General features: G+C 43.3%; 4 protein-coding genes across 4 annotated transcripts; 1 reads left to right on the forward strand and 3 right to left on the reverse strand.

The window, feature by feature from the left end:
- Positions 1-17,414: 17,414 nt before the first annotated feature.
- Positions 17,415-39,891, reverse strand: meaf6 (MYST/Esa1-associated factor 6). The gene is made up of 7 exons (XM_078203481.1): positions 39,713-39,891; positions 32,168-32,283; positions 30,733-30,820; positions 30,594-30,639; positions 29,779-29,974; positions 27,582-27,615; positions 17,415-19,579 (listed from the first exon to the last, which is right to left on the reverse strand). Exons 1-7 carry the CDS (start codon positions 39,800-39,802, stop codon positions 19,571-19,573), a joined length of 579 nt encoding a protein of 192 aa, XP_078059607.1. The 5' UTR covers positions 39,803-39,891; the 3' UTR covers positions 17,415-19,570.
- Positions 39,892-42,772: 2,881 nt separating this feature from the next.
- Positions 42,773-51,178, reverse strand: snip1 (Smad nuclear interacting protein). The gene is made up of 3 exons (XM_078203483.1): positions 50,928-51,178; positions 48,172-48,773; positions 42,773-45,512 (listed from the first exon to the last, which is right to left on the reverse strand). The coding sequence occupies exons 1-3, from the start codon at positions 51,132-51,134 to the stop codon at positions 45,254-45,256; spliced, it is 1,068 nt and encodes a 355-aa protein (XP_078059609.1). The 5' UTR covers positions 51,135-51,178; the 3' UTR covers positions 42,773-45,253.
- A 10,870-nt stretch (positions 51,179-62,048) lies between these two features.
- Positions 62,049-80,470, forward strand: dnali1 (dynein, axonemal, light intermediate chain 1). The gene is made up of 6 exons (XM_078203480.1): positions 62,049-62,525; positions 68,953-69,086; positions 72,043-72,212; positions 73,069-73,247; positions 77,150-77,314; positions 79,370-80,470. The coding sequence occupies exons 1-6, from the start codon at positions 62,445-62,447 to the stop codon at positions 79,403-79,405; spliced, it is 765 nt and encodes a 254-aa protein (XP_078059606.1). The 5' UTR covers positions 62,049-62,444; the 3' UTR covers positions 79,406-80,470.
- Positions 80,471-90,344: 9,874 nt separating this feature from the next.
- Positions 90,345-121,255, reverse strand: gnl2 (G protein nucleolar 2). Its single transcript, XM_078203482.1, has 15 exons — positions 120,845-121,255; positions 119,938-120,032; positions 116,134-116,273; positions 111,090-111,274; positions 110,026-110,092; positions 108,672-108,830; positions 107,688-107,801; positions 104,246-104,374; positions 102,431-102,535; positions 99,577-99,735; positions 98,150-98,257; positions 94,727-95,163; positions 91,957-92,039; positions 91,053-91,129; positions 90,345-90,534 (listed from the first exon to the last, which is right to left on the reverse strand). The coding sequence occupies exons 1-15, from the start codon at positions 120,865-120,867 to the stop codon at positions 90,400-90,402; spliced, it is 2,016 nt and encodes a 671-aa protein (XP_078059608.1). The 5' UTR covers positions 120,868-121,255; the 3' UTR covers positions 90,345-90,399.
- Positions 121,256-133,822: the final 12,567 nt, after the last annotated feature.

Here is a 133,822-nt window from a genome sequence, read left to right on the forward strand (position 1 = left end):
TCCAAGCCGTCTACAAATATGGTAAAAAAAACTGTGTTCCCAGTCTTGGCCCCTGGGTGGATGGGGAGGGGGCGCATTCAGTTTGTATCACGTGTAGACGGAATTGAGATAGACTATCACTTGAGGTCACAGTATGAATCTGCTATGAACTACATTCCTCTTTGCATTTCAATAATGTACTTACAAAATTTTATAACATTACTATATTAGCATTCTGCACACATAAATACAGGTGCATTACCAGCTTGAGGTAAGCAGATAACTGGTTAGCAGATAACTGGTTAGCAGATAACTGGTTAGCAGATAACTGGCTAGCTCAGCAGAGATAGATAGATCGAAGGACATTAAATCTATTTTAATAAAACATTTTGTGGCAATGTTAAGTGCTGAAAATTGTAAGGGTAAAGGAAGTCAGTACCACCAACATCAGTCTCCACCAGTTTAAAACCCCATTGAGAATCTTCCTCAAGACCGAGCGTGTGTACTGCAGGACCATGTCTATTTGGCGTCCCTTGTGTTAAACAGTTGTACATTTGCAATTGGCTTGCTGGATGTCACGGGTCGTTAACACAATGAGGAAACGGTGGTCATCCACCTTGGTGGTGGGGCTGAAAGAGAGAGAAAAACACAAGATTTCTTCCTTGAATAACGTACTGTATGCCACATCAAGTAAATTTGAGAGATGAACTTTCTTATAATAAATAATCCTATTAATTACAGGTACGCAGCCTTTCACTTGTTCAGATATTTTACACCCATTTGAAAGCGTAGATAACTCAGCTTAACATCTTATCTGAAAGGCATCACATTTCTCAGTCATGCTGAATTACTAGAATGGGTTTTAACCTATATGATTCTGACTCAGATGCAAAGGTTTGCTGCCAAAACACCCACAGTTGATGGCCTGCACTGAGTGGGGCAATATGGACAAAGAAGGTCCACATTCAATCCTGTCTGACCTGAATTCAATGCTCCATGTTACCTTCAGCTATCATTGCCCTAGTCTAATTATGTAGCTTATGGGGACCAATTAAAGTGTATGAATTACGTGTACTGAGTAACAGATACCCTGGAGTGAACACTTAAGGCTTCAATCAAGTCCAAAAGCAAAACATACCATGGATGCGAGCAATCTGAAATAAAAATAGAAAATGCTGGATGTTGTCAGTGAATCTCTGGAGAGAGAAGCAGAATTGAAGCTTCAGAACCTCCAAAAGGTGTTCAGATTGTTTATCTCTGAATCTTTTGGCAGTGACTCCCATGCCACCAACAACTCCAACCCCACTATCCTGCCCCACTCCCACCGCACATCTAGTGTGGTCAAACTGAACAGATTTTTAGTCAATAAATCAGAATACATGGAGAACAGAAATAGTTTACAAATATATCAGCACTCTGGTGAATTCAGAATTCAGTCTATCAAAATTAGGACAACTATACTGCTCCTGTTCTCATCCAGAAGGCTCTGTGTCTTACCCTTCATGCAGTTACTACTAAGTTGGTGAAAGCCCAGTGTTCACTTCTTCCTTCTAAGCCCTTGCTGACACCAACACTCCTCCCACCTCTCCTGAAACCTGACCAAAAGCTGTTGACATTCAATTGCAAAAGGGCGCTTTAGTGTTGCTGTCACTGGAGACTGGAATGTGAGCACAACTCTCCCAGCCGTTGGCCGTCCGTCGCTCACTGTTGTGGTTACCAGTAACTAAGTAACTGTGAAAGTAATGCAGAAATATTCCATTCCCTCCCCTCCCCCCTCCCCATAGATCAATGGACATTTATATTCAGATATGAATAACAAGATTGAAGTGCCAGACTATGAATGGAATGTGTCAAAAACACATGGATTATTTGTGGGAGGCAATTTTCTCCTTTGTCATGTCAGAAGCACAAAACGTCAGAGCTGCTGAAAATTGGCAAAGCCACTCAACCGCGCAGAAATGGGAAATGGAAAACTATAAAACTATCCATGCGGGAAAAATATATTTCGGAATCAAAATGAAAACAGTTGAATAAAGAACAGGAAACATGGCCGATATGACCTCACCAACCGTTGGGCTGGTGGCACGTCAATTTGAAGGACAGGACGTGAAGTCATAGCCTGAGACATCAAGAGACCTTTAATAAAGTACCAGCTGCTTGCCTCTATGTCAGAAGTTCGTGGGTTCAAGCCCTGACTTAAACATACAGCCAAGATATGATGGGGTGGCACAGTGGTACCTGGGGCGGCACGGTGGCACAGTGGTTAGCTCTGCTGCCTCGCAGTGCAAGGAACCCAGGTACGATCCCCAGCTTGGGTCACTGTCTGTGCAGAGTCTGTACGTTCTCCCCGTGTCTGCGTGGGTTTCCTCCAGGTGCTCCGGTTTCCTCCCACAGTCCGAAAGACATGCTGGTTAGGTGCATTGGCCATGCTAAATTCTCCCTCAGTTTACCCAAACAAGTGCCGGAGTGTGGCAACTAGGGGATTTTCACAGTAACTTCATTGCAGTGTTGATGTAAGCCTACTTGTGACACCAATTAATAAACTTTAAAACTTAAAAAAAAAATGCACTTCAATGCTGCACTCATGGAAGATTCACGCGATGTATACAATGAGATTGCTGATCCAATGCAGTTGATATCTGCAGTGAGAAGTTCTCAGTCAGAGCTGGAGGAATTTTCAAGAGGTATACATGGTAAGGTTTCATTGGTTCTCCTTTTGCTATTGATGGCTGATTGATAGAACATAACATAGAACATAGAAAGCCACAGCACAAACAGGCCCTTCGGCCCACAAGTTGCGCCGATCACATCCCCACCTCTAGGCCTATCTATAGCCCTCAATCCCATTAAATCCCATGTACTCATCCAGAAGTCTCTTAAAAGACCCCAACGAGTTTGCCTCCACCACCACCGACGTCAGCCGATTCCACTCACCCACCACCCTCTGAGTGAAAAACTTACCCCTGACATCTCCTCTGTACCTACCCCCCAGCACCTTAAACCTGTGTCCTCTCGTAGCAACCATTTCAGCCCTTGGAAATAGCCTCTGAGAGTCTACCCTATCCAGACCTCTCAACATCTTGTAAACCTCTATCAGGTCACCTCTCATCCTTCGTCTCTCCAGGGAGAAGAGACCAAGCTCCCTCAACCTATCCTCATAAGGCATGCCCCCCAATCCAGGCAACATCCTTGTAAATCTCCTCTGCACCCTTTCAATGGCTTCAACATCTTTCCTGTAATGAGGTGACCAGAACTGCGCGCAGTACTCCAAGTGGGGTCTAACCAGGGTCCTATAAAGCTGCAGCATTATCTCCCGACTCCTAAACTCAATCCCTCGATTAATGAAGGCCAGTACGCCGTACGCCTTCTTGACCGCATCCTCCACCTGCGAGGCCGATTTAAGAGTCCTATGGACCCGGACCCCAAGGTCCTTCTGATCCTCTACACTGCTAAGAATGGTACCCTTCATATTATACTGCTGCTTCATCCCATTGGATCTGCCAAAATGGATCACCACACACTTATCCGGGTTGAAGTCCATCTGCCACTTCTCCGCCCAGTCTTGCATTCTATATATGTCTCGCTGCAACTTCTGACATCCCTCCAAACTATCCACAACACCACCTACCTTGGTGTCGTCAGCAAACTTACCAACCCATCCCTCCACTTCCTCATCCAGGTCATTTATGAAAATGACAAACAGCAAGGGTCCCAGAACAGATCCCTGGGGCACTCCATTGGTCACTGACCTCCATGCAGAGAAAGACCCCTCCACAGCCACTCTCTGCCTTCTGCAGGCAAGCCAGTTCTGATGATTGCTCATTTTTGATAGTTTGATTTTTAACCTTAGGGTCGACAGTTCCATCCCTCGTTTTTCTGCTTGGCATTCATGCATTCTCTACCTGCTGTTTTATGAAAATATAATTTGTGACAATCGCACACAAAAGTGACACAAATTTCCATGTGACATGACACCCAAAGAGTCTTGGCCAAATTGCACGCCAGGTACAAGACTTCAAGAAATAATGCAGATTGATCGAGAGTGTTCAGGTGATGGTGCTGTTTCTCTTTGATGGTAAAATGGGAAATACATTGCAAGTTATTTTGCATCCTCTGCTGGCCATAGGATGTCACCACATTTTTGGAACATTAGTTTATTTCTGCTGCCAGTTTAAAGGTAATCGCGTGGAAAAATCAAACATGCTCCAGCCCAAGAGCGTGCTGACAGCTGTTGCATTTAATTCTTTTTAAAAATAATAGATATCCAGGTCTTCACTCCTTTCAAAGATTTTGTGAAAGCATTTGGATCTCCTCATTTATAATCACAGAATTGGCACAGAAGGAGGCCTTTCGGCCCATCTTGTAAGAACCAGCTCTCCGAACGAACAACTCACCAAGTGCCATTCCCTCACTTTTTCCCTCGTAACCCTGCACATTCTTACTTTTTAGATAACAATCTAATTTAGCAGCTGACTCTTATTTTATATTCAACTGCAATCCCCCCTTATTTATTTTTTAAACAGGTGCTTCCAACTTCATGGCAAACAAACTAGCAATAACTGAATGGGTGGAAGCAATGGGTATAGGACCAGGTTTTGGGAAAGCAGGATGGGGGAAGCAAGTCTCACACACACCTCCCTCACCACTGACCCCTCCCCCCCGACGCCAAAGCCCCTCCTTCCTTTTTGCCAGCTTCCTCTCAATATTAAAATACTGAGAAGAACGCTCTTGATCGACCCAAAACCTTCCCCAGTCAATCCATGTCTATAATCTTCCTGCCCTGCAGTGCTGGTGTTAAATTTAAACTGCCCATTACTAACCCTGATCCATTGTGGTTCTTTATATTGTAATAAGCATATTCCAGATTAAATAATAGTTCTTTCTTTTCCACAGTGGCTAGCACTGCTGCCTCACAGCTCCAGGAACCTGGGTTCGATTCCCGGCTTGGGTGACTACGCAGAATCTCCACATTGTCCTCGTGTCTGCGTGGGTTTCCTCCATAAGAAGTCTCACAACACCAGGTTAAAGTCCAACAGGTTTATTTGGTAGCACAAGCCACAAGCTTTCGGAGCGCTGCTCCTTCATCAGGTGAGTGGGAGTTCTGTTCACAAACAGGGCATATAAAGACACAAACTCAATTTACAAAATAATGGTTGGAATGTGAGTCTTTACAGGTATAAAGACTCACATTCCAACCATTATTTTGTAAGTTGAGTTTGTGTCTTTATATGCCCTGTTTGTGAACAGAACTCCCACTCACCTGATGAAGGAGCAGCGCTCTGAAAGCTTGTGGCTTATAGAACATAGAACATAGAACATTACAGCGCAGAACAGGCCCTTCGGCCCACGATGTTGCACCGACCAGTTAAAAAAAAAAACTGTGACCCTCCAACCTAAACCAATTTCTTTTCGTCCATGAACCTATCTACGGATCTCTTAAACGCCCCCAAACTAGGCGCATTTACTACTGATGCTGGCAGGGCATTCCAATCCCTCACCACCCTCTGGGTAAAGAACCTACCCCTGACATCGGTTCTATAACTACCCCCCCTCAATTTAAAGCCATGCCCCCTCGTGCTGGATTTCTCCATCAGAGGAAAAAGGCTATCACTATCCACCCTATCTAAACCTCTAATCATCTTATATGTTTCAATAAGATCCCCTCTTAGCCGCCGCCTTTCCAGCGAAAACAATCCCAAATCCCTCAGCCTCTCCTCATAGGATCTCCCCTCCATACCAGGCAACATCCTGGTAAACCTCCTCTGCACCCTCTCCAAAGCCTCCACATCCTTCCTGTAATGTGGGGACCAGAACTGCACACAGTACTCCAAGTGCGGCCGCACCAGAGTTGTGTACAGTTGCAACATAACGCTACGACTCCTAAATTCAATCCCCCTACCAATAAACGCCAAGACACCATATGCCTTCTTAACAACCTTATCTACTTGATTCCCAACTTTCAGGGATCTATGCACACATACACCTAGATCCCTCTGCTCCTCCACACTATTCAAAGTCCTCCCGTTAGCCCTATACTCAACACATCTGTTATTCCTACCAAAGTGAATTACCTCACACTTCTCCGCATTAAACTCCATCCGCCACCTCTCGGCCCAACTTTGCAACCTGTCTAAGTCTTCCTGCAAACTACGACACCCTTCCTCACTGTCTACCACACCACCGACTTTGGTGTCATCAGCAAATTTGCTAATCCACCCAACTATACCCTCATCCAGATCATTAATAAATATTACAAACAGCAGTGGCCCCAAAACAGATCCCTGAGGTACACCACTTGTAACCGCACTCCATGATGAATATTTACTATCAACCAAATAAACCTGTTGGACTTTAACCTGGTGTTGAGAGACTCCTTACTGTGCTTATCCCAGTCCAATGCCAGCATCTCCACATCATGGGTTTCCTCCCACAGTTTGAAAGACGTGCTGGTTAGGTGCGTTGACCATGCTAAATTCTCCCTCAGTTGAAATTGAAATAAACAATTTAGACTTACACTCAAACAAGAAAATCATCACTGATTTACCAAGAAGACAAATAGAAAATCCTGACTAAAATTCATTCGATCTGATTTAACACCACACTTGTAAAACCCCAGAGTCCTTGGCCAGAGTTTTCTAGCCTCCCTCCCCCCGCATGCAACAGTTTCCCCATGGCAGGATGGGTGATCTTTTCAAATCGTCATTGACATCCGTGGGACAGGAAAATCCCACCAGTGAGGGACTGAAAATTCCAGTCTTTGGTAGGCCGATTCTTGTTCTTGTATTCATTCATGAGATGTGGGCATCACTGGCTGGAACAGAATCTATAGTCCATCCCTGATTGTCCTCGAGGACATGGTGGTGAGATGCCTTTTTGTTTTGGTACTTTTATTCTAGTCAAAAAGCCAATTCAAATTAAGCCCAATCAAGGTCCCCACATGAGGGACAAAAAGATCCAAGCTGACAAGTCAAGACTTTGCAACCCATCTTGGACTCAATCAAACAAGATCCAAGTTGACAGGATGAGGCATTGCACCCCCTCCCAGGCTTGATCTAATGCTTCATCTCAGCCAAAAGGCCGAGATGGCTTTGAAAAATTGCATCAGGTAAAGCCTCGGTTTAACCTCATTGGCTACCCTGATCCTTTACTCTATCCTAACCTGGGTAAACCACGATTGCAGGAGTCAGCACACACCCAGTACAATGGGCTAGCCTCATCCCCTGCCTGATCATTGTTTAAAGTTTATTTATTATTGTCACAAGTAGGCTTGCATTAACACTGCAATGAAGTTACTGTGAAAATCCTCAAGTCGCCACACTCCAGCACCTGTTCGGGTACACTGAGGGTAAATTTAGCATGGCCATTGCACCTAACCAGCATGTTTTTCGGACTGTGGGAGGAAACCGGAGCACCTGGAGGATACCCACATCGACACGGGGAGAACGTGCAGACTCCGCACAGACAGTGACCCAAGCCGGGAATTGAACCCGAGTCCCTGGCACTGAGGTAGCAGTGCTAACCACTGTGCCGCCCATTGATTCTCCCCTGCCAGGTAAGCAGTGCAATGCCTTCTTGAATAAAACTGATTAGCTCCTTAGGTAATTTCAGTTATTAGATAAGAGATCACCATTTTACTGTGGATATGGAATAATAAGAACATAAGAACATAAGAAATAGAAGCAGGAGTAGGCCATCTGGCCCCTCAAGCCTGCTCCGCCATTCAATAAGATCATGGCTGATCTGATAGTGGGTTCAGTTCCACTTACCTGCCCACTCCCCATAACCCTTAATTCCCTTGTTGGCTAAAAACCTATCTGTGACTTAAACACATTTAATGAGGTAGCCTCTACTGCTTCATTGGGCAGAGAATTCCAAAGATTCACTACCCTCTGGGAGAAGAAGTTCCTCCTCAACTCTGTTCTAAATTGACTCCCCCGTATTTTGAGGCTATGCCCCCTAGTTCTTGTTTCCATTGTAAGTGGAAATAACCTCGCTGCTTCTACCCTGTCTAGCCCCTTCATTATCTTGTATGTCTCTATAAGATCTCCCCTCAACCTTCTAAACGCCAAAGAGTACAGGCCCAGTCTGCTCAATCTCTCCTCATAAGCCAACCCCCTCATCTCCGGAATCAACCTAGTGAACCTTTTCTGCACCCCTTCCAAAGCCAATACATCCTTTCTTAAATAAGAGGACCAAAATTGTACACACTACTCTAGGTGCGGCCTCACCAGCACCTTGTACAGTTGCAGCATGACCTCCCTGCTTCTATACTCCATCCCTCTTGCGATACAGGCCAACATTACATTTGCCTTCTTGACCACCTGCTGCACCTGCAAACTGTGTTTATGTGATTCATGCACAAGGACCCCTAGGTCCCTCTGCACAGTAGCATGTTGTAATTTTTCACCGTTTAAATAATAGTCCCTTTTCCTATTATTCCTTCCAAAGTGGATAACCTCACACTTACCAACGTTATACTCCATCTGCCAGATCCTTGCCCACTCACTTAACCAATCCAAATCTCTCTGCAGACTCTCTGTGTCTTCCACGCAATTTGCTTTCCCACCCATCTTAGTGTCATCCGCAAACTTTGTTACCCTACACTCGGTCCCCTCCTCCAGATCATCTATGTATATGGTAAATAGTTGAGGCCCCAGCACCGATCCCTGCGGCACGCCACTAGTCACGGATTGCCAACCAGAAAAGCACCCATTTATACCTACTCTCTGTTTTCTGTTAGATAGCCAATCTTCAATCCACGCTAACACTTTACCCCCAACTCCGTGCACCTTTATCTTTTGCAGTCACCTTTTGTGAGGCACCTTATCGAAAGCCTTCTGGAAATCCAAATACAATACATCCACCGGTTCCCCCTGTCAACCGCACTTGTCACCTCCTCAAGAAACTCCCGCAAATTAGTCAAACATGACTTTCCCTTCCTGAATCCATGCTGTGTCTGTTTGATTGAACCATTCTTATCCCGGTGTCCTGCTATTTCTTCCTCTATGATAGATTCCAGCATTTTCCCAACTACGGATGTTAAGCTAACCGGCCTGCAGTTACCTGCCTTTTGTCTGCCTCCTTTTTTAAACAGTGGCGTTACATTAGCTGTTTTCCAATCAGCTGGCACCTCCCCAGAGTCCAGTGAATTTTGATAAATTACAACTAATGCATTTGCTATTGCCCCTGCCGTTTCTTTTGGTACCCTGGGATGCATTCCATCGGACCAGGGGACTTGTCTACCTTTAGTCCCATTAGCCTACCCAGCACTACCTCTTTAGTAATAGTGATTGTTTTAAGGTCCTCACCCCCTACAGTTCCATGACCGTCTATTATTGGTATGCTATTTGTGTCCTCCACTGTGAAGACTGACACAAAAAAATCGTTTAAGGCCTCAGCCATTTCCTCGTTTCCCATTATTAAATCCCCTTCTCATCTTCTATGGGACCAACATTTACTTTAGCCAATCTTTTCCTTTTTATATATTTGTAAAAACTCTTACTATCAGCTTTTATATTTTGTGCTAGTTTACTTTCATAATCTATCTTTCCTTTCTTTATTGCTTTCTTAGTAGTTCTTTGTTGCTTTTTAAAGCCTTCCCAATCCTCTAATTCCCCACTAATCTTGGCTGCTCTGTATGCATCGGTTTTTAATTTGATACTCTCCTTTCTCTCCTTAGTTATCCATGGCTGGTTATACCTTTTCACTTCTTTTTCACTGGAATATATTTTTGCTGAGTACTGAGAAAAATCTCCTTAAAAATCCTCCACTGTTCCTCAACTGTCCCACCAATTAGTCTGTGTTCCCAGTCTACATTAGCCAACTCTGCCCTCATCCTATTGTAATCCCATTTTTCAAGCAGAGGACACTGGTTTAGGACCCTACTTTCTCACCCTCCATCTGTATTAGAAATTCAACCATATTGTGATCACTCATTCCAAGAGGATCCCTCACAAGGAGATCATTTATTTTACCTGCTTCATTACACAGGACCAGATCTAGGATTGCTTGCTCCCTTGTAGGTTCTGTAACATACTGTTCAAGGAAACTATCGCGACAGCATTCCAAGAACTCTTCCTCAAGTGCACAGTGTCCGACTTGAGTTGACCAATCAAGGTGGAGGTAAAAATCCCCCATGATTATTGCTGTTCCATTTTTACATGCATCTGTTATTTGTTTGTTTATGGCCCGCCCCACCTCGAAGTTATTATTTGGGGGCCTATAGACCACGCCCACCAGTGACTTTTTCCCCTTACTATTCCTTATCTCCACCCACATTGATTCCACATTTTGCTCCTTAGAGCCTATATCGTCTCTCACTCCCGCCCTGATGCTATCCTTAATTAACAGAGCTACCCCACCTTCTTTTCCTTCCTGTCTATCCTTCCGAATTGTCTGATACCCGTGGATATTTAGTTCCCAATCTATCAGTCCGCCAGGATAGGGATGGCAGATTTCCCTCCCTCAGGATTAGTCTACCAGATAGGTATCTTTTTATAAAAGTCCAGTCGTTTTATGGTCACCATTATTATTAGCTTTTAATTTCAGATTTTTAAAATTCATTGAATTTAAATTCCCCAGTCTCCATGATGGGATTTGAATTCATGTCGCTAGATTATTAGTCCTGGTCTCTGGAACATCTGACGAAGGGTCATCCAGACTCAATGTTAGCTCTACCCTCTCTCCACAGATGCTGTTAGACCTGCTGAAAGTTTCCTGCATTGCTCTGGAATATCAGTTCAGTAATGTAACTACCGTAGCCTGGAATGCGATAACACTGCAATTCTGATTGTGAACCATAGGAATTATTATTGGAAACATGCAATGATCAGTGACATTAAGACTTCTGTGACTGCCAAAATTTGTAAAAGAAGCAATATTTTCTGTCTGAATATTTTCATTAATTAACTGGATATGTATATGTGCAACATGCGTACAGGATTCTTAACATTTGGTTTATTTTTACTATGTTTAGAACAAACGACAGCCTAGCTTCATGCTTTCAGTATTAACTTACAGATAGGATAACGACAATAATTCCCATTGCTCTTTTCACTGCTTGGCAAGGGGGGCAGCTAGCTCAATGACTGTTCCTGCCCTGTTGCCGACTCATTTGGTAAATAGCACAATACCAGTACAGGAAGAAGATGCCAATAGGTACAGTATGACACATCACTGTGAACAGAACAGAGGCCAAGGAAGTGACCGAAACTCCATTTAGACCAAATGACCCCAACCTTCTTCAAGCAATAAATACTATGCACGTGTAATCTCCAAAAAAAAAACACATGCACAGCCTGCACCATGTAAATTCCTACCTTGGTATGTCAAGAGTTGAACAGAAATGTAATGATCTTATCTTGTCTGTTCATTCAGAGAAGGGTGCGAATCCTGTGCAGTTTCCTTTTCAGCTTGGTGTTCTGATACATGGCATTCTGAGCAGTACTCCACCTCTCAATCTGTTAATCATGTGAGACTTCCAAGTGTGTACACATACCTCCTAATGTTGCCATGTCACTCTTAGTAACTGCATGGCTGATCTGATGTGTAAACAAACCCAGGAGGAAACAGGCAGTAATCCAGGGCTTTATAATTGAACATCATGTTAATCCATCTTCATCTCAGTAGCTATTGTCATGAAAGTGCTGCCTTGTTGACCAAGCCAATTGCAAAGGCTGTCATTTTGACTCATCTTAAGTCTCCACATTTTTAATTTGTTATTTAAAAAATATAAGTACTTCTTTCTCCCTTTCTAAATGTTGCAGCCTTTCAATTAGTTATCCAACAGCGACCCCTTATTTTGGTGAGGTTTTCAAGGGTTTTAATAAACTGGCCATTAAACTGCCTCACCACTAGTTTTCTGAAAGGAACCGATGAGGTTGTTTTGTTAACAGCTCATCACCCCTCTGGTGAACGCAGCAATTGAAAAATACAGCTGTAACCACAGAGCAGATCATTGAAATTGTCAGGTCGCATTTTGCATTGCTTTACCCATCGCGCACGGCTCACTGAAAATTAGCTTGATGCAAATAATAATATTGCAGAGATCAGTGTTTGCAAACTGGAGACGTTTGAAACAAGAGAAGTACGGAAACACAATTGTTTAAAGTTTATTTATTTCATAGAATCTGCAGTGCAGAAGGTGGCCATTTGGCCCATCGAGTCTGCACCTACAACAATCCCACCGAGGTCCCATCCCTGTAACCCCTTACCCTCCTAGTCACCCTGACACTAAGGGGCAGTTTGTCAAGGCCAATTAACCTAACCCGCACATCTTTGGACTGTGGGAGGAAACCGGAGCACCCCGAGGAAACACTCAGACACGGAGAATCTGCAAGCTCCACACTAAGAAGTCTCACAATACCAGGTTAAGGTCCAACGGGTTTATTTGATGGACCACTCATTACATTAACATAGCAATGAAGTTACTGTGAAAATCCCCTAGTTGCCACACTCCGGCGCCTGTTCAGGTACACTGAGGGAGAATTTAGCATGGCCAATGCACCTAACTAGCATGTCTTTCGGAGGAAACCAGTATACCCCGAGGAAACCATACAGACATGGGGAGAATGTGCATTCTCCGCACAGACAGTGACCTAAACCGGGAATCGAACCCAGGCCCCTGGCGCTGTGGGGCAGCAGTGCTAACCACTGTGCCGCCATTATTCTGAAGATTGATCAAAGATCAACTCAGGTTCTCATTTTTAAAAGAAATAGAACTGAAAGGTGGTTAAGATTTTCTCATTCCGGGAATCTCCATTTGGCCCCATTTGTCAAGATTGGCACTTTACACCCCACCCACTGTGAAAAATTACATTTTTTTATAATCTAGTTCACAAATTTGTTTTGTTGTTATTAACTAAAAGGAATGCAACTCACTTTGACTGTGTGAATGTAGAAGTATTTATACTTCATACAGCATATATTTCAATCCAAAGCTCTCCCTCACTACTCACCTTCAACGTTTCCCACTCCAAATATTTTCCTCTGATCTTGACAAGTGGACTGAGGTGGGATCGGTCTGCAGTACCTCACGCAAGTGACATGCTTCATCATGGGCACAAGGCATCAAATGCCAGCAAGCTACAGGATGATCTGGTGTGGGGGGGGGGGGGCGGTCAGTCAGTCTTCATTCAATTTCCATGCATGTCTACTTTCCAGGAGCCACTGAATACTGACCAGGTACGCCACCCTGATTGGTACCCCCTTTCCTAGCCCACAGTACTGAGGTCAATTGGAACATTCCCATCTCATCCTAGTCAACTCTTGTTCTCCACCCTTCCTGATCTGAGTTAGGAAAGTCTTAAAACACACTTTTCACATCCACAGAACCATCCCAAAGAGCTTTTCAATCAATTGAGTACTCTTGAAATGATCACTGGTGTAATGGAGGAAATGTGGCAGCTGATTTGCAGAGCAAGATCCCACATACAGAAATGTGTTTCTAAGCAGATCATGTGGCTTTTTTGGGTAATGCCGGTTGAAGGATAAATATTGGCCAGGACATTGGGGAGAAATCCCGTTCTCCAAAATAATGGCGTGGGATCTTTTATGTCCTCCTGAGGGGGTGGGCTGGTTCAACAGCTTGACATATCATCTGAAAATCAGCAACTCCAACAGTTCAACATTCTGTGAGCATCAGCCTAGATGATCTGTACAATTCTCAGGGGTGAGACACTGACCCACAACTACCATGTAGCACTTTTATCCATGGAGTCATTGGGATAGACATACAGTCATTGCCTTTTTTAGAAACCTATTTATGTACGTGGGACGCATTACATCAACGTAGTTCCACTGCAGCGAGTTAACAAGCTCATATTTTTATCAGTGCACAGTGCAGCAAGGCAAAACAAAGTCTTTTCAAACAGCTCGCAACAGGACAGGGAAACCTGCTGTCAGAGATCTCAGAGCCAATGACTATACCTGCATGGTTAGAGACAAGGAAAGAGGAAAGTAAATATTGCAATTACTGGGCCCAAAGGGGAAGTATGATCGACACATGACTTCTGTCACAATCCTTGCAAACAGCTTGCTAAAACCATAGAATTTTACAGCACAGGCCATCCAACCTGTTGTTCGATTTGTCCAATTTAGTCCACGACCTTGCAGTTTCATGCTAACCCTACAATTTAGTCTCTTCGAACACGAAGTCTTTAGAAAATTACAATAGGAATGTACTCCACACTGTCACGCAACGTCTTCCAGATCAAAACAACTCTGAAGAAATCTCTCCTCACAAGATAGCTTATTAAGTGTACACTTTCTGTAATGCTATTATGAGCCTGCTGTGGGACTCATTCACGCTCGCCGAGCACCTGGGAGGGAACGGATGATGGGAAACAATGAAATAAACAAATGTGCATCATGGTCAGAATTTAATGCTGCATTTCCTTGTTTTAAGTCTGAGCAATGCAGCCTGGACTAACCAGGGCACATTAAGGACAATGCAGAAACTACAATCCTGCTGAGTTTTCAATCAAATTACATTTAACTCTGGAAGTTCTCTCATGTTAAATCCTGTTTAAAAATAGCGACCTGAACATTACAAATTTTCTGTGTCTTGTTACTCAATATACTTAATATAGTTAGTTGATGAATTTTAATCAATTCACTATGGGGAGCACGGGTGGGAGGGGGAGGGTGAACTAACCACAAGTACATGAGAACCAAAATTCAAACTTAATATGGTACAGCATAAAACTGGTTCTAAACTGGGATAAACTGTGCTCAATAAAGGAATTCAATTTCACACATCTTCGCAGAAAATGTATATACATTGTGCTGGTTACGGTTCAGTGGTAGTCACTTGCAAGTACATCAATGAGGTCATAGAGTTAAATCAGCAGTTTAAAGACATTTTCTTTATTCTTTCATGGGATGTGAACATTGTCGGCGAGGTTAGCATTTTTACCTACCCTTAAATCGCCCTCAAGCTGCCCATCTTGAACCACTGCAGTCCCTGCAGTGTAGGTGCACCCACAGTGCTGTTAGGAAGAGTGTCCCAGGACTTTGACCCAGTGATAGTGAAGGAACAGCAATATATTTCCAAGTTGGGATGTTTGTGGGGGCTTGGAGGGGAATTTGCAGGTGGTGGTGTTCCCATGCACCTGTTACCCTTGTCCTTCTAGGTGGTAGAGGTTGCAAGTTTGTAAGGTGCTATTGAAGGAAACTTGGTGAGTTGCTGCAGTGCATCTTGTAGATGATAACATTGTTGCCACTGTGCATCGGTGGTGGAGTGCAAATCATGTGCGCTGCTTTGTCCTGGGTGGTGTCAAGCTTTAGTATTTTGGAGCTGTACTCATCCAGGTAAGTGGTGGTGAGTATTCCATCACACTTCTAACATCTGCCTTGTAAACAGTGGACAGGCTCTGAGGAGTCTGGTAAGTTACTTGCTGCAGAAACAACATGAGCACAGAATCTAGCCTGGCAGCAGTACAGATGGAATGCTACATTGTCAGAGATAGCATCTTTCAGAAGAGATGTTAAATTAAGACCCCATCTGCTTTCCTGGGTGGATGTTAAATATTTAATGGCACTACTTTGAAGAGGTGAGGTTTCTCTCGTACCCCGGCCAATATTTACCCTACAACTAACATTGCATAAAATGTAGTAGAAACATTGTTGGTGCCATAACTGCTAGGTATACATATGTTTGTGTACAGTAAGAAGTCTCACAACACCAGGTTAAAGTCAAACAGGCTTATTTGGAATCACGAGCTTTCGGAGAGCTGCCCCTTCACCTGATGAAGGAGCAGCACTCCGAAAGCTCGCAATTCCCAATAAACCTGTTGGACTTTAACCTGGTGTTGAGAGATTTCTTACTGTGCCCACCCCAGTCCAACGCCGGCATCTCCACCTTGTTTATGTAGATATGGAAGAGAAGAAAAAATTATGGTGATAATGATGTGGCAAACAGGACCAACACTGTAAACAACTTACGTAATCAATGACAAAACCCACTAAATGGACTATCTCTGAATCTTTGGTCACCAACTGCTAATGAATTCTGCAGTTATGGGGATACTTGTACCATTAGGGGCAGGCTCTACGTACATGTACACAGAGAGAGAGAGCCATAATCTCCCATTTGTTTAACTGAAACATGTAACTGAACACAAGCAAAATTAATTGTCGAATCACAATTATAAAACAGATACTGTCCACATTGTTATTACCATTCTCTTCACAATCACATTTACATGAGATCGTATGGAAATACGTTCTGCTTAAGGAGGACAAAAAAGCATTGAAATCCAATGCAAGAACCTACATGGAAATATTTTGTAAAGTGCAAGCTTGGTCAATACATTTAAAAACAGTTCTCTAAAGACTGTCAATATCTCCTCAGAGAAATTACTTGGGACTTTGGCATTACATTATACAGTACACAGCGTACAGTTCTGTTCAATGCATCTCTGAAGGTTCTGAATTAGAAACTTAGAAACCCTCCAGCACAGAAAGAGGCCATTCGGCCCATCGAGTCTGCACCAACCACAATCCCACCCAGACCCTATCCCTATATCCCAACATTACCACCTACTAATCCCTCTAACCTACGCCTCCCTGGACACGAAGGACAATTTTTAGCATGGCCAATCAACCTAACCCGCACATCTTTGGACTGTGGGAGGAAACCGGAGCACCCGGAGGAAACCCACACAGACACGAGGAGAATGTGCAAACTCCACACAGACAGTGACCCAAGCCAGGAATCGAACCCAGGTCCCTGGAGCTGTGAAGCAGCAGTGCTAACCACTGTGCTACCGTGCCGCCCCGGTAACATTAACTGGAGAAAGTTATAAAGAATCAGAATTTACATAGAATCATAGAATCCCTACAGTGCAGAAGGAAGCCATTCGGCCCATCGAGTCTGCGCCGACCACAATTCCACCCAGGCCCTATTCCTGCAATCCCACATATTTACCCTGCTAGTCCCCCTGACACTAAGGGGCAATTTAGCATGGCCAACCAACCTAACCTGCACATTTTTGGACTGTAGGAGGAAACCGGAGCATCTGGAAGAAACCCATGCAGACACGGGGAGAATGTGCAAACTCTACACAGACAGTGACCAGAGGCCGAGAATCGAACCTGGGTCACTGGCACTGTGAGGCAGCAGTGCCGTCCTATGGTAGACTGTCTCATGTAGTTATTTCCTGAGAAAGCATCTTTAATGACCTCAGGACGTCCCAAAGTATTTCAAGACTGACCAAGTACTTGTGAAGAGCAATCACTGGTATATTGTAGGGAAGGAATTCATCATTCCCACTTAGCATGGGCAGTAGCCTGCACGGGACAAAAAGATGCCAATCATTTGCCATTCCATCGGTATCAATTAGAAAGGTTCCTCCAATAAATGCAGAATATTTAGACCAATTCAACCAAGTTCTTACCCAGCACTTGTCAATTTAAATACTCTTTCAGCCACAATTATGTCTTAAAGCAGATTTAATCACTTGTTTGCACATTGTTAGGGTGCGATTTCACCTTAATATGATTCTGAATACAACTCAGTTCTACTGTCCATCGAGCATAGTGAAGTCATCTCAACACAATCCACCCACTATAACAAATTAGCACCATCTATTGTAACATATACATATGCTGACTCTGTGAAAGTGTTACTGTATAGTACAGAGTTGACTATCCATTATTCAGATAAGATGCATTTTCAATTCAAATCATGCAATTTAATCATTGGGAACTTACCTGTTTCCACCAAAGGCAATAAGACTTTGCAGAAAAATAAAATAAACTTCCTTTAATATCCATCTATAGACTAAATCAAACGGGTGAGAGTGAAGTTCAGACAAGGTTCAAATAACATTTGGTTCTTCTCCAGCAGGCTTCTTGTAAAGCATTCCAACCCTGTGATGTTTTGAAAAAAGAGCTATATCATGCCCCCATAATGCTCTGTCTATAACAAAAAGTTTAAAGTTTTAAAGTTTAGACAATATGTACCGGATGATTAGTTGCTATTGAAGCAGCGTATTGTTACACAAAGCCTTCAGTTCTTGAAGAAAATCCCTGACCTCCCCCCATCCCCTAACCACTTGACACAGGCAAGCAGCAGTGAAGGTTGCGTGGCATTGAGTGATGATGATGTCAAATGGAAAACAATTCTATGCTTTGCATATTAAACATTTAACAAACTTGATTTTACAGCATGCCATAATGCACTTCAAAGTGTCACTTCCAGAATGTAATCACTGTTTATGCAGGCAAACCCAGCAGACAGACTTGCATGCAGCAAAGATCCACAATCAGCAATGAGGTGAATGACCATTTAAACTATTTTGGTGGCATTGATTAAATGAAGAACAGGGAGAACTCCCCTTCTCTTGTAACTATGGGGTGTTTTACATTCGCCCGAATAGCCCACTAGCACCTTGGTATGTTTCATAGCTTTTACAATGCAGACCCCTTCAATACTGTCCTCAAGAATCACCAGGACATGGCACTTGAACTCTTGACCTTTAAATTCAAGAGGTGAGAATGTTGACACCCCCAGTTCTAGAGACCGCTGGAAGTTAAACACATTGAACTTTTGGACTATGTAAAGCTGTTAAACTGCAGTTGTGCTTTAATATTAGAGTTCATATAAAATGTAAAATGTACCTCAGTTTGGACGATAACGGTATTGTTTGCTTAAAAGCAGATCTGTTCAATAACTCTACATACAGCTAATTATAGTTAATTGCTTTTAATACAAAATGGTCACAAATCCATTTTTCCTCTTAAAAAAATAATAAAGCCATTTGTCCAAAAAACAAAAAAAAGTCGTAATTGTACAAATTAAAAGGTAATATTTATACATACAATAACGAAAGCACAACAAAATATAATGGGTTCAGAAAATAAAACCACATGTTGCTATTAAATCTAACTCCATTGAGTCCATTTAGAAATATCTGGAGATTACAGCCTTCTGATCTTTCCTCACACTCTCAGAATTGCACCAGGCTTTGACACCAAACGAGTGCATTCTGCCTGCATATCAAATCCGTCAAGACACAATCCAGTACAGAAGAAGAAAACAATTTAAAAGTAGTTCGGGACAAGGAAAAAGAAAAACAAAACTGCCATTCGTACTCAAAAAGTGAAACAGTGATGGCATCACCAGCATTTCAGGTACTTCCAACAAGAGATTTAAAATTGAATTTCAGGAAATGAAAAACACTTCACGTTTTATGTAAAATATAATCTCACATAATGCCACTGGTAACGTCAAATGGTCAAACTGAGTCACAACAGACTTAAAAGCAACCAATTAATTCCCCCCCTCCCCCCGCCCCACAGCTCCCATGATGGTTTAAACCGACTATAAAACCCAGTGCGTGCTGTACTTGTATAAATAACGAACTATTGGACCGTAACCATACAGCAACATTCAATTGAACACGGATCAAATGCAGCATGTAAAGACGCAAGGTGGCCTCAAACACCAGGATCAGGCATAGTTGCTTTGCTGTAATATTGGGTCCTGTAAAAAAATTACTGTGAACGTCTGGAGCTGGTTTTAATGCTGCTGTCTCTGTCCATAGTCTTGAAGCCCCAATCTTGACAACTGCAACTGGCAAAGGGTTCTTTAGTAATCCTGTGTAAATAATTTTGAAAAGTAAAGTTACATCAAAAACTTTGTCACAAGGCACTTACATACAGACTAGATTTAGCATTCAACAATTTTAAAATGAAGCACTGTTGAATGAAGATTGATTTTGAACGCAAAATCGTCAATACCTTGTTTATATTACTAAGCTGAAAATTCATTCCATCATTAGATATCCAAGTTTATTCAATATACTTGGAATTAGATTCCTTCTACGCTGACCCAATATACATTTTGGTGTTAAAGCAAGAAAATCTCCCCTGGGTACAAGCTATTTTCAATTCACACACAATATTAGTCTGGGTGTAAAATTGATATTAACATATTTAAACAATTACACGTAAAACAACATTCACTACTTTGTGCAATGCAACTTAGACAGTGAAACAGTAACATCAAAACTTTAAAAACTATTCTTTCCATCCAGAGGTTTTAAACTCACCAACTCCACAGAACATAACTTCCTCTCTGCTGATCACAGAGAGATCTGTTGCAAAGAAGTTTTCTATACAAAACGTATTTTTCTTTGCTTAACGTGACAGAATGTCAGGTCTCCCTATTATAACAGCTTTTGGGGTTAGCTCTTCTAGTCTTAAAATACAATTGTTACAGTCAGGTATCATGCTAGAACCTCTACAGGAGTAATTTACAGTCCCCCGAGCAATACTTCCAAAGTGGGACATAGTATAAACCAAGAAATAACGAGGGCTTGTGAAAAGGGCACAACGGTAATCATGGGTGATTTTAACATGCATATTGACTAGATTAATCAAATTGGCAAAGGTAGCCTTGAGGGAGATTTCATAGCGTGTATGAGGGATTGTTTCTTAAAGCAATATGTTATGGAACCAACCAGGGAGCAGGTTATTTTAGATTTAGTATTATGTAATGGAAAAGGGTCGATAGTCTTGTTGTTAAAGATCCTCTCGGAAAGAGTGATGACAGCATGCTAGAATTTCAGATTCAGATTGAGCAAGAAAAAAAAAAGTGCCATAGTAGAGTTTTAGCATTGGGCAGAGGTAATTATACAGGCCTGAGAAAAGAGTTGGCCCAAGTAAACTGGGCACAAATAATTGAGGGCAGGACAGTCAAGGAACAATGGCGGTTGTTTAGGGAGATATTGGATATCTCTCAATTAAAGTACATTCCTGAGAGGAAGAGGAATTATAAAAGGAAGGAAAACGTTCCATGGCGAGACAAAGTCAAAGAGGACATTGATGCGCGTTATCATACACGAGGCTTGATGCTCAGGAAATAAAGGCTTTTATTTGCTGTAACAAAGCAGCTAACAATTATATACACGATCCCAGACTGAGGGGTCCCAGCCAGAGCAGGGACCTTTATACCTCTCCCAGGAGGCGGAGCCCGACTGGAATGTACCACAACACTACAATACAAAGGTGTAACAACCCCACCCTAACCCCAACAGCAACAAGTAGCACAACCCATCCCTAACCCAACAGCAACATATGTACATACTTGTAGTACTGGCCAGACCCTGGCTCAGTACTATCCAGTGGGAACCAACGATGGTTCACCACATTCACCCCTCCTTTGAGAACAAAGGCCGGCGGGGTACAAAAAAACAGAATAATTTGTCATCAGTCTATAAGTTCAGACGGTCAGGGGGACCGCACCGTCGTTGTGACCTCCTCAATACCGGCGGTGACACCGGAGTAGGCACTTGCGGTGGCGTTCTCCCCAAGGCAATGTCCAGCTGTTCCTCCACAGACTCACAGGCCGGTTGACCCTGAGGTGACGGTAGTCCATGGAGTCCCGACATGCCCTGAAGTGGCGACCATCTTCTGGACTCAGGCAAGCTGTACACGGGAGTAAAAGGGTTAAGCAATGGTCCCGATGCTGCCCGCGTCGTGTCCGGGGGAGAAACAAGAGTTAAGGGGTTTGTAACAGGGGGTATGGGAGCGACAGGGGTTGCTACGTCCCCTGCTGGCGCCAGGTCTCGGATCGAGACCGTGTCCTCTCGCCCGTCAGGGTATGCCACATAGGCATACTGAGGGTTGGCGTGGAGGAGATGGATCTGTTCGACCAACGGGTCGGACTTGCGGGCCCTTACATGTCGCCGCAGGAGGATGGGTCCTGAGTACGTCAACCAAGACGGTAATGAGGTCCCCGAGGAAGACTTCCGAGGGAATGAAAACATCCTCTCATGGGGAGTAGCATTGGTTGCCGTACACAGGAGTGAGCGAATAGAATGGAGCGCATCAGGGAGCACCTCTTGCCAACGGGAGACTGGAAGGCTTTTTGACTTCAACGCCAGTAAGACAGCCTTCCAGACTGTAGCATTCTCACGTTCCACCTGTCCGTTACCCCTCGGGTTGTAGCTCGTGGTCCTACTAGAGGCAATCCCGTATGAGAGCAGGTATTGCCTCAAGTCATCGCTCATGAACGACGAGCCCCTGTCGCTGTGAATGTAGCCGGGGTACCCAAACAGGGTAAAGAGATCACGGAATGCCTTGATAACCATGGCAGCGGATGTATCAGAGCAGGGAACAACAAAAGGGAACCTAGAGTACTCGTCAATGATGTTGAGGAAGTACACATTCCGATCTGTTGAGGGAAGGGGGCCCTTAAAATCGACACTCAGTCTCTCGAAGGGACGAGTGGCCTTGACTAAATGTGCCCAGTCAGGTCGGTAAAAGTGCGGTTTGCATTCCGCGCATACCCGACAGCTTCTTGTTACGGACCTGACGTCCTCCACCGAGTAGGGCAGATTGCGGGCTTTTATAAAGTGGTAGAGCCAAGTGACCCCAGGATGGCATAGGTCATTATGGAGAGCCTGCAAACGGTCCTCCTGTATACTGGCGCATGTTCCACGCGAGAGGGCATCCGAGGGCTCATTGAGTTTCCCTGGATGATACATGATGTCATAGTTACAGGTGGAGAGTTCAATTCTCCACCGTAAGATCTTGTCATTCTTGATCTTGCCCCTCTGCGTGTTATTAAACATGAACGCCACGGACCGCTGGTCCGTGATCAGGGTGAACCGTTTTCCCGCCAAGTAATGGCGCCAGTGCCTGACGGCCTCCACAATGGCCTGGGCCTCCTTTTCCACCGCTGAATGCCGGATTTCGGGTCCTTGGAGGGTGCAGGAAAAAAACGCGACGGGCCTGCCCGCCTGGTTAAGTGTGGCAGCCAGGGCGAAATCAGATGCATCACTCTCCACCTGAAAGGGGATGGACTCATCAACAGCGTGCATCGTAGCTTTCGCGATGTCAGCTTTTAATTTATTGAAGGGCAATCGGGCCTCTGGAGTTAGGGGAAAAGTAGTGGACTTAATGAGCGGACGGGCTTTGTCCGCGTAATTGGGAACCCACTGCGCATAATAAGAGAAGAAGCCTAAGCATCTTCTCAGTGCTTTTGCACTATTGGGCAAGGGAAGTTCAGAAAGGGGGCGCATACGGTCTGGATCAGGGCCAATGACCCCGTTTTCCACCACGTATCCTAGGATGGCTAAACGGCGCGTACGGAACACACACTTCTCCCTGTTGTAGGTCAGGTTCAGGCGAGATGCAGTGCGTAGGAAATTCAGGAGATTTGTGTCGTGGTCCTGCTGGTCATGGCCGCAGATGGTGACATTATCCAGGTACGGGAAGGTAGCCCACAGCCCGTTCTGGTCCACCATTCGGTCCATAGCACGCTGGAAGACCGAGACCCCATTGGTGACACCAAAGGGAACCCTGAGAAAGTGATACAATCGACCATCCGCCTCAAAAGCCGTGTATTGTCGGTCCTCTGGGCGAATGGGGAGTTGGTGGTAGGCAGACTTGAGGCCTATGGTGGAGAACACCCGGTACTGCGCAATCTGATTGACCATATCAGATATGCGCGGGAGGGGATACGCATCCAGCTGCGTGTATCGATTAATGGTCTGACTATAGTCAATGACCATCCGGGGTTTGTTCCCGCTCTTGACCACCACAACCTGCGCCCTCCACGGACTAGCGCTGGGTTGTATGATCCTTTCTTTGAGGAGCCGCTGAACCTCAGATCGAATGAAGATCCGATCCTCAGCGCTGTAACGCCTACTTTTAGTCGCAATGGGCTTGCAGCCTGGCACAAGATTCTGGAACAGGGAGGGTGTGGTGATCTTCAGCGCCGAGAGGCTACAGGCGGGGAGCGTTGGGCAATTTGGAGGCTGCTGTTCTCCCACTGACAGTGAAGGGAGTGGCCCACCGTACTGTAGGGTTACACTCCTCAAGTGGACCATGAAGTTAAGTCCGAGAAGAATTGGCGCGCAAAGGTACGGCAACACTAGGAGCTTGAAACGCTCGTAAACTGTGCCTTGCACCGTTAAAGTTACCACGCAACTCCCTAGCACGGTGACAGACCGGGACCTCGATGCCATAGAAATTGTCTGTTTGGCAGGTTGAATCCGGAGTCCACACCGCTTCACAGTGTCTGGGTGGATAAAGCTCTCAGTGCTCCCGCTGTCAAACAGACAATAAATCAAGTGGTCATTTACCTGGATGTTCATCATAGATTTGTCAAGTCTATGAGGCTTGGCCTGGTCCAGGATGATCGACGCCACCGTTGGTTCATGAGCGCCACTGCAGGCAGCTGAAATCGACGAGGACGACCCCTGCTGGTCGTTCGCGGTCGGTGCCGACCAACATGGCCGCTCCCATAGGTCGCACGTGGGTGATGGCGCCAAACTCAGCGACCCCTGGTGGTCACACATCTCCGACTCCGTCGACCGTAATGGCGTCGTCCTGGCCTCGCACGTGGACGAAACCCTCGATGATTGCGACGACGAAGAACCGGGCTCTGAGAAATCGCAGGCCGCACTGCCGTTCCTAGATTTAGATCGGCACACTTTCGAATAGTGCCCCTTCTTACCGCAGGCGGAGCACAACACAGCCTTAGCGGGACACCGTTGCCGAGTATGCTTCGCTCCCCCACAGAAGTAACACCGCGGGCCGCCCGTAGCTGCTGCCGTCGTCTAGCCCGAGTGTGAGCACGCCATTACGCAGCATTTCGAACCCGAGGGACGAGGAGGGATTGGCGACTGCTCCTGCCACGTTGTCTCCACGTGGTCTTCAGGATACAATATTAGGCTTTTGGAGGCTGTCTCCAGCATCTCCGCTAGCTCGATTGCCTGGGTAAGGTCAAGGTTACCTTTCTCCAGTAGCTTAAGTCGAATGTACGACGATCCGACTCCCGCCACAAACGCATCTCGGGCGAGGTTGTTCATACTCTGCTCACCGACACAGCTTTGCAGTTACAGCCCCAGGCAAGCTGTAGGAGCTCGTTTGCGTATTCCTCCATCGTTTCGCCAGACTGCCGTCGTCGAGTGGCTAAGAGGTAACGAGCGTGTATTTCGTTGGGCGGTTTGATATAACGCTTCTTCAGAAGCTCGAGGGCCTTTGTGTAATCGGTGGCCGCACGGATCGCGAGGTAGACAGTGTCGCTTACCCTCGCATGGAGGACCCGGAGTCTGTCATCATCTGTGGTGACCGCTGTGGAGGCTGCCAGGTAGTCTTCGAAACACTTCAGCCAGTGGTCGAAGGTGTTAGAGGCGCCCACCGCACGTGGATCTAGTGTAAGGCGTATCTTACACTAGATCCACGTATCTGCTCCATACTCTTTTTTTTTTCTTCGACGAGAGTTTAAGAACAGCAAATAAAATTGATGCGCATTATCATACACGAGGCTTGATGCTCAGGAAATAAAGGCTTTTATTTGCTGTAACAAAGCAGCTAACAATTATATACACGATCCCAGACTGAGGGGTCCCAGCCAGAGCAGGGACCTTTATACCTCTCCCAGGAGGCGGAGCCCGACTGGAATGTACCACAATACTACAATACAAAGGTGTAACAACCCCACCCTAACCCCAACAGCAACAAGTAGCACAACCCATCCCTAACCCAACAGCAACATATGTACATACTTGTAGTACTGGCCAGACCCTGGCTCAGTACTATCCAGTGGGAACCAACGATGGTTCACCACAGACATAAAGGCAAAAACTAGGACATACCAAACTGCAAAAGCTAGTGGTAAGCTGGAGGATTGGGAGAACTTTAAGGTTCAGCAAAAAGCTACTAAAAATAGAATCGAAAGAGCCAAAATGAATCACGAAAGGAAACTAGCAGAAAACATAAACACAGGTACCAAAAGCTTCTACAAGTTTATAAAGAGGAAGAGAATAGCTAAAATACATGTTGGCCCTTTAGGGGACAATACTGGTGAGATATTAATGGGGAACACAGACATGGTGGAGGCACTAAACCAATATTTTGCCTCTATCTTCACGATAGAGTATAATGAAGATTTTCCAAAAACTGGAGTTAATGCAGAGGAACTTGGTGCAATAGCCAAAACTAGGGAGAAGGTATTGAATGAACTAATGGGATTAAAGGCAGATAATTCTCCGGGACATGATGGCCTGCACCCTAGGGTATTAAAGGAGGTGGCAGCAGAGATAGTGGATGCATTGGTTGTGATATTTCAAAATTCCTTGGATTCTGGTAGGTCCCGGTGGATTGGAAACATGCTAACATGACCATGCCCCTATTCAAAAAGGGAGAGAGGCAAAAGTCGGAAACTATAGGCTGGTTAGCTTGACCTCTGTGATGGGCAAGTTGCTGGAATCAACCATTAAGGAGGAGATGAATGAGCATTTGGAAAGACAAAGCTCAATCCACCACTGTCAGCATGGTTTTATGAAGGGTAAGTCATGCTTGAAAAACTTGCTTCAGTTCTTTGAGGACATAACCAGCAAGGTGGATAGTGGGGAACCTGTGAATGTGGTATATCTGGACTTCCAGAAGGCATTTGAAAAGGTACCACATAAAAGACTGCTCCAGAAGGTGAGATCGGGATTGGGGGTAGAGTGCTATATTGGATTGAGGATTGGCTGAATGATGTAAAGCAGAGGATTGGGATAAATGGGTCCTTCTCTGGCTGGTGAACTGTAACTAGCGGGGTATCGCAGGGGTCAGTCCTCAGACCTCAACTGTTTACAAAAGATACAAATGTTCTGCAAGGAGGGACAGTGTAACAGCAACATTTGTGGATTATATCAAAATAGGTGGGAAGCAGGCAGTGAAGAGGATATAAAGATTTTACAAATGGATATAGATAGGCAAGAATGGCCAAAATTTGGTATTGAAATTTGGTTTAATGTGGATGGGTGAGGTTATCCATTTAGGCAGAAAAATAGCAAGGCAAATTATTACCTAACTGGAAAGCAGATTCAAAATGCGTCCGGGCAGAGGGATCTGGGTGTCTATGTTCATGAATCGCAGAAAGTCGGTATGCAGGTGCAGCGCATAATAAAAAAAGGCAAATGGGATGTTGGCATTTATTGCAAAAGACTGGATAATAAAAGACAAAAAGTGATGTTGCAATTGTGCAGGGTGTTGGTGAGACCACATCTGGAGTATTGTGTCCAGTTTTGGTCTCCTTATTTGAGGAAGTATGTGGTAGCATTGGAGGCAGTTCAGAGAAGGTTCACCAGATTGATTCCAGGGATGAAAGGGTTGAAATATGAGGAGAGATTAAACAATTTGGACTTACACTCGCTGGAGTTTAGAAGGATGAGAAGGAATCTGATCGAGGTACATAACATTTTAAAAGGAATTGCTAAAGTAAATGTAGACAAAATGTTTCCTCTTACGGGGCAATCTCGAACTAAAGGTCATGTATATAGGTTGAGAGGCTTGAAGAGGTTAATTTGTCTCCTTCTGCTCTTAATTCCTACGTTCCCACACCAAGCTGTTCTACTTAAAGTCAGTTTCATTGACTCGATTAACATAAAAGCAAAATACTGCAGATTCTGGAAATTAGTGTTGGAAAAACTCAACAGGTCTGACAGCATCAGTGGGAAACATCAGTTGTTTCTCTCTCTACAAATGCTGCCAGACTGGCTGAGTTATTTAAGCAGTGTTTTTATTTCACTAACTCAACTGTTACTCAACATTGTAAAATGCACAGCAAAAAAGAAATTACGAGAAGGTATACTCACAGTTCTTGGTTTTTTATTCAGCTTGATATCAATCCTGTAGTTTAAACAGAAGAACTAGATCTTAGAAACTAGCTACAGCTTTCTAAGTCACAACATTCACTATCTACTCATGTGGAACAGCACCAAAAACATCAAACCATTTCAGCTGCAGTTTATTTTCCTGTCTACTAAGTAAATGAAGGTTAAGTAGTCACCCTTCTGCAACTGTTTGCTTTATTTTTCTACCTAACAGCACTGCGGGAGCACCTGCACTATGCAACAGTGACCCGTTCAAGTAGGCGACTCGCTGTCACATTCTCAAGGGTAATTAAGGACGGGTAATAAAATACTGGCTTTGCCAGTAATGCCCACATCCCATTAATAAAGAAAAAACTTCTTGCTGCTCAACTTACCAACACCACAAGGAACACTGTACAAAATGTTGTTAAAAAACATATCATGGCTGCTTTCCACATTGATTATGTGCCCCCACATGGAAGAGGAGAATATTATGGTAATGAAGCCAAATTATGGGCTGTGAAAAATCCATCGGGAAGCGGGTTAAAATTGGCTCAACCACATTTCATTCACTGCTGATGAAGAAAGGATTTTCCGTTTCATTAGTCTGAGTTAGATTTGCTTCAAGAGGTGAGCGGTGTGCAAAACCAATGAGGCTGGTAAAGTTTTCCTGTCGTGTTTTAAAATGGCGGCTTGCTAAATCACCCCTTCTTCATCTCTCGCAGCTCCAATCTTACAAGTCTCATCTCTGGAGTATTTTTGATTCCCATCCTTAAGAGTTCACTAAAAATGATGGCAGCTGATGATAAATGTAAATGTGCATGACAACGAAAGGTAATTTTGTGCTGATCCACTTATTCTGATATAAGCCTACTATTTATACATTTTCTTGGGTTTTTTTAAACTCAAGTGACAAAACTGCGACAGTAGAAACCATATTTTGCACTAATCCACTAAACATCTCTTTTTTTTGGTGATTTTGCATTCTGAGCATTAACTCGAGTACCGAAAGGTGTTGAGCTTTGATAACAAAAGTTGGGAGAGACCTTAGACCCTGTGGAGCTTCATCAATTCCCAATGATTAAGTCCGGTCTGCCTTGTAAACTGTAGGAAAGTAGTCATTCTGTTTGCCATTTGACAGTCGTTTTACCTCAAGTATTGAGGGTCTCGTGTGGAAGAAATTCAGTATTGCAGCATTATTAAAAATTGATGCTGTACTTGTATTACATTACTGGTGTGAGGGTGAACAGCCATGAAGTGCAAAGGACAGCCAAGGAGTTATACCCTGAACTCTACTTAGTTGGATGGATGCCTGGTTTGCTAGCATGAAGGCTCATATTCATGTACAGAGCTCTGCTGCCTGAAAACTACTTATTAGATTTAATTAAAAAATTTATGAAGTATTGTTGCACTGTAACTGCATCCTTCTGTTGAGAACATCTCCTAAACGGAAACTGAATTTTAGCATTTGATAATCGACACCGATTTTTAATCACATGCATGAGCAAATATTCAAACTTACAGCGGCTACTGGCAAAAAGTACTAAGCATTTCCAGAACGGTCTACAGTCTACACATCACAGTACAGGGGAATACTGGAAAAGACACAGTATGTATACTGATAGAAAGCAAACTTACTCAAAGTCATAATCAAACATGCCAGATGGGCTGGATGGCAGCATAAAAGAAGAAAGAAAGCAACACAAGTTAACATACCAGTTATCCAAACCAAAGTCTCAAACTTTTTGGAATACTAAAGTTTTAAGCAAAAAGGCAAGAGACCCCCACTGGTACTTTGATGAACTTAATGGAGAAATGAATGTATCTGAAAATAGTTACTTTTCACTCAGTAGATACAAGGTCTTGTAAATAATGAATGTTTTTCTCAAGAGTTATTACACGGAGCAATAAAACCATTCATTGAGTCTAACCATTTTAATTCAAAAACAACAGAGCAGCTAGCAGTGTGCAGCAGAGTTGATGTACACATATGTACATAAACATATAGCAAAAAAATTAAGTACTGCCACATTTAACTCAAAGTTCACTAATACTGACGAGTTGTTATTCTACTTTCATGATTGGGAAAATAAGAGTTACCAGCAGAAATCCCACACATGGGTTTCTGAGGAAGAAAGTCAGACATGACTCCTCCACCTTAGCCCCGACAGTCTCATGACCTGCTTCTGCACAAAATTACCTGTGTCGATTTTTGTTTTTCCTTTTCTTGTGACTCCCGTGGTGACTGCCGGACGATGTGGAAGAGGCTGCTTTCTGTGGCTTCACTCCCTGCAGGTGTGACCCATCCAGTTCCTCGGTGTCCTCCTGGTTCGGTTCGTTCTCCTGATTCTGGAAGTCTGGTGAATTGTCGCTTTCTGTCCCACTGCCTGGTTCACCTAATACGTTTCACACACAAGATGTAGCAGATTTGACAAAGAGGCTTGCTTATCCCAGCACAGTTCCTTAAAGCACCCCAGCACAAAAGTATGAGAAGCATAATCAACAAACTGCATATATAGGGAATTAAATGACTATCCAAGTTAAAAATTATTGCTGCAAAGCTTCAGTTTTTAAAGTATACACACAATATGCGCCTCAAACACTTTACAACTTGCTTCCAATTGCGAAAGAATCTCAATATTATAATTTTGAGAGCCAGGATGGATATAATGTGCTATTGGTGCTATTATAATTTTGCAATGTTTTCGATATTATTTTTACACTTTTGCTGTTATCAGTTTGATTTCACTGACAGTAATGAAGACAGCAAAACAATAAAAAATACTTGTTAGATTAAAATCAATTTCAAGAAATGTGAGAAACCCATTCAACAAAGTTAATCTGACCACTTCTGCACCCTCCCCCACGTTAAAATAAACATTTCAGAAGAAAATACCCCAGTACAATCCCCACTTTCAACCAAACTGCAAATTATTTGCCCGCTCAAAGACACGTTTATGTGGAGAAGTACACATTAAACTCTACAGGAAGTGGTACTTATTATCTAAGACTTACGTTTTTCTACCATCTGGTCTTGGACACCAGTCAAAGCACTCACCGCCTACAAGAGAAGTTAAATCACTGTTAAACACAGCACTTAACTGTGCATGCAAGCTGTAAGTATTCTATAATCAGGCACAGTTATTTTACTTACTGCCACTGAAGTAACAGAGGACTTGCTAAAGAGACGTTCAGCTTCTTTAAACTTTCGGTTCCTTCGATCGTTCTTACTGTTAGTGTTTCTGAAACACAACACAGCAATGAATAGGTGAAGTACCCAAGTATTTACCATTCAATTGTATACAGCTCCCCTTGTGCATATGCCATGATTGTAGCTTTTCTAACGAGGATAGGTGTTAGGTACAATCCAGACATCTGTTAACAAAGATGGAGAAAAATCAAAGGGTAAGTCACCTTCTGTCACCTGCGTGACTAGTGACACAAAACACTTGTAGGACCTCAGGAATAAGGTGTTGTCCACTTTACTCCAGTTAGCTTGCACAGGATGAAATGAGCCAACGAGAGAGAAGATGGTAGAAAAAAAACTTGCCTTTTGCAAAGAGTTTAATTCCCGGACCTGTGTAACTTTAAACTAAAAGAGCAGCCATAAAGCCAATTTAAAATACTTTCTACAATGTCGAAATGTACTGCTACAAACAATTTCTTTTAAGTTGTCCTACATTCGGAACACAGTGCTACCATTAGTTTGTGGACCAACATTCCCAAAAATATAAATTGGTCTTCACACAAATCCCATTCCCGAGTTCTCTAGTTAATGAGTCAACAACCTGTTGCCTAATTGCATGTTTCTTTCACGTGTGACATTGGCACTCCCTAAAAACAAACTATCTATGCTTCTCACAGGCAAACTATTACTCTGCAGCAATCTTCACCCTTCTCTCAAAAGGGCTTATTACAGTTTGGGTACAATTCCACAAGGCTCAGTGCCCTTTAGTACCATCAAATGGCCATTCTGCAGATACCGGCTGAGGCAGTGTTGACAGATTGTTCAATAATGGGAATATCCACACATGACACTTGCATTCCAGCAATAGCCACTGAATGGCGATCAGCAACAGAAGCCCTGGTGTTTGATTTCCAGGCTTTCATGCAGAGATGGCAAGGCCAGTTGCAATCGCCCAACTTGAGGTGGGTTAACTTGGCACAGGTCAGGGATTGATCAGAGACGTTCGTGGCTCAGTTATACACAAGGGAGTGTTTTTATTGACTGAGCTACTGGAAAGACCATCCAGGAGAACTCACTGCAATTTTTTTTGCATATACAGAATTGCCTGCATTCCGACAGTCAGCTGTGTTCAACACCTGAGCATGAAAGTAAAAATCCTTTAAAATAGCACAACGTAAATTTTGTTCGAAAAGTATATAATCAATACGACCATTCTAAATACCCAACTTTATATTCATTACACTTTTAAGTAACCACCTTAACAAAGAACGGCATAATATCCCTGTGAATTTATGCAGGATTTTCAGAATTAGATTTGAAGATCTGCCAATGTTTGGAAGGGGGTGATGGAGGAACCACTATGAAAGCTCCAACTACAAAGGCTCTTGCTATTCACACATACTTCTGATTGGTTAAGTAACGATCCCATCCACGAATGATATTCCCGTACATCTGGGTATCTTCCAAATAACTGCCTTCAAAAGCATAGATCTGCCGCTCCAAGTTTGCCAAAGTCTCCTGTGAAAAGGGAAGTTACAAATATATTCGTAAAATAGTTGCGGAAGAAAAATGAGCTGCTGTGAAAAAGTGTTTTGATCAGTTTATCATTGCAAATAATCATGGGGCAACAAAAAGCCAATTTATAGAACGCGGAAAGAAACCTTATCAGGTTTTCTATCATGATACAACTCAATGGAGGTTAAACTGGACAGTTCCCGAAAATGAGCATTAGGATAGGGATGCACAGTCAGTACCCATTGATTGCAATGCAGGCTGCATGCAAACTTCATGCTGACTGTTCACTTAAATGATCTCTGCATGTAACCCAAGCCAGCTGTTCTGTACACTGGCTGGATCCATCAGTGGGAGCCAATATTGAGAGTGATTAGCATTGCTTAAAGCCAGCGTTGTACTGCTTAAGTGAGACGTGCACCCTGACTGAAGCAGGTGTCACGATTGGAGAGAATCTAAACCTGGAAAAGAGTGAAAAATAGCACAACAGAGGCTGCAGAGGGCTTCACTGAAGGTTTTGATGAAGGAGATGGAGAGGGGGAGAGATGGCATGAATCCACAGGGGCCAAGAGAAACCACCCCCCCAAACACTGTCAAAAGCAGTTCACTGTGGAGTTCAATGCAACGAATTAAACACTGATGACCTGGATGCAGTGCTGCTAGAAGTTCACACGAGTGGTGGTCAAGGTCAGTGAATGTATCTTCAAATGCCTTCTCCAGCAAATGCAGCAATAGCTTCACGCTGTGCAAATCATCGCTCGCCTACCAACAATCTCTTAACAATTACAATTTACACCAAACGTTCAAAACTTCACCTCACTCACCTACATGTAATACTGCTGCATGCCTCAAACACACATCTTTCCGCTTGTGCATACTGCCAATGATTCCATCATCGCAACATGAGCCAATACATTGCATGAAACTCATTGGCCCTCTTCCTCTTCTCTTGCAGAACAATGTGGCACACAACCAGAGAGAGCAGCAGGAACTAACAGAGGGGGACAGGGCTTGCAAATCCTGAACCCCATGGAAGAGATAATACTGGGCATTATTGAAACCAAATAACCTCATAACCCAATCCTGCTCACATCCCACTTGTCCAACAACCCATGCTCTCTTCTGGTTTACAAGCTGTGGATGGTGCAAGCATCTACATTTGCCTTTCCGCACCATAACTGTACCAATCAACTTTCTTCTTTCAGATACACAAAAGGTGCGATGGAGCAGGTCAATGGAGTAATAGAGCAATAATGAAGACTGATTTTATTCTCACAAATATCAGTTGAGGTGGGATCCACATGTGGATGAGATATTAGGCACAACTGGCATGCGATAAGAGCCAGGGCAAGAATGGCACCGTGCCAACTCATGAGAGGATGAAGTCACACGTGGGTTCCACTGCAGTGGACTTCAATGGAGCAGTTTACAGAACACTGATGGGTGAGCACAACAAAATGCTTGATGCATTGGCAGGTCAATGTCAAGGAGCGTAGAGGAGTCCAGCACCAGATTGATACAAGGCTTTGCATAGAGTTTGGAGCCCATCCTTTCCACATGGAAATGATTTGCACACGACAAGAACCTGTATTTATATAGTATCTTTACAGTAATAAAACACCTCAAGCTGCTTTACAGGAATGTCTGCAACAAGATTTGACACTGAGCCACATAAGCAGATATTATACCAGATGAGCAGAGCGATGGATTTTGAGTGTATTAAAAGGAGGATAAAGAGAGAGCAAGATGAAGGGAGGGAATTCCAGAGCTTAAAAAGCTGAATACTCAGCCACCATCAAAACAGGAAGCAATCATGGTGCCAGAACTGGCAGAGGGCAGAGATCCAGGATGGTAGGGCTGAAGGAATTTAGAGATAGGGGAGATGTAGGCATTGGAAGGATTGGAAAATAAGACGGGAATTTTAAATTTAAGGCATTAGTTGGCTGGGAGCAAAATCTATACACTTGTGGACCCAAACATGATGCAGTATCTGTTGACTAATGTCACAACTGCAATTGCAGCAAAAAACAGGAGTAACCCAACACCTAACTGTTGCAATGGAGACTCGAGGCTGTTGCCATCCAAGCTTAGCTTGCTGCCGTGCAAGCACACACTGATCCCAGTTGTGCAGAACTGCAATACAGCAAACTGCCCTCCAACTAATTACTAGAACTGCTGAGGCTCTGCCCGAGATTCCTCCCGTCAGCCTCCCCATACCGAAATAGTGCAGTCCACAGCCAGTCTTGAAATCCAGAGCTACGAGGCTGTCCTCCAAGCTCATGTGCAATCTCCTCCACCGAAAGTCAGCAGAGTTCCACCAGCCATGCTACAGGCACTGGAGGAGCAATACACAGGACAGGCAAAGGCATGTGGCAGACACTAAGGGAACACACAAGGGTGATCAGCCGACTTTTGTTTGTAATATGGTGTGATGTGTTTTTATAAATTTGATTTGGAATGTTTACTTTGAGTTGGCTTTTATTTTTGTGGTCAAATGGAAGGTGTAATTGTTGGTAACATAGGGAAGGTGAAGTGTGGGACTGCTGGCGAATGGGGAATTAGGATTGTGGCTTCCTGGTATCACTCAGGATGAGTTTTTCAGAGACAGCCCAAGCAGAAAGGTGTTGTTTACATCGCCTCCTCTTATTCTTTCTGGAGGAGCATGCTGCCAGCAAGGTCTATCTGTCCATGACAGCAAGGTTCTGCATAATGCAAGCCACGGTAAATCTTGACATCCGTTCTGCCAAGTTCCATAGGGATCAAAATATTTTTCCATGTTCTAATTGTCTGTTCTATTCACATTTAGTATGTCAGTACAATTTCAATCACATGAACGTTGTACATGTGTATGCTGGTTGTGCACTGATGTCACAAGTCAGCACAAAGCCCTTGTTGCCCAGTAGACACCCAGAAGTTTGTCTTTATGCCTCATATAAATTTGGCACCTATCTACGGCAACTTGACTGCTACCAGACAACCTACTGCCTATGGTCACACAACAGCTGGACACTGGAATGGAATAGAATAGGATATCTCTCAATTAATGCCCTCACCAAGATGGTGTCTGGCACGATGCACCAAAGTATGTACATGTGCCATTTTGGAGCTGTAAGGACACTTGCAAGCACCCAAAAAACAAGCAGTAACATTCCCAAATTTTCACTCCATCTTTAAAATCTTGCTCCTGCAAATATATGATGCATGATGAAGAATAATAGATGAAGGGCTACACAAACCCATCACTCAGCATCCTGGATGGGAGAGTCAGGCATGTTGCAAATATACAACTTATACATCGTAGTCAAAGTCACTCACTCATGCAGATTAACAGAGTAAGCCCAGTGTAACACTTGGATTTAAAGAACATAAAGGTGGTTAACAGGTTACCCACACAATAATATATTAGTCTTGGAAGAGATGCAGCACAGATACTTTCTTTTTCACAGAACGTGGGCATCGCTGGCCAGACCAGCATTTATTGCCCATCCTAAATTATCCTCAAGGTGGTGGTGGTGAGCCACTTTCTTGAACCACTGCAGTCCACGTGGTCTTGGTACACCCTGTGCTTTTAAGTAGAGTTCCAGGATTTCAATCCAGTAACAATAAAGGAATGCTGACCTATTTCCAAGTCAGGTTGGTGAGTGGCTTGGAAGGGAAGGGAATCCCATGCACTTGTCCTTCCAAGTTGTAGAGGGCGGGTTTGGAAGGTGCTATCGAAGAAGCCTTGATAAGTTGCTCCAGTGCAACATGTGTATGGTATACACCGCTGCCACAGTGTGACATTGCTGGAGGGAGTGAACGTGGTGGTGGTGGATGAGGTACCAATCAAGTCGGCTGCTTTGTTCTGATTGGTAACAAGCTATTTGGAGCTGCAATAACCCAGGCACGTGGAGTGTATTCCATCACACTCCTGATTTGTGCCTTGTAGATTGTGGAGGGGCTTTGGGGAGTCAGGAAGTGAGTTACTCTCTGCAGAATTCCCAGTCTCCGACATTCTTTTGCAGCCACAGTATTTATCTGGATAGTCCAGTTCAGCTTCTGGTCAATGGTAACCCCCTCCCCGGATGTTGAGAGTAGAGGATTCAGCAATGGTGGTGCCACTGAATCTCAATGGGTGATGGCTAGATTGTCTTGTTTGAGATGGTTATTGCCTGGCACTTGTGGCCCGAATGTTAATTTGCCACTTAGCCCCAGCCTGGATATTGTCCAGCTAATGTTGCATATGGGCATGGAATGCTTTAGTTCCTGAGCAATCACAAATGGTGGTGAACATTGTACGATCATCAGCGAACACCCTCATTTCTGACCTCATGATGTAAGGAAGTTTATTGATGAAGCAGATGAATATGATTGTGTCTAGGACACTCCTGAAGCAATATCCCGGGACTGTCAGGATTGGCCCAACTACAACCAGTGAAGTGTTTTCCTTGATTCCCAATGACTTCAGTTTTGTTGGAGCTTCTTGATGTCAGTCAGTCAAATGCAACCTTCAAGTCAAAGACAGGCACTCCCTCCTTGAGTTCAGCTCTCTTGTCTACATTTGGACCAAGGCTGTACTGAAATAAGAAACCAAGCGGCCCTGGCTGAACACAAAGTGAGCGTCAGTGAGCAGGTTATTGCTGAGTAAGTGCACCTTGATAGTGCTGTTGATGGCCTCTTCAATCACTTTGTTGCTAATCGAGAGTGGATTGATGGGGAAGCAGTTGCTTGGATTTGTCCTGCTTTTTGTTCACAGGACATACCTGGGCCATTTTCCACATCGTCAGGTAGATGCCAGTATGTAGTTGCACTGGAGCAGCTTAGCTCGGGGTGCGACTACTTCTGGAGCACAAGTTTTCATTCCTATTGCTGGGAATAGTCTTTGCAGTATTGAATAAGAGTACCAGGGTTTAGTGGGCTAAATTGAGGACAGGTTGCATATATCTGGTTTATATTCGCTTGAGCAAAGAAGATTGATCAAATAAAGATGTTTAAAATAATTGAAAGATTTGATAGCATAGCGAGGGATTGGCGATGGAGTCCAAAACAAGGAGGTCAACCTTAAAATAACAACACAAAACTTAAAATTACACTTCGACTACTTGAGGGAAATTAGGAGGCATTTGTTACACACAAAAATTGGTGTCTTTCCCAAATGGCTGGGGATGCTGAGCCAACTGAAACTTTCCAAATGAGATTAATTTAAGTTATGGCTAACTAGGAATACAGAACCAAATTGGGCAAATGGACTTGAGGCACAGATAAGACATGATCTAACAGTGTTAGAGCAGACTCCGGGGCAGAAGGGGCTACTCCTGCTCCCATGTCTTTGGGGCAAATATCTGCTTAGCTGATGTAGAATCATCAACAAGGGATGAGTGCTGTTGTAAAATATTACTTGGGGGTCAGAACATGTTGTCATATAGAGTGAAGCGCCAAACACAATCGAGTTTCACTGAAATAGATGTTGATTATCCAACTGATGGATGGTCATGCCATTGCTGTGGTTAGGAGATAGAGGCTATGCACCCAAATATTTATAGTAACTTGTGCTGCTTATCATGGTGCTCATACATGCTGCTCATACATGCTGTCTACCCAACAAGCACTCAAAACTTTGCTTTTCAACCATCTAATAACCACTTAGTCGCTATCCTCCTCATATGGGCAGCACAGTGGTTAGCACAGTTGCCTCACAGTGTCTAGCACAGCTGCCTCACAGTGTCAGGGACCTGGGTTCAATTCTGGCCTTAAGCGACTGTGTGTAGAGTTTGCATGTTCTCCGTGTCTGCCATGGTTTCCTCCAGTTTCCTCCCACAGTTCAAAGATGTGCAGGTTAGACGGATTGGCCACAGTAAAAACAAATTGACCCTTAGTGCCCCAAGATGTGTAGGTGAGATGGAATAGCCCTGATAAATTTGTGGGGTTTTAGGGATAGGGCTGGGGAGAGGGCCTGGGTAAGATATTCTGTCAGAGAGTCGGTGCAGACTCAATGGGCCAAATGGCATCCTTCTGCTTTGCAAAGATTCTCTGATAAGCAGGGAGTAAAAGGAGTAAATAGGTTAAGTTGTTCTGAATTATTGCAACAAGCAATGAAAGTAGAATCAAGACAACACTGATGTAGACTTGGTAACACAATGTCTGAGAAGTTCTGCAGGGTTTATTGAACATTTGGTAAGCCAGGGTGACAATAGGAAGCAAGGGGAGGGCGGGTGGGGGGATAAAAAGAGGGGATTAACTGAATTCTTCCCACACTGCTCAAGAAAACCCGGAAAGACAAAGCCGAGTTCGGCAAAGTAACCATGAATGGAGAAACTGGGAGCAGCTTAGCTTGGCGGTGCTCTGTGGCAACAAGTTACACAACTGTTCTCATCATGACATCCTTTAAAAAGATGACAACAACATTAGCATGGGCAGAATGGTTAGCACTGCTGCCTCACAGCACCAGGGACCCGAGTTCGATTCCCGGCTTGGGTCACTGTCTGTGCGGAGTCCGCATGTTCTCCCCATGTCCGCGTGGATTGCCTCCACACCCTCCAGTTTCCTCCCACAGTCGCAAAGATGTGCTGGTTTGGTGCATTGGCCATGCTAAATTCTCCCTCAGTGTACCCGAACAGGCACCTGTGTGGCGCGACTGGGGGATTTTCACAGTAACTTCATTGCGGTGTTAATGTAAGCCTACTTGCAACACTAATAAACTTTAAATGGCAAATGCAGTGTTCCTGAGGAGAGAATTGAATAATATATATGTGAATATCACTATTGTAAACCCAGTCTGGTTCTCCAGACTGTGTTGATGCCCCAGTTTAAAGTTTATTTATTAGTGTCACATTAACATTAGTGTTACATTAACACTGCAATGAAGTTACTGTGAAAATCCCCAAGTCGCCACACTCCGGCGCCTGTTCGGGTACACTGAGGGAGAATTTAGTATGGCCAATGCACCTAACCAGCACGTCTTTCGGACTGTGGGAGGAAACGGGAGCACCCAGAGGAAACCCATGCAGGCACGGGGAGAACGTGCAGACTCTGCATACCGTGACCCAAGCTGGGAATCGAACCCAGGTCCCTGGCGCTGTGAGGCAGCAGTGCTAACCACCGTGCCACCCCAGTGTCTGCTCAGTGTTCCAGTCAGACTGGCAGCAGGGGGAGGCAATGCCAGCTCCAATGCCCACTCCCTGGAGGGTTGGGGTGGTCAATGTGTCTCAGGGTGGTCCCAGCCCCATGGAAACAGGCTGAGAGCCCAAACCTGCCCTGGGAGCGGCCGACAGTGTTGACATCCCCTTTAACCGGGCCCCGGGGCTCAGTGCCGGCTCTCAGCCCAGGCCCAGGCTCTCGCCGGCCTTTCTTGCCTTCGCCTTCCCTCCCCCGGGGGCTCCCGCTTCTTTCCAGAAACTTCCCGCCGACTGGCAGTTTCTGAGGCCGGGGTCTCCCCTCCTCCTCGGCACCGACATACCGCCAGCTCCTGCTTCCTCTTCACCAGCTCGGCCAGCTCCCGCCGGGTGTCGGGTATCTGCGGGGTCTGCGCCTTGTTGTGCATCGCCATATTGGAGGCGGCAAGCGAGAAGCGCCCGAGTTCAAACCGCTTCTTCAGGCCGCAGGCGGGAGGGGCGGCGCCTTGGCGGACCTCCAGCCACCAGGGGGCGCTGCGGGGAGAGCGCCACCCGCCGAATGGGAGGGTACATTACACGCCAGGACTGGAGGGTGGATTATACCGTTTATCGCCACCTAGAGGACAGGAGGGTGCATTACACTACAGGACCGGAGTGTGTATTACACCCAATTCATCGCCACCTAGAGGGCTGGAGGGTGTATTATCCCAATTCATCGCCATCTAGAGGACTGGAGGGTGTATTATACCCAATTCACCGGAGGGTGTTACACTCAAGGACCGGATGGCGCATTATACCCAACGCACCGCCGCCTAGAGGATGTATACATCCAATTCATCGCCCCCAAGAGGATTGGATGGTATATTGCAACACAGTAAGAAGTCTCACACCAGGTTGAAGTCCAACAGGTTTAGTAGCACGAGCTTTCGGAGCGCTGCCCCTTCATCAGGTGAGTGGGAGTTCTGTTCACAAACAGGGCATATAGACACAAACTCAATTTACAAAATAATGGTTGGAATGCAAGTCTTTCCAGGTAATCAAGTCTTAAAGGTACAGACAATGTGAGTGGAGGGAGGGTTAAGCACAGTTTCAAGAGATGTGTATTGTCTCCAGCCAGGACAGTTAGTGAGATTTTGCAAGCCCAGGCAAGTCGTGGGGGTTACAGTGTGTCATGAACCCAAGATCCCAGTTGAGGCTGTCCTCATGTGTGCAGAACTTGGCTATCAGTTTCTGCTCAGCGACTCTGCATTGTCGTGTGTCGTGAAGGCCGCCTTGGAGAACGCTTACCCGAAGATCAGAGGCTGAATGCCTGTGACTGCTGAAGTGTTCCCCAACAGGAAGAGAACACTCCTGCCTGGTGATTGTCGAGCGGTGTTCATTCATTCATTGTCATAGCGCCTGCATGGCCTCCCCAATGTACCCTGCCTCGGGACATCCTTTGCATTCCATTATCTTGTAAATTGAGTTTGTGTCTATATATGCCCTGTTTGTGAACACAACTCCCACTCACCTGATGGCAGTGCTCCGAAAGCTTGTGGCCTGTGCTACCAAATGAACCTGTTGGACTTTAACCTGGTGTTGTGAGACTTATTGTGCTTACTCCAGTCCAACGCCGGCATCTCCACATCATATTACAACACACCACCACATTGAAGGCCGGCAGCTGTATTAGACAACACAGAATGGGTAGATGCATTGTCAACACACCGTCACCTATAGAATGGGAGCCTGCATTACATACAACACACCGCCACCTGCAGGTCTGGAAGGCACATTGAATCAAGACAGTGCCACCTACAGCACAACAGGGTGCATTCTGTGTTGTCAATCACAGTATATCTCTGATAGCTTCACCTAAGATAGGCCAGGTGAACACCACTCCTGGGTAGAGGATTCACATTCGCATGGAGTTTCGGACGCACTGTATTGACCTTGGAGAGCAAGGGCTGATTGATCATAGAATTCCTACAGTACAGAAGGAGGCCATTGGGCCCATCGAGTCTGCACCAACCCTTTACATAGCATCTTACTCACACCCACCTTCTGCTCCATCCCCACAATGCCACTCATTTACCCCACTAATCCCCCTAACCGACACATCCCTACACTTTCCACTGCCTCGGAATAGCAACCAGCATAATTAAGGGCCCATGCACCCCGGACATTCTTCCATCATCTCCTGTCGGGAAAAAGATACAAAAGTCTGAGATCACGTACCAACCCACTCAAGAATAGCTTTTTCCCTGCTGCCATGAGATTTTTAAATAGACCCACCTCATATTAAGTTGATCTCTCTGTGTACCCTAGCTATGACTGTAACACTATATTCTGCACCCTCTCTCTTCCTTCTACCCTATGTTCTCTATCAACAGCATGTTTTGTCTGTACAGCACAAGAAACAACACTTTTCACTGTATCCCAATACATGTGACAATAATAAATCAAATTCTTGGGACACTAAAGGGGCAATTTAGTGTGGCCAATTCACTAATCTGCACAGCTTTGGCCTGTGAGCGGAAACTGAGCACCTGGAGGAAACACACGCAGACATGGGGAGAACGTGCAAACTCGAAACAGTCACCCAAGACTGGAATCGAACCTGCGTCCTTGGTGGTGGAGCAGCAGTGCTAACCACTGTGGCACCATGCTGCCCCTTTATGACAAAGTCCGTGCTGAAACAATATCTCTACAATGTACCCATGGGTTATATGAGGCAGTAAGTCTTAAGTCTCTCTCCTAACAAGGTGATTCTGCTGACAGCTCTACATTTGTGGCATTATAAATTTTCCACCAGCATTCTCAAACAAAAAATTGCTATAGTGGAAAGTCAAACAGTATTTTGTTTTGAATAAGAAAGTTGGAACTGCTATAATTCCTATTCGTAAATACACTAATAACAAGATATTTTAGTGCATGTGTTGGTCAGCTCTTTTCCCTGGCTTGAAGATAAAAATATTCACTCTCCACTTCACTATCCTGTTACCTGTGTTGGAAAGTGCACAACAGGCGTCAACATGATAGATAAATGTCCAATATTATTTAGTCTTAATACTTGATCACTGGGACTTTTATGGAATTGGTACAATTATTTGTAAAAGACACAATCAAGTTGGTAGGCAAAGCAATATTTTTCATTGAGGGCTTGGTAAATAGCTGCCATCAACAGAAACTTGCAACAATTGGCCTATTTCAGACACATCCCCATAATGAGTACCCGATCAGTACTCTGAAGGCCAGGGTAGGTTATTCTCGGCTCCCTCTTAGCAGCTGAAGCATCGCTGCCACATTTCTGTCACAGACCGATGAATGCCACAGGAAATCAGATGGTGATTACATTTTCTTTTTGAAGTGAGCCTTTTTTCAGAGAAACACGTAATAGTTGGAACAAAGGCACACATGAAAAATATTGTTGAAATCTACTTTACTAAAAATGACACAGACTGCCAAAAACATAAGAGCGATTGTAACAAAGTCAACATTACAATCTACAAGAACACCAGTTTTCTTTATACAACAAAATATAATTTTTGCGCAGTATTTTAAAACAGGTTTTCATTTAATAACAAAACGCGTTGAAAGGTAGGCGTGCGTCACTGTTCATTATCGCTCTCCTGTTGCTCAGCAACAACCTGGCTTCATGTCTTTGCCAGATGACTGCATTGGGGAAGGGGTAAACTTGAGCCCTTTGGTATGAAAGTCTATTAACATTTTACCAGACACATTTGTTAGCAAAACAATTTTGTTAAGTAGAAAAGAAATAGTCCGATTTTTTTTGTCCTGACTGGTTGTTTTCAAGGCCTGCACATGTTAGGTGTGCGCAGTTACACTAAAGCTGTAAAAAAAAAAATTATCTTACCCGCTTTCCTGTTTTCAAATAAAACTAACTCCTCAAATGCCATATTTAACAAGTGCAACCCTACATCTTCTACCCCTAACATGCAGGCTGATCAACACCAAACTCTTTCAAGTCAGGGGAGCTAAATGGTCCAGACTTCAGTCAATGTAGCAAGTCAGCATGACGTACAAAGCAAGCAAACTACCTGACACTAGTTCTCCTCCCTGTCCCCTTTAAATTACCACCTTCACTCCAAGCAGTTCTGGAGGCAGAGTTAGATGCAGATGTTTGTCTGGGACATCCAGGCATCTTAACTGAAAAATCCATCAAATGATAGAAAAAAGTTACTTAAAGATGGAAAAGGCTGGAAAACATTTAGCACGTCAGGCAGCAACTATGGAGAGAGAAGTGCAAGATTAACATTTCAGCTCCATGACCTTCTGTACAGGCGCCAAATAAAATTAAATAAATGTTGTTGGAATATCCATGTCCAAATGAGTAGACGTTAGAAATATAACATACAGGCATGTTTTTGCAGGATACAATTACTCCAAATATTTCTCACTTGAATCCAACAAGACTCTTACATATTAAGAGACAAGCTTCAGATCTAACCCAACCGCTAACAGGGATATAAATTGACATTTTTAATCTTAGTGGCAGGTAGTGCAGGGATCATAACCAATCAATCCCAAAGCAAAATTCCAATCAACATTTCTGAGTTGGATTTGAACCAGTAACACCCCAGGAATTTAATTAGTTCCTTAGAAGAAGAGAGATTACTTTCAGTGGCAAACATATCCATTCATCTAGGTACATGGAAAAATATAGGTCAGGTTTCCCATTTTACATTAGAATATTTCGCACTAATGAGTTCCCACCAGCCACTGCCATTTGGGAGTTGTCTTCACTGACAGCTGACTGGATCCGAATTGTATCTGACACATCAATACTCAGATGGGCCTATCTATGGGAGTTCAATGTAGAATAGTTTGTTGACATTTGTCTCGCTTCCTGCTGCATATGCCGACCCAAACCATCAACTCATGGTTGAATGGGACAAAAATTGTGTACAGTGCACTATCAGGAAACAAGGAGGTCACCACCTTCGATTCTTCAACCGAAAGAGGAAAAAATCTACCTCAGAGACAGAAACTCCTCCTGACCTGGGGGGGGGGGGGGGGGGGGGGGGGAGGAGGGAGGAAATTCTACATTCTTTTCGGAAAAGGATTCACCACAAAATATTTTCAGGCCAGAGTGATAAATTCTTGGCCATTTTTACCACTTCCTTAATCCAACGTGCAGATACAAGAGGGATTCTGAAAGGTCCACTGCTGGAACTCGTGTAGAGGAGAGGTTTTGAATTCGGAAACTCACAACAGCTTGTCCACAATCTGCTTCAGAGAAAGAAAATAGTTCAAGAGTTCAACCAGCAATACGATATCTCAAACTCTGTGAAAGCCAACAAGAGAATGATAGGAATTGGAGCAACTGTGTTTGTTTGGTGAGATCCCTAGGCCAGAGAGTCCAGTAGAATCGTTTTGTTTACGAAGTTTATATCCTTTACCTAATAACTTAGAGGCAAAACAAAATCAAAAATATAATGAAAAGCATCAGATATTCCCGACATCATCGACAAAGCTGCAGTCTAGTAGCTGCTCTGGTGAACGTACTTGAATAAACTCTGTGGTTCTGGCAGGCTTCTTTCCTGAGCACCAGACTGGAGGCAAACAGGCCAGGTTATGAAGCCCGAAATGCAATTGTAAAACAGAATACTAAACATTTGGTCTGGAGGGATTGTATTGTTCAATCCTGTTCGTCAGGCCACATTTTGTTCTTGGAATTGTCACACTGGTTCAGAATAGGGTGCCACAATTTGAGAGAGAGTCGAGATGTGTTACTGATTGACTTGGCCTGGACTGAAAAAAATATGAAACTGGTCAACTTGTCCCCTGGTCCTCGCAATTCTCGGATAACTATTTACCTGCATGTTTGAAAGGGAAAGTAAAACTGCAGTGCCAATTTGAAAAGGAACACGGGAGGGCTTATATTAACTTTCAACTCCCTCATCCTCGTCATTCTGCCCTTCTTTTGCATCCACCTCAGCAGTATCCGAACAATCGTGCAAAATGACATACTCCCTGCTGCTGAAGCCAAATTTCAGCAGATCCTTTTCTCTGAGTTCATAGTATCGCTGTGATTCAATGCGCTGATTGTTAAGGTACGTGCCATTGGCAGAGCCCAGATCGATGATATATGGCCTCACCCTCCTGCCTGATGTTCCATCGCTCCGTGTGAACTCCACAAGTCTACAGGGAAGAAAATGGGCAACAAGTTATGCCGTACACCATCTTGAACATTGTAAGGTTTTGCATTTCTACTCCAGCCTCATTGAAACAGGAAGAACTATATTGAGGTTTTACTCGTGAAGGGAAGTTAAACAAGTCAACGGCCACAATGAAAAGTTATCTCATGAGATGGGGTCGGAGTCATGCAGCTGGTGCTTTACCTTTGATCACTGACTGGTAGGTTCAAGATTCCCTATGAGCCCCCACCCCCCCCCAGGTCTCTCATCCAACTGTCAACAGGCAATGCCCAGACATCAGATATGGATACAATAAACGCCTATGTTTTAAAAAATTACTTAGGGAGGCAGAGCATTGGTCAAGGAAGGAGGCAGGGATATGAGGAAGGGAAGGAGAAAAGAAATTGCAATTAACTAACCGTGGGCTGTTGTTGCGAAGCTGCTTGCAGGCAAGCTTTCAGCAGCATTGGCAGAGACTGGAATGTCTCCCGGAATGGAACAAGAACCCCAAATACAGCAGAATGAGAGAAAGTGAAAATTAGGCAAAAAATACTTCTGCAGCCGAGGAGGTGCCTAAAACACCCTCTAAAATTTCTCCTGGCAAAATGCAGCTGCACAGGATGAGAAGGACATTCGTTTTGTGTGAATATTGAATGCCACTTGGTAAAATAATTTGCAAGGCTACAGAGATATGGTGGGGGGGTGGAGAGAGAGAGAGAGAGAGAGAGAGAGGTGGGAATGGGACCGATTAGATTACTCTACAGAGAATTGGCACAGACCTGACAGGCCAAATGGCCTCCCTCTCAACAACTTTTTAAAAAATCAAAAGTAATTAATAGAAATAAAAGCATTTAAGTTTTAGTAAAATTGATCTTGGTAAAGCCTTTCTCAACGCGAAGACTCGCGTAACGCTGCTCATTAACCTCGTTCAATCCATTGATTGGGGCTGTAGAGCAATCAACACACACACCTTGATGCGACATATTTTAACTCTTGCCATCTACGTATTCCTCTAAAATCAGCCAAAGCATAGTAGCAATGTTTAAAAAGGGATTGAGAGAGAGAGAGAAAATGGCAACAGACTGCTGAAACAAACATTGATAGGATTCGAGTGTGGAATAAGACACAAATACTTAGCCTGTCAAACCCAAACCTTCCACGATGTCTGTAAAACATACTTGCTTACAAAATAGTTCCATCTGTTTAATGATCCCAAGACAAACTTTTCCGTAAATATTGCTCGTCAAGCCCCAGAAAGAATGTATTTGTTAAAGCTGTGCCCAAGTATTGGCTGTCGCCTTTCCAAAAATACAACAGTGGCTACACTTCAAAACAACTCCACTGACTGCGGAATGCTTTGCAGTGTTCTGAGGTCACGACAAGTGCTTCGGAAACACGGGTTTCTTCTTTAACTTCTTTACTTTTTCATGTGGGGTGGGCATTGCTGGCAAGATACAGCATTTATTGCCCATCCCCAACTGCCCATGAACTGAGTGGCTTGTTAGACCATTTTAGAGGGCCATTGAGAGTCAACTGCATTGCTATGGCTCTGCAGTCACATGTAGGCCAGATGGCAGACTCCCTTCCCCAAAAGGCAGTAGTGAACTAGATGGGTTTTTACAATAATTAATGATAGTTTCATGGCCACCATTAGAGCCGAGCACTCAATTCCAGATTTCTTTTTTTAAACTGAATTTAAATTTCACCAGCTGAAACTCCAGAATATCTATCCATTCTGGTTAGCTGTTGCCCAGAAATCCCAATTTCCCTGTCCCGGAAAAATTACTTCTCTGAGCAATAATCCTTTAGGGTTATTGCTCAGAGAAGTATCACCGTAACCACCAGCTCTGTTTTCAACGAAATGTTTGTTCAGTTTTTATTTTAAAAAAGGTACTTAATATTATCTGGCATTCCTAGGAAGCCTGTACCACATTAACCACTGTCCATTGAGAAAAATAAAAATAATTTTGTAATCTCTACACTTCCTGTTAAGGAAAATTGGAAAAGGGAGAAAATGTGAATGCAAGGGAAGGGGAAATGCAAAGAAAGAGCCAGGAAATCCAGTAGGACGTTATACCAGGCCAGTACAGAGCCAAGTGGTGTAGGATTGCTGAAAAAAAAAGACATGCTGTCGAAGCTTTTCGTCTTGCAGTCATCAGGACAGATTGCAAGATATACCAACAGTAAAAGGAACAACAATTTATACTGCATGAGAAGAACATGCTGATCAAAGTCCACTTGCCAACCGATCAACATCCTCTACTCATGCAGTATAAATTATTCCTTTTACTTTTGGTAAATCTTGCGATCTGTCCTGATGAGTACAAGACAGAAAGCTTTGACAGCATGTCTCCTTTTTCACAATACTCACATGGTGGAAGATTGGAAACCGTCTTTGTTAAACAATTTCCTGGCTTCACCGCAGTTGGCAGTCAGACTGGAACACAATTTCTGAGTTACTTTCATGTTTATCATTTTCCATTGATTTCAAAATGATGATACAATAGTACCAGTGGCCATCAATTCATGCAAAGCGTGTACTTAAAAGTAATGCAAATAACTTTAAGAATAGGCTTCTCAAGTTCAACTGCTGTAACAGTTTTGGGATTTATATCAAAAACAAATGACAAGAAGATTACAATAATACCTTTTCAAACACTAACCTGTACTGCAGCACTGCATGTTGCTTGGAGCAGGAAGGATGGTCAATTGGGATATCCACGACCCTCCGCTGCCGACCCAAAAGATAGGCACTCTGACGATGAATGTGCATGACTGGAAGAGGCTCATCATTCTTGAAAGGATAAAGACGCCATCGTTTCCTTGGGATCCGAGACTCGGGCGGTTCATTGTATTTTATCACCACCCCACGAAAGGTGTTTGTATCTTCCACGAGGGCACCAGATAACTCGAAATTTGGCTCCTCTTTCACCTGGGCCGCATTGACGCTGTTGGCCTGACTGTCATTCGACTCAGGATTCTCATCGTTGAGCAGCTGGCACTGACCGCGGTTCTGACGCCTCCTCTCGTTGTAATACTCTCTCTCACCTTGCTGGGTGCTGAGCAACTGGGCCTCCCTCTCTCGGCCACTCATGCCAGCTTCTGGGTGAGACCCGCCATTCCTTTTGCTGTGGGTTCGCCCCCGGTCTGACCACTCTCTGTGTCGCTCTCGGTCGCCGTTCTTCTTGCGCCGGTGTTCATTTCCTTCGGAGCGGTCTCGGTGGCGCCTCTCAGCATGGTCCCGCCGTGGATGGTCATGCCGTTCCTGAACACAATGAGAAACATCTAACTTTGCTAGCCAAGCCACAGCTGGGAATTAAGAGACTTTTGGTATAAAAAATCTCAACTATTGGGAGATTACCGTTTCATCAGCAAACCCATTTATTTCTGAACTGGAATACCACTATGTGTAATTAAGTTTAGCTATAATGTGATAAATTTCTAGGCTCCAGAGCAGAATAAAACTCACTTCCAACGCTGATTATTAGATATTTCAGTAAAGGATTAAGGATAACATTTTACAGAGGTCCATTTGGCCCATTGTGCCTGTGCCAGCTCCTTTGAAAGGGTTGTCCGATTAATCAGTCCTAATCTTTGACCACAGTGCTGCATTCCTTTTCCCCTCTTTCTTCAATCCCCTTTTGAAAATAAATATCCAATTCTCCCCTGCCCTCCCTTTCAGGCAGTCCATTGCATAGAAACTAGAAGGAGTAGTAGAACATTCATTTTGATCATGGCTGATCATCAAATTCAATATCCTGAGCTCACATTTCCCCCGTATTCCTTGAACCGTTTAGCCCCAAGAGCCATGACTATTTCCTTCTTGAAATCGCAAAATGTTTTGGGCTTAACTACTTTGTGGTAGTGAATTCCACAGATTACCTCTCTCTGGGTGAATAAATTTCTCCTCACCTCAGTCCTAAAATGTTTACCCCTTATCCTCAAACTATGATCCCTAGTTCTGAACTCCCCCACCATTGGGAACATTCTTTCTGAATCTACCCTATCTAACGCTGTTAGAATTGGATAAGTTTATATAAGATTTCCTCTCACTCTTCTAAACTCCAATGAACATATCCTAACCAACTTGGTCGCTGCTTCAAATCACAACACCTCACTGTTGACAGCATCACCTCTCTTCCAATGTCACTGAGAAACACATATTTATTCCCATGCAAAAAGCTCAATGCTATAGGCGCTGAGCTTTGGCTCCTGGCTGGAGCAGCACAGTGGTTAGCATCATTGCCTCACAGCGCCAGGGATCCAGGTTCGATTTCCTGTCTGTGTGGAGCTTGCACGTTCTCCCCGTGCAAGCTTCCTCTGTGTGCTCCAGTTTCCTCCCACAGTCCAAAAAATATGCTGGTTAGATGCATTGAATCAAAGAATCCCTACAGTGCAGAGGGAGACCATTTGGCCCATTGGGTCTGCACCGACCCCCACCCAGGCCCCGGACCCCAGAACTCCTCATATTTACCCTGCTAATCCCCCTGACAGTGGGGTTAATTTAAACATGGCCAATCAACCTAATTTGCACATCTTTGGACTGTGGGAGGAAACCGGAGCACCCGGAGGAAACCCATGCAGACATGGGTAGGATGTGTAAACTCCACACAGTGACCCGAGGCCGGAATTGAACTTGGGTCCCTGGCGCTGTGGGGCAGCAGTGCTAACCACTGTGCCACCCATTTAGAATTGGCCTTGCTAAATTCTCCCTCTGTGTACCCAAACAGGCGCCGGAGTGTGGCCTCTTTTTAGGTCAAACCAAATAAACAAACTCAAATTAAATCAGGACAAAGTAAAAGGGGCAGCTCCTCAAAAGGAGGGGGAACAGCCCAAACAGAAATCAAAGTACAAAGGAAACTTGAAAACATCAAATTAAAATGTGATTGTCAGGGTCGATAACGCACCCCAACCCCTGCGGTGCCCAATGGGCACAGAAGGCGTCAACCGCGCCCGTGGACACTGCATGCTCCCTCTCCAGGGACACCTGGCCATAAACGTAGCCGCAGTAGAGCGGCAGACAGTCGGCCCCCTCGATCGCCCGCTGCCTGGACTGTTAAATGGCACGTTTCGCCAGGCCCAGGAGCAGGTTCACGAGGAGGTCGCCATCCCGACCCTCTCCGCACCGGGTGTCCGTAGATCAGGAGCGTGGGACTGAAGTGCAAACAAAACATCAATAAAAGGTTCTTTAGGAAAACAAAAAGGGAGTGGACTAGGGGATTTTCACAGTAACTTCACTGCGGTGTTAATGTAAACCTGCTTGTGACACTAATAAACTTTAAACTGAATGTTCACTCCTTGAGCAATGACGATGTTGTTGACGGAGGGTTCATTGTGGAGTGGATTGTGGGTCTGGGACAGGGCGGATCCTGTTCTGATTAATTATTATATTGAGTTGGTTATTTTCTCTCTCACTCACCCGCTTCCATTTGCCCTCGGGCCGAGACTGCTGCTTCCTGTGGCCCGGGGAGGTGCTCTCACAGTGCCCGGGAGGGGACACGCTGCCCCCGGAGGAGCCCGAACTCGAGCGCCGCTGCCGAGAGGCCTCGCCCTCCCGCTTCACCCTCACTCGGTGGCGCTCGGCCTGGGGACTGTGCGAGGCCCGGCGGCGGCCCGGAGCCTCCATCGCGGCGGCGGATAGAGAGACAGACCGACACTGACCCGGAACCGCAGCGGGAGGGGAGCGAGCACTTCCGGGGCTCAGCCACGGGGTCAAGGGTCCGGCCTCCTCCACAGGCAGCAAAGGGCACCTCCCCCCCAACACTGCACATCAACCCCCCCCATCAACCCTGACCCCCCCAACACTGCACATCAACCCTGACCCCCTCAAACACTGCACATCAACCCTGACCTCCCCAACTCTGCACATCAACCCTGACCCCCCCAAACACTGCACATCAACCCTGACCCCCCCCAACACTGCACATCAACCCTGAACCCCCCAAACACTGCACATCTACCCTGACCCCCCCAACACTGCACATCAACCCTGACTCCCCCCAAACACTGCACATCAACCTTAACCCCCCCAAACACTGCCCATCAACCCTGACCCCCCCCCCCAACACTGCACATCAACCTTAACCCCCCCAAACACTGCACATCAACCTTAACCCCCCCAAACACTGCACATCAACCTTAACCCCCCCAAACACTGCACATCAACCTTAACCCCCCCCAAACACTGCACATCAACCTTAACCCCCCCAAACACTGCACATCAACCTTAACCCCCCCAAACACTGCACATCAACCTTAACCCCCCCAAACACTGCACATCAACCCTGACCCCCCCAACACTGCACATCAACCTTAACCCCCCCAAACACTGCACATCAACCCTGACCCCCCCAACACTGCACATCAACCCTAACCCCCCCCAAACACTGCACATCAACCCTGACCCCCCCAACACTGCACATCAACCCTGACCCCCCCAACACTGCACATCAACCCTGACCCCCCCAACACTGCACATCAACCCTGACCCCCCCAACACTGCACATCAACCCTGACCCCCCCAACACTGCACATCAACCCTGACCCCCCAACACTGCACATCACCCCTGCTCCGGTTTCCCCCCACAGTCTGAAAGGCGTGCTGGTTAGGTGCATTGGCCATGCTAACTTCTCCCTGAGTGTACCCGAACAGGTGCTGGAGTGTGGTGACTGGGGAATTTTCACAGTAACTTCATTGCAGTGTTAATGTAAGCCTACTTGTGACACTAATAAATAAACTTAAACCTTGAAACTATAACCTTCACCCCAGGCAGTCCCGGCGCTATCGGCTTTTAAGTCATTTCTTGGATTCCGGAGGCACCTGTAATTTCCGCATCTTGGAGGAGTCCTTGTTCCACGTCTTTAGAAGAGTGCAAAACTCTGTGAGCTTATAGTCCCTCTTATATCATTTGAAGGGAATGCCCCTTCCAAATTTCTGATTGTACTTCAGTCCCACTCTGCTGATCTTTGGCCACTCCGGTGTGGAGTGCAGTGGTATATTGGGAGACCTCCAAGCTATCCTGCTTCATGACCCAGCCAAGAAACAAGCAGTCAAGAGGATGGCTTGTCCTGGTTGCCTACCTCTTCCATATCTACATCCATGCCTGGGCGTCCCTGCGGAGAGTGCCAGTAGTGCCGCCAGCATGCTTGAAGCCTCCGCAACGGGTGGGTAACGGGGGACTAGACTAGAACATCAAGCGAGGAATGCCATTTTAATTTAATTTGTTAAGTTTCCTTCCTTTTTTTTAGTTACGGTTCTGATTAGTTGAATCAAAGATTTAGAAGAAGCAGTCTTTTAATTTTGCTTGTATTTATTTACAGAGATATGTATTGCAAGCATGTAGGCTGTACAAAGGACCAGCTATCAAGTAATCGAACCAAAAGGTTCCCATTAAAGAGGAACACAGTACCCCTTTTACAGTACTGGCCTGGCAAATTAGAAAAACCTAAAAAGAAACTTAGCCAATCAATGATATTCAGGGGTGGCGATGCACTCCAGTCATGAAAGGCCTGAAGCGTATTGGTGGGCACTGTTCCCCATGCAGGGCTATCCGTGTTGACAAACCTGTGGGAGAGAGGAAGGCAGAGCGACTCCGTCAAATGGGCCTTTTTAAAAATTCGTTCACGGGATGTGGCTGTCGCTGACTGGGCCAGCATTTATTGCCCATCTCTAATTGCCCTTGAGAAGCTGGTGGTGAACTGTTTTCTTGAACTGCTGCAGTGCATGTGGTGTAGGTACATCCACAATGTTGTTAGGGGGAGGGGTCCAAGGTTTTGACCCAGTGAGAATGAAGTCGATACAGTGCCAGTTCAGGGTGACGTGTGACTTGGAGGGGAAATTGTAGGTGCTGCTTTTCCCATCCTTCTAGGTGATAGAAGTTTGAAAGTTGCTATCAAAGCAGCCTTGGTGAGTTGCTGCAGTGCACCCTGGAGAAGACACTGTGCATCAGTAGTGGAGGGAGCAGAAGTTTAAGGTGGTGGAGGGAGTGAATGTTGTGGATGTGATGTTAATCAAGCAGGCTGCTTTGTCCTGGATAATGTTGAGCTTTTTGAGTGTTGTTGGAACTGCACTCGTCCAGGCAAGTGAGAATAATCCCTCTCACTTGTACCTTATAGATGGGGAACAGGCTTTTGGGGGATAAGAGATGAGTTACTCACCGCATGATTCCTAGCCTTTGATCTGCTCTAGTCGCCACAATATTTATGTGGCTGGTCCAGTTCAGTTTCCAGTCAATGGTAACACACAGAATGTCAATGCTGGTGGATTCAGCAATTATAGCCATTGGATATCAAGGGGAGTAGTTGGATTTTCTCTCGTTGGTGAGGTCATTGCCTGACACTTGTGTGGCACAAATGTTGCTTTGCCACTTATCAGACCAAGCCTGAATGTTGCCCATGTCCTGTTGCATTTGGGCACAGACTGTTTCAGTATCTGAGGAGTCGTGAATAGACTGCATTGTGCAATCATCCACAAATATCTCCACTTCTGCCAATACAATGGAGGGTTGATCCTCGATGAAGCAGTTGAAAATGGTTGGGCCTCGGACACTGCCCTGTGGAACTCCTGCAGTGATGCCTGGAACTAAGATGGTGACCTCCAAAACCACAACCATCTTCATTTCTGCTCGGTAAGACTCCAACCTGTGGAGAGTTTTCCCCCTAATTCCCATTCTGTTTTGCTAGGGCTCCTTAGTGCCACAATTGGTCAAATGCTGCCCGAATGTCAAGGGCAGTCACACTCTCCTCACACTGGCGTTCAGCTCTTTTCCCCACGTTTGACTGAAGGCTGTAATGAGGTCAGGAGCTGAGCGACCACAGCCAGCAGAACCAAATGGAGCACTAGTGAGCAGGTTATTGGTGAATAAATGCCATTTGGTAGTGCTGTTGATGACATATTCCATCACTTTGTTGATGATCGAGAGTAGACTGATGGAGCAGTAATTGGCAGGGTTAGATTTGTCCTGTTTTTTGTGGACAGGACATATCTGGAAAGATTTCCACATTACTGGGTACGTTTTTATTTGTTTGTGGGACATGGGCATCACTGGCTGGCCAGCATTTATTGCCCATCCCTAGTTGCCCTTGAGAAGGTGGTGGTGAGCTGCCTTCTTGAATCGCTGCAGTCCATGTGCTGGGGTTTGATCCACAATGCTGTTAGGGAAGGAATTCAAGGATTTTGACCCAGTGACTGATAAGAAACGACAATGTATTTCTAAGTCAGGAAGGTGAGTGGCTTGGAGCGGAACTTGCAGGTGGTGGTGTTCCCATGTATCTGATGCCCTTGTCCTTCTAGATGGAAGTGGTCATGGGTTTGGAAGGTGCTGTCTAAGGATCTTTGGTCATTCAGATAGGTCAGGTGTGGTGTACTGGGAGGTGGTAGTGTGCAGTACATGATAATCAGCAGGAGATTTCCTTGCTCATGTTTGACCTGATGCCATGTAACTTTGTAGGGTCCAGAGTTGCTGGTGGGAACATCAAGGCCAACTTCGTCTCTCCTGTACACCACTTTGCCACCACCACCTCTGGTGGGACAGACAGTGGGACAGGACATACCGAGGGCTGGTGATGGTAGTATCTGTGTCATTGTCTGTAAGGAATGATTCTGTGAGTTCAACTAAGTCAAACTGCTGCTTGACCAGTATTTGGGATAGCTCTCTCAAGTTTGGACCAAGTCCCTGAGATGTTAGTAAGGAAGAATTTGCAGGGTCAGCAAGGCAAGGTTTTTCAAGGGATGTGGGCTGGGCCACCATTTGTTGCCCATCCCTAATTATCTTTGAACTGAGTGACTTACTAGGCCACTTCAGAGGGCATGAAGAATCAACCACATTTTAATGTATCAGGAGTGACATATAGATGAGCAGATTACCTTCCTCAAACGCCCATTAGTGAATCAGATGTTTAATGCAACAGCCAACAATGGTCACCATTACAGAGACTATCTTTTTAATTCCAGATTTATTAACCAAATTTATATTCCACAAGCTGCTGTGGTGGGATTTGAACCCATGTCCCCAGAGCATTAGTCTGGGCCTCTGGATTACTAGTACAGTGACATTATTAGTCACAAATAGGCTTACATTCACACTGCAATGAGGTTACTGTGAAAATTCCCTAGTCGCCACACTCCGGCGCCTATTCGGGTACACTGAGGGAAAATTTAGCATGGCCAATCCACTAACCCGCACATCTTTGGACTGTGGGAGGAAACCGGAGCACCCAGAGGAAACCCACGCAGACACAGGGAGAACGTGAAGACTCCGCACAGACACTGACCCAAGCCGGGAATCGAACCTGGGTCCCTGGCGCTGTGAGGCAGCAGTGCTAAGCACTGTGCCACCCCTATTGAGATTGCCACCTTAGTCTGGCCCAGGAACATTTCCACCAGGAAAAGAGGTGGGGGAGTAGCAGTATTAGTTAGAGAGCATATTACAGCGGTGCAGAGGGAGGACAATTCAGAGGGGTCGTGTAACGAGTCATTGTGGGTGGAGCTCAGAAACAGGGAGGGCGCAGTCACGATGTTGGGGGTATACTACAGGCCCCCCAACAGCCCAAGGGAAGTGGAAGAACGGATATGTCAGGAGATAATGGATAGGTGCAGGAAAAATAGGGTTGTTGTCGTGGGAGACTTCAATTTCCCTGGTATAGACTGGAAATCGCGTAGGGCTGGGAGTCTGAATGGGGAGGCATTTGTAAAATGCGTACAGGAAGGTTCTTTGGAACAATATGTAGATAGCCCGACTAGAGAGGGGGCTATACTGGACCTGGTACTGGGGAATGAGCCCGGTCAGGTCTTCAAAGTTTCGGTAGGGGAACATGTGGCAAATAGTGACCACAATTCTGTTAGCTTTAGGATAGTGATGGAAAAGGATGAGTGGTGTCCCAAGGGTAAGGTGTTGGATTGGGGGAAGGCTAACTTTAGTGGGATTAGGCAGAATTTGGCAGCTGTTGATTGGGAGAGGCTGTTTGAGGGTAAATCCACATCTGGCATGTGGGAGTCTTTTAAGGAACAGTTGTTAGGGCTGCAGGATAGGCATGTGCCTGTAAAAAAGGATAGGAAGGGTAGGATTCGAGAACCGTGGATAACCAGGGAAATTGAACGATTGGTCATAAAGAAAAGAGTGGCGTACGTTAGGTCCAAGCAGCTAAAAACGGAGGGAGCTCTGGAGGAATACAAAGAAAGTAGGAAAGAACTCAAACGAGGAATTAGAAGGGCAAAAAGGGGTCACGAAATGTCCTTGGCAGACAAGATTAAGGAGAATCCCAAGGCATTTTATTCATACGTTAGGAGCAAAAGGGTTGTCAGGGAAAAAATCGGACCTCTCAGGGACAAAAGTGGGGAATTATGCTTAGAGCCCAAAGAAGTAGGGGAGATCCTAAATGAATACTTTGCGTCGGTATTCACAAAGGAGAGGGATGTGTTGACTGGGAGTGTCTCGGAGGGGAGTGTTGACCCGTTAGAGAAAATCTCCATTACAAGGGAGGAAGTGTTAGGTTTTTTAGGGAATATAAAGACTGACAAATCCCCAGGGCCTGATGGAATCTATCCCAGGCTGCTCAGGGAGACGAGAGATGAAATCGCTGGGCCTGACGCAAATCTTTGTCTCGTCACTGGACACAGGTGAGGTCCCGGAGGATTGGAGGATAGCTAATGCGGTCCCGTTATTTAAGAAGGGTAGGAAGGATAACCCGGGAAATTATAGGCCGGTGAGCTTGACGTCCGTGGTCGGGAAGTTGTTGGAGAGGTTTCTTAGAGATAGGATGTATGCGCATTTAGAAAGGAATAAACTCATTAACGATAGTCAGCATGGTTTTGTGAGAGGGAGGTCATGCCTCACTAACCTGGTGGAGTTTTTTGAAGAAGTGACTAGAATGGTTGACGAGGGAAGGGCCGTGGATGTCATCTATATGGACTTTAGTAAAGCGTTTGACAAAGTTCCTCATGGTAGGTTGGTGCAAAAGGTTGGATCTCATGGGATAAAGGGGGAGGTGGCTAGATGGGTGGAGAACTGGCTTGGTCACAGAAGACAGAGGGTGGTAGTGGAAGGGTCTTTTTCCGGCTGGATGTCTGTGACTAGTGGTGTTCCGCAGGGCTCTGTATTGGGACCTCTGCTGTTTGTGATTTATATAAACGATCTGGAAGAAGGTGTAACTGGGGTGATCAGTAAGTTTGCGGACGACACGAAAATGGCTGGACTTGCAGATAGTGAGGAACATTGTCAGAGGCTATAGAAGGATATAGATAGGCTGGAAATTTGGGCAAAGAAATGGCAGATGGAGTTCAATCCAGATAAATGCGAAGTGATGCATTTTGGTAGAACTAACATCGGGGGGAGCTATACGATAAATGGCAGAACCATAAAGGGTGTAGATACGCAGAGGGACCTGGGTGTGCAAGTCCACAGATCCTTGAAGGTGACGTCACAGGTGGAGAAGGTAGTGAAGAAGGCATATGGCATGCTTGCCTTTATAGGACGGGGCATAGAGTATAAAAGTTGGGGTCTGATGTTGCGGTTGTATAGAACGTTGGTTCGGCCGCATTTGGAATACTGCGCCCAGTTCTGGTCGCCACACTACCAAAAGGACGTGGAGGCTTTAGAGTGCAGAGGAAGTTTACCAGGATGCTGCCTGGTATGGAAGGGCTTAGTTATGAGGAGAGATTGGGTAAACTGGGGTTGTTCTCACTGGAAAGACGGAGGATGAGGGGTGACCTAATAGAGGTGTATAAAATTATGAAAGGCATAGATAGGGTGAACGGTGGGAAGCTTTTCCCCAGGTCGGTGGTGACGTTCACAAGGGGTCATAGGTTCAAGGTGAGGGGGGGGAGGTTTAACACGGATATCAGAGGGACGTATTTTACACAGAGGGTGGTGGGGGCCTGGAATGCGCTGCCGGGCAAGGTGGTGGAGGCAGACACACTGGGAACGTTTAAGACTTATCTAGATAGCCACATGAACGGAGTGGGAATGGAGGGATACAAAAGAATGGTCTAGTTTGGACCAGGGAGCGGCGCGGGCTTGAAAGGCCGAAGGGCCTGTACCTGTGCTGTATTGTTCTTTGTTGTTTGTTCTTCGATCTGTTCACTCTCTTTTGCACCAGGTGGCCCAAGGTCAGGAATGTGGGACTGAAGTGCAGCCAGTATTTTTGGAGCAGCTCCCTCAGATAATGCAAAAAGGGTTTCATGGATCATGGTCTGATTTTTTTTGTTTTCTTTAAAAAGTACCCGGATGAGTAGTTGGCTCGTTATAACATTCAAGGCTATGGACCAAGTGCTGGCAAGTAGTATTAGGTGGGCAGTCAGGGCCTTTCATGCGTTGGTGCAGATGCGATGGGCTGAAGGGCCTCTTCTGTACTGTAGTATTCTGTGATTCTGAAAAAGACTTTTCAGCCTTAATAACTAATACTTCTACTTTATAAGGTTACTTTAAAAATGGGCAAATAGATTTGTTTTTAAAACACAGCCTCTTGATATCAAACTTATATAAGAACTTGTATCTATTGTAGTATTTTCAAGTTTTCAGTGTCCCAAAGCACTTTACAGCCATTTGATTATTTCGGAAATATAGCCACTGTTGCTTCCGTAGGCGAACACAGCAGGGAATTTGGATAAAGTAAGAATTCTAAAATAGAAAAAAAAACCTGAATTACATAACATTTTTCAAGGTGTTGGTTAAGGATTCTTACAACCATAATGCCACAAGAACTACTCTCTGCATTATTTTTGAATAATGCCATGGGATCTTTTACATTAAGCCTGAGTAGGCAGATTTTGTTTACTACCTGATCCAAAAGGTGTCACCTCCAATCAACCAGCACTCCCATAGCACTGCAGTGTAGTTTTATAAATGTTGTGACAGCCCACTAGATAACCAGATTGCCTGATACAAAGCCAGGCAATAGGCTACCTGCTTCAAACAGACCATACATAATTTGCCTTTTTGTGAACTTTCTCCAATTTATTTAGCCATTCACTTCAGCAAAAAGTATCGGCTAAATATTTAAATTGCTGTTCGACAGCAGCATATAGAACCTTTGGCATAATTATCGAACAATTGATGCCCAAACCAAAGAATTGGTCATTTTTCAGGGGAGTTGAAAGGAGGAGAGAGATTTGCAGCAGCTTAGGATGGGAAATCCAAAGTGTAGGGCCTCAGAAGCTGAAGCCTGAGCTGACAATGATGGACTGTAGGAAGGGGTGGATATGCAAAGGGTCAGGGTTGGAGGAATGAAGAGTAATGGGGGGTTCAAAAAAGTTAAAGAGAAGGCGGGCAAAACAACTAAAAAATTGAAGTAGATAAATAAGAATTTTTAAAGTTGTAAGCAAGGGGGCCAGGAATAATGCATTTTGCAGGCAGATACTTCCTGATTGTAATTCCAAAAAAAAAGTTGCTGCTTCACTGAATTTGAGCTGACAGAAAGCTCAATACAATGTGGATTTCTTTTAATTTTGATTGGAGTAAAACATGAAGGGCAATAATGAGCTCTGTTGCTACAATACTCATCATTACTTAAGCACAACCACCTGACACTATATGACTGAAGAACATTTTGTTTGAAGGTTGAAACCACCAGCTGTCATGGATTTGGACCCATGTTCCCAGAACATTAGTCAGGGCCTCTAGATTACTAGTGTTACGGTGAAATTAAAGTGATGGACACAAAATGGTTACCTGGTACACAAAATGGACTCTGGGAAGGGACATTAAGAGGCACAGACAGTTACACAGAGTTAAAACCTGCAGTATCTGAATTGCTGCAGGAAACTGGTCAGAGCCTGAGGCACTTTAGATAAGAGCAGACCCAGAACAATGAGTTTGATAATGTCAGCCACTGATGGGGACATAAATGCATAAATGTAACAAGATCAGCCACTGAATGTATAGATCGAAACCAGTCATTGATAGAGGACATAACTGCATAAATGTATCCATTCTATGTACAATGATATGTTAACTGTCCATGTCTGTACCTGTTTGCTTGTAACAATGTGTTCACTGTCGATGTCCATATCTGTCTACTCAACTTGTAATGATGTGTTAACGGCTAATGTCCGTACTGCCTATTGTCTAAAAGGTATAAAGATGGTCAACTACCATTGTGTAGTTGAGAAGGGAGCTGCCAAGTACTGCGGAGTACCAGTGCTTTCTCCCAAAGCTTTGTCCAAAATAAAACTGTTTTGTTGAACCTGACTCCGAAGTGGTAAATTTCCCACAACGCTAGCAGAGTGATATTTCCATTCTACCACCACCTCCCCTTATATGCTGAAACATCTTGTGTTTGCTTAAGGTAAATTATGCAGATTGAAGAGAAAATTACTTCCATAAATGAAAAAAGACTATTAAGGAAATAGGTGGCAATCAATGACATGTAATTTCTCTGTGACTAAAATAGTGGTGGCACAACTTTAACAATCTGGGACACAGCCCCCTCCAGACAGGTCATCATCATTTTATTACTCTCTTCCCTACTCTTGAAGTAGATTCCATCATTATATGAATTGGAAGCCATTGTACCAAATTAATTTTTATATTAAAAATGTTACATTCATGTGTCAATAATGTTTAATTGCAAAGAAAAGACTTGCACTTATGTAGTGCCTGAAATGATGTCTGACCATTTCAAAGTTCTACATCAAATTAAGCACTTTTGAAGTGTTGTAATATCAAAAACATAGTAGCTAAAAAGTGTACAATAATAACCCACAAACACCAATTTAATAATGACTAGACAATCTTTTTAGATGTTAGCCAAGGGTTAAATATCAGCCACATCTCATTGAAACTTAGAATACTGAAAGGCCTGGAAAGGATGGACGTGGGAAAGATGTTTCCATTAGTAGGAGAGAGTAGGATCTGAGGGCACAGCCTCAGAATAAAGGGATGACCCTTTAAAACCAAAATGAGGAGGAATTTCTTCAGCCAGAGGGTGGTGAATTTGTGGAATTCACTGCCACAGAAGGCTGTGGAGGCCAGGTCATTGGGTGTATTTAAGGCAGAGATAGACAGGTTCTTGATTGGTAAGGGGATAAAAAGTTACGGGAAAAAGCAGGAGAATGGGGTTGAGAAACTTATCAGCCATGATTGAATGGCAGAGCAAACTCGATGGGCCAAATGACCAAATTCTGCTCCTATATCTTATGGTCACAAAGGATTTCCCTTGAAATGCAAAATGTTATGTTAAACTTGCATTCCAGCAGTTTCCACAAATAGCAGAAATTATTTTGATGACGCTGACTGTTGGCTAGGACATGAGGAGAACTCTTCTTGGAGAAGTGCAGTTCACTGATACCCACCTGAACAAGCAGGCAGAGCCTTGGTTTCAGGTTTTGTCAAAAACAGACCCCCCGCCCAGTAATGCTCAGGAATGTCAATCTGGATGCAGTGCCTTGATTCCTGTCACAATTCCATCACACTGACACTATTACAATCTCACTGTGCTGTCACACTGCTCCAGCTCTCTGCTGGTGTCCCCGCTCTATTACAGTCCCCCGGCCCCTCCTCTCTGTTCCGGCTCGGCGGGTGTTTCCCTCCGGACAGTTTCTGCTGAGACACCCGGACGTTAACCTGCGCCGTTTCCAAGTTTTGTTCCCATAGAAACAAAGCGCGCTGGAGCCTAGCAACCTGGATAGAGAGAGTGGGATAGAGAGAGAAAGCGATTGGGATAAACTGGGATAGATAGACCAGGATACACAGGGATAGAGAGAATAAACTGGGATAGAAAGAGAGTGGGATAGAGAGAGAGACCGGGATAAACTTGGATAGAGAGAGATTGGGATAGAGGGATAGAGAGAGACTGGGATAGAGAGAGACTGGGATAGAGAGAGAGAGAGAGAGACAGGGATAGAGAGATAGGGAGAGAGACTGGGATAAATTGGGATAGAGAGTGTGAGAGGGAGACCCAGATAAACTAGGAGAGGCAGAGTGAATCTGAGGCACAGAAGATGATTCCACCAATAGACTCATTGTTGAAGTATGACCATCCACTGCTTGTCAGCAGGAATATGGAGAAAAAATCCGCCAAGGTGAGGGTTCTGTGCAATTTTAACCTGTAATCCACCCCCGTGGCTGTGCTCGTGTACAGCTTCTCCTCTTTGCTTCCTGCCAATTACCCATGTAGGCTTGGTCTGTATGGAGTTCATTGATCTCAGTGAGCCCAGTACAATTGAGTTCCATGCTGCTGCTCAAAGCCACCATAAACCTTCAAGCCCTCCACCCTCTCAAACTGTTGTCTCATTTCCAATCTCATTTTTATCTAAGATTCTGCATTCTTCATCTATTTTCACTTAAAATCCTCAAGCCCAGTTTTTATCATACACACATATGTAATAGAAGAAGAAGTAGACCATTTGGCTGCTCAAGCCTGCTGCGCCATTCAATAAGATCATGACTGATCTGTTTGTGTTTCAAATTCCCCAGCTACCTCTGATAACCTTTGATTTCCTTGCATAATATGAATCTACCTACTTTGCCTTATTATTCAGTGACCCCATTTCCACCTCCTCCTGAGGAAGAGAATTCCAAAGTTGTGCAACCCCCAGAGAAAATAAATCTCCCAGTCTCTGTCGTAAAAGAACAAAGGAAATTACAGCACAGGAACAGGCCCTTCTGCACTCCAAGCCTGCACCGACCATGCTGCCTGACTGAACTAAAACTCCTACCTTTCTGGGGACCATATCTCTCTATTCCCATCCTATTCATGTATTTGTCCAGATACCTTTAAAAGTCATTATAGTATCTGCTTCCACTACCTCCCCTGGCAGCGAGTTCCAGGCACCCACCACCCTCTGTGTAAGAAAACTTGCCTCGTACATCTCCTTTAAACCTTACCCCTTGTGCCTTAAACTTGTGCTCCCTAGTAATTGACTCTTCTACCCTGGGAAAAAGCTTCTGACTATTCAGTCTGTCCATGCCCCTCATAATCTTGTGGACTTCGATCAGGTCACCCCTCAACCTCCATCATTCTAGTGAGAACAAACCAAGTTTCTCCAACCTTTCCTCATAGCTAATGCCCTCCATACCAGCCAACATCCTGGTAAATGTTTTCTGTACCCTCTCCAAAGCCTCCACATCCTTCTGGTAGTGTGGCAACCAGAATTGAACACTATATTCCAAGTGCGGCCTCACTAAGGTTCTATAAAGCTGTAACATGACTTGCCAATTTTTTAACTCAATGCCCCGGCCAATGAAGGCAAGCATGCCGTATGTCTTCTTGACTACCCTCTCCACCTGCATTGCCACTTTCAGTGACCTGTGTACCTGTACACCCAGATCCCTTTGCCTAGCAATACTCTTAGGTTCTGCCATTTACTGTATATTTCCTATCTTTATTAGACCTTCCAAAATGCATTACCTCACATTTATCCGGATTAAACTCCATCTGCCATCTCTCAGCCCAAGTCTCCAACCGATCTATATCCTGCTGTATCCTCTGATGGTCCTCCTCACTATCCGCAAATCCACCAACCTTTGTGTCGTCCGCAAACTTACTAATCAAACCAGTTACATTTTTCTCCAAATCATTTATATATATTACAAACAGCAAAGGTTCCAGCACTGATCCCTGAGGAACGCCACTTGTCACAGCCCTCCATTCAGAAATGCACCCTTCCACTGCTACCCTCTATTGCTGTAATGTTCATTGTATCCTCTATAGTGAAGATAGAAGCAAAATATTGTTAATTTCACCTGCCATTTCCTTATTATCTACCATTAAGTCTCCACTGACCCTCTCTAAAGGATCAACAGTTACTTTATTTACTCTTTTCCTTTTTAAATATCTGTAGAATCACTTGCTATCTGTCTTTACATTTCTAGCCATCTTCCTCTCAGACTCATTTTCTTTCTCTTGATTAACTTTTTAGTCATTCTTTGCCGTTCTTTATATTCTGACCAATCATCTGACCTGCCACTCGCCTTTGCACAGTTATATGCTTTTTCCTTAAATTTGATCCTTTCCCTAACTTCTTTAGTTAACCATAGATCCTCCTTTCGAATTTTTCTTTATATTAGAAATATACTTATTCTGAGTATTCTGAAATATCCCCTGAAATGTCCGCTACTGCTTCTCTATTGAACTATCCCTGGGCCTCGTATCCCTGCTCACTTCAGCTAGCTCAGCTTCAACGCCCACATAGCTGTCCTTAAAACTAGTCTTCGATTCGCTCACCTCCCTTTCAAACCAGATGTAAAATTCAATTGTACTTGCTGCTACCTCGGGGTGCCTTTCCTTGGAGGTCATTAATTAATCCTGTCGCATTACACAATACCAAAGTCTAATATAACCTGCTCTCTGTTTGGTTCCAGAACATGCTGTTCTAAGAAATTATCCTGAAATCATTCTATTAACTCCTCATCCAGGTTACTACTGCCAATCTGATTTTCCAGTTTATATGTGGATTAAAGTCATCCTTTTATCACAAAACACCCAACATTTCTTTGTGCATACTTTGTCCAGATTGTGGTCACTATTAGGTCTGTAGACCACTCCCACTAGTGACTTAATTCCCCTACTATCCCTCATTTTCATCCAAATCAATTCTACATCCTGATCTCCTGAACCAAGGTTTTCTCTTATAAATTTGTGCATATTTAACTATTTTGTTAGTTAAATATGCACAAATACCATATTTAACTAACAGTGCTGCCCTTCTCCAAATGTACCTAGCTTCCTATTCTTCATGAATGTGATATACTACTCAATATTCAATAGCCAGAGATGGAGGAAATCTTGAAAGCTGAACAAGCTGGCTTTAGGCAAGGATAAAATACATGCGACCAGGTCCTTGCCCTAACCACCTTCGTTGAAAATAACCTCAAAACAGGCGCCGTCTTTCTTGATCTCATGGCAGCATATAACACAATCTGGCACACCAGTCTCCTTGTCAAAATCTCAGGAGTCTTCCCTTCGTGGGTTACTGATGCCATTAAACTATTATTCCAAGATGGATGGTTCAGGGTGCACGTGGATGATGAGACAAGCACCTGGAAGAAACAGTCCAAAGATGTGCGGGTTAGGTTGATTGGCTATGCTAAATTGCCCCTTAGTGTCAGGGGGGTTAGAAGGGTAAACATGTGGGGTTACGGGGATGGGGCCTGGGTTGGATTGTCGGTGCAGGCTCAATGGGCCAAATGGCCTCCTTCTGCACTAGGGATTCTATGAATCCAATGGGCTTCTGTTCTAGCCCCAGCCCTTTCCAATCACTTTATCAACAATCTGCTCCCAACCCTGACTCGAAAGTTCATCTATGCTGACGATATCTGTTGTGCCTCTTGGACTCGGACATTCTCAAGAGGCAATACTAAACAACAATGTTGCAAAGCTGGCCAACAATTGGCAGACATGCTGTCTTCAGTGCAGCAGCAACAAAACATTCAAGTATATTCCACCTCCACGATGCCAATGCCAAGAGGGAACTCAAGGGGACAGGATTTTCCAGCCACGCTCACCCCAAAACCAGAAAATCCTGCCCAAGGTCAACAGACCTTTCCATGGTCTGTCCAATTCCCGTGGCAGGTGGGAAAATTCTGATCAAGATCTCCTTGCATGGCAAGAGACTGCATCTCAAACAATATCCTGTTCATCTTGGTGTTACCCTTGTCCAAACACTGACATACAAAAAACATCTGAGCACGACAGCAGCAAAGATTAAAACACGAAACAACTGCCTCAGCAAACCTGCTGGCTCTCCGTGGGGTGCAGGTGCTCAAACCTTGAAGACCTCATCCCTTGCCATGGTCTATTCAACTGCAATGTACTGTGCACCAGCATGGTACAACTCATCCCACACCAGTCTTGCAACTCAACACAACAATGCATATCATCTTGGCTACCGTCCGATCAACCCCCCTGTCCCAATCCTGAGCAACATCCCGTCCTCTCACGTAAAGAGGGAGATTGTAACAAGAGAGCTCCTGTTGAAGGTTTACATCAACCCTAGTCTGCCACTACACAAGGAACTTACCAATCCACCTGCTGCTTCCCTCCCGTCTCAATAGCCTGTATGGTTGAGACCATCATGGCAGGTAATAACAGCAGATGCCTTATGGCAGCAGAAATGGATTCAACATGTCACCATTAAAAACTACTTCCTCATCATAAATCCCACAGCCCGCCTGCCCACCCAGCTTCAATCTACCGCACCAACATTGGGCACTTCGCAACCGTTCCTGCATTCACCGAGGCCTTTTTGCAGTAAATGGACACAAGTGGGGCCTTGCAGGGAACCCGGACTACAGCTATGGTGCACCCCAGTCAATAACTCACATCATTAAAGACTGCCCCTTGACAAAATTCAGTGGAGGGCTCAGAGAGCTCCATTTAGCCACAACGGAAGCTATTGCATGGATTGGTGATTACTCACATGCTAAAAAGAATCCTTACAGTGCAGAAGGAGGCCATTTGGCCCATCAGGTCTGCATTGACTCTTTGACAGAGTACCTTACCCAGGCCCTTTCCCCCCACATTATCCCTGTAACCTCACACATTTACCATGGCTAATCCATGTAACCTACACATTTTGGGACACTAAGGGGCAACTTAGCATGGCCAATCCACCTAATCTGCACATCTTTGGACTGAGGAGGAAACTAGAGCACCCAGAGGAAACTCGCACAGACATGGGAAGAATGTGCAAACTCCACACAGTTACCCAAGGCCAGAATTAAACCCGGGTCCCTGATGCCTAACACTCCTGAAAATGCTATCCAGCTGGCTATCGCTGGGTAGCGAGCGATACCCACATCCTGGAAATTAATTTGAAAAAAATCTTCTCTGGCTTATGCCCTCCTTCACAGTATGTCTTATGTGGCAGTATGTTCATGATCTCCTATCTGCCCCAGTACACCCAGTATACATCCTGCAATGGCTGCTGCTCACGTGCCTGCACAATACATCATTCCATCATTGACTCCAGCGTAGAATTGGCTTTTATATTACTGATGATAGCCAACATTATCTCCTCTCCATTTGGTTCCATAATCATTACAGTGCTGACCAGCTCATTGGTCTGACATCAAGACCTTGATGAGACAGGATCTTCTGCTGCTTGTCAATGGTCAGACCAAAGGTATCCTGTTCAGAAAGTGATGTGTTGTTCTGTTCTTGCGAACGAGGCAGTCATCCACTTGCTGGACAAATGGACAGTAGATTGATTGATGTTGAAATCTGGATGTGATGTCGAAACAAAGAGACATTGTGACCTTCACAGCCACAGGTAGCGCTGTGTCTGCTTGGTTCCAATTCTTGCTACAGCTGGTGACATTGAACAATGACAACCTCCTCACATACTGTCTGTGTGATATGTTGGGGTACAACATCTTAAACTTAGTTCTCCCTTGACTCCTTCACCATCCTCTTTGATCCACCATATATTTTTACTGTCATACCCACTTTTGTGCTGCTGTGGCTGTCTCAGTGCTAATCCCAGCAGCATTGCCATCACTTCTTAGCCTCCTGCAGTGACAGAGTGCACTGCAGTCAAAAGTCAGCAGACCAGCTGCCCTGTTCTGTGAAATACATCAAAAGCAACCAAAAATGGCCTCAAAAATCCCCAGCATCTGAAATAGCTTATCCAGACACTTATTGAATAGAGATGGGGACGCCGCTAAATTTTGCTGTTTGAACCATCTTCCTAAAACTTGGCATCATTTTTTTTGGGAACTACTGGAAAGTCCCAGCCATCAATATCTTGAAGGGGAGGACCCCTATTAATATATTTTAATGAGCCCACCATTCCTGGCAGTCAGTTAAGGATCCTACCAATATGAAGGCAGCTATATTTTGTGTGAACTTCGGGAATGGGGCATACAGCTGAAAATATTGCACATCCAACACTGAATTCACGTTCTATCTTTTGGCAGGATGCAAAGAAATGTCTGTTCCATCTCTTCCAAAAGTTCAGCACTGTCCCTTACTGGTTAAGATGAAGTGTTCAACTCTTGGCTGGGGTTGAATCCTCAAACTTCTGCTCACAGCTATGGGTCCTACCGAGAGAGCTGAACTAACACAACAGATGCATTTTCATTGCCTAGATTGCGTTGTGTTGGACAGTTTGTTTTTGTCAGTCCAATCATGAGAAATATTTTACCTTATAGCATTTTTAGTTTTCTCTATTGTATCAGTTGAAAAATGAAATACGGGACAGAAGCCAATTCAAGTACATACAGGAGTACATACAGTGGGGCAGTGATTTATAATGTGCTGTAAAATGTCACTAAAAATCAATAATGGATTAGTTCTCCACTTGGCTTTTTGGTCAAGTGTCACACACTGACCCCCTCAGCTCAGAAGTTCACACTTTGGAAAGTAAAGGGCCCAATTTGTTTTTGTTTAATTTTGAAAGCAATATTTCTGGTTCACAGAAGGATCAGGGATTTGTACCTGCTGGAGATTCTGGTACACGGTGGGTCAGTGTTGCACAAGAATCCAATTTGCCTTTTCATCTATTGCAGGCTCGGCCCTTCAAAGTGAGCTCCCAGCAGCCGACGTCTACATCACCAATTCCAAATCCACCAAAAGCCAAACCAGTTACTATAGACGGCACCAAGCAGACTGAGGAGATTTTAAATGCAATTTTGCCCCCCAGGTATTAGTGCCAATTTCGTATTTATGATCTCTTACTATGTTAAGGAGCTGGTTGTTGCTGGTTGAGGGAGCCTATTGACTAGGATATCAAACAAGCTCTTCAAAAACTGCCGTTGCAACTTTTACATTTGCCTGAACAGGCAGACAAAGCCTTGGTTTAATGTCATGTCATGTGTGTTCTGCCTGAAGGCAGGTCTTTGCCCCATTGTCTGCTGATGTTCAGCCTGAGCTATTTTCTTGGCAGTTTTTCTTTAGTCAGTGGTGGTTTGGCATTGTCCTGCCCCTGAGAGTGAAAAGCAACGTTCTAAGTCTACCTCAGCTGGAACATGAATTGATCTTGGGTTTAATGTTTTATCCAAAGGTTGCACCTCAAACAATTCAGCAAATCTCACTCACTACTGCATTGAATTGTCAATCTACATTAAGTGTTCAGTGTCGGGAGTGACCTTGAACCCACAGCCTTTCAATTCAAAGGCTAGAGTGTTAGCAACTAGGCCAAGGTGATACCCGACAGCCACCCAGATGAGAACAGCTAATGCTGCACAGCCCAGTGACTGAACCATGTACATTCCAGTCCATCTGGCTCAGTTACAACTGAGGCTTTGGGGAGCAAATTTTTTTAAAAAAGGAAAATTCATGGATATAATAGTTTACTTCACTGGCTAAGTAACAACATTAAATCACTGAATATTTCTGATTCAAATAACGTGAGTACCAGGGATGCACTCAGTTTATAATTCCCAACAGCTACATCAGAATACATGATTCCAGGCAACAGGCAGCATCAGCATCCAAAGAATAATCAGATTTTAAAATGTGACTATGCAAGTGACCTGTGAACATGTGCTTATAATGCTCAACCGATCCCATCAGTTAAAATGAACAGAACAAGGCATTTTAACTTCCTGAAGAGTCTATCTACTGTCAGTCCCAACAGATCTACATAATTAAACTTTCATAGAATCCCTACAGTGCAGAAGGAGGCCATTCGGCCCATCAAACCTGCACCGACAACAATTCCACCCAGGCCCTATCTCCCTATTTACCCTGCTAATCCCCCGACACTAAGGTGCAATTTAGCATGGCCAATCAACCTAACCTGCATATCTTTGGACTGTGGGAGGAAACCAGAGCATCTGGAGGAAACCCACGCAGACACGGGGGCGACCGTGCAAACTCCGCACAGACAGTGACCCGAGGCTGGAATTGAACCTGGGTCCCTGGCGCTGTGAGGCACAGTAAGAAGTCTCACAACACCAGGTTAAAGTCCAACAGGTTTAGGGCAGGATAGAGAGTGTATTATTGGGCATTTATTCTACACTATACCAAATAGATATTGGATGTGTTCAAAAATATTCAAAATCCACGACTAAAGAGCCTCGTCATGAAGGCACAAAACTTTGAGAACCTGTTGGACTTTAACCTGGTGTTGTGAGACTTCTTACTGTGCTTACCCCAGTCCAACGGCGGCATCTCCACATCATGGCTGTGAGGCAGCAGTGTGAACCACTGTGCCATTGTGCTTTCATCTAGCACTTGTAGCTAAATGAGAATTCACAAACATCTTAAATAGTTCAGTTGTACCCATGCATGTCATTCATTCTAGAATAATCCTACTGGGACAATAGAACAAAGTGGAGCAAACTGTTGTCGCTGATTCAGTGGCAGAAAAATCAGCTTGTACACCTTAAATGACCAGTTCAAAATGATTTACTTTTTTTTTCTTGGCGCTTCTGTGATGCCATGATGTGTCTACATTCACCCTTAACCCTGCCAAGGACTCTACATCTTAGTTTCTATTCATAATCAGTGTAAAGGTCATCAATCTGTGACTTTGGGCAGGTTTTCCTTCAGGACTGTGAAAGAGAGATCAGGATAGTGTACAGGTTCCCAACTCACCCCCTGGGGTCGAGGGGGAACACAGTCAGTCACTGTGATTTTTAATGGGTGCCCCCTCAGTTGGCATAGTGACAGGCTCTCCATCCAATTAAGGACACCAAGCGGGCTCTCATAGCTGGAGGGCCTTCCAGTTTAAAATGAACAGCAGGCTGCATTACAGGGTAAGTAAGGACGAGGGCACTTCAAGGTGGAGGCACCAACTCTCCAATTTTTTAACTTAAAAAGTGGACCTTGCAGCTAGGCCACCACTGAGAGGGAACCCTTCTACAGGGCAGCCTCCTACCTGGAGCATTGGCTTCCTACAGGCCACCCCTAGACACCAAAACGGGCCCCTGACATCTCTGGGAACTTGGAGGCTGCCTGGAAAATTCCAGTGGGCCTTCTCAATCCTGCCTCTGCAAAAATGGCCCAGAGCTGGGATAGAGCCATGGAACTGATATGCCAGCTAACAGGGTTATTTTTTAGCTCTGGCCTGCCTCCATTTACAGCCCCGACAGGGGCTTAAAATCCTTTCTGTTAACTCGGTTTCTCTCTCCGCAGATGCTGCCTTACTGGCCAACTATTTCCAGCACTTTCTGCTTTTGTTTCAGACTGAGGTTGATCTGACATTCCAGGCTGTGTACAGGTGATTTTAATCGAATAGGATGAATTTTCTCCATGGAGTTTTATGAGTGTAAACCCAGTCATCAATGGTAAAAGCCAGAGAACCCAACTGTTCACAATCTGTTACTGGATTGGCATTCTCATTCAAAATAAAACAAGGATGGCTGACTGACTCACAAATGCTCTTCTGAGATGGAGACATTGTTAGGGCAGGATAGAGAGGGTTTTATTGAGCATTTATTCTACACTATGCCAATAGATAGTGTGTGTTCAAAAATATTCAAAATTCACGAATAAAGAGCCTTGTCTTGAAGGCACAAAACTTTGAATGTATACTGTCGATGGACAGTGAGGGAAAAAATGCAAAGCTGATACACAACAATTTCCAAAAGATTATTGCACAGTTCAATCTCATTAGTGCTTATAACCCTGAGCCAATTTACACTGTGTTGTAGAGAATGGACGGAGAACTCGCAGCTGTGGATTCAGCAGGTATCCAGTACTCCCTGTACTCGGATTGATGTTGTCCATCTGCAGGAACAACTAGATCTCAAGCTGCAGCAGCGGCAAGCTCGAGAGACTGGAATTTGTCCAGTCCGCAGGGAGCTGTACTCGCAGTGTTTTGGTAAGTCCCTTCAGGGCCGTTTATCTTTTGTTACATTGATAAACGCATAAAAATTAAGAACAAATCTTCAGAGAAATTCATTAATCTGGCTTCTGTTGCAAAACCTCTCATCTTCAGAATCCCTTCCTGACTCCCACAAAAATGCTAAAACCTAACATACATACTGCACACATCTGGCAATGGGTACAGAAGCAAAATGTCCACACACATTTAAAACACTGTGTTCTCAATTGGCAGGGGATAGCAGTAAACGCCAAGATAAACCAAATGTCAAAATCAGGTCACTAGATTACCTGTCAATCTTTACAGCTGTTTGTGTGTATCTGAATTAACATTGATTTGAGACCTGGGCATGAGGTGGGTCTTGTGTACACCTGCACCAATTTAATACTTATCACTGGAGGGATTTACAGTAGTTAAAGGAGGTCTTTTTGTGTCCACAAATCCAATATCAGTATTTCCACTGTGATTTATGAAGCAACTACCCTAGTTTCTTTCTTCCAAATTTCTCTTGGAAAGACACTTGCATGTTCCGTGTGTACTGACAACCCTCCCATAGATCATGTGTGGGTGCTGACAACGATCAAACTATTCAACTTTATGAGGCATCACATCCAAACGCAAACTAGTTTCTTAAAGTGGAAAATTACTGAACTGAATGGTCACATTATGTTAAATGCAGTAAAATGCACACCACCATACCCTTAAATAATGTACTTAATTTAATAACTGGAATTAAGCGAGGGTCGAGAATTGGTGCTTTTTGTGATGCAGCATCATGAAGCTCTGCCGCTGTGACACATGAGCTATGTAATAGATATTTTTTCTGAGTTGTGTTTTGCACTGTCTTTCATAGATGAACTGATTAGACAGGTGACCATAAACTGCGCCGAGCGTGGCTTACTGTTGTTGCGGGTCCGCGATGAGATCCGTATGACCATTTCTGCCTATCAGACCCTGTACGAAAGCAGCGTAGCTTTTGGGATGAGGAAAGCTTTGCAAGCTGAAGAGGGCAAAACTGACATGGAAAAGAAGGTAAACATCCGTTTGTTGGTTAAAATTGTAATTCAGTGGCCTTCATGAGAAGATTCGTAATTTTTTTAAAAGTCTGATTTTTAATTGGTCACCATTATTACTATACTCCTGTTTATTGGAGAGTTATTAACTGTACGCAGGGGAGCAGCATTACCGAGTGAGTACTTCTTGGTAGAAAACTAACGTTGTGTAGTAATCCAGTACGAACATTAATGTCTCAAAACCAAACAGAAAAATCAACAACATGTACACAACTTAGACATTTCTAACCATCTTTAAAGATCTCTTTCTCATTAAGGGGAAAGCTAAAGTGTCAGTGTGTACAAAGATTCTATTATATACTTTATTGTATGTATGTGGTAGCACAGTGGTTATGTTACTGAACTAGTAACTAGAGGTCTGGCCTCATGATTATAGAAACATGGAAAATAGGAGCAGGCTATTCAGCCCTTCGATCCTGCTCCACCATTCATTCTGACCATGGCTGATCATCCCAACTCAATGGCCGTATCCACTTTCCCCTATATCCTTTAATCCCCTTCACCCCAAGAGCTATATCTAACTCCTTCTTGAAAACATACAATGTTTTGACCTGCATTCTGTGATAGTGAATTCCACAGGCTTGCCACTCTCTGGGGGAAGAACTTTCTGTTCATTTCAGTCCTAAAAGGTTTACCTCACATCCTTAGACTATGAGCCTTGGTTCTGGACACCCCACCATCGGAACATCCTTCCTGCATCTACCCTATCTAGTCCTGTTAGAATTTTATAGGTTTGAGATCCCCCCTCATTCTTCTAAACTCCAGTGAATATAATCCTAACTGATTCAATCTCTCCTCACACATCAGTCCCGCTATCCCAGGAATCAGTCTGGTAAACTTTCTCTGCACTCCCTCTATAGCAAGAACATCCTTCCTCAGATAAGAAGACCAAAACTGCAGACAATATTCCAGGCGTGGCCTCACCAAGGCCCTGTATAATTGCAGCAAGATATCCTGGTCCTGTAGTCGAATCCTCTCGCTATGAAGGCCAACATACCATTTACCTTCTTTACTGCCTGCTGCACCTGCATGCTTATCTTCAGCAACTGGTATATGAGGACCCAGGTCTCACTGCACATACCCCTCTCCTAATTTATAGCTATTTAGATAATAATCTGCTTTTCTGTTTTTGCTAAAATGGACAATCTCGCATTTATCCACATAATACTGCATCTGCCATGCATTTGCCCACTCACTCAACTTGCCTAAATCACACCAAAACTTCCTTCTCTGCATCCGCCTCACAGCTCACCCTCCCACCCAGATTTATGTCATCTGCAAACCTGGAGATATTACATTTAGTTTCCTCATCTAAATCATTAACATACATTGTAAATAGCTGGAATCCTAACACCGATCCCTGCAGTCACTGCCTGCCATTCGGACAATGACCCGTTTATTCCGACTCTCTGTTTCCTGTCTGCCAACCAGTTTTCGATCCATCTCAGTACACTACCCTGAAACCTATGCACTTTAATTTTACACACTAATCTCTTATGTGGGACTTTGTCGAAAACCTTCTGAAAGTCCAAATAAACCACATCCACTGACTCCCCCTCATCAAGTCCACTAGTTACATCCTCAAAGAGTTTCAGTGGATTTGTCAAGCGTGATTTCCCTTTCATAAATCCATGCTGACTCTGTCCTACTCTACCACTGTTTACCAAGAGCTCTGCTATATCTTTGATAATGGACTCTAGAACTTTCCTCACCACCAACGTCAGGCTGACTGGTCTGTAATTCCCTGTTTCCTCTCTACCTCCCTTTTTAAATAGTAGGGTTACATTAATGACCCTCCAACCTGTAAGAACTGTTTGAGTCTATAGAATCTTGGAAGATGATCACCAATACCTCCACTATTTCTAGGGCCTTAAATACTCTGGGATGTAGATTATTAGCCTCTGGGGATTTATCAACATTCAATCCTATCAATTTTGGCAATACCATTTCTCAACTATTACTGATTTTCTTCAGTTCCTCCCTCTCACTAAATCCAGTGTTCTCCAACACTTCTGATGTGTATTTGTGTCCTCTTTTGTGAGGACAGAACCAAAGAATGTATTTAGTCGGTCAGCTTTTTCTTTGTTCCCCATTAGAAATTCCCATTTTTGACTGTAAGGGGCCCAATCTTTTTCTCTTACCTATAGAAACTTTTACAGTCAGTTTTTATGTTCCCCACAAGCTTACTCTTTTACTCTATTTCCCCCTTCTTAATCAATCCCTTGATCCTCCACCACTGAACCAGATGGCCTGAGAATATCGCTGCCAGACTGGGCCGATGGCAGATGGTGAGAGAAGCAATATGAGGGAAAAACCTTCTTGACCTTTTCCTCACCTACCTATTGAAGGTTGTATCTGTACATGACAGCATTGGTGATTTTTTGAGGTGACAAAGTCAGTTCTGTTTTCACATGTAGGTCAACCATGATTGTGTTGTGCAACACCAACGCCCGGCTAAATGGGATAGATTCAGAACTGAGCTGGAAACTCAAAATAAGATGCTGTGGGCCATCAGCTGCTGCAGAGTTGTATTTCACCACAACCTGTAACTTGATGGTCGGGTACACGCCTCAGTCTACTATTATCATCAAGCCAGGGGACCAGGCCTGGTTTAATTAGTGTATGAAAACGTGTCTGGTGTAGCACCAGGCATACCTAAGAGGTGCCAACCCAGTGAAGCTGCAATGCAGGACCTCATGCTTTCTAAACAGTGGAGGCAGCATGCTATAATAGAGCTAAGTAATCCCATAACCAATGGATGAGATCAAAGCTCTGCAGGACTGCCACATCCAGTTTTGAAGGGTGATGAACAAATCAAAAACGACTTCAGTTCCATTCACAAGTCAGATAATGAAGCAGTCTGGAGCTTGCATACAGAAAGACCTAGACAACGTTAAGGCTTGTGCTGATTTGGCAAGAAACACTTGTGCCACACAAGTGTCAGGTAATGATCATCCCCAACAAGAGAGAATCTAACTGGCCATCATGCATCTATCTATTCTAATTCCATTTTCCAGCACTTGGTCCATAGCCTTGTATGTTATGGGATTTTGAGTGCATATATAAATGCTTCTTAAATGTTATGAACATTCCTACCTCTACCAGCTTTTCAGACAGAGAGTTCCAGATGCTCGCCACCGTGTGTGTGAAAAAGCTTTTCCTTAAATCCCCTCTAAATTTCCTGCCCATTACCTTAAATCTATGCCCTCTGGAAATTTACCCCTCTACCAAGGGAAACAGTTTCTTCCTGTCTATCCTATCTATGTCCTTCATAATTTTGTACACCTTAATCAGATCTCCCCCCAGCCTTCTCTGCTCTAAGGACAACACCCCCAGATTAATCAGTCTGTCTTCATAGCTGAAATTCTCCAGCCCATGCAACACCTTGATGAATCTCCTCTGCACCTTTTCTCGTACAATCACATCCTTCCTATAGTGGCAACCAGGGCTGTGGCCTAACGAGCATTTGTACAGCTTCAGCGTAACCTCCTTGTTCTTGTATTCTTTGTCTCGGCCAATAAAGTCAAGCATCCCATATGCCTTTTAACACCTTATCTACCTGCCTTTTTGCCTTCAGAGGCCAATGGACATGCACCTCAAGTTCCCGCTGGTCCTCTGTACTTCCTCGAGTCCTACCGTTCATTGTGTATTCCTTTGCCTTGTTAGTCTGCCAAAATGCAGCACCTCACACATTTCAGGGTTAAATTCCATTTGCCGCTGCTCTGCCCATCTGACCAGCCTGTCTATATTGACCTTTAATCCAAGGCTTTCCTCCTTGCTGTTTATCACACCGCCAATTGGACTTCATTAACCATTCCAGTCTGGATAATAGTTTCTTTGCATGTATTTTTCATTGGCTAGATCATTGATTTGGAAGCAGAAAAGAAAGAACTGGAGCGACAGCTCAATGAGCAGAAAGCCAAGTGTGAAGCCATAGAGAAAAGGGAGAACGAAAGGCGGCAAGTGGATGAGAAGAAGCATGCAGAAGAAATACAGTTTCTCAAACGAACTAATCAGCAGCTGAAGGTGGGTGAAGCAAGTTAAGCTGTAGCTGGCATTTTATAATTAAAACTGGTTAGACAAAATATCCAGGGAATTCCACTGATTTGTTGTTCTTTGCAACTTTCATATCATATGTTATTAAGGTTCATTTAATTTGAAAAATAGAATTAGTGCATGTGGTAAAATCCTCATTTCATGCTACATTAAAATAAATGGATTTTCTTGCTTTAGTTGAATGTCTTCATATGGCATAAGGGTTGCATTTTCCCAATTTTGGGGTCACCCTTGTAGTTGTTACTGTCCAGGATTCTCAACTCAGTTCCAAATCATAGAATCCCTACTGTGCAGGAGAGCATTCGGCCCATTGAGTCTGCACCGACCACAATCCCACCCAGGTCCTATTCCCGTAACCCCACATATTTACCCTGCTAAACCCTGACACAAGGGTCACTTTAGCATGGCCAATCAACCTAACTCGCACATCTTTGGACTGCGGGAGGAAACCCACGCAGACACGAGGAGAACATGCAAACTCCACACAGACAGTTACCCGAGGCCAGAATTGAACCCGGGTCCTTGGCACTGTGAGGCAGCAGTGCTAACCACTGTGCCATCGTGGTCAAGTGACTGAGGAAGCAGGAGCTACTGAATGTTGTAAAATCACAAACCATTGATTCATTAATTGTGTGATGAACCAAAATGAATATGTACAAGGAGATCAAATGTAACATTGGTGCTGGACAGACTGTGTTGGAAAGTTGCTTAATTGCTCTCCTCCGTACATCCTCATCCATCAGCTTTCTGACGTTCGTCTCCCTGCTGGTTCGCTGCCTTTTCAATTATTAAAATTCGCTGGCCTCAGTTTTCTACTTACAATGCTGACAGTAAGCCACTTAGTGTAAATAGGTTATGATCAGAAAGACAATTGGTACACTTGGGCTTCTGTGTTCCTTCAATCAATTAAATTAAGTCAATTAAACAACTCATGGGAGGAGAAGGCTCCACAGTTATCCCCATTATGAAGGCAGAGCCCAGCACATCGGTATAAGAGAGAGAGAGAGAGAGCTGAAAAAATTGCAGTCATCTTCAGCACCTAAACAGATGACCCATCTTGACCTCCTCCTGAGGTCCCCATCATCACAAAGAACATTCTTAAGCCAATTCAATTTCCACCATGTGATATCAAGAAATGGCTGACGGATTCGGCAAAGGCTCTGGGCTCTAACAACATCCCGACTGTAATACTTGTACTCCAGAACGAGTCAAGCTGTTGCAGTACAGCGACAGCACTGGCATCTACTGTATGATGTGGAACATTGCCCACGTATATCCTGAACACAAAAGCAGGAGAAATCCAATCTGGCCAATTACCACCCAATCTGTTCACTCGCAAACATCAGCAAAGTGCCGAAGGGTGTTATTGACAGTGCTATCAAAAACCCACTCACTACTGGTCAGTTTGGACTCCAACACTTGGCTCCAATCCACATTAAAGCCTTTAGCGTAGCCAATCAACCTAACCTGCACATCTTTGGACTGTGGAAGGAAACCGGAGCACTCGGAGGAAACCCACGCAGACACAGGGAGAACGTGCAAACTCCACACAGTCAACCAAGGCCGGAATTGAACACTGTGAGGCAACATTGCTAACCACTGTGCCACCGTGCATGTTCCCCTCCAAGTCATGCACCATCATGACATAGAACTACAGGTACATCACTGCTGCTTCACTGTCAACTGCGTCAAAGCCTGTAACTTCCTAACAGCATTGTGGGTGTACCTGCATCACAAAGACTGCAGCGGTTCAAGAAGGTGGCTCACCACAACCTTCTCAAGGGTAATTAGGCATGTACATCTTAAAAATCAGTATATTTTAATTAATTGGGTATCAATTTTTAAAAGTTTCAGCCTAATTAAGGCCTAAGTACACATGAAATGGGGGGTTACCTGCATGCTTTATTACTGCTATGCTTAATCTGCACTTGTGCTTTCAATGATTTATTGCCCAGTTATAATAGATTGTAAATGACACTGTTTTAAAAAAGTATTAGTTACTAAATTATTTTTTTCTTGTCCTAGGCACAACTGGAAGGCATAATATCTCCAAGGAAATGAAACCATTGCATTTTCTCTCCAATACAATATTTTAAGCATTCTATGTACTCACAATATTACTGTAATTTAAACAGTACACAGGTTACTATGCAGGCAAAGACGTCTGCCTATTGAATAGAATCTCAATTATCTAAAGGCTAGTCATAGAAATAGGGTTGAGACTCCCTGGATGCATAAATACAATGCAAGTACAAAGATAATTTATTTAGTAACTGTCACTATTATAATCTTTTTTTAATCCTCACACTCCTGTCAATGGCCAGGGAATGGTATGTTCCCTGGTCTTGTCCACGTTGTATCTTTTACACCACATTTACCATGGCACTGCAACAAACACTAATACTGTAACCATAAAACTATTCCTGTGCCATGAATAAATCTGTTACAGAAATAACTCCAAAGCATTTCAAACCATTTCATTAAAAAAAAATTCTTTTGAAATTGTGATAATTAAGCTATTTCTGACGTGTCCCATTGTCAATCTCAAAATAAAATCTTTCAACTTCAACAGGGGAAGCCTGTGTGTAATCAGATATTTTAACAAATTTTTTTTAAAAAAGCATCAATAAGAAGTATATCATTTTTTAAAAGTTAGAGTTGTTGATAGAGGTAGCAGTTATTTTATTTGATCCGTGAAGTAACATGCTTTTTTCCTACACCAAGAAGCTGTCAGGTGTTATGTCCAGTGAACTTGTAGAGACTGCATTGCAGCTGTAACAAGGGATCTCACATGGACAGTGTGCAGAAAAGCATCCACAAAAATGCCTAAAAACACACAAACTTCAACTACTGATTGAATTACAAGAGATAAAATTATGCTTACAAAAGAGTAAAAGTAAACAATTAGTCATCCCCTATTAGTTCTTCAGGCATTGAGGTACTGTTCCATACACTCTTTTATTTTCCTTTAACAACAATTCTTTGTTATATTTGTCTATTTTTGTTACTGGTTATTTTGTCAAATTCCAAATTAACATTTTAGTAATTGTGCTGTACGTTTTAGACTGTTCTTCTACAAACAGCAACGTTTCTTGAAATAAATTGCTTTTAAGCTATTTATATTTGAAGTCATCTTTGTTCATTAATTGGAATAAGTTCAATACCAATAATGTGTAGCAGCTTTTAGTAATATAAAAAATCTTTATGCCATTGGATTGGTGGCTTGCGGATTAACACATAAATGGTATTATGAAGATCCAAAAATATCAGTTCTTAAAATGAAAATAAAAATTTGGCATCAGTTTAAAATAAAGCAACCACAAAGCCATAAAAATCCAGCTGGTTCATTCACGATGTTATCCACATCCAGTCCCTGTGCCTCATATGTGACTGGAGTTCCACACCGTGTTTTAATCCTTAACCGTCTTTCCCAGTGACCCAGCAGATGACTCAGTGTTATCAGAGACATGGAAGGAAGAAAAAAAAGGTTAACTCACACTATCTGCACCAATAATCAGTTAACAACTGTTACGACTCGGGTGGCCACTGATGAAGGTAAAGAATACTGGACACCAGAACAGCAGCGCTGTGGCTTGAGTGGAAAGACATCATTGCTGCCACCCTCTGCAGAGATGACATCCTCACAAGCCTCCCATCCACAAATGGGTGTGTAACCCTGGACTAAATAAGAATGACCGTGCAAATAATGGAAGAAATGAACACATGCTGTGTCCTTGTAACACAGAGGGGCGATTCTCTTCAGGGCAGTGGCCATTTGCATTTTTAATGACTCCAAAATAAAAATACAGACAATAAGGTGCAGGACAGACTAGCTGAAAACATACAATCCAGTATAAAACTGAAGGAATGGCCACCTAAGGACAAGAAGCATCGGAACACTACAGTGCAGAAGGAGGCCATTTGGCCCATTAAGCCTGCACCAACAACAATCCCACCCGGGCCCTGTAATCCCACCTATTTACCCCACAAATCCCCATGACATTAAGGGGCAATTTACCATGGCCATTCAACCTAACCTGCACATCTTTGGAGCGTGAGAGGAAACCGGAGCACCTGGAGGGAACACACACAGACACGGGGAAAATGTGCAAACTCCCCACAGACAGACACCCGAGGCTGGAATTGAACCCAGATCCCTGGTTCTATGAGGCAACAGTGCTAACCACTGTGCCACTGTAAATGATAAATCTGTAAAAAGCAGAATCATTTCTCTTGCACTTGTAAAATGTTGCCCATTTTAGACCACTCCATAACGTTTTAAAAATTTGCCATTCCACTATTTTTCACTATGCGCTCCGTAAACAATTCAGCATCCCATATATTGATTGCCACCTCACCATCACCAGCAGATGGCATCAATGCTCCATGGCTTTGTTACAACACATTCAGACTCTGAAATCAATTACACAAAGGCAGTTACAGCAGTCAATAATGGAATCCATATTTCTGCTTTTTGCATCATATCATCCAATTGCACGAGTTGGAAGTTAAATAATTTTTTCTTTTTTGTGGCCCGGACAGAAATGCAACTTTGAAATTTCCAACATCTCAAAACCATAGGTTGCTGCGTCAGCACTGGCTTTATGAAAAAGAAATGATTATTTTTTAATAAAAGAAAAAGCCTTTCAGAAATTCCAAATTATAGTGGCCCACAGTTTCCGCTTTGGGCAGCATCAGCAATCCAGGAGCAATTTGCACTCAAACTTGCCCCACTGACTTGGATATCAGGGGTAGCCAAGATGTGGAGATGCCGGCGTTGGACTGGGGTGGGCACAGTAAGAAGTCACACAACACCAGGTTAAAGACCAACAGGTTTATTTGGAACCACGAGCTTTCGGAGCGCTGCTCCTTCATCAGTTGACTCACCTGATGAAGGAGTAGCGCTCCGAAAACTCGTGATTCCAAATAAACCTGCTGGACTTTAACCCAGTGTTGTGAGACTTCTTACGACTGGATATCAGGAAAATTAAATATGTCAAGCACCAGGACAGATAGCAATTGCTTTTGTTAGAGTTACATTAAAGAAATTCCTTATATTTAAGGATCGTCAACTGGTGCAGCTTTGTTAATATAAATCGGTTTATGACAGAAAACAAAGATTTTTATCCAAAGATGTGCTGGTTCGGTGGATTTGCTATGCTAAATTGCCCCATAGTGTTAGGGGGATTAGCAGGGTAAATACGTGGGATTACAGGGATAGGGCCTGGGTGGGATTGTTGTCAGTGCAGACTCAAAGGGTCGAATGGCCTCCTTCTGCACTGAAGAGGTTCTCTTAATCAGAGTCTAGTCCATCAACTGGGAGTAACCCGATTTTAAATAATGGAAAACTTAAAAACTATACAGAAGGAATTACTAATTACAAAGACAAACAGTCGTCTGGTTCTTACTAAGTAATAAAGCAAAATGAAATGCTGTGAAACTATCCTATTAGCATCCTTGAACCTCAAAAGTCTACAAACAAGCGTATTCATCAGAAGCCTGGTGGTTTTGTGGGCAGGGTTGATTTCTAGCGAGACTCGTGCAAAATCATTGCTGAAATTCAATTTGCGCTGAATGTAATTTATGCTTAAAATTCCACCATCTTTTGGACTGATTTGGCCAATTTTAGAGGAATTGTGCCGCTTAAAAAAAAAGTGCAACTCTTGCCCACTTTCTTCGTACAACACACAGCATCAGGTATACAGGAGACAGGTACATGTTGAATACAGGAGTTGGGACGTCTTGTTGAAGTTGTACAAGACATTGGTAAGGCCACACTTGGAATACTGTGTGCAATTCTGGTCACCCTATTATAGAAAGGATATTATTAAACTAGAAAGAGTGCAGAAAAGATTTACTAGGATGCTACCGGGACTTGATGGACTGAGTTATAAGGAGAGGCTGAATAGACTGGGACTTTTTTCTCTGGAGCGTAGGAGGCTGAGGGGTGACCTTATAGAGGTCATTAAAATAATGAAGGGCATAGATCAGCTAGATAGTCAATATCTTTTCCCAAAGGTAGGTGAGCCTAAAACTAGAGGGCATAGGTTTAAGGTGAGAGGGGAGAGATACAAAAGTGTCCAGAGGGGCAATTTTTTCACACAGAGGGTGGTGAGTGTCTGGAACAAGCTGCCAGAGGTAGTAGTAGAGGCGGGTACAATTTTATCTTTTAAAAAGCATTTAGATAGTTACATGGGTAAGATGGGTATAGAGGGTTATGGGCCAAATGCGGGCAATTGGGATTAGTTTAGGGGTTTTAAATAAAAAAGGGCGGCATGGACAAGTTGGGCCGAAGGCCTGTTTCCATGCTGTAAACCTCTATGCAGGATGTAACTGAAAAATAATCACCCTGCCAAGCAACATTTATGGCAAGAGAAAGGGTTAAATTTTCAGGACGTTGACATTTTGTTCGACTTGTTAGATGTTAAATTAAGTTTTTAATCACAAGCCAGGGAGAAAAAATGAGGGAGAGGCACTGGGAGGGGCAGAAAAGAACAAAAGACACGGTCCATGAGAGGGTGAAGGGCAAGAGTGATTCAGCGAGGCCTCCTTCTGCTTCTGGTCTTGTCCCCACAAGTTGAAACAAGTCCACCCTGGAATCCCTACAGAGCAGGAGGCCATTCAGCCCATTGAGTCGGGATCAACAACAATCCAACTCAGGCCCATCCTTCAGGTTCAATTCGCGGCTTGGTCACCGTCTGTGCAGAGTCTGCACGCTCTCCCCGTGTCTGCATGGGTTTTTTCTGGGTGCTCCGCTTTCCTCTCACAGTTCGAAAGATGTGCTGGTTAGGTGCATTGGCTATGCTAAATTCTCCCTCTGTGCACCCGAACAGATGCCGAAGTGTGGCGACTAGGGGATTTTCATAGTAACGCCACTGCAGTATTAATGTAAGCTTACTTGTGATACTAACAAATAAACTTTAAAATGTTGGTGCAAGGTGATTGGGGTGATAATGGGACAAATAAAGATGGCATGGATAACATAGTCCACCAATATGGAGGATATGAAACACCCTCCTGTACTTCTACTGATGGGAATTGGTTATCTCAGTTGGCTAGATGGCAGGTTTGTAATGCCGAGTGATGACGATGGTGTGGGTTCAATTCCCATACCAGCTGAGGTTATTGGTGAAGAGCCCCCTTCTTAATCTTGCCCCTTGCCTGAGGTGTGATGATCCTCAGGTTAAATCACCACCAGTCCCCGCTGAAGGGGAGAACAGCCTATGGTCATCTGGGACTATGGTGACGTTACTTTTACATGTACTGATAGGGTACTCTATTCATTCTTTCAGTTTCCCCATTGCATCCAGTGTGCCTTCTTCCACCCCACTGCCTCCAAAATGTTAACCATTTCCAAACTGGAGGATTCGCCTCTATTATGGTAGGAAGAGCTTCAGCCATGTGCAACCTTGTTCCCACATTTTTCCCTCTGTCCCAGAACCAAAGCACGAACATAAACTTCCTCCACTCCATGCTCTGGTGCAGCCATCCTCCTTTATTTGATTTAGTTATCGAAAAAATAGGTGCTGAAATCTAAAACAGTCAACTCAACAGCAAGATCAGAAGGCTGTAAAGTGCCTAATAGGAAGATGTTCTTCAAACATGTTGAAGCTCATTGGAACAGTATCGGAGGCTGAGGACAGAAATGTCAGAGTGGGATGGAGAATTAAAATTGCAACCGAGTGGAAGCTTATCCTGTTCTTGCACAGTATACTAGGGTCACAAAAATAATGGTCCTTTTGTAATGCTGAATGGAGTGGAAGGATATGTTTGCTGGTAGCATTGCACTGGAGGTTGCAGGAAAGGCATAGGCTGATCCATTGAATGTGGAGGCTGGTGAGGTGAAAGATGAGGACAAAGTTGAGGACAAGGGGAACGCCATTTTGGTTAGAATCATATAGAATCCCTACAGTGCAGAAGGAGGCCATTTGGCCCATCAAGCCTGCATCAACAACAATCCCATCCAGGCCCTATCCCTGTAACCCCACGTATTTACCCAGCTAATCCCCCGACACTAAGGGCAATCAACCTAACCCGCACATCTTTGGACTGTGGATATGGAAAACGGAGCACCCGGAGAAAACCCACACAGACACGGGGAGAATATACAAACTCCACAGCCACCCAAGCCCGGAATTGAGCCCGGATCCCTGGTGCAGTGCTTACCACTGTGCCGCCATGTCGCCTTGGGAGAGAGAAGACAGATGAAGGAAAAATGTGGGAAATAGGTTACACATAGTCAAAGCTCTTTCAACCACAATAGAGGTGAATCCTATAATTTGGAAAAGGGCCAGCATTTCAGAAGCACTAATGTGGAAGGTGAATGGATGTTATGGAGATACTGGAAGAATGAATAGAGTCCATACAAGAGCCTGGATGTTTGAAAGTATAATCAACGTAGCTGTGTTAATCAATCCAGTCATTGAAGCAAATCCAAGTCCCCGTATTCTGACTGGCCTCATCAATAGCCAACTGGATGCAAGTAGTCATCCTGGCAAACGTGGCATTGGTCACCTGAGAAGTGCACTCTATGTAGTAGACTGAAAAATCCTGCAGCTACCACCAGCAGATCCCTGGACAGAGCGGAGGGTGAAAAAACACAGGGTTGTAGCACTGTAACTGAGAATATGTGACCACCCGGCAGATGAGCTTGGTCAGATTTTAGCAAGGACCCGCTGTTAAAGACTGCATCTCAAGGAACTATTGCTCAGTCATGTCCAAAGACTGTATACTCTGTAAAGCAGGACAATGCAGAGTTGCCTACTTCAAGCTACAGCTTTTGTTCACTCCCATCTTCTGGAATGGTGAGTGATACTACATTTGCCACAGTTGCCACTTATACAGGCTTTGTCCCAATGAGGCCAGTCGGAACAAGACGACCCTTCGATCTGCTGAGGAGAATGTAGCTGCTGCTGTTCTTCTTGATCATCAGAGGTGGCACGGTAGCACAGTGGTTAGCACTGCTGCTTCACAGCTCCAGGGACCTGGGTTCGAATCCTGGCTTGGGTCGCTGTCTGTGTGGAGTTTGCACATTCTCCCAGTGTCTGTGTGGGTTTCCTCCGGGTGCTCCAGTTTCCTCCCACAGTCCAAAGATGTGCGGGCTAGGTTGATTGGCCATTCTAAATTGCCCCTTAGTGTCCCGGGATGCATAAGTTAGAGGAGTTAGTGGGTAAATATGTAGGGATATGTGGATAGGGCCTGGGTGGGATTGTGGTTGGTGCAGACTCGATGGGCTAAATGGCCTTTCTGCACTGTAGGATTCTATGGTTCATGGTGGATGGAGTGGCACAAACTGTTTCCTTCCTGCTGAGATGGCCAGCAGCAGATCAAGGTCAAAAGGTCCCAGGTAATAGAAATGAACTCCAAAATGTTTGATAAATAGAAGCACTGGAAATACTCAGCAGGTCTGACATCATCTGTGGAGAGAGAAACAGAGTTAACATTGAATTGGATATGACTTCTTCAGAACTGAAGCTGGAAGAAATTGTGGGTTTCATGCCATTGAGGATGGGGAGGAAGAACAAGAGAGGAAGGTCAGGCATATGGCAAATTCGAAGACAAAGTCATGAGTAAAAGGCAGAGTGGTTATGGCTGCAGTAAAGAAAACAAAAGCACTTGAGAAACAGCATCTCATCTTCTGATTAGGTAGCTACTTTACAACCTTCTGGACTCAACATGGAATTCAAAAATTTTGGACCATGAACTCTCGCCCCCATTTTGATCTTTGTTTTGTCATTTGCTGGTCTGAATCTTGTTTTTCAAGTTTTTGCTTTCAGAGCAGTTCATTATTCTGCCATTCACACTCATTCTGGACAAATCCTTTGTTTACTCCACTCATTACTAACTTTGGTCTTTTGCTGCATGACATCCTTACTAATCTCTCCTGCCTCTATCTTTTCCCAGACCCCTTATGATCTTCACCAAACCACCCTCTTTCAACAGCTTGAAACTCATCACATTTCAACTTTCCTTCAGATCTGAAGACTTACTCGACTTAAAACAGTTTCTCCCTCTACGGCTGCTATCAGATCTGATTTCCAGCATCGCAATATTTTGTCTTTATTTCAAAAATATAAATCACCTTTATACCAGTGGAAGCAGACTCTCCGAACAAGGTCTGTTTGCAAAAGCCTTTCATTTAGGCAAGGGGTCAGCTGTCATCCATGCTCACCATCCAAGGTCCAAAACACTCATTCCAGGTTAAGCAGCGTTTTACTTACACCCCTTTCAATTTGGCCCATTGCATTTGCTGCTCCCAATGTGGTCTCCTCTATGTTGGAGAGGCCAAGCGTAGACTGGGTAACACCTTCAATCTGTGCACAATCAGGACCCTGACCTTCCCTTGCTTGCCATTTTAACACACAATCCTGCTCCCATGCCCTTGGCCTGCTGCAATGTTCCAATGAAACTTAACGCAAACTGGAGGAACAGCATCTCATCTTTCGACCAGGTACTTTACAGCCTTCCGGTCTCAACAGTGAATTCAACAACTTCAGACGATTAGCTCTACCCCACCTTGACTCCTTTGTGTGGTGAACCACTGTAACTACATGTATATGCCTGGACACACCCATGCTGCACCTGGCCGGAGACTCCTCCCTTTCCACCCAGAGTGAGGTATAAAGGTGATGGTTCCTCCTCCTCGTCTCAGTCCAGACCAGGTCAGCTACAAGGGTGTGCTCCTGTTCTTTGTGAATAAAAGCCTGTTAATTTCACTCACTCGCTGGAGTCTTCGTATCGTAATTGATAGTGCATCATTTTGTTTTCATTTTATTTAATTAACTGTTCTTTTATTCCTTGTCTTTATTTTTCTTCCACCCACTCTTTCCCCCTATTTTACCCCCTTTCCTTACCTTTTCTCCCCCTTTTTCTCAATTTTACCTCTCTCACACCCATACCTCCCCCCCCCCCCCCCCCCCGACATCTTCATCTGTCACAGTTTACCCTGATTTCAGCTTCTCTGCCGTTTGGCCATTCACATCTTTTATTCTATGAACTGCCATTAGCAGCCTTTCTCCTTGTTTTTGTGTCTATGACTCATCTTTCATTCCCTCACCCTACAGTATAAATATCTCCCACTTTCTATGCCTTTTAGCTTTGACAAGGGGTCACCTGGACTTGAAACGTCAGCTCTTTTTTCTCTCCTTACAGATGCTGCCAGACCTGCTGAGATTTTCTAGCATTTTCTCTTGTGGCTGTCATACTTCAGTAATTAAAGACTGTCTAGCGTATCAATTTCACAGCTTTGTCAATCCTCACTTTCGTGCTGTTGACTCTGGCAAGTTCCAAACAGGTGGGAAGCCTGGGTGCCACTGTCAAAGCCAGAATTGCCAAATCATCTGTCCACAGGGGTTTCCCATGCACCTCCAGAAACGCACTTGTTAAATGCAGAAATCAGTGGGATCATGTCAAGTTCCTGACATGCCACAAGTACCTTCCAAACCAGTATCTTTCACCACCTAAGACAAGGGCAACACATGCGAACACAACCAGTCTCTCGTCCAAGTCATGTATACCACCAGTCTGTTGAAAATATATAGAGCGGGATTTTATGGCCTCACTCATCCCGAAACTGTAAAATCCCGCCCGAGGTCAATGAACATTTCCATTGTCCACCCCTCGCCCACTCCGATCCTGTGGCCATAGTCGTTCCTGCAATATAACTGGATCAAAATCCTGGAATCCCCAATCTAACAGCATTGTTAATATAACTATATCACATGGACTGTAGTGGTTCAAGGCAGGGCGAACATCACACAAAACAAAATTAAGGGGTGTTAAAAATTGAAAAAAGTCAAGATCAAATTGTGTTCCCTACGCTGACGCATTAAATTTAACGGTGCAGAGTAATGTATTTAAATGAGGCTTCTGACAAATTCGCCGTTAAGACATTTTTCATCATGTACAGCACCCATCAAGCATGTTACTCAAAATAAAAACCTGCTAAAAATACTCAGCAGGTCAGGCATCATCTGTGTAGAGGGAAACAAGTTAGCGGTTCAGGTCAACGACCTTCCATTAAAAAGTTTGACAACTAGTCATGAACCTGAAACATTAGCTGTTTCTCTCTTCACAGGCGTTGCCTAATCAGAGTATCATTTTTGGTTTTTATTTCAGATTTCGAACATCTTCAACATTTTCATTTTGTCAGCTTGTCATTAGTCACTGTCAAATGCACTGAAGCTTGAGGTTTGTGTGACTGCTACATCTGTAATTTCTTTAAACCCTAGAGATTCCTCTGCTTTCAAGAACCCAAGCTTTCGCCACGTTCCATCTGAATGAACTTAAATAATTTCCCATCAGACTAAAGAATTCTCCATCTGTTGTACATGTCAACCAAAATTACTCTTCAATGATAAATTACCAGAATATGAACGCGACACTTAAAATAGAAAAAATAAATTAAAAAATGACTTCTTAATTTGAAAGAAAATCACACCAAGATATTTAGATATTTTATGCTGATAATTGACAAAGTCATTACTGGATAAGCAGGTTAAGATTCTGCCTACAGAAATGAGTCCAAATGGTGAATGAGATAGGACGAACATTATTATAATAAAACAGTATCTTTAGGAACACTTTTTAAGAACAAAATTTTCACATGAGCACTTACCACTGGAACAAAATTAAACTGGGAGAACAGCTCAACATTCTAAAATTAGAAATATTTTGTTATTCACATTTAACTTTTTAATGGTGAAGCCAAAGGTTTTTCCATTATCAATGATCAGAAAATGCGAATTAAACTAGTCAAGCCAGGGGTAGTTTGTTATCAAAAGAAAACCTCCACTCTGGATTCCACCGCACCATTAGAACTACGATAGTTATTAGAATAGATAAGTTTAGGGGGAGCTGAGAATTTGCACTTATGCAGCCAATGACAATTGTCAATACATTGAAATTGTGCTTTTTGTGATTAACCCGAAGGGAGTGGACATTGACAGAATCATCACCCCGCCACACAGAAAAGTATGAATTATAAAGTTCAGTACACGTGTAAAAGTAATTTTACTTTTATTGCACAAAAAGTACCAAGTCATTTTATTTTAAAATTATCGTTTCTTTTTCAGTTTCTGCGACTTGGATGCACTTCTGTTTTTGTTTTTATTCTTGTTCTTGACATTATGCGTTTCATAGTATCGAACGCCGACCTTCTTTGAGTGCTGCAGCCGGTTGAGTCTCCGCTTCTGCAAATATAAAATTGAACAGGTCAGTGTAATTGCTCAATGAGCTGAATGCTTCCCACTCGATGATCATTCATCAAAATTCACAACTAATAAAGCATCCCATCTCTTTATGCTTTATATAGAGTTCCTCCGAAAGTGAACCCCAGAACTTGGTGTGCTTCGTTTACATAATATGGCACTAATTTGTATTGTTACTTTTTAGCGATTTGCATATATGTACCATTGATCCCTATGCTCTTTTACCCCATTTAAACTCCACTGCCGAAGCAGTATCAACCCTGTTCTTGAGGAAAATGGACTTGCCTCTGTTGATACTGATTTGCCAGTTACACATCCATTCCACGTGTTTATTAATGTCTTGCATTGTGTTGCTTCCCCCCTTAATGTTGCCTACAACTCCTCAATTTGCTGTTCTCTGCAAATTTTGAAGTTGTACTACTGATTCGCAAGTTTGCATCATTTGTTAAGTCAGCTACACACTGCTCAAGAGTTTTGACAAGACGACAAGAAGAGTTTACCTCTTTGGATGAGAGCTTGAGAGGAGGTTGTGCATCATCGGGTTCATTTTGAGCTTTTCTCTTTCCCGCTGTACGGCCTGTAAATTGTTTTAACACAAGTTTACACAAAATGTTCTACTTCAAAAAGACAGCTAGAGACAGAAGACACTGGAGCCAATCTTTACTCTTTTATTTACAGTGTGATACTCTAAACTTTTACTCCCTATTTCAACCACATCACAGTTTTGGTACGAGCTCTTATATGCTAAAATGGGACTCCAATTAATGCCCTCCACCGTTTCTTTCATTCTTTCAAGGGTTGTGACTTTCACTGGCAAGGCCAGAATTTGTAGCCCATCCCTAATTGCCACTGAACCGCTGCAGCCTACATAATATATAATTAAACACAACTGATATCCAATTAACAAAGCAAGAACCCGTCGAGAAAACACCAATCCTTTGAAAAGGAGCCATGTTTCACATTTTGAAAATGATTTGATATTGGGATAGGGAGAGAAAAGATCTACACTTTTCCAATATTATCTGCGCCACGACTTAAGATTTTTATTTAAAAACAAATAAATTACAGATCACTACAAACTGCAATGGGGAACCAATCCAATGATTGTTTTAAGTTTAAAACTCAAGTAGAACACAGTTAAGACATTGAGATTAAAGTACTGAAAACAGCATCTTTCTGAGATCTGTATGAACCAGTGTTTTAAACACACTATATTTCCTGATGATGCAGTGAAGACCAGAAATGAAAGTAAAGGTTGCATTTTATCAGATGCAACTTAAATAATGGTTACTTGAAAATCTCAGCACAAATTTTTACAATTGAGAATTCAAATGCATATTTTTAACTGATTTCTGTGAAAAAGTTTGCAGAGAAGTTGATGATGCCAAAACTGTCTGAACTTACCCGTTCCTTTTGATTCCTCATCTTGATCAGTTGTCTCCTGTTCCGCCTTGGCAACCAATTTGGTAGTAAGTTCCTTGGGAATCCTAAAATATTAAAGTAGAATTTTGCACTTAGAAAACTTCCAAAACAAAATTTGCTGCTGTAGCAAAATCTGGAATTAAGAACATAAGAACTAGGAGCAGGAGTAGGCCATCCAATTTAACTTGGATTTTTAATTTGGAATGCTTAATGTTTGCTGCAATTGGGTGCCATCTCGTATAATTTTTGCTTTATCAACTAGGCTATAAAAGAGCTGCAGATTTATTACAGAAATTATGCCAACCTCACCGATGGAAAGTAGTACTAAACTCGATTTATCCAAGAGTTACCTCTGCTCTGGGGCTGGACAAAAAATATAAGCAGGGATCAAAAGGCCAGAGATCCACAGCAACAAATTCAGGAGTTCGGTACGTGGAAAAAGAGAGGTCATAACCAATTTTGAAAGACGAGGAAATGACCAAAAAAAAACTGAACAAAATAACGCACATGGGAAAAACTCACAAATGTCACATCAATATACTCTTTAGCTTCTCTTCAAAAGGGGACAGTCAAGTATTCAAGTAATACTCTCTGAACATGAAGATTATATGATTCACTTCAATAAGGTCATAAGCAATTCAACAGAATTTCATTTTACCTTTCTGCAACTATACTCTTTTGTTAAAAGCTCAGTTAAAGTTCAAAAAGAGGTGCTTTTCCACACTGATGTCACAATCTATTGTCTGAGAAAAAGGGGGAAGTCAATTCCATTTTTTAACTGACTGTTGGGAGACAGCCTGGAAAGATTTTTCCCAACCAAAGACTGGGTGTGTGTGTGTGTGTGTGTGTGTGTGTGTGTGTGTGTGTGTGTGGGGGGGGGGGGGGGGGGTCGTCTTTACTCTAAATTAAACTACTACATGGGGTTTTGTCTTGCACACATTTTGAACACAAATTCCCCTGCTATTTACATGCCTTCAAGCCATTAAAGTTGACAAGCTGTGGATGATACCAGTGCTCAGAGTATGGTATAATACATTGTCAAATGTTAAATGTGGCAAAAGGCTAAATTTTTCAGGTGATAAAAACCGAAGCTTATTTAAAAAACTGAAATAATTCAGGAAACAGCTCAGAAATGCTACTTGTCGATAATTCTGAAATTTTCGTACAAGCATATTTATGTGGAGATCCCCACCTACACCGCTCAATTAAACTTCCCCTACTAAATGGGCAGCATGTTGGCACAGTGGTTAGCACTGCTGCCTCACAGCGCCAGGGACCTAGGTTCGATTCCCGGCTTGGGTCACTGTGTGGAGTTTGCACATTCTTCCCGTGTCTGCGTGGGTTTCCTCCAGGTGCTCCGGTTTCCTCCCACGATCCAAAGATGTGCAGGTTAGGTGGATCTCCCTCAGTGTACCCGAACAAGCGCCGGAGTGTGGCGACTGGGGGATTTTCACAATGACTTCATTGCAAGGCGAATCTAAGCCTACTTGTGACTAATAAATAAACTTTAACTTTTGAAAATGGATAAACAAGAAAAACAGATACGATGGCTTGAGCAGCATAGTTTCTCTCTCATATGCAGGTCTACTTTTGATCTAGTATGATCGAGGATCAGGATGATAAAGGATAATTACATAGAAACAAAATGTTTAAGTGGTAGGATTATTGAAGGTTTAATGTAGCTGTGGGCTATACAGTATTGTTCAGTCTCTAGTCCACTTTATGCAGTAGTAGATTATGGATCACTACACTTAAACCTCACTGCAGACATTTTGCTCAAGCGCATATACCCCCATTTAGAAAATAGTCTACACTGTGGATTTTTCTCTCTCCAGAGTTCCATCAATGTGGCTGAGAAAGCTATCACCGGGGCCGGCAGATTCAACACTCCTTTTCCTGCCTATTGCAACGCTCTGCATTAAAAAGGGAAAATTTCACCTTGGGGTTTAGGAACTTTCTATTTGTGCTCTAATTCAGAATCAATAAAACAGGAATAGAATATCTCCTACTACACCAGTATGATATTATTCCATTTTACATGTCAAACATCCAGGGGCTTTTTTGAGTGAAACTGCCATTTTGCGCCAAATTGTGTTTTGAGCCTCTATCCACGCTGAGTTGAATTTAAAACCAGGAGTGCAAGACCAATTCATGAAAGTGTCTCTAAGTCTTATGCCCATTTAAAACAAAAATATATAAGGGATGTTAACCAAATTGCCTGCTACTTAAATCTGATCCTGCATAAATTCTCACTCAGTTAAAACCTACATCCTCAATGACCTATCCTGACATTTGGCTTTGAACTGCCCTACTCATCTCAATATTATCTGGAACATTGTCTCATCCCATCGTTGCAATTCCTCCAGTCTTCCAACTTCCAAAACATTCTGTCCCCTTGAATCCTGTTTCTTGTGTACCCTATTATTGGCAGCCAATCCTCCAGCTATCGAGATCCCACTTTCTGGAATTCCTCTCTATACGTGTTCACATTCCTCATGCCTTCTAATCTTTTCTTTGGCTCAGTATCCACCTTGCTCACATCTCCGAAGGTCTTTGAGATACCAAAAGGTGTTCTACAACCACAAATTATGTAAAAACACCTTAAAAGTTTTGATAACAAATGGAAGATAACAAATAGCTCTGACAGCTCAGTCCCTACTTAATCAGACACCATCAAGTTCAGTAAATATTGCTCTTAAGCAGTAATTTTTTGGATCAATTTATTCTGTATATGGGGGAGGAGGAAGCTTACCTAATAGCCGAGAATCTCTTTGCTTTGGCTTTATCCAAGAACTTTTTGTATTTAGCAATTTTGGCATCCAAATCCTGCAGTGCTTGTTTTGGTTTATTTGATTTGCTCTCCTGTTGAAGACTAGTTTCTTGAAGTTTATTCAGATCAGCCTCTGTTGATTCTTTTTCTTCACCATCCTCTATTTCCTGCTCTTCAGCCTCTTCCTCTGAGCAGCTCTCTTCAATGTCAGAAATGTTTACAGGTTGGAGGTCTGTCCCTGAAAATTCAGATGCCACATTGATTTTTCCAAAGTTTTGCCTAACTTGTGCAACAATTTGTTGTGTCATCGTGGGTTTTTCAGTTTCTTTGGGTTCACTTTCTGCATTCACTTCTTCCGATGACTCCTTCACTTGATTAACGTCGTTTGGTTCTTTGTTCACTTCCACCGTATCCAATAGCTATATGTGGTAAAAGGAGAGAAAGCTATTAGAGGAAAGAGAGTCAGGCTGCATGTGAACAATTTGTGGAATACAAGCTCAAATACAAGTCATGTGAAAAATCCAAACATAATATTATCCAATGTAAACTCTCCAGCCCGGAACTTCAAAATCCAGAAACCCCAGTTGTCCAGAATTCTTTTCACTTAGCACTGCAGTTCTCAGGCCCAGTACTCACGGTTCTGCAACAAATCGTCAGCAAGCGCAATTCAGACACTGACTGATGTGTCCAGAATGCGGAAAAGATACGGTCATGTGACTGTGCCGGAAAGATGCCTGGCCAGTTCAAATTTTACTCTGTTTCTGCTCCTGTCTGCCTTCTTATCCTGGGTTGGTGGCTCTGTTTCAGACACTGGTAACTAGATCAAAAGTTTGGGAAGCACTAGTACAGAGGGCACAGATTAGGTAAGAATTTGATATAACCACAAGTGTCTTCAAATATACGCTGAGTGAGTTGACATCTACAAGCCTTAAAGAACATTTTCAAAGGAATGATTGCCTAATTGTCGACGATGCTCAATTTTATTGTGGAGCCCTACACATTAGTGCATCGGTTCTTATTTTCAAATAAAAAGATTAACTGCCCTCTGAAATGGCCTGGCAAGCCACTTAGTTCAAAGTCAGTTAGGGATGGACAACAAATGCTGTCCTTGCCAGTTGCACCCACATCTCATGAAATAATAAAGAAAAAAAATCTAATGTTATTCTATAATCCAGAAATGCCTTGGTTCCAAGCATTCTGGTCTACAGTTTGAAGTGAATATACGTTCTTGTGTGAAAAATTGCAATCACGGAGGTACAGATCACATTAAACACCAAATCATCAATGAAACAAAACAGACAAATATGCATAATGATGTGTGTAGTTCAAGCTTAAATAACTATTAATTCAGGATTGCTTAAATATCTGGTTATCAACCAAGTTTTCCAGTTTGGAATGAATTGACAACACCCTAACTGAATGTAAATAGCTTTTTATAAATACGAGATGCAGGAGATAATAAATTGGCCCCTCAATCAATTTGCTTCACAGTGTATTTAGTGCAATGTTATGAATAATAAAATTTTATATGTTCTTATCAAAACAGATTTTGTGCCACCTGTAACATCATCAGCGGTTCAAATTATAATTAGCTGCTGAAAAGAAAACAACTCATTCACAGACTGTGAATTTCTAAGCAGATATTAAAATCCAACTCAAATTATTTTGCACAGCTTTACTATCTTTGTAAAATTAATATAATTTTTAAAATCCACTATTATTCCCAGGCTTGCTACAATCTATAAAACAGTGAGTGCTGATGGCATTGAGGGAATTTACTACCAATCGGGTGCATCAAATCTTCCTGAATAAGATCAATATTCAACAAATTAAAATAAAAAACAGACCAAGAAAAAAGACAAATAGTGGCCCTGAAAAGACTTCTCAGCACACAGCTTTAAGGTTTCATGTTGCAGCAACATCTAGTTGATCTGAATCTTTTCAGTGTACATCACAAGGCACAAATATTTCAAAATCTTGGTACTGAACACCACTGTAGTTGCATTTCTGTGCTCTGGATATAAGGGGTCTTTAGGTAGATATGATGCATCCATAAATATTTTATGTTCAATTCAGCCACAGAATTAATTCAAGGCTCAATTTAAAAAAAAAAAATTCCACACAAGTTGATTACAAAGAGATTTCTGTAGCAACAAGACATCAGAAGGTTCTGAAGGTAATCTCTACAACTGCTTCCCCACATTCCCTTGAGAAGCTGAGCTTGAGTTTCCTGACATAACTGGGATAAGTTATTCTGTTTTTATGCAGCCCATTAGCACCAGTGCTCAGCACAAATGCAATGCAGATGTCATTGTTTCTTCTGATAGTAATAAAATGGTCTTTTCAATCCTGCTTCTTCCTATGCCCAGTTGGGAGCATCTGATCTGTATCAGGCAGGCAGAAGTGACAGGTCGCAAATGACGGTGTTGGAATGATGTTCGCAGCATCACTGAGACATGGCCAATCTTGGTCTTCAAGGGTTCCACTGGTATAGTTCCAGCTCAAGAGGTGAAATGAATGTGACTATCCTTGACATCAAGGAGCTCCAGCAAAACTGGAGTCAATGTAAATCAGCGGGAAAACTCTGCACTAAATAGAGTCATACCTAGCACAAAGAAAGATTGTGATTGTTGGAGGTCAATTATGCCAGTCCTGGGACTTTGTTGCAAGAGTTCCTCAGGGTAGTGTCCAAGGCCCAAACATCTTCAACTGTTTCATCAATGACGTTTCCTCCAACATAAGGTCAGAATTGGGGATGCTTGGTGATGACTGCACTATGTTCAGGAGCATTCACTACTACTCAGGTTCTGAACCAATCCATCTCCAAATGCAGCAAGAACCCGGACAACCTTCGGGTTGGGCTGGTAAGTGGCAAGTAACATTCACGTCACACAAGCAATGACTATCGCTAACAAGAGAGAGTCTAAACATTAGGGTTAGGGTTAACTCATCTCCTAACTCCTTAAAAGCTGTCCAACATCTACAAGATTGGCACCCCACCCAATACCTTGAACATCCACTCCTTCCACCACCAATACAGTGGCAGCAGTGTGTACCATCCATATGATGCACTGCAGCAAGGCTCTTTAGGCTCCACCTTCCAAACCTATGATCTCTACCACCTAGAAGGACAAGGGCAGCAGATGCATGGGTATGCCACCACCTGCAAGTTCTCCTCCAAGCCACCCATCAGCCTAATTTGGAATCATATCTCTGTCCCTGGGTCAAAAACCTGGAACTTCCTTCCAAACCAGCACTGTGGGTATAGCTGCACCAAATGGACAGCAGAGGTTCACAAATTCCACATCCTACTGGAAATGAAGCAGCACCCGATATGAGCAACACACATCATCAACATGGATTTATATCTGCGAGCGCAGTTTTTATAATCCAAAAATATATTACCTGTGAATTTACTTCTGCATTTGGTGGTTTCACAAAGAAAGGTATTCGACCTCTTTGCCAATCATTCAGCACCATTTTGGCTACAGTTTGTATGTCTGGTTCTCCACCCTGGAAAGCAATAAAAGGTGATAAATTGGAAACCAAAACAGGCCTTGGGAAGAAAAAGCAAGCATTAACACTGTCAACAAAACATATTAGTTATTATTGATCTTCCAAAGCAAGAGGTTAAAAGCATTGCACTACAGACAAACATCTCCAAAGCCATGTTCAAATAATGATCCAGCACTAGTACAACTGCAATATGTAAAATGCAGCTGTTTCACAAAACTTGTTTTACCCATTCCTTTGCATTTCTTGGTGATCATGTTCTTTCTCAAGCACAGCTTGCTCTTGTGAACCAAGTTTCTCAATGTTCCCATACTTATACAATGTTATTCAAAAATTAGTTGCCAACTTTCTGCAATTTATGGTAACTCAAATTTTCAACGCGAACAGTAATCAATAGATGCCCCTATTCATTGCTAGGCTCCTCTTGTACAAAATTAGGTTCCTTCTGGTTGATGTGCACTGCACTGAATCTGAATGATTTAATGTGCCACATTACAGTGGGTAATTAACTCTGTTAGCGAGAGTCTATTCCAAGCTCTTGTAAATGAAGAATGTATTGGGTCAACACAATCATCAGTGTAGGCCAACATCCTAATCCATACAATGCAAGTATTTTGTATTTTAATCCTCTATCTTGTCTTCCTGGTCTAATACTTAACAGCCGGATACAACAGGCCACCCTGGCATAACATTATGTCACAGTTATCTTACCCGTAGGGAGAAGCTGCAGCCTCCAATTTGTATGGCCAACTTAAAATAAAATTAGCTGCAATCAAAATGTTATTCATGACAGTTTCATGACATTTAGAGTTAATACAAAACAGTAATTTTAATAAACTTCTTTGCTCCCAGATTTCTTCCAATGCATTTGATAGAGGAAATCTGTTGTGTGGAGTGGTAAGTGAAAAGTTAATCTGTCACTCTTTACTACTGGCTTGCAAAATGACCCCATTGTATAGGTTTATATGTAAACCTATTGTCCTTTTACACAAAAACAAGATATTTAAATATTGGTATCAAGCCTCTGCCTTTGATCACTGAACAATTAGGAATGCAGAGATTGTTAAAATTTGAAAAATAAACAATTTTCGTTCTTCCACAGATCATATCCCACATTGAAAATAGTTTGCCAGTTATCAGACTCTCTGAGCTTGCACTTTGGAGAAGGCAGTTGCGAGATAAATCTTTACTCTCTTTGCCTGCAGGTTAATAAATGAAGCGTTTAAGGCTTTTTCACAGGCTAAGATATTATTCACTCGGTGTGTTTCGGAATGAGGTATTATATTTAGTAATTTTGGAAAGAATGACAAAATAGTCACCTTCAAAAGCTTTCCCATCCTGAAAGCAAGCTTTTCTAAAAAATCCTCGGGATGGCTCCAGCAATCTATCTTGTAGGTCTTGCTGATATATTCGGATTTGGCTCTTTCCAGCACTGCAGCAATATGATCCTCAGGACATTTGATTTTCTCCACTTGAACCTGTGAGGGAAGAATGGGAAAAATAAACCAATGTCGGCAGGTAGGGTCGCCCAAACCCAGTCAGCACTGAGCTTTGCTCTTAATTTCGTTCCTAATGTGGTCAACAAGAGTCAGAAAATATGCAGATCATAGAAAGTCACTGGTGGTCTACAGCAAATTACAACAACTTGTATTTATATACAGCCTTTAACACAAAAACACCTTCAATAAGGCCAGAGCGAGAATATCACAATCATAAAGCACTGGATTTTTAAGGTTTTTAAAGTTTATTTCTTACTGTCACAAGTAGGCTTACATTAACACTGCAATGAAGTTACTGTGAAAATCCCCTAGTCGCCACACTCCAGCTGTTCGGGTACACTGAGGAAGAATTTAGTATGGCCAATGCACCTAACCAGCACGACTTTCGGACTGTGGGAGGAAACCGGAGCGCCCGGAGGAAACCCACGCAGAGACGGGGAGAGTGTGCAGAGTCCATACAGACAGCAACCCAAGCCAGGAATCGGCACAAGTCCCGGGGACTGTGAGGCAACAGTGCCACCAGCGCCGCCGGATGTCAGTGATCGGGAATAGACTGATCGTAGTGTTCAACATTAACAGCTGCTTTCAGCATGAAATAACACCTCAAATTAAATTGACCGAAGCAACCAGAGATGACTGCAAAGCTATAACCTATTCATGAGCCAGATGAAGGACAATTACACTTAACCATCCCAAGTTGTGCAATTTAAACCTCACAATTGGGTTACTACCTTATAATTACTTATGTATTATTCTCAATGTTAAGTACCATACCTACAAAATAAAACAAGCTGCTTCATTTCTATGGCCGGTATTTTACGACCTCGCTTGGGCGAGGCTTGTAAAATCCCGCCCGAGGCCAATTGAGAATGTGGTTCTACTAGCCTCACCCACCCTGATTCCGGCACGGGCAAGGCGGAAAAATCCCAGCAAATACGTTCACTTCCAGGAAGCTATAAAGGAGAGTGATGATTTTCATAAGGATTAAATGATTAAACTTGGTAATTCTTAGAATCCATAGAATTATAAAGCCGCAAATAAATTTTCTCTCTCGATGTGCTGAATGTAGACGGAACAATTACACCATCAGCACGTCACTCAAGAGACAAGTGCGGTTTCTATATGTAGCTTGTATGAAAAGCAAGCGCAGTTTCAATACGTGGTGTAGGAAGAGAGTTCAGTTTCTATGTCTTTTTCAGATTTTATACCGGTCTTTTATGTTATATGTGTAGACAGAGCAACCTAAGTTTTTATTTCTACTTCTGAATTTAATTTAAATTGCTCTCCGTTCCTCTGTGAAATGGTGACAAAGAGTAAGCACATGCACAGAATGTTGGTGATAAATGAACCATTGCACATCGACAATGCTATTAATTGAATCAAATGTTGGTATAACATCCAAAATGTAGACAGGACTCGGGGATCCAATGACAAGATGTAACAGCATGGTATCACAAAGGGTGTGTGTGGCTGCTAGAGCAGCACTCTCAATAGGCACAATTAGAACTTAAAAACAGAATAGATAGGGGCAGCATAGATAGGTCACACACTCGCTCGAGCCTGTTTGGCCATTCAATGTGATCATGACTGATCTTGTGCCACAATTGCACTTTCCTGCCGCTCCCCATATCCCTCGATTTCCTGAGACACCAAAAATCTGTCTATATCAACTTTAAATATATTCAAGGATGGATCAAACTCAATCCGTCAGATTAGAAAATTCCAAACATTCACAACTGAGTGATGACATTTCTCCTCATCTCAGTCTTAAATGCTCTTTCCTTATCCTGAGACTTCAAAGCTGTGTTCTAGATCTCCCAGCCAGGGAAAACAATTTATTAGAATCTTCAATGAGATCCTGTACCATTCTTCTAAACTCCAGCACAATTTACTCAGCCTCTCATCCCAGAAACCAAACTAGTGAACCTTGTTATACTTCCTCAAACATGAAGGCCAAAATTGCAAACAGTACTCCAAATGTGGGCCATGGGAATTGTAGTGGGTGGGGGGCAGACCATGGAAGGTCTATTGACCTCAGGCAGGATTCTCTGGTTTTGAGGTGAGCGTGGCTGGAGAATCCTACCCTTGGTCTCTGATGGGAAGCAGTGGCAAGCACAACAATCCAGGGGAAATGTGTCTTCCAGGTCACACATTAACAAAATCTGAGTACTTTATCTTCACTGAGGCATTGACTGCAGGAGACCCAGGCTTTGGGAGTTAGAGGCTGAAGAACAATATATCAACAGCCTGATTTAGTATATTTAAAACCCTATCACAAGGTTTGATTGCAACAGAAGCAACACAAAGGTCTCACTCTGGGAGCAGAAAGTGAGGAGTAAGAAAGGAGAAATTAATTTTCTCTGATAAAAAATGTTCAATCTCAAAATTGTCAATGTTCTTTCTTAAACATCTTAGCAATTTTGCCAAGAAGAAAGGGAAGCCATTTTTCTCTCAATGTATGAATGATTGCAGATAGAATTATAGATAGAGTTCTGCTGCATCATTACCATCTTGCAAAAAGAACTCTTACTGCTGTTTCAGGTCATATCAACCTTGGTGGAAGTCATCAACACAACTTACAGCTTTGTGCTTTATAGCTCACTTTACTATTAAATCCATAATGATAATCATATTGTTTTTCTAGAGCCAAATTACTTCAAAGTTTTAGACTCACCACTCCTTTCAATACAATTTCAGTCTCTGTATCACCGGATGGATAGACAACACCAGGACAATCAATTAGGAAAATGCGCCGCATCAGGGTGATATACTGCCAAACCTATGACAGGGCATGAGGGAAGACAGAAATTATCTCATGGAATTATTCTCACATTACACTAGAAATGAAAAATACAAAGAACCACAAATTCCATTTGAATTATAGAAAATCAAATCACCAAGAGAAAAGTGTACAATACAACGGTCAACGTTAATCAATTAATGCAAGTTAGTGAATGTGAGGTCTTCATGCTCAAGTGAAGGATGGTGGTGTTGGAGAATGGAGCATTTTTCTAGGATCCAGGTTAAGTACTCCTGGATTAAATATGGGAAAAAGAAACAGACTAAACACTGCGTCGCAATGTAGCGTATCTCATCTATCCTCATATTAATTTCCCACATCAGCTATCGTTATAAGATTGGGATTGAATGTAAAAATACAACTGAGAAAATGACTGTGAGAACCTATAATACCAAGAGAGGTTGTAGAAGTAAGCAGCTTATCTTCAGATCAAATTGGATCAGTATCTTGCAGAGAAACACACTGGTAACTGTAACAGCGGAGGTCTTTTCCAGCTTCAAGACTTTCTATGTTTCTTCAGGAGACCATTGTATGTAAACTGGCTGTCCCTAGTGATAGCTTCAACCGAAAGCCGAACCAGTACAATGGAGAATAAGCCAACTCCCTGTGCTGAAAAGCTGTTCCACTAGAATCAAAGTAAATTTGTCCACCAATCTACCATCTTCGAATAACAATCCACCTTTATGGATCTAGAAAAAGCACTAAATCTCACTTTCTATGTGCACAATAAACCTTTTTGCTCAGTCAGAATGTGAGCTTATAATCATATAACAAAAAAGTAAAATACTGTGGATGCTGGAAATCTGAAATACAAACAAAAAATGCTGGAAACTCAGCAGATCAGGGAGCATCTGTGAAGGGAGAGAAAAAGCAAAGTGCACCAAGTTTAGAGGGAGACAAGTCGGAATGAGATGAGCAAAGAAATTCAGATGGCTGATGTCATGCCAATAGTTCTCAATGAAAGGATATAAAGAGGGTAAGAGGCTGGGACAGTCCAGGTGGAGGGGGAATGTTGGAGATAGGTGGAGGCATCCATTAAGTTGGAGCTGAGCTCGAAACTCATTGAGGTAGGGTCGTAAAGGGAAGAAGATGCAGCCTTTTGAGTTCTGACAAAACGTTGACCTGAAATCATTAATTTCGGTTTCTCTCCCCACAGATGCTGCAGATGGATATTTCCAGCACTGTGTGTTTTTATTTCTTGTTAATCAGTCTTGTAAAAAAAAATTGAGGGTGTGAAATGACCACTCATCTGCAAAACCAAGGCCAGTTCATTCAATTGTAATGTTGACCGTGAGTAATTAAAGCACAGAGCAAATTATATTTATGACATGATTATTACACTTATTGAAATATCTGGACAGGCTGACAGAGATAAAATGTATTTAAGCTGAAAATGTATTTAACTGAAAAAAGGGACATGTTGTCAAAGTTTTTCATCTTGCACTCTTCAGGACAGTTCACACTGATATCAATAGTAAAGGGAACAACAGCTAAACTGCTTGGGAGGAGACTGCTGATTGGTTGGCAAGTGTGCTCTGATTGGTTACAAGACAAAGCTAAAAGCTTTGACATAAAGCTTTAATAGGCACAAACACATAGCAAGGTCTTTGATTCAATTTCTCCTGTTATTACATTTGGTTAGACTTTCAAAGTTTTAGTTCAGAAGATCTTAAGGTCTACAACACATACCTTTGTTTCACCAGCAATAGGCGCAACATTGCAGACTTTCTTGGATCGAAGTGCATTAATGATAGAGCTCTTGCCAACATTAGGATAGCCAATGAACCCCACACTGATCTGTTTTTTGTCACCGTGTAGCTGTTTAAAAAAAGGGGGATAAATTGCGTACAAAGTATTTACAATATTAATTTGCTCTAAATTATAGGATAGGTAACAATTTTAAAATTAAAGCACTGGATTTTTGTGATAAATTGTAAAATACATTCATCCTCAAACTCCTCCTATAGCTGCAGGTCCATATAAAATAAATTTCTCTCTTCTTTCTTTGCCTATTTTTTGAGGAAAGATGAAAGGGAGTGGGGGGTGGGTGGTGGAAAGAGAGTCACAAACAAGAACAAACAAACCTCCAAGATTTAAAAGAAAGGTAATATTGTACTAAGTGGTAAGCCCAGACCAATAAAAAAAGTTAGCGCAAGCCTACAGTTTTGTTCCATTTTCAAATTCTTAAATGCAGCAGTAAGATTTGGTAGCCCATTAGAAGAGCATTTGGCAATTATGAACTGATTCACCAAATGCAAACATTTGTGTTAAAAGTTATCCTCACCGATACAGCAACAATATTGTAACTTCCATAGGAAAGAAACAACTAATTTCATCAAGTTAGGAAACCAGAATAACACGTTAATCTTCATAAACTAGAGTGCCGATCCATTACTAACTCCACAGGTAGGCTTTCAACTTGTTGGCCAGAAGAAATCCAAGAAATTCTTCAGATGCAGGATGGGACTGCCTTTCCAATGAAAATTTACTTTTTATTTCCAGGAGAGTAGAAAAAATAATCCATAGCAATTTACACATCTCTCCCAAAGCAAATCTCTAATTTACTAAAAACAGGCACCAGCCTGCAAGATGGATTGGCCATGCTAAATTGCCCCTTAAGTGTTAGGGTAAATGTTATGGGATTATGAGGATAGGACCGTGGTCGGTGCAGACTCGATGGGCCAAATGGCCTCCTTTTGCACTGTAGGGATTCTATGATTCTATGTTCTGACTTTAAGCACAGTATAGTTTTTGTTGGAGGATATTCAATGTTCAAGCATCTGTTCAACAGCTTGCAGCACTGTGTCTTTAGAATGAGTGATTGACAACTCTGACTTTAAAGGATTTGGGACCATTCTGGTACAGGAGAATTTCTCAGCTTTTATTCCTGGAACGAGATCTGGTCTCTGTGGTGAATCAAGTTTTGCGTCATCTACAAATACACATGTAAAAATCCAGTTGCTTGTCAAAGGCTGTAGAAACACAATCTACTGTGACGTCACACTGATTTGTATCTTGCAATATTAAACTTCTGTACATTAATTACCCTGTAAGTAAAAACTGCCCAGGTAGTTTTGGCCTATGCACATTGGTCTGTCATATATGGTAATTTCCATCTTTCAGAAGGGAGAGGAATAAACAGTGGGCATGACACCTGATATCCCACATTCAACACTAAAGCGAGTGCATGTTAACTTGGAGGGTACTATTCCACCATGAACCAGGGCACAGGTTTCAGTTCATAAGAGACTCAGTCTGCTTAAGTAAACCACACCTATTCTGTGAAGAACAGAAGAAGATGCTGAAGGATATGTTACAAAATTATTGCAAAGGTAATAACATCAAATCTTTGCAATTATCACAACCTGCCTGCTAACTCTAGAATCCTATCTCCCATTGCCACTATCTTTTGTCACAGCCACACAAAAGTAAACATGCAATAGAATCAAAGATAAAAGACAATTCCACAAATAAAATATAGAACAAATAGACTACAAAGCACCCCAATCCCCTACTTTATAAAATTCATGAATAGCATGCAAATGATTGAGAACTTAATAAACTCAACCTGACAATATACAGCACATGGCATTTATTACAAATTGTTGAGTTCAATAAACCTTTCATTTTTATTCTACAAATTAAGACAGCTTGCATTTTGCAACACGTAACTATTTAAATACAAAATGTTCATAATTGTGAATTCCTTTTATTATTTTATACCGTTATCATAGACCGAACCCCAAGATGCTGGTAAGGTCTGGTTTGAGACCAATAACATTTTGTTTGAAGTAGTCAAAGTTTGAGATTCAAGACACGTGCTCAGTGGGTAAAGCCACAAGATTCCACGGGTTTTGAACAAACAAAAATAAACTTCACAGGGTCAGAAAGTTAAAACAATTTACAATATTTATCCTATAAGCAAGTATTCAGGGTTAATAGGAGGTATACGTGAATTAATATGTGGACTGTGGTTGAACACTCCACATGGCACAAAAATTGGTAAATGTGATTGAGACAGAGTCCATAGAGTTCTCAATAACCTTACCAGATGTCAGTAATGTTGTGAGTCAACCAATCTCACAAACTCTATCTCTCTCAGGAGTTATCTCCAAAGTTGCTCAAACTCAGACAGCATTAATAATGGCCCACGTCCCAGGGTTGCAATCTCTTCTCCTCAGATTCCGTTCCCCTAGATTCCCAAGTGTGCATTCACGGACCAACTCACAAGCACAATTTCAGCTCTTTGGTTGCACCAAGCAGAACACTACTCCTCCAAAGGGATACCTTTGCTGCAATGGTCTGAAGCACAGAGCCACTAACCTTTGACTGCCTTTTTCAATCTTTAGCTCTCTTCAATTACCAAGACCTCTCATGAGCCTTCTCCATTTAAAATTTGCTAAACATTACCCTTTCTCTATTTAGAGCCCCTTTTTTCTGTTCCTCTCTTTTTAACTGAACGGGACCATTTTCTGTCCCTGTCCTGTCTGGGACCTCTCCCAAGGCCTTTTGGGACCTCTCTCCTGCCAGCTGCCTGGGACATTTGTTGGCAATGTCACTCCTCTTTCAGTCACTTGATCTGGGTTGTCATGCCATTTTTTATTTCTGCACTGGTGCATTGGCCCATCTTCAGCCGAAACAACTTAAATATGCATGTCTGGATGAGAAGGTAAGCCTGGCTTTCATAATAATCCTTATTTTAATGTTTGCCTATAATTATGTTTTGAATTATGATTATTTGTTATATTTGTAATGTCACCACAATTCACCACCAGGCGCCATGAGGACTTTTCAGTAAATCAAAAACAAAGTCTGATTAGTTCACCAGGTATTATAATCACCAAACACGATCCATCTTTAGTTTGGTCACAGAACAAATGAAACAATCTTACTTCAGATTTTGAGGGACTGAAAGAACAATCTCCCATAAACCTATTGTATAATCTTAATTACAGTGATACTTATCTCGTTACATGATGCTATACAGGGAAAGAGAAGACCCATAAATGTGTATTATCCAACACGTATCCATTTAGTATCATGCACAACAGACTTGCAAAGTGAGTTTAACTTTCCGCAAACTTGGTGCTCATGTCAAAGTCAGTATTTTATTTGTATAAAGACTTCTTACCTTCCCAAACTGTCGCAAAAGTTGGATGAGAGCTCCTTTTCCAAAGGGATTGGTGAGGCTGGCATGAAAGGCAAGAGTTGGACATTCGTGTGATAGGATTGCAACCCATCGTTTCTAGGATACAGAGAATTTAACTGTTCATTTCTAATGCTGTGTCAAAAGGAAACACGTCATATATAGAATCATTCTTTTAACATTTCACTGTATAAAATTTGCCAACTAATATCGCAGAGTTTCATTCCAAACCTATGTGAAATAATATCCTATCGATTGCTGCATTGGCTAAATGCTTCAACTATTTTCAATAATCAGCGAAGCTTTTAAAGTATTTTTAATTCATCACCGTCTTATTTAGAACTGGTCTGCTCAAATGCTGAGAGTGTCCAAACTCAGGCCAAAAACTTCTTAAATTAGGTCTCAAACCCACTCCACTAAAAAAGAAATTCACAGATCCCCACTTCATGAATTAACATCTTCGCTTCATTCCTACTATCATTTTGTTTGAGGATCTGACTTTGATTGTACTGTGACAAGTTTCCTGATCTCATGATAGTTTTGCAAGGTCACCAATTCACAACATACCAGATTGCTAATATCACAGTGTAATTTCAACTCACTTGCACTTCCTAGGGAATTCCAGACTCTATGGCACTAACACTTGATCAATGGACTAAAGAATCATCCTGATAAAGAATTACAAAAAAATACTAAATGTATTAAGCACAACAAAAATGTCTTGTATGATATTTTTGAAACTGAAACAACATTTTTGCCATAAGCTATCTTGGTGACACACTGCATTATTTTAGCAGTAAGGCTTTCAAAGAAAAGTCAGAACAGGATTTAGAATTAACAATTCCATTTGAGAGTTTGCATTTTGAGCTCGCCCACTACAGGTACCAGAAGATGGCACTTTCCCCATGTTAAAAAGGTAATCATATTCCAGTGTTGAATTTTTAAGCAAAATTAAAACCAAAAACTTACAGTTGCCCAGGTAGGTACAAGGTCACACTTGTTGAACACAAACACCAAATGTTTCCATGGTTTTTCCTTCTTTATGTAAGCCTCGATATAGGGTGAGCGTGTTCCCATTGGATCTCTGGCATCCAGCACTTGGATTATAACATCCGATGAATCAATTACCTAACAAAAATGTTTTTTGTTAAAAGGGTAGAAAGAAAACTATATTTTCCAACATTCAGGCAAAGAAACATGTTAATCCTCAACCCTATACTGAACCATCCATTATATCCCATTCCAATATTTATTAAGTGGTGTACAATTATTAAAATGACAAAACATTTGTACTTTTTATATAAAACTGGTGGAAAAAACCCATAAAGACATAATTAAGATCGAATAAAACAGAAAATGCTGGAAGTATTCAACAGGTCAGATAGCATCCGTAAACAGAATTAATGTTTCAGGTCCATGGCCCGCTGAGTATTTCTAGCATCTTCAGTTATTTCAGGTTCCCAGTATCCACAGCATTCTGCTTTTCAATTTCAATCAAGTCTCAGTTTGGTGTGGTATTTTGGTATGGTGGCTCAGTGGTTAAGTACTGCTGTCTCACAGCGCCAGGGACCCGGGCTCAATTCTGGCCCTGTGGGACACTCTGCATGGCGTTTGCACATTCTTCCATGTGTGCGTGGGTTTTCTCCAGAGGGTCCGGTTTCCTCCCACAATTCAAGGGTTTGCTGGCTAGGTGCATTGGACATGCTAAATTGCCCCTTAGTGTCCAAAGATGGTTAGATGGATTGGCCACGGAGGCTGGGTCTAGGTAAGATGCTCTTTTGGAGAGTCGATGCAGACTTGATTGGCCAAATGGCCTCCTGCTGCATTGCAGGGATTCTATGATCGCATCTTGACCTTTCATCATGCAAACAGATCAGAAAATTGTCCAGGGAAATCACCTGAACTCATTTACAGACTGAGGGAAAAAATGAACAGTTTATATGACTGTGTGGGATTCCTCCGGACGGTCCGGTTTCCTCCCACACTCCAAAGATATGCAGGTTAGGTTGATTGGCCATGCTAAATTGCCCGAGTGTCGGGGGACTGGCAGAGTAAATACGTGGTGTTACGGGAATAGGGCCTGGGTGGGATTGTTGTGCATGCAGGCTCGATGAGCTGAATGGCCTTCTTCTATACTGTAGGGATTCTATGTTTCACAATGGGCAGTATACAATTCACAGGTGTCTCCACTAACATTTTTATTGGTATTGAATATTTTGTTGATAGCAAACATCTGACTATTTGGTTTACAATAACATTTAAAATCATGTTAACTGCCAATGCCCAATACAACACCCACTGATATCATTCATCAATAACATACCTTGTAGAGCTCACCCCATATTCTTTTGGATTGTCCTTTTTTAAAGATTTCTTCTCGGACTTCATCCCTAAACAAAAGTTGAAATCGACAGTGCTTAATCGCCAATGGTACAACAGTCAACCTCCCATTTTCCCTTTTAAATCACACATCACACTGACTTGGGCATTGATCGCCATTCTTTTATTATTGACGGAACAAAATCAGAGTACATCCTATCGAATGCACTGTGGGAATGCCTTCAGCACATAGATTGGTGCAGTTCAAGATGATCCATTCCAACTTAAGGCCAAGTACAGATAGACAATAAATGTCTATTTCACCAGCGCTCCTACAACTCAAAATTAATATTTTCTTTTAAAAAGCATAAAATCACCCTGATTATTATAAAAAGTATCCCCCCAGTAACCAAAAGTTGAACCAGTACTCAAATATTGACAAATAGTGCTCTTAAGCACACAAATATTGCTCAAAAGTGAGTCTGAGGCACTTTCTGTACACTAGGGAACAACTGACCTTCACTTAGCAACCTTTCCCATAACCAGCCAGATGAAATTGAAAACTTAGGCTATAACATATTCTACCACTCCTACCCAGCATAGTAATGATATAATGCACTGTATTAGATGAGATGTAGCATTTGCTTCAGCCTTTGCAGCAACTGTAAGGTTTTCTTCATGAGAGGCAGAGAGTAAATTCTGAAAATGTAACTAGGGCAATATAGTATTTAACCATGACTTACATAGACAACAAAGATGTAAAAACACACTGAAGCTTTGAATGACCAAAAAGTATTTTTTCCCTTAAATTTTGAGTACAATTGTTAAGATATTTAAGTAGTTCAGACTTTTAAATGAACAAAAATACTTGGGTGTTCTCAAGGTATGGTGAAAACTCCAATAATAAATCTGCAATATCCAAAAAACAAGAGCTACATTAGTTTTACGGTTTTCACAATAACTTCATTGCAATGTTAATGTAAGGCCTCTTGTGACACCAATAAATAAACTAAATAAACTTTTGAACTTTAGTGCATGCTAACAGGAGAGGTCCCAGGATTCACTCACCGCACTCCAGTATCTTCCACAACCAGATCTCGGTCCTTTTCTAGATCATATTCTTCTGCCAATGTTTCAGCTTTTTCCACCAGGCTCTTAATATCACACACACTAAGATTAGGTCTCTTTCGCTGAGCTTTAGGACCAAAGGTTGTTTCGAATGTCTCCGTATCCAGAATATGTACTTTTGAATTCTGCAAGCAAATAATTTTCCTTTAAGCATTCATTACTTTGAAACAGATACATACCTGCCCAAATAGTAACGTCAACATACTCAAAAATGACTACCCCACCCAAGCTCACTGAACAATTCACTGCAAAGTGCATACCAAGGCATGTGGTTCAGGAAACTCACAATTGATCTTAATCAGGATAATATGGGAAATTACAAATTGCAATTGATAGGGTAAACTAAGATTTCACTGATGAACATTCCAGTGAATACTTGTCTAAAAGAAAGTTCCAATTTAAAATGGTTTTTCTACCATTATTTTAATTGAATTTACATGATTCAAGTTCTAAAATTTCCTTTGTTAACAGTTAACTAACGTGGAAAACAAACAGCAGTCAGGTGGAGTGGACCCAGCAACAAGCAATAGAAACTGCCTAATTTTCAATCAATGGGATGATTACCAGTCAGCATAAAAACCTATCTATCCATCCCATTGTCTCAGGAAGATAACGAAATAGAAGATTCACACTCGTGATAATTAAGTAAACTTCACTGAGAAAACTGCACCAGTGGATATTATTTGAGAAAACAAATGAACTTGATTGCTTTCCCTCTACAGTTGAACAGCTTTCCAACACATCATCCAAATTCATATACAAAGAACAATCACTTGGTTGAGGTACACAAGGAGTGCCTGAGTCTGTAGAAGTTGTTACTTTCAAAAAAGCAGGGAAAAGAGGAGGAAAAAAAAATATTTATCATCTTCGGTATGGATAAATTTCCATTTAATTTAATTTCCCAGAGGAATGAAAACGCTGTCAGCTTTTATAAACAAGATGAATATTCGAAGCAAGAACTTAAGACTCAAAGATGTTAAGAAACTTACTATACAAATTTGCCAACCTTAGCTGGAGGAGCATCACAGGAATTTGAAAACTTCTCCATCTGCTTTAGCTCAATTCATGGGAATTTTTACAATCACCTTTTGCTTTGACTATAAACTTTAAAATAAACTATGGCTTAGGTAGAAAAAAATGTTTTTATAATAGCTATCTATGTCAAGTCAAGCAAGCCTTGGAGCAAAAACAGCAATTCATACTTGGGGAATTCTCATCATTTTTAAAATCAAAATCATTGAGTCAAACATAAAAAAGATGTCGATATCTTGGAATGTGAGGGATATAACTTTGGAGGAAGATTCCACAACTACTGAGATACTGCCAGCATAGCCTATCTAAAAGTCTTTAATTCCTTATTTCAACCATAGATCAATGCTCATTCTAGATCCAGAGCAGAGCTTTCATCCTGCCCAGAAACTGTGTTGGGAAAAATTGTAGGGTGAAACAAATGTCAATGTAGACAAATGATAAGCGCATTAGCAAATACGACATGAATAATAAATAGAAATGGATCAAATGAAAATGAACGGCACGCTCCAGATCACATTACCGGTGTACTGATGCAACAGGCTGCCTGGAATTAAGTGAGGATGGAATTTCAGTCACATGATGGATATTAACTCATTTGAGAGGAAGATTCACCGAAAGTAACAAATATAAATTAACACTTAGACCTAATAATTATAACTGTTGGTTGGTAAGCAGTGGGATTTATATAGGGAAAAATGAAAGCTGATATCCAGGCAATGTCCTCTTTCCTCCAAGTTTATCTACTTTAATAAATCTTTCATATAAAGAACAAAGAAAATTACAGCACAGGAACAGGCCCTTTGGCCCTCCAAGCCTGCACCGACCATGCTGCCCGACTTAACTAAAACCCCCTACCCTTCCGGGGACCATATCCCTCTATTCTAATGAATAGAAATACAGTTTTTCTTGACAACACCACAAGACCTATCTCATGGAGTAGTCTCAACCCAAGCTAAATGCTTTCTTTGAATGCAGGAATAGGCTCACAGGCTGAAAGACCTGCATCCATTCCCGTGTTGAACTGCATCTGTAATTACAGTCTGCCAAAAGCATAACATTAACCTCAACACTATTACCCCATTTTTTGAAAAATTATTATAAAACACAATGCGTGCCTGGGACATTTTTGTGGGATCATAAATATACAATTGTTTTTTGGTCTGGTTAATTCTGAGTTATCTGATTATCATTACAAACTCAAGACTTCCTCAAAGACATTGGGCACACTTTCTGGTGAGAGCATCGTGACCAATCTTTACAGACTGTAGTAACAGACACTGCATACTATTCCATCCAGGCTTTCATCGGACGCATTAAGCCCCGCCCACAGGCTTCTACAGCGCGATTCAGAATCGCTGCTATTTTTTCAGGCGGAGTGTGTATGGGGGCGCCTGAGAATGGGTCTAAAAGTCGGATCTGAAACACAGTTTCAAGTCCGCCCAGCACTTCGAATTAAAATGGTAAAATAAGGCCCTGAATGCCTACATAGAAAAAAAACTATAGTGGACAGTCTCCTCTGAATGAAAATACGCAACTTCAATACATATTTTAAGTGGAATGGCACGTCACGGAACTAACCATTGTCCCCGAATTAGCGTATAACATTTTCAAGACCAAATTCCTCTGTCTGCATTTTAATATGGTAACACAGCATTACATTTTAGGTCAAAATGCATGGTCAGGTTTATTTACACGTCAGCTAATTACACACAGAGAAAAATACATTGCAAATTACCAATGGCACAAAAACTTTAAAAATAAAATTACTCCACAATGGGTTAAGACATCCTTTTCAGTTTGATACTCTTCAACATTTTTGGAATAACAATTTTTCATGGATTTCAACATGAAGTTTGGGTGATGCAATTCCAGAAACTACAAGTGTTAATTCTAGAAGTCAAAAACACAACGAAGAGTGCATACATACTCTAGTCCAAGAAATATTCAATGAATACAGACAAATCATGATGCGGAGTTGCCGGCGTTGGACTGGGGTAGGCACAATAAGTCATCTCACAACACCAGGTTAAAGTCCAACAGGTTTATTTGATAGCACGAGCTTTCGGAGCGTTGCCCCTTCATCAGCACTCACCTGATGAAGGGGCAAAGGTCCGAAAGCTCGTGCTACCAAATAAACCTGTTGGGACTTTAACCTGGTGTTGTGAGACTTCTTACTGTAAAGACAAATCAATGAAGTTCACCAGCATATCTCGCGCTTGTTGAGCAGCTGCCCACTACCAGGCCTCTCACATTTCTCAATATTTTGATGATCATTAATTGCAGCAGCATTTGGGACAAAGCTTTTGCACCGTCATTAGCCTACAGATCAAAATACTGTTTGGGCCTGACAGACTCCTTATCTGTCAGCTAACTTGAAGCTTAGCGAAAAGGCAGCTTCCACTTCAGTACCCAATTCTGAAATAAGTTGTAGTGTGCATACAGGTACAGTACAGAAGATCGTTATTTGGCACAGGGCAAAACTCTACATTTGTAAAAGTTCACACACACTAAATTTGCAATAAAAATATCTTCACATGTTTAGTATGAAGTGCAAATATTGCAAAATTATTTTACAATTACCAGAGGGACTTTGCTTTAAGTGCGGATTTAAAAATCTGAATTACAGCTCTGCCTATTGATATCAGCTTTCTGCATAGTTCTGTCTCGTAAAGAACAAAGACAATTACAGCAAAGGAACAGGCCCTTCGGCCCTCCAAGCCTGCACCGACCATGCTGCCTGACTTAACTAAAACCCCCTACGCTTCTGGGGACCATATCCCTCTATTCCCATCTCATTCATGTACTTGTCAAGACCGTATCACTACCGTATCCGCTTCCACTACCTCCCCCGGCAACTAGTTCCAGGCACCCACCACTCTGTGTAAAAAATCTATGGGCAGTTAGTACACTGTCGTTCCTGAAAATACACACCTCACAATGATTTCAGACTACCATTATCAGCTTTCTCAAGGACAATTGGGGATGGGCAACAAATGCTGGCCTAACCAGTGACGCCCACACCCCATGAAAGAATAAAAGGACCTCCATGACTGTTGAATAAAAAGATTTGCCAGAAAGGATCAGAATGCTTTACTTATTTATGTTTTTGATTAAACTGTGGCAGATGCTCAAGGGCAAAAATATCTTAGAAGTATCCCACAAATTCCTTTGAAAGAAAACTCTGCTTTAAAGGAATTAGTCACGCATCTCCTCAAAAGTTCTAAAGGTTCTTTTGAATCATTCCAAATGTGACTGCATCAGGATAAAATGCTTCATTTCAAGGGAAGTTATACCTAATATTGAATGCGACTTCAAACAGCATATAACTGTCACAAAGTTAAAGCTTATGATACTGCCGAACAGCCTTACATAAAAATGCATTGAAAAATACAAAGTCCAAAAGCCACAAATTGCACTGCTGATTAAAAGAACAGAGCTTAAATTATTTCCAGCCAGCACTGCTTTTAAGCCTCTCGGGAGGGTGTTTTGAGCTTTCTTTTCAATAGGATTCCCTATTTAACTTTTAGATTCCTACTTAGAATTTATAAGACAAACGTTTTGATGCTGTACTTTCTTCTGAATACACGGTCAGCACGAGGAGTATGCCATCAAAATTTGCATCACCACAGCCAGCGAACTGGACAGAATTAAGAGTTACTTGACACTCGATATCGTCAAGAAATCAGACACAAATGTAGGTTGACAGACAAAAAAAGAACCAAAGCATCTTTTTTTGGGGCATATTTCTGGATTTTGAATTTTAAGCATAAACAGTGAGAAATCCAGATGCTGAAAATGTTTCTCCATTTCAGTTTAAATGCAGTGCTGCATTAAAAACTGCAATTAACAATCGCTTAGCTGAAAAGAAATCAAAATATGTTATCAATAACAGCTACCAACTGATCACCAGGCTCCTAAATTTCTACACAATCAGCAAAAGAAAGCAACTTACATGAGGCTTGATTCGGTCATTCAGGAGAGACATTGGAAGCTTGGTCTGCTTCATAACTACCCTATAAGGGTCTTTCATAACACTGCCCATCTCATCTTGAAACTTTTGCAGCAATGACTGTTTGATGACTCGAGTGTTACCTGTTCACAAACCAAAAAAAAAGGAGACCATTATATTACTTTTCAAAAAAAAAAGTAGCCCTTTGTCAGGTTTCAGAAAAATATCTGTTCAGTGTGTCAAAGATCAGACAGAATCGGTTCCCGAGTTACTACTCTTGGATCAGGCCGCTGGCATGTGGGTGACACTTCCATCAGAATTGATTTCCTGAACTCAGTGTTTCATCTGATTGAGAGACTGAGGTCAGGCACTTATAAAGTGAGGAAATCCTGGATGTAAGTTTGCATTTTATCATTCAGCGCGTCAACACTAAGCCATGGGACAATAAATAAAATCATTAGCAAGGTCAATTTCAAAGAGAGCGAAATGTTAAATTCATATGCACAGTTGAAACATCTATGAAGCACCTTAGGTTGATTATTCACTCAGCTCCCTCATTCCTTTACTCCCAGAAACTCCAGCTACTAAGTTTTTAATGTATCACTCTGTTCTGTTAAAAATAAAATATTAAGCCACACACAAAAACAGGCCCCAAAAATGTTTCTTCCTTGTATTTATTTTAAACAAAAGGACCTAAATTACTGGAAGAGCCAATGAATAATCTCCATCTCTGGAGTTGAGTGTGTGCAATATCTTATTACTCAAATCACATTTAGATGACAAATGTTCCTTTGTAATAATTATAGGTTGTACAAACACTAGAAAAATTTGAACAAGAAACAAGTCCTCTCCCACTTTATTTGCATTTCTTTGCCTTGTATTACTGCTTCAGATGCCCCCAGTTACACAAAGGTGCAAGAGACTGGTTTTAGCTGCAGTTCCTGGAAAACCCCAGCCAGCGATTTTCCTGCTGGATCCGACCACCCAAAGCCAGTGATCACTGCGAGCACTTTCAGTGATAAGAACTGGGAACAGGAGTAGACCATTTGGTCTCTCGAGCCTGCTCCGCCATTTAATAAGATCATGGTTGATCTTTTTGTGGACTCAGCTCTACTTACCCGCCCGCTCACCATAACCCTTAATTCTTTTACTGTTCAAAAGTTTATCTATCCTTGCCTTAAAAACATTCAATGAGGTAGCCTCAACTGCTTCACTGGGCAGGGAATTCCACAGATTCACAACCCCTTGTGTGAAGTTCCTCCTCAACTCAGTCCTAAATCTGCTTCCCCTTATTTTGAGGCTATGCCCCCTAGTTCTAGTTTCACCTGCCAGTGGAAACAACTTCCCTGCTTCTATCTTATCTATTTCCTTCATAATCTTATACGTTTCTACAAGATCTCCCCTCATTCTTCTGAATTCCAATGAGTATAGCCCCAGTCTACTCAGTCTCTCCTCATAAGCCAACCTTCTCAACTCCTGAATCAACCTCGTGAATCTCCTCTGCACTCCCTCCATTGCCAGTATATCCTTTCTCAAGTAAGGAGGCCAAAACTGTACACAGTACTCCAGGTGTGGCCTCACCAGCACCTTATACAGCTGCAACATAATCTCGCTGTTTTGAAACTCCATCACTCTAGCAATGAAGGACAAAATTCCATTTGCCTTCTTAATTATCTGTTGCACCTGCAAACCAACTCCTTGTGATTCTTGCACAAGGACACCCAGGTCCCTCTGCACAGCAGCATGCTGCAATTTTTTACCATTTAAATAATAGTCCATTTTGCTGTTATTCCTACCAAAATGGATGACCTCACATTTACCAACATTGTACTCCATCTGCCAGATCCTCACCCACTCACTTATTCTGTCTATATCCCTTTACAGACTTTCAGCATCCTCTGCACACTTTGCTCTGCCACTCATCTTAGTGTCATCTGCAAATTTTGACACACTACACTTGGTTTCCAACTCCAAATCATCTATGTAAATCATAAACAATTGCGGTCCCAACACTGATCCCTGAGGCACACCACTAGTCACTGATCGTCAACCAAAAAAACACCCATTTACCCTCACTCTTTGCTTTCTGTTCGTTAACCAATCCTCTATCCATGCTAATACATAACACATAACACTGTGCACCTTTATCTTATGTAGCAGTCTTTGGAGCGGCACCTTGTCAAATTCCTTCTGGAAATCCAGATACACCACATCCACAGGTTCCCCATTATCCACTGCACATGCAATATTCTCAAAGAATTCCACCAAATTAGTCAAACATGACCTTCCCTTCATGAACCCATGCTGTGTCTTACCAATGGGACAATTTATATCCAGATGTCTTGCTATTTCTTCCTTGATGATAGAGTCAAGCATTTTCCCTACTACAGAAGTTAAGCTAACCAGCCTATAGTTACCCACCTTTTGTCTATCTCCTTTTTTAAACAGTGGCCTCACTTTTGCTGTTTTCCAATCTGTGGGAACCACCCGAGTCCAGCGAATTTTGGTAAATTACCACTAGTGCAGATGCTATTTCTCCCACCATCTCTTTTAGTACCCTGGGATGCATTCCATCGGGACCAGGAGACTTGTCTACCTTTAGCCCCATTAACTTGCCCAACACTGCCTCTTTTGTGATAATGATAGTTTCCAGGTCCTCACCTGCCATAGCCTTCCTCTCATCAATGTTGGCATGTTATTTGTGTCATCTACTGTGAAGGCCGACATAAAATACCTGTTCAATGACTCAGCCATTTTCTCATTTCCAATTATTACATCCCCCTTCTCATCTTCTCAAGGACCAAATGTTTACTTCAGCCACTCTTTTTTGTTTTGTATATTTATAGAAACCTTTGCTATCTGGTTATGTATTCTGAGCTAGTTTACTCTCATGATCCATCTTACTTTTCTTTATAGCTTTTTTGTGGCTTTCTGTTGACCTTTAAAGATTTCCCAATGCTCTAGGTTCTCACTAATCTTTTGCAACTTGGAAGGCATTTTCTTTCAATTTGATACCCTCCTTTATTTCCTTAGATATCCATGGCTGATTATCTCTTTTTCTACAGTCCTTCCTTATCACTGGTGTAAAGGTTTGCTGAGCACTGTGAAAGATCGCTTTGCAAGTCCTCCACTGTTCCTCAATTGTCCCACCATAAAGTTTTTGTTCCCAGTCTACCTTAGCCAACACCTCCCTCATCCCTTTGTAGTCTCCTTTGTTTAAGCACAAGACACTGGTATTGGATTTTACCTTCTCATGCTTTAGAACATAGAACAGTACAGCACAGAACAGGCCCTTCGGCCCACGACGTTGTGCCGAGCTTTATCTGAAACCAAGATCAAGCTATCCCACTCCCTATCATCCTGGTGTACTCCATATGCCGATCCAATAACCGCTTAAATGTTCCTAAAGTGTCTGACTCCACTATCACTGCAGGCACTCCATTCCACACCCCAACCACTCTCTGCGTAAAGAACCTACCTCTGATATCTTTCCTATATCTCCCACCACGAATCCTATAGTTATGCCCCCTTGTAATAGCTCCATCCACCCAAGGAAATAGTCTTTGAACGTTCACTCTATCTATCCCCTTCATCATTTTATAAACCTCTATTAAGTCTCCCCTCAGCCTCCTCCGCTCCAGAGAGAACAGCCCCAGCTCCCTCAACCTTTCCTCATAAGACCTACCCTCCAAACCAAATCATACTCGTTTGCAATGATTTGTGCCGTCAACTCATTATGTTATGTATGTTGGCAGAGTCTGCGCATCCTATACCCGCATTCTTTCTGCATGGAAAATGTGAACTCACCGAACCACTTGATATTTGGTTCCACACGGGCTACAGTGCCAGATGAAACTGTTGACTGGTATTGTAGGGGTTTGATAACCTTTCCGGCTTTGTTTCTTGGAGGGAAAAAAAAATAGGCATACATGTAAGATTTTACACTGCTAAGGAAGTTGCTACACAGTGAAGAAATGAAAAAATGTAATTCATAGATATGTTCATAAGCAGATGGTGCTACACGCACCATCACAAAATTTGGAAACTGAGTTCTAACATCCTTAACAGAAACTGAAGCAAAACCACTAAGTGGATAAGCCATAAGGATGCAATTACCGAGTATGGCTTAATAAACCATTATTCATCCTGATGGAAAAATATTTTAATTGTAGGGACACACATTCAGAGATCATGTTAGAAAACATAACATTGGCAAACCCCCACTTTACCTGACAGCTGAGTTCTTAATGTAACCCAGTAATCTTCAACCAGGTCTCTGTCAACATTGCCGTGCGGTGGCTGCAACAGACCCTCCATCCTGCCGTCACTAAATTTGCACAGCTATAGTGCAGATCTCTGATATCTACATATGTTGCGAACATTCAAACAAGCACCCACATCTGCAGCACCATGTGTTTGTGTTTAAGGTGACAGCATCAGCCATTACTTGAATCATGGAAAGTTGTGGAGGTTTTTTCCCTAGACTGTTCAGTTGATGTCAAAATCTGGAGTTTACCAGGGTCCTATTAATATCCCACTCCTCCCTCCTTCCTTGCCTCTCACCCTTTTACAAAGATACAGCAGACCAATAAAGTTTTGGTGAAATCAAATTATGGAGTTGCATCGTCATTTTGAATAGGAAGACTGGGTTTTAAGATAAATTCTACAATTAGTTCATTGAACTTTTGCACCAAGAAATAATTGGGACACCTACCTTCGTTCTCTCTGTCTGTACATATTAAGGCGCTTGATAGTTGCCCGGTCCCTCCTGTGGCCTCCTGCATCTTTGGGCCGATCTGCATAATGTCAAAAGTACCAATAAATTATACACAATTGACCGCATTTCAAACTGCATTTATATGGATCACAGTCTGATAACTCTGTTATTTTTACCACTAAAAACAAATTCTGAATTACCCAATCATTTGAATCAGGAAACATAAATGTAGTGACGTTGAATTATGTTTTAACGAAGAGGAACCAATCCTGTAGAACATTCTAAAATTTTAAAGACATTTTGCATCCCTGCATGTGTGATATCTTGTAACCATAGAAATCATAGAAACCCTACAGTACAGAAAGAGGCCATTCGGCACCGACCACAATCCCACCCAGGCCCTACCCCCATATCTACCCACTAATCCCTCCAACCTACGCATCTCAGGACACTAAGGGCAATTTGTAGCATGGCCAATGAACCTAACCCGCACATCTTTGGACTGTGGAAGGAAACCGGAGCACCCGGAGGAAACCCACGCAGACACGAGGAGAATGTGCAAACTCCACACAGACAGTGACCCAAGCCGGGAATCGAACCCAGGTCCCTGGAGCTGTGAAGCTCATATCCATGCATGTGACATCTTGTGACCAACTTGTATATTATGACTAGCTAGAGACCAAACTATGACTTTACAGAACAAGGAAGACACAAATTGAAGAACATTGTTAGCCATTTCAGAATTTTACTTCAAATAATTTCTTTCCAACAAACCTGTAGAAATTGAAAACTCCCAAAAACCTAGTGACTCAATTAATGATTGGCATCTATTTCATTCCCAGAGGCTAATCTCAAGTAGTGCTCACTTTTTTAAAGTTTGGTTCAAGCATAGAGAAGAACAGATAAGGTGGTGAACAAATTAGACAGCTTTATGCTGCTGATTCATGTTACCAAAATCATTCAAATCCACTTGGCGTAAGCACGACACAGTATGTGCCACCTTCAGAATCAGACTATACTCTTATAGTTCCAATCTTTATTTCTCCAACAATCCTAAATTGGATGTAATTATTTTAATGGAAATCATGAGAAATAACAGCAAAGCATGTTCATGCCATACGTACAATATTCATTCCGTCAGATTCTCATCCACGTCTACAAATCCCTCCATGACCTTGCCCCTCCCTATCTTTATAACTTTCCCCCAGCCCTACCAATCATATCTATTTTCCTCTTATTGTGGCCTCTTGAACATCCCATATTTTAATCTTCCCACCACTAACTTGGTCGAGTTTTTCGAGGAAGTGACGAAGTGATTGATGAGGGTAGTGCAGTGGATGTTGACTATATGGACTTCAGTAAGGCCTGTGACAAAGCCCCTCATGGCAGACTGGTACAGAAGGTGAAGTCACACGGGATCAGAGGTGAGCTGGCAAGATGGACACAGAACTGGCTCGGTCATAGAAGACAGAGGGTAGCAGTGGAAGGGTGCGTTTCTGAATGGAGGGCTGTGACAAGTGGCGTTCCTCAAGGATCAGTGCTGGGACCTTTGCTGTTTGTAATGTATATAAATGATTTGGAGGAAGATGTAACTGATTTGATTAGTAAGTTTGTGGACGACACAAAGTTTGATGGATTTGCGGATAGTGATGAGGACCATCAGAGGAAACAGCAAGATATAGATCAGTTGGAGACTTGGGCGGAGAGATGGCAGATAGAATTTAATCCGGACAAATGTGAGGCAATGCATTTTGGAAGGTCTAATAAAGATAGGATATATACAGTAAATGGCAAAACCCTTAAGAGGATTGATAGGCAGAGGGATCTGGGTGTACAGGTACAAAAGGTCACTGAAAGTGACAATGCAGGTGGAGAAGGGAGTCAAGAAGGCACACGGCATGCTTGTCTTCATCGGCCAGGGCACTGAGTTTAAAAATTGGCAAGTCATATTGCAGCTTTATAGAACTTTTTGTTAGGCCGCACTTGGAATATAGTGTTCAATTCTGGTCAGAAGGATGTGGAGGCTTTGGAGAGGGTACAGAAAAGATTTACCAGGATGTTGTCTGGTATGGAAGGCATTAGCTATGAGGAGAGGTTGGAAAAACTTGGTTTGTTCTCACTGGAACAACAGAGGTTGAGGGGCAATCTGATAGAAGTCTACAAGATTATGAGGGGCATGGACAGAGTGGATAGTCAGAAGCTTTTTCCCAGGGTGGAAGAGTCAATTACTAGGAGGCATAAGTTTAAGTTGCGAGGGGCAAGGTTTAAAGGGGATGTATGAGGCAAGTTTTTTTTACACAGAGGGTGGTGGGTACCTGGAACCCGCTGTCGGGAGCAGTAGTGGAAGCAGATACTATAATGACTTTTAAGAGGTGCCTGGACAAATACATAAATAGGATGGGAATAGAGAAATATGGTCCCCGGAAGGGTAGGTGGTTTTAGTTCAGTCGGGCAGCATGGTTGGTGCAGGCTTGGAGGGCCGAAGGGCCTGTTCCTGTACTGTAATTTTCTTTGTTCTTTGTATTAGCGGTCTGCCATCAGGTGCCTAGGCCTAAGCACAGGAATTCTCTTCCTAAACATCTTGAACCTCTTTTTCCTACTTTAAGATGGTCCCTAACACTTGCCTTTTTGACCAAGCTTTTGGTCACCTGCCCTAATATCTCCTTGTATAGCTTGGTGTCATTTTTAAAAATAATACCCCGGAAGCACCTTGAGATATTTTATGTTAAATGTACATGCCATTGCTGTTGGAAAATCATAACACCCTGGTTACTAGAGCATATATTTTAAAATACAAGCATAAGCTTTTTGATATATTGTAAAGTCGCATTAACCAACTTTGATAGGTTACAAAAAGTGTATCTTCGAAGTGTCCTATTGAAATGGTACTGTAAGATTTGTACATATCCTCATCATCTGGACTCACAGGAGAGTGGTCAAACCTTTATTGTGAAATCTGAGAAAGCTGGATCCTCCCTTTCTTCACACAATTAATTTCCCCCAAATCCACCCCCCCACACGCTATTTCCAAGCTGCTGCCACCATCTTGCAGTACTTGAGAACAGGCATTCATAGAAACTAGAAGGAGTAGGCCATTCAGCCCTTCAAACCTGCTCTGCCATTCATTATGATCATGGCTGACCATTAAATTCAATATCATGATTCCCCCCTGCCCCCATATCCCTTTAGCCCCAAGAGCTATCTAATTTCTTCTTGAAATCAGGCAACGTTTTGGCCTCTACTTTTTGTGGTAGTGAATTCCACACATTCACCACTCTCTGGATGAAGAAATTTCTCCTCACCTCAGTTCGAAAAGGTGTTCCCCTTATCCTGAAATTATGACCCTTAGTTCTGGACTTTCCCAGCAAACGGGAACATTCTTTCTGAATCGACCCTGACAGAATTTTACAAGTTTCTATGAGATTCCCTCTCACTCTTCTAAACTCCAATGAATACAATCCTAACTGACTTAGTCTCTCCTCATATGACAGACCTGGCATCCCAATAATCAGCCTGGTAAACCTTTGCTGTACTCCCTCTGTAACAAGGACGTCCTTTCTCAGGTAAGGACACCAAAACTACACACAATATTCCAGGTGTGGCCTCACTAACACCTATAAAATTGCAGTAAAACATCTCTATTCCTCCACTTAAATCCTCTCATTATGAAGGCCAATGTATCATTTACCTTCTTTAATACCCGCTGCACCTGCGCGCTTACTCTCAGTGACTGATGCACGAGGACACCAAGGTCTTGCTGAGTATCCACCTCTCTCAATTTACACCCATTCAAGTAATAATCTGTCTTCCTATTATTGCTATCAAAGTGGATAACCTCACATTTATCCACATTGTACTGCATCTGCTATGCATATGCCCACACGCTCAGCTTGTCCAAATCATGCTAAAGCATCTCTGCATCCTCCTCACAGCTCACCCCCCCACCCCTCTGGCAACTAACTTTGTATCATCTGCAAATTCGGAGATAATACATTTAGTTCCCTCTTCCAAATCATTAATATCTTATGTGAACAGTTGGGGTCCAAGCACAGATCCTTGCGGTAGCCCACTAGTCACTGCCTGCTAATCAGAAAAATACCCATTTATGCCAATTCTTTGTTTTCGACCAGCTAACTAGCTTTCTATCCATCTCAAGACATTATCTGCAATCCCACGTGCTTTAACTTTACTTAGTAGTCTGCTATGTGAGACCTTGTCGAAAGCCTTCTGAAAGTCTAAATAAACCACAGCCACGGGTTCTCCACGATCAACTCTACTGGTTACATCCTTAAAGAATTCCAATAGATTCGTCAAGCATGATTTTCCCATTGTAAATCCATGCTGACTTTGTCTGATTATACCACTGCTTTCCAAATGCTGAGTTATGAAATCCTCGATATGGACTCTAGCAACTAATGACGCATCCATAACATGCAGTAGAATTTAATCTCAGGTAGATGTCAGCAGTGGCAGTGAATATGAACTAGTGACAAGTATTGGCATGAAACAAGAGGGGAGGTGGGCAAACAGTCCTTCTACGCCTACCTTTGTGAACTAAGAGGCAAAGGACATGCCTCTGTAAAGTAGGGACAAAAGGTGAGAAAAGAAAAAAGCTTAAGTTTATTGGTTGTTTAATCACTGTGAACTGGACAAACAAGAGATCCACCCATAAATTGCCTACAAGAAACAAAATAATCCTCATAATTTTGGTATCATCTTGGAGAGACTCAGAGTCATAGAGGTTTACAGCATAGAAACAGGCCCTTCGGCCCAACTTGTCCATGCTGCCCCTTTTTAAACCCCTAAGCTAGCCCCAATTGCCCGTGTTTGGCCCATATCCGTTTATACCCAACTTACCCTTATAAGTGTCTAAATGTTTTTTAAAAGACAAAATTGTACCCGCCTCTACTACTACATCTGGCAGCTTGTTCCAGACACTCACCACCCTCTGTGAAAAAATTGTCCCTCTGGACTCTTTTGTATCTCTCCCCTCTCACCTTAGACCTATACCCTCTAGTTTTAGATTCCCCTATCTTTGGGAAAAGATATTGACTATCAGCTGATCTATGCCCCTCATTATTTTATAGACCTCTAGATCACCCCTGAGCCTCCTACGCTCCAGAGAAAAAAAGTCCCAGTCTATCCAGCCTCTCCTTATAACTCAAACCATCAAGTCCTGGTAGCATCCTAGTAAATCTTTTCTACACTCTTTCTAGTTTAATAATAGCCTTTCTATAATAGGGTGACCAGAACTGTACACAGTATTCCAAGTGTGGCCTTACCAATGTCTTGTACAACTTCAACAAGACATCCCACCTCCTATATTCAATGTTCTGACCAATGAAATCAGGCATGCCGAATGTCTTCTTCACCACTCTGTCCACCCGTGACTCCACTCTGTGACTCTGTTAACACTGCCCTTTCCATACCTCAGTTGGTACATGCATTGGCGTGTGGAACAGATGCATGCAAGCCAATATCCCTATCCTTTTAAACCTTAAACTACCAACACAAAATTATTGAGCGATCATCACGAGTGGGGGAAATTTGGCCCATTGTGTTTGGCTCTTTGGAAAGCTATCCAATTAGTCCCACTCGCTGGTCTATCCCCATTTCCCCTTCAAGTATATATCCAATTCCCTGCTGGGGAAGGCACTGAACTTGCTCTTCCATCCTTTCAAGCAGTGCGTTCCAGATCACAGTCCACTGTGTAAATAAGTCTTCACCTAACCTTGGGCTCTTTCCCCATCACCTTAGATCTGTGCCCTCTGGTTACCATCTATTTTGCCACTGGAAATACATGCCCCGTATTTACTTACATCAAAATTGTTTGTGATTTTGAACACCTCAAGCAAATCTTCTCTGAATACCTGTGCTCTAAGATGAACAACCCCAACATTACTGAAATCCTTCATCCTTGGCACCGTTCCAGTAAATCTCTTCTGCACCCTTTCAAAGGCCTTGGCATCCATAAAACCAAGGGGACACAGTAGTTAGCACTGCTGCCTCACAGCGCCTGGGACCCGGGTTCAATTCCTGGCTTGGGTCACTGTGTGCAGAGTCTGCACGTTCTCCCTGTGTCTGCATGGGTTTCCTCTGGGTGTTCTGGTTTCCTCCCACAGTCCAAAAGTCATGCATTGGCCATGCTAAATTGACCCTCAGTACGCAGGCACTGGAGCGTGGCGACTACGGAATTTTCACAGTAACGTCATTGAAGTGTTAATGTAAACTTACTTGCGACACTAATAAATAAACTTTAAAACTTTAGAAGTCCTGGTCATTAATGTTTCAAAAAATGCAGTGGTCCTAATACTGACCCCTGGAAAAGTGTTGCATGCTTCTCTGTAACTTCACTAATTTCTTTGGGAAAGTAAATTAAATTTGCCTTTAAAATAAATACCTACACCACACAGACTGAAATGGTTCAAGAAGAGAGCTCACCATGTACTCAAAGATTGAATACTCAACTTTCCAATACCTCCTCATAAAGGTGTCTGGACTATGAACAGCAAGTCATTGTTACTCAGACCTTCACTCGATTGGAGATTGACCCACCATGGCCTCCATGATCAAGGCCTCAATCTGTAAATTCTCCTATTCTAACCCAAGATCTGCAAACATGACCGTCAGACTCACTGTTTCAGCCTGTTCTCAGCTGACAGAACTTATTTCTTTCTATTGCAATTATGTCCAGTCTCTTTCCACCTTCTCTTTTGACACCCTTCATCACTATCCAGACTCTGCTGTCCCCTTTTCATGATGGATGTCCAGTCACTCCACACCTTCAGCCCCCACCAAGTTGATTCAAGTGCCCTCTGTTTTATAAGTGCCTCCTGTTTCTTTTTCAAACGAAGGCCAAACCAGCCTCCATCCATCACCACCCTCCTTCACCTATCTGAACTTGTCCTTACATTCAATGGCTTCTCCTTTGACTCCGTTTGCTTTCTTCAAATGAAAGGTATTCTAATGGGAATCCATAGCTATGCCTGCCTTTTCATGGAACATAAGGATCATTCTTTGCTTCAGCTTTGTTCAAGTCCCCTCCTTCACAGCTTTTTCCAATACACCGGTGACAGTATTATTGCTGATTTCTGCTCTTGCCCCAAACTGGAAAATGTCAACAACTATGCTTTCAGTTTCCACTCTTCCCTCGTCTGGTCCATCCTCCAATTCTTCCCTCCCTGTCCTTGACCTTTCTACAATTTCAATCTGCTGTCATGTGCCTGCACGTTTAATTCTCTGCCCCATTCCCACACTAACCATCGTCTTTGACCTCCTATACAGCCCCAATGAAGCTCAAGGACTCTAGGGACCCGAGTTTGAATCTGACCACGGCAGGTGATAGAATTTGAATTCAATAAAAAAAAATTGGAATTAAAAGGCTACTGATGACCACAAAATGATTGTAGATTGTTATAAAAACCATCTGATTCACTAGTGTTCTTTAAGGAAGGAAAAATGCCATCCTTACCTGGTCTGGCCTACATGTGACTCCACAGCAATGTGGTTGGCTCTGAAATGCTTTCTGACAGTCCCATCTTCACATTGAGGATACCTTCCATCTTGTTGTGTGGCACAACTAACATGCTAAATGGGACAAATTTCAAACAGATCTAACAACTCCAAACTGGGCCACCATGAGGTGCTGTGGGCCATCAGCAGAATTGTACTTAACCACAATCTGTAAACTAATGGTCTGGAGTATTCCCCACTCTATCACCAAGCCAGGGGATCAACACTTGTTAAGAGTGTTGAAGGACATGCCAGGAACAGCACCAGGCATACCTAAAAACGAGGTGGCAACCCAATGAAGTTTATAACACAGGACTAGTTACATGCCAAACAGCATAAGTAGCAAGTGATAGGCAGGGCTAAACAATCCCAGAACCAATCAGCTCTGTGGTCCCACCACATCCAGCCGTAAATGGTGGTGGGCAATTAAACAACTCACTGAAGGAAGAGGCTCCACAAATATCCCTAACCTCAATATTGGAGCAGTCCAGCACATCAGTGCAAAATATAAGGCTGAGCCATTTGCTACAGTCTTCTGCCAGAAGTGCTGAGTGGATGATCCATCTTGGCCTCTTCTGGAGGTGCCCTGCATCATAGATGCCAATCTTCAGCAAAATCGAGTAATTTCTTGTGATATCAAAAAACAGTTGAAGGCACTGGTTACTGCAAAGGCTATGGGCGCTGACAATATTCCGGCAATAGTACTGAGGACCTGTGCTCCAGAACTTGCCATGGTGTTCCAGTGCAGCTACAGCACTGGCCTCTACCCATAAATGTGGCAAATAGCCCATAAATGTCACATACACAAAAAAGACAAATCTAACCTGGCCAATCATTGCCCCATCACTCTATTCTCGATCATCAGAAAAGTGATGGAAAGGGTCATCAACAGTGCCAACAAGTGGCACTTGCATAGCAATAACCTGCTCAGTTTAAAATCCGGTAAGAAGTCTCACAACACCAGGTTAAAGTCCAACAGGTTTATTTGGTAGCAAATACCATAAGCTTTCGGAGCACTGCTCCTTCGTCAGATGGAGTGGAAATATGCTCTCAAACAGTGCAAACAGACAAAATCAAGTTGCAGAATACTGATTAGAATGCGAATCCTACAGCCAGCCAGGTCTGTATCTTTAAGGAAGCTTAAAGCTTAAAATCCACCAGGGCCACTCAGTTCCTGACATAATTACAGCCTTGGTTCAAACATAGACAAAAGAGCAGATCTCCAGAAGCGAGATGGGAGGCTGCCCTTGATATCAAGGTCACATTTGACCGAATGTGACATCAAGGGCCTTAGCAAAACTGGAGTCAATGGGAATCATGTAAAAAACTCGTTGATGATTGGACTCGTACCTAACACAAAGGAAGACGGTTGTGGTTGTTGGAGGTTGGTCATCTCAGCTCCAGGACATTACTGCAGGAGTACCTCAGGGGAGTGTCCTGGACTGAGCCATCTTCAACCTCTTCAATTATCTTTTCATCACGAAGTGAGGATGATGATTTCACAATGTTCAGCATCATTTGTGACTTCTCAGATACTGAAGCAGTCCATGTCCAAATGCAACAAGACCTCCACAAGATCCAGGCTTGGGCTGACAAGTAGCAAGTAAGGTTCACGCCACACAAGTGCCAGGCAATGACCATCCACAACAAGATGTAATCTAACCATTGGCCCTTGACATTCAATGGCATTACCACCACTGAATCCCCTATTATCACCATCCTGGGGGGGTTACCATTGATCAGGAACTCAACTGGACTAGCCATATAAATATTGTGACTACAAGAGCAGGTCAGAGGCTAGGAAGCCTGCAGTGAGTACCTCATCACCCGACTCCCAAACCCTACCCACAATCTACAAGACACATGTCAGGAGTGTGATGGAATACTTCCCCTTGCCTGCATGAGTGAAACTCCAATAACACTCAAGAAGTCTGACACTGTCCAAGACAATGCGGCCCGCTTGACTGGGATCCCTTCCACAAATATTCACTCCCTCCACTACTGATGAACAATGGCAGCAGTGCAATGATGCACTGCAGGAACTTACCAAGGCTCCAAATCCATGACCACTATCTTATAAAAGGACATGGGCAGCAGCTCACCACCAACTTCTCAAGGACAATTAGGATGAGTAATGAATGCTGTCTTAACCAGCAAAGCCCACATCCTTTAAATAAAATAAACAGAAGCATGAGGAGGCCATTTGGCCTCTGAACTTGCTCCACCATTCAATAAGAAGATGGCTGATCTGGTTGTGGACTCAGGCTCTGCCTTCCTGTCTGCCCCCCAAAAACCCTTGCCTAATAAAAATCTGTATAACATTGCTGTGAATAAATTCGAAGACCCAGCCTTAACTATTTTCTGAGGAAGAGAATTCCACACACCAATGGCCACTCGGGAGAAAGTTTCTCATCTCTGTCTTACAAAGGAGACCACTTATTTTTAAATAATGTCTCCTAGTTTTAGTCTCAAAAAGAAACATCCTCCAGGTACCAGACTATCAAGTCCTCTCAGGATTCTTTGTTTGAATAAGAGCACCTCTCGTTCTTCAAAATTCCAATAGGTATAGGTCTAACCTGTTCAACCTTTCTTCATAAGACAACCACTTCACACAGGAATGAATCTAGTGAAGCTTCTCTGAACTTCTATACATTAATTTGTACAAAAGCAGAATCATTACCGTAAATTCATTCAGCACTTCACAGCCATCTAAACTTAACTCCAAGTTCAACAACTTGCGATCATAACACTGCACCTTCTCCTTTCCTTCTCCCTTATGTACTCTATGAACGGGGTATGTTTTGTCTGCATAGCGCACAAGAAACAATACTATTCACTGTATCCCAATACATGTGACAATAATGGATCAAATCAAAACATTCCTCCCATTATTTCAAACAGCTATTGCTAGTCATGATTCTGTTTTTGTAATTTTCAGCTCTTCCAGACTCATCTTTAGTTTCTTTTGTCTATTTCTACCCTCAGTTCTGATTAAATGTTGTAGACCTGAAACTTTCACTTTGTTTCTCTCTCCACAGAGACTGCCTTGATATGTTGAAAATTCAGCATTTTTTGTCTTTATTCCAATTCCATTATCAAAAACCTGCACCATTATCCCTTATGATTTAATCACAATCTCAGATCTTCCTTTGTGTACATTCCACCCCTCCAGCTGCCACTGTACCTGTTACATCCCCAACCTTTTGCACTTCTGATCAAAGGTCTAATTTACTCTATTTCTCACTCCATCGGTGGCATCTCATCACATTTTCCATTCTGACTTCAGATTAACAGCATCCACAGCTATTTGCTTTTGAAGAAAGAAATCCATGCTGCCTTTCATTAACCAGCTCCTACTTTTCCAAACACCAGTTAATTTTGTCCCAGATTACTGACTCTAACTTTAAACTGAAAAAAAATTAAATGCTTATGAATCACTGATCTTTAACTGACTGGCAAACAGTTGATGGGGTTTTCATACCCCTTTTTGAAACGTCGGTGCCTGTCACAGAACAGGTACATCCGAGGAGTTTCGAAGATTGCAGTTAGAGCTTGTGCAATTTGCACCCATACAACCCATTGTGATGTTAGAATGCATCCTGTCCACACTGGAAGACTTTTATACTTGGAGTAGCGCCAGACTTTCATCTTGTTACTGACTGGCTGACAGCTCCCATTTACCTCCCCTTACATCTCCCCCTCCCGCCATATTCCCCCACCTATCCCCCCCTCCCCTCCTCGTAGCCCCCTCCCCTCTCCCATCCACACCCACCCCACATACCCCTTCCCCCCTCTCCCATCCACACCCATCCCCCATCCCACTCCCCCCACATACCCCTCCCCCCCTCTCCCCATCCACACCCATCCCACTCCCCCCACCCTCTCCCATCCACACCCATCCCCCACCCCACTCCCCCCACATACCCCTCCCCCCCTCTCCCATCCACACCCATCCCACTCCCCCCACCCTCTCCCATCCACACCCATCCCCCACCCCACTCCCCCCACATACCCTTTCTCCCCCCCGCAAGTCTCCCAGCACTCCGTCTTCCCCCACCCCTCCCACGTCCCCTAACCCTTCCCTATCCCCCCTCCCCCTAATCCCCATCCCCCCCTCCCCTCCCCAATGCCCCTCTCCCCCTAATCCCCATCCCCCCCCAATGCCCCCCTCCCCTCCCCCCAATCCCCTCCCTCCCCTCCCCCCCCCAAATCCCCTCCCTCCCCTCCCCCCCCAAATCCCCTCCCCTCCCCTCCCCTCCCCCCAATCCCCTCCCTCCCCTCCCCCCCCTCCCCCCAATCCCCTCCCTCCCCCCCCCCCCAATCCCCTCCCCTCCCCTCCCCTCCCCCCAATCCCCTCCCTCCCCCCAATCCCCTCCCCCCAATCCCCTCCCTCCCCCCAATCCCCTCCCTCCCCTCCCCCCCCCAATCCCCTCCCTCCCCTCCCTCCCCCCAATCCCCTCCCTCCCCCCAATCCCCTCCCTCCCCTCCCCCAATCCCCTCCCTCCCCTCCCCCCCCCCAATCCCCTCCCTCCCCTCCCCCCCCCCAATCCCCTCCCTCCCCTCCCTCCCCCCAATCCCCTCCCCCCAATCCCCCCCCCTCCCCCTCCCCTCCCTCCCCTCCCTCCTACCAATCCCCCCCCCCCTCCCCTCCCCCTCCCCTCCCTCCCACCAATCCCCCCCCCCCCCTCCCTCCCCCCAATCCCCCCCCTCCCCCCCCCCAATCCCCCCCCTCCCCCCCCCAATCCCCCCCCCTCCCCCCCCCAATCCCCCCCCCCAATCCCCCCCCTCCCCCCCCCCAATCCCCCCCCTCCCCCCAATCCCCCCCCTCCCCCCCCCCAATCCCCCCCCTCCCTCCCCCCCAATCCCCCCCCTCCCCCCCCCCAATCCCCCCCCCCAATCCCCCCCCTCCCCCCCCCCAATCCCCCCCCTCCCCCCAATCCCCCCCTCCCCCCCCCCAATCCCCCCCTCCCCCCCCCCAATCCCCCCCCTCCCCTCCCTCCCCCCTCCCCCCCCCCCTCCCCCCCCCCCCCCTCCCCCCCCCCCCCTCCCCCCCCCCTCCTCCCCCCCCCCTCCCCCCCCCCCTCCTCCCCCCCCCCCCCTCCCCCCCCCCCTCCCTCCCCCCCCCCCTCCCCCCCCCCCCCCTCCCCCTCCCTCCCCCTCCCCATCCCCTCCCCCCCCCCCTCCCCTCCCCCCTACCACCCCCCCTCCCCTCCCCATCCCCTCCCCCCCCCCCTCCCCCCCCCCCCCCTCCCCCCCCCCTCCCCCCTCCCCCCCCCCCCCTCCCCCCCCCCTCCCCCCTCCCCCCCCCCCCCCCCCCCTCCCCCCCCCCCTCCCCCCCCCCCCCCCCCCCCCCCCCCCCCTCCCCCCCCTCCCCCCTCCCCTCCCCCCTCCCCTCCCCCTCCCCTCCCCCCTCCCCTCCCCCTCCCCCCCCCCCTCTCCCCCTCCCCCCCCCTCCCCCTCCCT

The sequence above is a fragment of the Mustelus asterias genome, unplaced genomic scaffold (genome assembly GCF_964213995.1).
Source record: "Mustelus asterias unplaced genomic scaffold, sMusAst1.hap1.1 HAP1_SCAFFOLD_181, whole genome shotgun sequence".
Classification (NCBI taxonomy): Eukaryota; Metazoa; Chordata; class Chondrichthyes; order Carcharhiniformes; family Triakidae; genus Mustelus; species Mustelus asterias.

Excerpts from the sequence above, each read along its gene's own strand:
- meaf6 (XM_078203481.1), bottom strand. The coding sequence starts at position 39,802 with ATGGCGATGCACAACAAGGCGCAGACCCCGCAGATACCCGACACCCGG. Across the intron at positions 30,821-32,167 it reads CGTTACTTAACCAATCAGAA|AAACACTAACAGTAAGAACG; the intron begins GTATGTGTGAAT and ends GTTGTGTTTCAG. Across the intron at positions 30,640-30,732 it reads CCTCTGTTACTTCAGTGGCA|GCGGTGAGTGCTTTGACTGG; the intron begins GTAAGTAAAATA and ends CTTCTCTTGTAG.
- snip1 (XM_078203483.1), bottom strand. The coding sequence starts at position 51,134 with ATGGAGGCTCCGGGCCGCCGCCGGGCCTCGCACAGTCCCCAGGCCGAG. Across the intron at positions 48,774-50,927 it reads CCGAGGGCAAATGGAAGCGG|GAACGGCATGACCATCCACG; the intron begins GTGAGTGAGAGA and ends CATTGTGTTCAG. Across the intron at positions 45,513-48,171 it reads CATGCAGTGCTGCAGTACAG|ACTTGTGGAGTTCACACGGA; the intron begins GTTAGTGTTTGA and ends TCTTCCCTGTAG.
- dnali1 (XM_078203480.1), top strand. The coding sequence starts at position 62,445 with ATGATTCCACCAATAGACTCATTGTTGAAGTATGACCATCCACTGCTT. Across the intron at positions 62,526-68,952 it reads TGGAGAAAAAATCCGCCAAG|GCTCGGCCCTTCAAAGTGAG; the intron begins GTGAGGGTTCTG and ends CATCTATTGCAG. Across the intron at positions 72,213-73,068 it reads GCTGTACTCGCAGTGTTTTG|ATGAACTGATTAGACAGGTG; the intron begins GTAAGTCCCTTC and ends TGTCTTTCATAG.
- gnl2 (XM_078203482.1), bottom strand. The coding sequence starts at position 120,867 with ATGTACAGACAGAGAGAACGAAG. Across the intron at positions 104,375-107,687 it reads TTTTGCGACAGTTTGGGAAG|CTACACGGTGACAAAAAACA; the intron begins GTAAGAAGTCTT and ends TTTTTTAAACAG. Across the intron at positions 99,736-102,430 it reads AAATTGTATTGAAAGGAGTG|GTTCAAGTGGAGAAAATCAA; the intron begins GTGAGTCTAAAA and ends CTTCCCTCACAG.